The sequence below is a fragment of the Morchella importuna genome, assembly GCF_003444635.1.
Source record: "Morchella importuna strain M04M26 chromosome Unknown Morimp01GS012, whole genome shotgun sequence".
Classification (NCBI taxonomy): Eukaryota; Fungi; Ascomycota; class Pezizomycetes; order Pezizales; family Morchellaceae; genus Morchella; species Morchella importuna.
In genome coordinates, this window is record NW_025763409.1 from 996,620 (window position 1) to 1,123,138 (window position 126,519).

Genomic DNA, 126,519 nt, shown 5'->3' on the forward strand with positions numbered 1-126,519 from the left:
ACTGGTCAGCCCAAAGCTGTCTCTCTTGAAATCAAGAGTGCTGTGCAAACTTTCCGCGCCTCAAAGTCCCTCATCCCATGGAAATCGGATTCAAGGCTCCTCCAATTCGCCGCAACTACCTTTGATATGTGCTACTACGACTGTTTCATGGCGTGGAGTTATGGGTTTACACTTTGTTCTGCAGCGAAGAAACATCTCCTTGGTGACCTCGAAGGGACTATCATGACCATGAAAGCAACCCTTTTGGATCTGACACCCACTGTTGCAGCTACTCTTGTTGCAGAAAATCTTACGACTGTGGAGATGCTGTATTGTATTGGAGAGGCAATGCCGCAGAAGGTGGTCAATGATTGGGACGGAAGATGCGTTAACTCTTACGGACCTACTGGTATGTTTTAATTGAATAACCTTGGTTAAGAGCGCATAAACCTAATTAACTGGCAATTGTAGAGGCAGCAATGTGTTGTACAATCACGGCCACAGACAGGTACACAAAATCTTCCAACATCGGCAAACCATTCCCTACAGCAAGTTTCTTCGTTCTCTCCCGCAGTGGAGAGTATGTAGTCCCTATCTTCGGTAGCGGCGAGCTCTGTATTGGAGGGCCACAAGTAGCACGTGAATATCACAACAACATACAGCTTACCAAACGCCAGTTTATTCAATTAGAGGGGGGTACGGTATACAGGACTGGTGATCTTGTTCGCATGCTGGGAGACGGGACTTTTGAGTTTCTTGGGCGCGCAGACGACCAGGTGAAGATTCGCGGGTTGCGGGTTGAACTAGATGAAATCAGTTCTGTTTTAAGGAGCGGGCACAGGGATATTAAGGATGCAACAACAATCGTGGTTAAGCACAGCGAAGGAACAAAGGAGCAGCTTGTGTCCTTCCTAGCGGTTGAGGGTAGAAAACAACATGGAACAAAGCCTAAAGTATTGAAGGCTGGCCCACTACCCGAAGAAATCCAAAGCTCGGCGTTGAAGGCGGCGAGGACAAAATTGCCAAGATACATGATCCCGGCAGTGGTCTTGATCATTGACCATGTTCCACGTTCAGCAGCAGGAAAGGTTGATAAGAAAGCATTAGGAGCGTTTTTTAGGGAACAAGATATCCAGTCATTTGGGGCTGCGGGTGTAGAGGAGGATGAGAGCGTGTGGAGTGAGGGAGAAAAGAAGATCAGAAGTGTGTTTTCTCAGATATCAAGGGTTCCGGTTCAGCAAATTTCTCGGAACTCAACTATTTATGAAATCGGGCTTGATAGTATCAGTGCCGCTCAGGTCGCGATGCAGTTGAAGCGCATTGATTTGGAAATCTCAGTTCTGGATATTCTTGAGGTATGTGTTCATGAAAAGCAGGAGGAGAAATATTACTGACAACACTTAGCGACCATCTATAAAGCAATTATCAAAACTACTCACTACAGATAGCAAACATATCGAAGCCAAGAGTCAGATTTCCGGTGACTACCTGGTGAATTTCAACGATCAATTCATGGACCAAATTCTCAAGGACACGGGTATCGCAAAAGACAGAATCGCCGGGGTATTCCCGTGTACGCCGGCGCAAGAGGGAATGCTATCACAGTTTCTGCGTTCTAAAGGCGGCCTATATTTCAATCACTCTGTCTTCAAACTACCCCAGAATGTCGACTTGAGTCGCCTGCGCAAGTCTTGGAATGCTGTCTCTGACTCGCACGACATGCTCCGTGCTGGTTTCGTTGAGGTTGAACACAATACACATGCTTTTGCTACCATCATCTATGCTCAGGGTTCTGTTGACCTGCCGTGGACTATAGTGGATAGCAGAGGGAATAAGGATATTGTGCTTTCTGCACAAAAGGAGCTTGGGGCTTCTCGTGCGCTCGAGAATCTCCACCTCCCGCCATGGAGTGTCACTGTGATTAGAGAAAGTGCCATGGAATCACTACTGCTGTTTTCTGCACACCATGCTTTATACGACGCAGAAACCTTAAGCCTTTTCCTCAACGATGTTTTCTCTGAGTATTCTGGTAAACGTGTCGCTTCCCGCCCCAAATTTTCTGCCGTTCTTAGCAATATTGTGAAGCATTCACTGGATGCCGAGGTTATCGAAGAGGATAAAACCTTCTGGCTACAACAACTTAAAGGGACGAGCATTTCACGTTTCCCAAACTTATGTCCTGTCAGGTTCAAGAGTACTTCCAGTCATGTTTGTTCGACAGAGACGAGTTGGAGTTTGTCAATGATCGAGAGCAGGTGTCGGAAATTGGGGATCTCGGTGAATTCTGCAGGGCAAGCCGCCTGGGCAAGGGTGCTCTCGGCATATATGGGGGATACTGCTGTCACAATGGGAATCGGTAAGAGCCTTTTCCCCGGGCCCTTCAAAAATATCGATTCTGACTTTAAGTAGTACTTTCGGGAAGATCTGGCATTGTTGGTGCCGAGAATGTGGCTTTCCCGTGTATCACAACTGTGCCTTCCCTATGTCTATTAACCGGTACAAATCTTGAACTTGCATTGGCTTTACAACATAGCAATGCACAGGCACTGAAGCATCAGCACACACCTCTTCGAAACATCCAAGGGTGGTTTGAGCATCGCCAAGAATCCTTCTTCGACTCTATCTTTGTGTACCAGAAGACGGAGTCTAGCAGCAAGAGTTCGTGGGAAATTGTAGAGGAGGATGCTTTCGTTGACGTGTGTTTTATCACCCCGTCCCCATGATAATATTGACTAATATGAAATTTAGTACACGATCTCCTTAGAAATCGAACCCACAAATGACGACTCCCTTCTTATCCGGGCAACATGCAGAGACAACGTCATGCCCAAAGAACAAACACAGTTGCTCATTCAGCAAGTCAATGCTGCACTGGTAGACATCTTACAGAACCCTAATAGCTCAAGCATAGAGTTCTTGAGTTTTCCGCCGGCATTGCTCTCATGTACCCCGCCCTTAATTGACGGAATTCCCACAGATATCACCCTGTTGCACAAATTCGTTGAAAAGTACAGGAAACTAACGCCAGACAAAATTGCCTTCGAGTTTGCCACATCAATTCAGGAAGGGTGCGCGATCAAAGAAACATGGACCTACACCCAACTCGACGAAGAGGGCAACCGAATCGCAAACTACCTCTTAAACCTTGGAGTCAAAACTGGACAAATTGTTGCCATCTGCTTTGAGAAGTGCCCTGAAGCATCATTTGCTATTCTTGGAATCCTGAAAGCCGGTTGTGCATTCATGGCACTTGACTATAATGCACCCATTGACAGAAAGGCTTTCATTGTCGAGGACTCGGGCGCGAAATGTGTGTTGACTATGGACAAATATGCTAAGGAATTCAAAAGCAAAGTTAAAGTGAAAGTTGTGTCTCTAGAGAGTGATACGGAAGTCAAAATATCCTCATCCGAAACTCCTTTTATTGCAGATCTCAAACCGGAAGACCTTTGCTACTGCCTATACACATCCGGCACTACTGGAACACCGAAGGGATGCGAGCTCACACACGAAAATGCTGTGCAGGCAATGCTTGCTTTCCAACGCATATTCAACGGTCATTGGGATTCTGAATCACGCTTCCTCCAGTTCGCATCATTTCACTTTGATGTCAGCGTTATGGAACAATATTTCAGTTGGAGCGTGGGCATGTGTGTTACTTCAGCGCCCAGAGACGTTATTTTCCAGGATCTTGCTCTCACAATAAACGAGCTTCAGATCACGCATTTAGATCTCACACCTAGTCTTGCGGCGTTGCTTCGTCCAGAAGATTGTCCTTCATTGTGTAGAGGCGTTTTTATTACGGGAGGTGAACAATTAAAACAGGAAATTTTGAATACTTGGGGAGAGACAGGAGTAATTTATAACGGGTGAGGAGGACCTTATAGCACTCCGAAGAAATACATACTAACAAAATACAAGATACGGGCCTACGGAAGTCACTATAGGATGTACAATGTACGCTAGGGTCCCAGCGAATGGGAAACCCTCCAATATCGGCACTGCATTTGATAACGTTGGTTCTTTTGTTTTCACGCCCAATACAAGTCGACCTGTTCTTAGAGGAGCAATTGGTGAGCTATGTGTTTCTGGAAAGCTGGTTGGACGTGGATATCTCAACAGGGCAGCTCTCACTGAAGAGAAATTCCCACACTTAAAGGAATTCAATACAAGGTATGAATACCCGCCTTTAATAAGAAGGTTTCCCGCTCATGTTAATAGGATATACCGGACTGGTGATTTGGTGCGCATTCTCTATGATGGTACTTTTGATTTCGCGGGACGAGCGGACGACCAGGTCAAGCTCCGTGGACAGCGCCTCGAGATTGGAGAGATCAATGAGACCCTCAAACAGGCAGACTCACGGGTCAAAGCAGTTGCCACACTGGTTCTAAAGCACCCGAAACAGCAGAAAGATCAACTCGTCTCATTTATTGTCTTGGGAACAGCCAAAGCCTCCAGTACATTAGATCCAGTAGTCCTGGATGATCCCGAACATCACCAGGTCATCCCAATTTTGGCCGATGGATGCAGGAGAAAACTACCCGTATATATGGTTCCTACACACTTCTTGCCTATATCGAAGATGCCATTGTCAGTGAACAACAAGGTCGATAACAAAAAGCTCAAAGAAATTTATAAAGACACGTCCCTCGCACTTCTTCAACAAATATCAAGGAGAGAGGAAGTTAATGAAGAAAATTGGACTGATGGCGAGGCTCGCATTCGAAAGATATTGGCCGAAATGACTGGACTTCAAACCTTGGAGATCAAGCATTCTTCGACTGTGTTTGAGCTTGGGTTAGATTCAGTTTCTGTGGTTGGATTAGCGCGCAAATTGAAGAAAGATGGATTTTTTGCATCAACCGTTTCTCTTGTCATGAAATGTAAGTCTCCATATGATTTTGTGGTTGTTACGAGTCTGACAATTTGGAACAGATCCGGGTGTGGAGCAACTGGCAGCAGAGTTGAGCAAGGGCGAAAACAATAGCTCACAAGAACTTGCAAGAACAGGATCGATCAACCAAAAACTAACAGCATTTGCCAACAAAGGTTCCTTTGAGGTGTGCGAACGCCTCGACCTTGAGCCGGATCAGATTGAGGCTATCGTTCCCTGCACAGCTCTTCAGGAAGGAATGATTCTTCGTTTCATCGATTCAGAGAAACCTCTTTACTACAATTCCTTCTCATTCTCACTTGCAAAGTCTACAGATACCAACTTACTTCATTCAGCCTGGGATGCGGTGGTAAAATCAACTGGTATCCTACGAACCTGCTTCTGCGAGACCTCGGATGGTTATGCTCAAGTCGTACTTAGGGATTCAGAAGTTGAGTGGCGAGAAATTAATGTCAAGGGTGAGGGCTTTCAGAGCGTGATAACCGACGAGATGATGGAACACGTTAGTATGAACAGGGAACTACACCAGACACCATTATACCTACTCCTTCTTCGAACACCTTCGAGAATAATCCTGGTAGTCAACATTTTCCATGCCCTTTACGACGGAAACAGTTTGCCTTTTATATTCCAGGACGTCCAGAGAGCCTATCGAAACCAACTAAAACCAAGGACTCATCATTTCCACGAGCTCGTCGGGCATATTCTATCTATAGACATGGACGGCGCAAGAACATTCTGGGGGTCTACTCTTGCGGAAGCCAAACCGTCTAATTTCCCTCAACTCATTCAATCAGCCGCAGATATTGACCACCTAGTGCAGCTCAAGCCAAAGATCGTAATGGAGGATGTTGAGAAGTGCTGCAAGAAATTGAATTGTACCCCGCAATCGATATTCCAGGCTGCTTGGGCAAACACCCTTTCACCATATCTGGGACACCAGTTTGCTTTTGGAGTCGTTGTATCTGGGCGATCACTACCAATAGACGGCGTTGAAGACACTATCGGACCAATGTTCAACACAATCCCATGTTCCTTAGATGTGAAAAATGCCTCTTCTTGGGAGAAACTAATTCAGCAAGCTCATAAATTCAATTCGGAGTCTATCACCTACCACCACACTCCTCTTCGTCTCATCAATAAGTTGATGCATGCTACTTCAGAAAAGCCACTTTTCGACACTTTGTTCGTGTACCAAAAAGACCCAGGCAGTGATGATACTACCGAGGCTCCTATTTGGAATATAATGGAAAGCTCGGCGGTAGCAGATGTAAGCCACCTTAATTTATATAAGAGGAATATGTTAACATGTTTTAGTACCCGCTTGCTTTGGAGATTGAAGAGAGTTACCTTCATGGGTTGAATTTCTCGATTGTTGCGAAAAGCTCGGTCCTCACAACTGACAAATCTCTTGGGCTACTGAGTATCCTTGAAAGAAATATCAAAGAGATCCTACAAAGTCCCCTTAGCAAACCTTCTCTGGAGAAAACGCTCGAATCCGATCTCATTATGCCAAAAGAATCCAATGATATATATACAAATGGACAAGCTGGCTTCCAATGGGGACCCAATGCAAAGATCCTTCGCTCGACGATTGCCAAACTTGCAGATATCGGTGAATCGGAAGTTGATGAAGATTCCTCTATTTTTGAATTGGGCCTCGACAGTATCGAGGCTATCAAACTCTCTTCGAGGCTACGTTCCAGCAGCATCAAGCTTTCAGTCAGTACAATTATGAGAAACCCGACTATCCGAAAAATGCACGAAGTCCTCTCACAATCGACAAAGAATAACAAAACCATTCCAAAGTCGGATCGACTTACTGAGTTTGAGCAAAGTATCCGCGAGAATCTCAAAGGGCGGACGCATACCTTGGATTTGGATCAGATCGAAGCCATTTATCCCGCTACACCGCTCCAGGAAGGCATGATCGCGGAAACACTTGCATCTGACTATAAACTTTACTTCAACCACGACGTCTTAGAGCTCGACAGTACGGTTGATATAAGGCAATTGAGGAATGCATGGGAATTAGCTTTCCAAAATAGCGAGATACTAAGGACGAGCTTCTTCAAAGTCTCTGATATATCTGTTGATTTACCATATAGCTATAGCTTTGGCCAAGCCGTTCACAAACGACCTCAGCTCAGGTGGAAGGAGGTCCTCATATCATCAAACACAAGAAAAGCCATCAAGGCCGCTATGCAACAAGCCGCGCAAAATGTCAACATGCTTCAGGAGCCCCCGCTACAGATCACTATCGTAAAGTCTCCAATGTCAAATTATTTAATTCTTTCTATGTCTCACGCATTATACGATGGATGGTCTCTGGGTCTTTTGCATGAAGACGTACAAAATGCATACCTCGATTCACCTTCATCAAGACCGTCCTGCCGTCCCCTTTTGGAAGATATCTTCAGCGTGGATCCGAAAGATTCAAACAAATTCTGGAAACAAATGCTCGCAGGTTCCTCGCCCTCAATGTTTCAAACATCTACTGAGAATTCCCCCGCTATTACCCACCGCTTTGAAAAGCCATCTGCTTTGCCATTTTGGAGGATTCAGTCTTTCTGTAAACAGATGGGAGTAACGGTTCAATCGCTTGGACAAATGTGTTGGGCACTTCTCTTGGCTCATCACCTAGGAGAACCTGATGTTCTTTTTGGTACCGTTCTTTCTGGAAGGGATATTGAGTCTGCAGACGAAATGCTTTTCCCGGCAATGAACACGGTTCCTGTGCGTGCCATTGCCCATGGAGACTATAAAGACATGCTTCGCTACATACAAGACAATTCTGCGAGAGTTCTCAAATACCAGCATACGCCTCTACGCCAAATCCAAAAGCTGGTGGATAGCCAGGGACAACGACTTTTTGATACTCTCTTTATTTACCAACGTGGCCGCGAACAAAGAGGGAGTAGCCAAAAGCCATTGTGGAGTTCAGTCGATGGAACTGCAAGCGTTGAGGTAAACTTTGTTTAATCTTTTAAAATCATCCGGAAGCTAATGGATCTAGTACAACATATGCATCGAAATGGAGCACTGTGGGGATAATCTTCTCTGGAGGAACGCCTGTAAATCTACCGTGCTGTCAGAAGCCGACTCGGAATCACTTCTCCAGACACTTGATTCACTTCTGGTGCATATCGTCAACAATACCGACCATCCAGCCATAGTACACCACAAAGAAGGGATCGAATTTGGAAATATCCCTATATGTGCTCGCCGCTCGGACAGCACTACGAGTCTCAACGGCCTACGCATCGACCTTGACGAGACAGCTAACAAAATCCGACAGGCTCAGAGCAATACAGGAGATGCGGCAGCTATTGTAGCGAGTGATAACGGAAGGCAACTGCTAGTCGTTTTCATTACTAAGGGACAATCTATTCACAATGTAGCATCATTCGCCCGTCACGAATTCCCCCACTGGTCAATGCCATCTTTCATAATTCCCATGAGCACATTACCTCATAAGGATGGTAAAATCGATCGATCGCAGCTAGAATCCCATTTCCTTTCAATGAAACCCGAGAAACGCGATGAGTTTGCCGTACAGGAAAAGAAAGGCGAATGGACATCATTGGAACTTACCTTCCGCCGTATTCTGTCAGCTGTTTCTCAACTACCAGAGTCTGAAATCGAGCGTACACAGACAATTTTTCACCTAGGCTTAGACTCAATCAGTGCCATTAGCTTCTCCTCGAAGCTTCGAGAGCAGCTAATCTTCCTCAGTGTCGCCGAGATCTTGCGTGCAGCCACGATTGAACGCATGGCAGCCGTTGCGAAAACAATGAATGATGAAGCTCCCAAGACTCCCGTGGACACGGAGAAGGCCTTGGAGCAGGCTCTAGGAGATATCAACATCAAGTCACTTCTCGGCGGAATCCCTGAAGCTAGCATAGAAAGTGTGGCGCCTGCAACCGCTGGTCAGGTTTACATGCTCTCTGCATGGAAGAACTCGAACTACACAATATTTATGCCGACATTCACCTTCAGATGCCGGAAGATTGAGCATTCTCGCATTCTCTCGGCCTGGGAGTCTCTTGTACGCCAAGAGCCCATCCTCCGTACTACTTTCCTAGCAACCGATAGCGAAGATACACCTCTTGTTCAAGTGACCTTCAGAAATCCGGCGACCCAAACTGAGTGGTATCAATCCTCGACAACAAACAACGACAGCCTCATCAATTTCTTCAAATCGCAGGAGCAGAGCAAGTCTGTCGATTTGGAGCAACCTCCTGTCCGTCTCACCACTCTCATCACGCCAGTTGACACAATAATCTTCCTGACCATTCACCATGCGTTGTACGATGGAGTCAGTCTTCCACTCCTACTTTCGAAATTCCAAGGCTTCCTCGATGACAGCGCAGAACGTCTCCCAACCCCAGAACCCGAGGCCCCACGCTTCCTAGATTTTGTGTCATTTGCACATTCGCAAGATGTCCAGCAACAGTCCCGCTTCTGGAGTAAATACCTGGATGGCGCCGTCTCCACCCCCGTTCCGCTCAAATACCCGGACTTGCAGACCACCGAGAGGACAGAGTTGTTCCGAACCAGCGTCATCGATAAGAGCAATCTCCTCGAGAGCCGCTGTCGCGCTGAGGGCGTCTCGCTCCAATCCATCTTCCTAGCAGCCTATGCCAAGGTTTACGCCTACCATCTCGATCTCAAAGATGGCCCCGTCAAGAAAAAGGAGGATGTCATATTCGGTATCTACCTCTCCAACAGGCACCTTCCCATCCCAGACCTTGCCATCATGGCGGCTCCTACCCTGAATCTTGTCCCTCTCCGCATTCGTTCGCCGAGAACAACTACGCTTGTTCAACTCGCTCGACAGGTTCAGGCGGACCTAACCGAGATCGGAAGCGCCGGTAATGGAACCGTGGGGCTATGGCAAGTGGAAAAGTGGACGGGGGTGCAGGTTGATTGCTTCTTTAACTATCTGAAGATGCCGGGCGGAGATGAGGCGGCAGGTGGTGATGGTGAGATGGGCTTTGAGGACTTGAGGGTTGACGTGAAGTCGGATCTTGGTGCTGCAAGAGCAGAATTGCCAGAGAAGGTATGGATGGATAGCGCAAAGGTAAACCCCGAATCATCTTCTTCCCCCCCTCTTGTAGCGAATGGTCTTACTGATCCGTACCATTGTTAGACACATTTGGATATCGAGGTTGCGGTCTATGGCGACAAGGTTGATATCGGGGTGTTTTCTACTGCGCAGACCCTCAACAAGGAGGATGCGAATAATACTATTGAATGGATGCGTGATATTGTGATGGGTATTTTGTAGATTTAAATTTGATATCGTGGGAATTGGAGGGCGGAGGCGGGAGGACGGCTGTTGTAAAGTTTTTGTTTTGTCTCGTTTTTGTTTTTGTTTTTTGTTTTTGTTTTTGGTGCTTTTGTTTTTTTTTGAGTTGAAAGTTTTGTTTTTGTGTTCTTGTCTTTGCCTTTGCCTTTGGTTTGCTTTATTATAGATTTTTTATTTGGCTGCCTGTTTTATCTGTTGGTGGTTCCCTGTAATAGTAGGTTAGAATAAAGGGAAGGTGCTTTTTGGGAAATCAGGTAGTTCGGCGGCCTGCAACGCGATTCGAGACCAGATGATGACCGCCGAACCCAGAATCCGGAGGCCAGGTAGCTCGGATCATGTAGGAGAGCCAAACAACGAGTGACTACTAACACGATTAAACAACAACTATGACTTTTGAAGGGAGGCCATAAAAGGTTTTAAATACACTTCAGAGACCGTAGTATGTACGCCCTTTCTCATTTTGTAGTTCAAGTACTTCTCGTCAATGGGTTTGGTGTTAAGTGCAGCTGTGGGTGTACTAGGATTCCACTGAAAGATGAATAGGTTAAAAAGATGAAGCATTGTTATATATTTCCTATGTCAAACAAACGTGAGAGGAGGCGGAAGAGAGCGGGTAGTTCAGGGGCTATTGCCATAACTGTAAGGTTGCATGCAATTAATGAATTAAACAAAAAAAAAAAAAAAGGATTCCATTGAAGAACCCTAACCCTGATGTGAGTGATAACTTGTGATGCACTAGCATTCTGGAGTGGGAGCAACATTCATTTCGCACTTGAATGTAAGTAGTGGGCATTTATTACTAAATTTATTATTGTTGCTTGAAGAATACTAAAGCGAGATATTCTAGGATTCTACTGCAAAAAAAAGTGCGAAAAAAAGTACAAAGAACGAAACCTCCTCCTAACCAGCTTGGCTCCCCTTAGCTGTGGGGCGGTCAAGCATCTCTAATCTCTAAGTAATCTTTCTATCTAACTTACCCATTCTTTACCTCAACCGTAACATACCCCCTCCCTTCCTTCCCCTCGAACTGCACCGAGCCCTCCACCTTACCATCCTTCTCGCACCTGCTCCTCAGGTCGTCGATCCCGCGCTGTAGATCGCCGCACAGGAGCTGCATGTTCTTCTTGTTTCCTCTGGCCGTCACGACGAGATTACCCTTGCGCGCCAGTACCGTTTCCGTGACGCCACCGCCCTCGACGCAGAAGTTGTTGAACTGGCCAGGGCAGAGCGCACCGGTGGTGAGGCAGAAGCCGCGGCCGTCGGCGAAAAGGTTGATGGCGCCGAGGGACCTAAGGTCCGCGATGGAGGGGGAAGAGCCGGTGGTGCGGCACTGGATAGTGGGAGCACGGGGGGTGAGGAGGTGGGGGTGCGCGGCTTGTGCGGTGGGGTGTGCGCGGGTTAGGGTGAGAAGGGTGATCGCGAAGGTAATAACGAAAAACTGCATGGTGATATATATATGCTTTGCTGTTGGTATGTTGTTTATTACCGGCTGTTGTTAATTGTGAGTTGTTTAATTTGCTGACGCTGGTGTTGTGTGGTAGTTTGGTTATGGTTTTTATAAAGGAGGAACTAGAGAGGTTGTCTCATGGGTGATCTTATAGATCTCGAAAATTGGCGTTAGTGGAATGGAGTCAATTGAATTGACAGTTTCAGCACTTTGTTGAATTACATGTATGTAGCTGCATTCTAACTATAGAAATGATATACCCTACTACATGTATCAAACGAACCGTAGCTATGTTTCGGGTCCCACTTGAATACATAGTACTTTGAAACCGCAGCTAGCCCCGAAAAAAACACAAAACTTTATAATCCATTGCTTAAAAGTATTTCCTAACAACAAAGAAGTGTGAAAGTGTTTCAAGATGACAGTTCGCAATATAGTACTCGGTACAGAGTTGGTCTTGAATGATACTTACTTTACGTCAAAATAGTACTCATAGAGCCGGTATTATCAATGAACCGTATCTACTCTTTCAAAGACTGCACTAAATCGATAAATCTGAAACAAAGAATGCGTAGTAAGTACTAATGAAAAGTCACTTTACTTCATGATGAATTCAACTGGGACTCGTTTGGGCCCTTAACTCGATTGCTACGGTTGACGATATACTACTGCAATACTACTACAAAAGGCAAAAAGAAAAATTACGAATACAAGCAGAAATAGCCCCCCTGGCCATGAGTTGGCCCTCTATGGGCCCACCACTCGCTCTCTTCTCTAGCCTAGCCAATATGCAATCCCCAACTATCTACCACCCAGTGATCTCAACCGCGACATCCCCCTGCCCCTCATTCCCGCCAAACACCACCTTCCCCGCCACCTTCCCGTCCCTGCTACATCTACCCACCAGCTCCTCGATCCCGCTGCGCAGGTCGTCGCACCGGATCTGCATGTTTTCCAGATGGCCCAGGGCCTGCACGAGCATGGCGCCGCTGCGGGCCAGCTGCACGCTTGCGACGGTGCCTCTTTTCTGGTCGCACCAGGCACTGGACTGGCCGCGGCAGAGGCGGGCGGCGGTGAGGCAGTGTTCCGGTGTGGTGGTGTCGGGGAAGGTCTTGAGGGCGCTGAGGGCGGGGAGCTGGGAGGTGGGGGGGGAGGAGGTGTGGGTGGTGCAGGTGTAGGTGTTAGCAGCGCGGGGGGTGAGGGTGCCGGTGGGGTGGGCGTGGGCGTGGGTTAGGGCGAGGAGAGAGAGGGCGTGGGTGAGGACGGGGAAATGCATTGTGGTGTGTATATGTTGTTGTTGGTGGTGGTGTTTGGTAGGGCTTGTTGTGGTTTATAGCTGTGGAACTGTTTTGCTGACGGTGTGGTAATAGTTTGGGATTGTGGTTTCGTTTAGGGGAGTAGATAGTAGTACTGTAAAGGCTGGCTGGGAAATGGTTTGTATTTATGCTTTGAAGATGGGAAGCGGGATCTTGTAAGTCATTGAATTACAGCGGGTTTCATAATTATAATGCTAGCTAGGCTTAGCACTTCAAACGTTTTCAACTCATAGAACGACTCTCGAACTCGAAAGGTAGCCTACCTTTTCGGGCAATTATTTGGCCCAGACATCCTATATAAGCAGGCTATTATTTTTAAGGTTTATGAAGAATCACACTTTGTGTGCTAGCTGCTTGAAAGCAATTTGAGCCTAGTGGTGTTATGGAACCTACTGTAACGCGCTAGTAGAACAATCTTTTGAATATACTTTCGGTTTTATATCGTCTAGAGAGTTTTGTGTTAAATTTGCAAATTCTCTATATTATAGAAGCATATCCCATCACTCGGACTCTCTCAGACATACAGTCTAGTCAATCTTTATGTAAGCAAATCGCAAATCAATACATATTAATATTTGCCTTGATGACATTATTTTAACAGTAAGATACAGTTCTGATAGGTCTCAATATAGTATCTCAAGGCATTACCTTTATTTGCAAGATACATGTAGATATGGTGCCCCCAGTCTTGAAGGTAGCCATGAGAAAAACGCCAAGACCATATTACTCCTCATGATTATTCCTAGACTTCTATCTTGACAGATTTTTAATATCTGTTGTGGTTGTAAAGTTATAAAAGCCTTGGCGTTTCCCTCTAGATATCATACCAGTAGCTTAGGCAGTATGTACTATTAAACCATAGCAACTACCACATCCGGCGATAACCTACAACTAAAATTTCCTTTTTTTAAGTAATTGACATATCCTTACTTGGATCCGGGATAGTAATATCTCGGTATCTTCCGCTCCGCTGCGATTCGTAAACCATAACCCAATTACAACTACCACCGCCCTCAACTCCGATTCGAAGACCATCCGTAAGTCTTCTATGTACCTACAGCGAGTGGCATGGTAGAGATATGGGAGGAGTCCTATTGGGTTAAGCAGTTATGTTTTTCCACAATAATTCTTATCGATCGGGAAAGCTAGATACAAGATGTACTCTATATTCGTTTTCATAACTCACATGCGGCCCTAACTGTAATCAATCCAGAATTAAACCCCGCCTACCCCTCCCTCACGATAACCCGCAGCTCGGACAGCTCGATCGACCCCGCACCAGCCAGATTGGACGATCAACAACTCCGGCCCCCGGGCAAGGTCAATGATTTATCATGCTAGTCAAATCCAGATTGGACGGTCAAACAGACCACACAGCCAGAGGCCAATGCTTGATCGTCCTGGTGATCATGAAGTTTCTTCTTCGAACGTAGGTAGGCAGGCAACGTACGCAGGCTGCAAAGTGCAGATTTCCATCTTAGCTGCCTTAGCTTGACCGACGCCACATCTTTCGGCAGTTTGGTACTCCAGAAATAGCGCTACGAGAGCATTGGAGGCAAAACTGTGGCCAGTTAGAAACACATTCACATGCCCCCGGCACTTTTGGGGGGAAACTTGCCCCTCGAGTAACTACATTGAGTAGACACTTGCTACGTAGGCATAGACAAAGCAAAGCCATGATGATGGCGTATGTTTCCCCCCCCCCCCCCCCCCTTGCACTCTCTCTAGCTAGAGCAGAGTACAGGTGCAATTGCACGCACGTTTCAAGATGTCACGCTAGCACTGTCCAGAGAAATGCTCGGTTTTTCACACTTGTCGTCACTACACGTGCACTTCTTAGTGTAAGTTTGTGGATATACGACTCATCCTAGATAATGACATCAAAACCAGAATCATTTACGATATTGTATGAAACAAGCTATTAAACACGGTAGTCAGGATTTAGGGTCTCGGTACTAGGTTTTGATCCAAAGTTTCCCACGAGCTAATTGACGTACCGAGAAGGAGATTCCCGTGAGTAATATAGTGAATACGCTACGCCCCTCCCCCGGCCGCAGGGTACGGAAGATACCTGCCAATGACCAGTCACCCTAAAACTGTCACTACGGTGGATCAACTCGAATCATAAACACTCCAGCCTCAACCACTGAAATGTTCACCCCTGTCCGAGACTTATATCTCATTCACTCAATATCAAACAGTTTCAGTTCACCATAAATCACTCGCCCAGTACTTAGCCACTTCCCTGGTATCCCTAACCCATCTCCAGATCAATACCCGGCTCATCCAAGAAACAAAAAAAAAAAAGCTTCTATATCGCATTGCCACCTGACACCGGCACAACTACAACTACGCCTACATACACCCATTGCTAAATACCACCACTAATACAACCCCCTCTGGGTAATCATCCACACCGTGCTCAAACTACTCACACAGATCGGCCCCGCCAGCCCCGCGCCCCACGAGGCAGTCCCAAAGATCAACCACTCGCTCAAAAAGTGCCATCCGGCAATGATGTAACTCCAGATGGCGAGGTCGTAGACGACTGGGTTTGTGATATTATACGCCGCGTACAGGCGCAGCACCGAGGCCATGAAGGTCCATGTACCGAATGTGCGGGACGACAGCCAGTTGACTTTTTTTATTTCGTCAGTAAACGGAGAAGATTGTAGGGGGGAGGAGCCCGCGGGGGGGGGGGGGGGGGTTAGTTAGTTACCTTGATCAGGGCGTCCAGAGTAGACGCGTTTGGTGAAGTGCAGGGTCATGTATGTCTGCACCGAGTTACCGACCGCGATGACGGACACCTGTTCGTTCAATTCAGCACAAGTCTCTTCTGCTGGTGATTTCGGCGGGGGTGGACAAAACGTACGAGGAACATCCATTTAGGGAGCCAACCCTCGTCCTGGGGAAGATAGCTGAGGACTTGTGAAATCAGTTCAGACATTGTGATGTTTGTGGTGTTTGTTTCGATGTTTGTTTGGCGGATGTATGGATTGTGGTATGGGCAGGCAAAGTATGTATCTTGACAAAAGCTACGTGGACTTACTGTAGTTGGTGCGGTTTATGGTGTGGTTGACCAAAGAGCCTCTAGCACTCCCTGTCCAGTGAACTGCGACCTCCCCTGAACCATAATGATCGTCGGGTTAGGGCTGTTTTTTTTTAAATCATCACCTTTCAGGCAACTACATTCGACGCATACATACCCCAGCAGGCATTAATAATGGGCTTAGATGAAACCGCCAAAAAAGAGTTCCTGAATCCCGTCATTTGAAAAGAAATAGGTGTTAAATTTGCGACCCCGATGGGACTCGAACCCACAGTCTTTGCCAGGCGACCAGAAACCGGAAAGCAATGCGTTAGCCATTACGCTACGGAGCCATGATGAAACATACACAAAAAACCTCTATCAATGAAATTACTTAGCGTTGCTGCCTACAGGCTAGTGTACTCTTTGCCCCAGCCAACGAGAACCCTGTGCAGCACAGCAGCAGAAACAAAGCCAACTGGAATCTCGTATGTAAGCAGCCTTGCCTGTAATTACCAGAACGTAGGGTCATAATTTCTAAGGGGTTCGGACTTTAACCGAAACGCTTTTCATGATTACATTGACGCCGCAAATTCAGTACGTTATAAGGGAATCTTGCTGTGTTTATCTTATCAGATTCTCGGTATTTATGGTTGACCCCCGGTACATGTAGGCATGCGATTTACATACATTTGTATACAAAGACTAGGGGCCCGTGACGAACTCGGGAGTTTCAAACTGAGTTACTAACAGACAGTTTTAAGCTGGTTAAAAACTGGCTTGAGGAAAGCTGGGTGTTATGGTTATGAACTAATCACTGGTGTAAACCGAATTTTTGTATGTGTTAAGGTGATTCGAGGTGTAAAATCAGATTAGAAAATGAAATTTAGGGTAGATTAGGGTAATCTTGGGGTAAATTTAGAGTAGAAATCAAGGTTAGTTCATGACATCTGACAGTTAAAAACTGCTGTTTATGACAGGCTGAGTTCGTGACGCTGTTTTTGACTCGAGCTCTGAGTTCGTTACGGGGCACTAACAAAGACATTAATTAGTAGGATGATAACAGCCAGAAAACAAGGCTCCAACTCATGAGATATCTGCAGTCATGGTCTCTGAGACCTTGGGTAGGACAGACGAAGCTTTATAGCCGTTCAAATCGAAATTTCAACGGACGAAACAGCTTAGAAGGGGAGTCTCTGCAATATCACTCCTCCCCCCCCCCCCCCGGGGCCCCTTGATACCATACATGTAGCTGAGCTCTGAAACTACTGATAATGTGTAGAAAACAAAGCCTTAGTGTTATTAAATGGTCGTAAAACATAAATTCAAATAGTGGTAAGGTTGTAGTAAGAAAGGTCTAAAACAATGTATCCCCCTGGTCATGCAAACGATAGTAAAAAAACGCCACCAACAAAGTAAAAGAAGGTCAATACCCTCATCAAAACAACAATTACTCCAAACGCTTTGAAAATGTGAAAGAAAAAAAATTACAAAAACGCTGTACTGCTCATGTAGATGCAGGAGGCGCCTCTGGTTTTCGCCCTCGTACAACGACCCTGTTCCGATCGTTAGTTACCACGTACTCATATACTCGGGAGATCAAGACTTACAGCCAAAAATATATCCTCAGTTTCCTATTCATCCCATCTCTTTTTGCGCCTTCTATCAACTCCCGTACCTTCTCAACTTCCATTCCCAAAACCCTTGTGAAGAGCGCCAAAGAATATCCCTCTAGGCCTTCCATAAAATTGATCATATTATACCTCCCAACCTCCTTTCCCCTGCTATCTCTTTCCCACGGACCTAAGGGTATCCGGAAGCGCGTTTCCTGAACATCCACGAATCCTGCTTCCTCCATCTGTGACTTGAATGACTCGTCGGAGAACGCACGTCCAGCATTCAGTGACGCCAATTTCAGAAGGGAGAGCACTCGGAAGATTGGGAGGTCTGAGGGAGGTGGGGTGGCAGTGTCGGTAAAGGGGTTGGCCGGTGTCTCCTGTAGTTCAAGCCAACCACCCGGGCGGATATGGCTGCAGTCTATGTTAGTATCTAAAATCAAATAGCTAGTAACGGTAGTGCGTACTCATATGCTTGCTGAAAAAATCTCGGCCAATTCGTTATTCCTCCGAGTAGCTGTCTAGTATGGATGAAGTCAAAATTGTTGGTAGGGTATAACCAATCCGACTCTGCGTCTTCAACATCGAAGCTGCAATTTGGGGGCGGTGAGACTTGGATTGGTGACAGGTCGTTCCCGATAACTCTAGCATTTGGGTACTTGCTAAAAATCGCACCGCATATATTAGCACCCCTACCATACTACCCAACCCCTCTAAGACATAAGAAGTTAACTCACAATGCCATCTCAATTGCCCAAATACCTGTTCCCGTACCCACATCTAAGATCCTCCTCGGTTCCTTCAACGGTGAAAGATGGAGCTCATTGTCTAGTAGTAAGTACATCATCTGGTGAACCACATCCATTCGGTCTTGTTCCTGCTGGTCATTGGGTACCAAATAGTGGCCATCACGGTAGGCATGATATCGACGGTTGTGCTCGAAGCGGTAATTGCTTGCTGAGGACGCGCCTGAGCGCGCAGCTGAGGTGCGAGAAGAGGACGTGGAGGGAGTGAAGAAGGAGTCTCTAGTACTGAGGATTGACGACTGCGGGATAATTAGCAACGAACCTTTGGTTCTAAAAGAATGATTAGGTAACGTACACCGCCGTCGTAGTCCGCTTTGTTGGAGTATTCCTCTCTACCTTCGCGATAAGTCTGTGGTGAAGCTACCATTTCTGCTATTTTGCGATGTGTATATATGTGAGTATCGTTAATGCTTTATAGGTGTTGTTCAAATCTTCTCCTAGGTCGGTCGAGTGAAGGGGATAATATATAGCACGAGCTCTAGTAGAGTTTGAATAGAGGTAGCACGGCAGCGGTATCTTTGATTAATTTTACTGGGTTGTAGGCTGTCTGATATGTAGGGATAAAAATATGTACCGCCCAGAGAAATTCCGACAGAGTGGGTGAGGTAAAGTAGATTTGCGCTGGCTTCCTTTCCGAGGGAGTGGAACCTTGGCTCCCCTTTATCCCCAACAAACCCACACGCTCGAACCCCCTTCACCCCCCCCCCCCTACATTCTTCACTCACAATAGAGCATGCGTATTTGTGACAGCTTCGTGCTTTTGGTTTTTCCCGAATTGCCTGGGTGTATGGTGGATCGTGGGAAGAGGGGCGCATTATGCGAAACAGAAGTATGATAAAAAATATTTTCCACTTGGCCGATTTACCGCTAGAAATTCTCATATATGATCGTGTCGAGAGACGTTGTTACGATTGCCAGCAGACAAGGAACCAGGTACAGTAAGTGTACATATGTACACATCTGTTCCGATGATTTGGTTCCAGTGAACCGCCAATGTGGAAGAAGCCCGTGCGTAGAACATGGGTGTCCGAGGGGGGAGATGGTGAATGCGTCCTGCACACAAGTATGTATATGCGTTTAATGGAAGGCAAAAGAGAAGAAACGCGGGCAGCGGGCCGTCAAATGATGAAATAAATCATTTTTCCTTTGATTTGCCACAGTTTGAACCAGAGGTGCCGCGCATACTTCTTTCCAAGAATTCAGAGCTATATCCGCCGATAAGTGGAACATCACTGCATCACATTACATATTGTCACACCACTCCACCTTAGAGGGTATACTCTGGGTACCTACATCTTATGTACCCCATGGCCCAAAAAACCACCCCGAAACTCCCTGCAGGTCTCAAAAACTCCGCACCCGTAATAATCCTCCTTTTTTTTTCATGCATGAAAATAATAATAAGACCTATTATTGCAGGATCGAGTGATCGGTGTAACCTAAAGCAGTGGGAAGGTCGTTGCGGTTGTTGGAAGTGTCGAGTGACTTTCTATGTATTGGCGTCGTCAGGGGTTGGTTGGTAGGGCAAGTTTAAACTGTTTATGGGGAGGTTGGCGTCGGTTATCGGTTACACAGGGCCAAGGCCCAAGGGTTGTACCCACACGTACTCTACTAAGCCAGGAAGTTCGAAACAATAGTAAGACTCTGGATATCTACATGACATCAATAGAAGGAACCACCAGCCCTACTACCTAGTGAGTCCGATTACCTATGGCCATCTCCTCGGGACACCCGTTTTCTTTCTTTTCTCTTCCGCACTAGCCTCTCCTTGCATCATGACTGGAACCGCACTTTATGAAAGGATGAGCGTGATCGGGTTATGATCGTGGGTGAAGCGGACTTGCTTCTGCATCACAAGCTCCGCTCTTTGTTTCTTGACTGGAACTCGGATCAAAGTGGCAGCCAGTAGTGAATGTCCACGACGTGCGGCCGAGCGGGGAAATGAAAGGTCGAATTCACGAGTATCAAGACTAACAAGCCAGCACTTGATAACAGGGAGGGGGTGGTAACTGTCTTTTTCCCGAATACTTCTTAACTAGAAAGTTTTTTCCCAGAGAAGTGAAGTCGGTCATGAAAAAAAGAGCTCTTTGTACTAACCCTAACCCTAAGGACACACTCGTCACATGGTCGACATGCAACGAATGGAACGAGCATGATGGTGACCAATTGGGAGACTGGATGTGCAAGGTTTATTTTTTGGGTGTATCGATAATAATCTAAAGCTACACCGTTTCTCCCAGAAATTGGATATTTTTAAATTGAGAACGACACTCAGAGCCAGCTGCTAAAAGAAGACTTTGTTGCTTTTATTAACACAGTTATACGCTGGAAATGTCCTTGAGATGTGAGTAGTTTTGAATTAATAAATATTGTTTCGGCTGAAATCGGATGACGTTTACCTGCTTCAGCCCAAGTCGAGTAATTTCAATCCGTACACTTAGTACTTACGTTCATGATCATGCGCCTATGCGTGTATTTTGAGCCAAAACTAAACCCCATTAATTTTGGGAGGCAGTGAATTGTATTCTCCGTAAGATGTAATGTTTCAAGTTCAAGCATCCCATGACAAAGATAAGACCAGTTCCCGCTCTCCTTTGAAACTGCTTGTCTCGTCGAAAAACTACTACAATCAAAGTGTCTAGAAATCAGGGTGGATATTGAATTTGTAATTTTAAAGCATTTAGCAGATCGATGACTGAGCTCGAGTGTTATTCCACTGATAGGAGGATGGACTTTCCGGTGTCCTATCCACCTCTGATCTAATTATTTGCACATCCTAGTTTTTTTTTTTTTTTTTTTAATTCATTAATTGCATTTGCACATTGTAGTAAATATACGTATTTTGATTCTAGGCATGCGTACATGGTACCTTCACCGTGAACACTATGTTTTATATTCTATGCGTTTCTTTGAATTCACGTGCTCCATGCGCTCTCAAAGCTTCGATTTCAAAGAAGATTACATCATATAGATGCTGTGCCCTAGTGCTATGTCCTAATTAAATCTGTCTTCAAGTGGCGGCGGCCTGTCGACGTCTGAAATTGAAACAGTTAACCTTTACAAGGCTATGATCATATATATATGAGCTCAATCAGCGCCCGGGCCTACAGAATACCATCCTTTTATTATGGGTTGTCAAAATTATCCGGACGTTCGCGTCGCAACTAAACAGATTAGCTAGAATGACCGATTTTTGAAACCACTTCAATTGACTTCATATTGAAGTTTAAGATAATAGAGGTATAAGAAATCACAGAAATCAAATCTCTTGTACTCTTTCCTTGTGGTTGTGGAAAAAGGCGACATTGAAATTGAAAATTTGGTTGCAACAATGTTCGGATAATTTTGTCAACCCGCAATACTATCTTTTCTCAGTATCATTTTACCGTATCCGCGAATATAAAGGCCGATTGATGGCTTATCTAATTAAGGCTACTTCGTTAAGTAGTACACACTAGAGTTAAAAACGGACTCTTAAGCTATAGGCTCTTTCTTAGCGAGTATGAAAGGTATTACACCCCCCCTCATCCCCTCCTTCATCTCCTTTTTAATTAGATGTCCTCTTTTCCCAAATAGATCTCTAAATCATGAATCGACATATGGTCTCCTCCTTCACCGGACGGGATTCTTAAACCAGAATCCACTGCATTGATTAGCGGCCCGCAACCTTATGTAATCTTTACAGCAAGTTTCATAATACTAGGCCCAGAAAGTGTTCTCAACACATAGTACAATTCTCGAAAGATAGCCTATATAGGCTATCTGGGCAGTTGAAATTACCTGTTCGGGAGAATATCGGGCTCGGGCTTCCTAAGTAGGCTATTATTTAAAAGTGGTTTGAGCCTAGTATTATGGAACTTGCTGTAATACATCGATTCATGTATAAAAGGGGTATATACAGCTTACCCTCAAAAGAACCAGAAAATGCAAGTAACGGAAACAGGGATTATTTGTATGAGAGAACGACACCACTCCATACAAATTATCCTTGCCTGAGCAACTGCATTTTCTGGTTCTTACGCTGATAAGCGTGTATACCGGTAGCATGCATGCAATCTAGCTTGCTAGACATTACAGGCTCAAATTACTTTCACACACATATAGTGTGATCCTTCAAACCTTAAAATAATGGCCTATTTAGGAAGCCCGAGCCCGATATCCTCCCGAAGAGGCACTTTCAACTGCCCAGATAGCCTATATAGGCTATCTTTCGAGAATTGTACAATGAGTTGAGAACACTTTCTGGGCCTAGTATTATGAAACTTGCTGTAATAGGATGTGCGACGTCGTCGCGACACAGTACTAGTATTTCGCTGACGTTTTTGAACTGGGCCATTATTGCATACACCCAAAATCATGAGCTTGGCGTATTTTTGTATGGCATGCAATATCAGTCGCGTCCACAAACGTCAGAGAAATACGAGTACGCGTACGTACGTACTGGTACAGCTACACTAGTATTACCCCTCTCATGATATTATATGGTTACCCGCTTCACTCCCTCCACTTCACCTCACCCAGCTCAATTGCAACTTACTCTATCTCTCTTCACTTCACCCCACACTTAGGTCATCACCAAGTTTACAAGCAGCCTAGATTGATAATACCATTCTTTACATATTATCATTTTCAGTGGTTGGGATTAACCGTCTCGCTGACTGGCTGAAAAAGATGGGATAAGCCACCCCCGGGCCGCGGGGCTGACAGGTACCGGTAGGATATCGTAGGTTTGCAAGGTTGAGGAAGGCATGGCTCTAAACTATGAAAACCCAAAGGATGCTAATGAAGAGTACAGTAGATACTAAACATGGCTAGGTAGCTCATGAATGCGAAATTAAGTCCTATCCCATCAACCGTAGCAACCGAGTTAAGGACCCGATTGGGTCCCACTTGAAATAAAGTGACCTTGCTTAAATTCACAGCAACACCAGCTTCGTGAGTACTATATTAGGAGCTCTTATTGGGATCGCTTGATAAGCTTTCCCGCTTCTTTGTTATTAGTGAACAGGGCTAGATTATATCGTTTTTGTGTTTTTATCGAGGTTAGAGTTGCAAAGTACCCAATTGGAACCTCAGGCTTCTACGGTTCATGGGATAACGGCACACCTCTTTTTTTTTTTGCCGGCATATCCTTGTTTTGCTGATTGCCCGAATAATGAGGTACATCCGCTCGGGCATCGCTAACAGTGACTCCCAACAACTGCGGGAACAACAGTATCCTTCGACCACCCGACATTGAATAGAGAATCTTTCCCTGCTCAAACTACCACTCTACTCCTCCAGAAGCCCCTTCGACTTTACAGCAGCGCAATGGAGCCTTTATTTACCGTATGAGCGGGTGTATAGCAATCCTTTTTCTTGCTTCTTCTTCTACCTTTATATATCTCCTGGTATATATATAGTCATACAGACTATTAATGAAGTAACAAACAAACAATAGTTATACAGACTTTGATGTGAATAATCACAGATTATCACTCGGTATGTCTATTCAATACCGTTTCCACTTTAAAATCTCTAGGTTGATAGGACGAGAGTGAGGCATTGAATATAGCTGCTTTTCAACCTAGTGTTAGGCTGGAGACCAGCCATCGAACGCTATTTTATTCTCTCACCCAAAGTTTGCTGTTTCAGGTCAAGGGGACTAGAGAGTGCTATACAGAAGCTCAAGGTCTTTGGTAATAACAGATATCTAGAATGATTAAGGAGTAGAGTTTAAAAATTTAATCCGAGCCTACCAATATCTGGATTACACAGGTACTATATGCAGCTTCTGTAGCCCGCGTTCTCCACATTACTAAGACAAACATTTTAATACAAGATCCCTCGATCTTTGCCTCGAGGTGTCTTAAGATATGAGGGACATATACCGCAGTAATTCCTCTCAGCGGACACTCACATTGACGTTGGAATTACTTGTTCTAGTCATTTGTCTTGCAAACGCCGTCCTAACCTTCCCTCATCCGCGCTGTAAAAGGCAACTTTGACGTCTGTGTAACCGTCCGCTGAGACGAATTACTACGGTACCAGATTTAGACGATATCACACGAGAGGACTTCATAAAGATCCGTGTTAATCCAACACACCCACGCTCATTTGCCTTAGCTCGTGACCTACATTTGCTGGCAATTCATGAACTATTTTGTTGGCGTTGGAAACTGGCTTTTCCAATCATTGAAGATTACATCCAAATCAAAATCAGCTAACTGCCGAGGATTACAAGTAGTAAACCGGATAAAAACGTGTATACATGATCAAAACTAGCCGGCTTACCCTTTAAGCCGCTAAAATGACAAGCAACTAGGGGCTACAGGATTTCTTTTACGGGTACCACAATTTCATTGGTATGATTGATCCAGGGATTTTAGTTTACCTGTCGTCTAAGAATAACTATGCTGCACTTAGTGCTAAGAGGTCGTCATACATTCCTCAATAGGAGCCAGTAGTAAATTACCTTTATGTTTCCAACCGGTTTGCTGGAACCGTTGGCTCGATAGGGGGTCGGTGCAATCTTGACCGTTGACAGATCAATTCTAACTTTCTCGGTTGGTTTAGCCATTCTTGACAACCGTCCATGCGATAAATTATTGACTAGCTGGACTCAGTGATTCCAAGGGTCCAAATTGATTCCGATCTTGGCCAAAGCCGAACCAACTGGGCGCTAAAAGCCTAAAAATAAATTTCCCACTCACGAAGTAAGCTGGAGTATCCAACGGTCTATCTTCCTTGAAGCCTAATTTGATCGGCTTCTAACTCAAATCGCGAGTGCAGAGTTCACATCAAGCTCACCTAAGCTAGCTTAACAAACTGGGTATAATGAGCCGTGAGACGGGATGAGTAGAAAGAAAAGGATTTTAAATATCTCTAACTCGGCGAGAGTCCTAGACTATTAAACTACTGTAATATGCTAGTTGAGATTTAATCCACACCATATATCACTCGGTATCCCTAGGCTTGGCGCTAGGTGGAGGTAGTTAGTGGTTTCTAACTTGGCCAAATCTACAGATCTCCAGATGAAACTGACTTACACTGGCCTGTCCTGAACACTTATTACTGGAAGAAAAAGAATATCAGTAAAAAAAAAAAGAAAAAGGTATGTAATAAGCTGGGGTCTACCTACTTGCCTGGCTGTTTGCACAAGCTCGGCGCATCTGGCCATAAGATCTAGCACTCTACTTTCTGAAGCCGTATAATATCTTCGGAGGTTTGTGGACCACTTTTATCCTTCTGGTAGGAGGTGTTTCAATATTGCGCACTTGTGATTATAAATCGATGATTATACATATGGATGATGTTTAATTCTACTGAGAAAATGGTTTTAGTAATTGGCCATGCCATACGTATACGCATGTACGTACTAGACACTCCTTGAAGACTCGAATTAGTGGGCGGATGTGTCTCACCTTAGGCATACAATTTCATTTTCATTACAACTGCTTTATCGTTTAAGTATTGCCTACTATCTGAGTCACTGTTTCGCACTTATAACATCTTTGAGGTATTAACTATTATGTAGAGTACGCACACACCTAGCGGAATTCAAATTCTAAACACACTTACTGACGTGCTAGCTTGGTGGCTGGCGCCCATGATCAGACCCGCATGGAAAAAGTCTCACTCGCGATTTAGGTACTTATACGTACCTATCTCCTCTGCCAAAGGAAGGGAAAGGCGTTATCTCAAGTCTAGTTATCAATCCCGAGGGAAGCATTACGGATAAAATACCGTGTTCTCCGGCGCTTGCGTGGGGGTAATAATAAGCGTGAACGTGGGGGTAACACACGTACGATCTCAATAAATCTGGGGATGGCACTAGGGAATAAACGCACGTAGCGAAGGAACCTAACCTATGGAACCCTATGGAACATCGGATGAACCAGTGTTCGTGGGGTAACCATTGTTTTTTATTGGCAAGGAGATCCCGGGGGCGCCAGGTTTGGGTGGTTCCTATGCACCCCGCTGGGCTGCCTGCCACATGCAGAATTTAATTCTGCATAGGGATGGTGTCAGTACTAGATAGAATGCTCTAATTATTGATAGCGGATTATGAATTCAATCTAGTTTCTCAAACTAACAATCCTGGGTCTCTGAGATAGGTTGATATGGCGTGCCTTTATCCTCTTCCGCAACATGTGAAGCAATTAAGGAAAGCCTCAGATGGATATTATCCGGGGCTGAAGGATGGGTACTCGCGGCTAACCAAAAAAAGACTTGCTTCGGTGGTGAGGAACCCCGTACTTTGCACATATGCCCCCGGTACATGTCACCAGATTCGCAGGCTGATCTTCACGCCCTTATCCTCGCCAGCCCCTGCATCATATCACACAATCAATGTGCTGTCGACTAAGGTGATGTCGGGCGATCGATCTTACCGAATCAAGCGTTAAACCAAGCATGGACGGGCTCTGACACCTTGGCGGTTAACTGGTGTCTGGTCAACGGTAAGTTTGGAAAAGAAGTCGTTCTACATCTTCCAACCAAACTTATCAGTGGGTTAAGTTAGAATCGTTTAGAGGTTCTTGAAGAACATAGTAGTACAGTCGTGCACGCTTTAAGTTGCTTACTTGTGGGTGATGCAGGTACGTGCTCGAGCGTTTAATCAAGATGGTTGTTAGAGCTCGATATATCGTGGCTGTCTGACATCCCCACGATGTTCCCGCAATTCACTTTGTAGTGCTCCCCACAGTTTCATCGTGGGTTCTTTCAAGGCAACATTCTAGAGTTTTCTTCGCAGGATTACTTTGAGTGCTCCGTAGTACGTACACGGCAAGCACGAGACATTCACCACCCATATGCATAGTTAAACCTTATATAATTATATAAGATCAAAATAAGGCTACTTATACAATTTCGATCTTAGGGTTGATCGACCAATCTAATTAAACGGTATATTCAGATGTCAATGACTGGTTGGCTGGTTGAATACATGTAGGTAGAGTACATGTACCTACTCTACATGTACATATGTACATACACTGTCTCGTCCCTGACCGATCCATATAACTTGGCATAGCCATACGAACCCGCAACTTCACAAATAAGTGTAGAGTAGGTAGGCAACTTTGCATTGGATAATTTTCTTTCAAGCAGCCCTGCCTATAGCATCAATAATAATACATGTATTTGGTTGCTGAGACGTGGTTACTAGAGTATTTATCTGTGCCATGCGATATGCCATCATCGCCGAAAAAGAAAGACAAAAAAAAAAATCCTAGCAAGCAAAGCGAAAAGAAAAGAAAAGAGAGACTGAAAAAAAAAGAGAAAGAAAAAAACGCCGAGTTGTCAATCCACGATCGATTAATCTGGAAAGACTAGCCAGATGAAGGTCGTCACTCGGAGATGAGCTCGTCAGCCCACATCGGCCACACAAAACAAACCACATATCCCACCTCCCCAATGACGACACAGGACCGGGGGGACGAAACACCATGCAAGGACTCATTTCAATTGGAAGTAAAACGAGATGTCTTTTGGATTGACAACGGATTTGATCACACACATAAATATCATCCCTACTACAAAATAAGAAGAAAAAAAAGGAACACCAGCCAGCCCATGAAGTAAGAAAGAAAGAGAAGAAAAAAGTGATTGAGCGTGGGTCAAGAGAAAAGAAAAGAATACGAAACGAACGCTAGCATACACACAGTGACTGATGCACTGCTCCATCAAAGTACAAAGTTTTTTGGTATCATTTTACTCCCAACAAACCAAAGAAATAGGTATATGAAACCAGGTGCGAAACGATAGACCGTAAAAAGGAACCTCATCAAAAATAAAAACCCACATGCGCGGAAGGGATTACGCCGGAAAAAAAACTAACCAAAATACCACGTAAATGAGTTCGGAATATGTCAAGTAATAAGACGATGAGTAGTAAAGATGCAAGCCCCCCTCCCACACACCCAACGAAAGTAAAATAAAAGAAAATAGAATAAACGAAAGGGACAATGTTAAGTATATATACCGATATATGATAATAATATAAACGCTGAAATGGGGATAGGAGTGTGCGAGTGGAAATAAGTTAAGAATAAAGCAGATTGTTCCTCCCAAACCAGACAAAAGAAAAGAGCACAAATTCCACCCAAATAATCCATCCAAACAAAGGAAAAATGATGATTTGAAATAATTGAAGACATAAAAAGAAACATATGAAATTCACTTCTGTGGGACTTCTCCAATCAAAATCCCGATACACTGCTGTAGCAATCGCGACGCCTCGTCCAATAGTTCCCAGCCCGAATTATGGAACATCTCTTGCAAAGTCATAACTAGTCCCAAAGTAGCATTCTTGTCACGAATTTCTGTCAACCCTTCTGGCGAAGGTACAGTTGCTACCCTGTTCAGATATGCCCTCATATCTGCATATTTCTCTTGGCTGGTTGTCGGAAGTCGAATGGGCCCCTTGAGGACGCCTTCTAGCGCAAATCCATAGGACCAAACGACTAAACAAGCGTAGTAAAGAACCCAAGGTCGGTTGAGAAGGTGGTCATCTCGAGCGTTGTATATCGGCACCCCTGTAGTTGCGGCCATTCTCTTTATCGATCCCGGCGTCCCTGGATGCTCATTGTCGAATGACATGTCTAATCGCTCTTCTGGCAGCATTACCTGACTCAAGAATCGAAGGGCGTAAAATGTGGCATCTCTTGCCCTCGCACTAGGGGCCCAGGTTTCCATCCGCTTACGAGCCATGCCAGCATCGTTTGGTGTTATAGTTCGACCCAACAAACGTTTCGCACCACCGTAGATCTGAAGGTCCACTATATCGATGTGCATTGACATGTGGGCTAAGTGGTGCAAAACAGTTCGACTTTCGAAGATATTTTCATGCTCTATATCCTCAGTTGAGGGAATAAAATAATCCATACCCTCAAAAGTTGTCCGAATGCCAGCCAAAGCAGCATCAAAATCCTTTCTCCAGTGATCAAAAGACCTGGTTAGTGCTTGGCGCCATTTAACTTGTCCGCCTAACTGCGTTGCAACGCCGAGGGACGTCACTTGAAGATCTCGTTGATGCATGTGCCAGCTTACGCTGAGCAAACCAGCCATGAGGATTGTTCGCCCGAAAGAGTTTGTTCGTACATTCTGCCCGTTCAGAGTCTTCTTCAGTCCATCGAGGAAGGTTGTTTGCTTGACTCCTGCTTGGTTCAGAGACTGCTCGATTTTGCACACTTCGCTGAAACTTGTTGCAGCCCATAGGGTCTCGTCACAAGGTAACTGTAATCGCATTTCATGTGCAACCATGACTGCAGAGTGGCCGAACATTGTCGCGTGGGTCGAGTCTAGAACGAAGGCTGCAAAGGCCGCTCGCCTTGTTGCCTCGCTAACAATCCACCGGTTCCAGTTTTCGTCTTGGGTATTTGTTCCGGAAATTTGACCAGAAAATATTACACTGCCGCTTTCACTGTTGGACTTCACATCACGACCGCTTTGTGGGGAATCGTAGGCACACCTTCCAGTCAACGAAGATCCTCGTCTCATCAGAGTGAGTGTAGTAGCATGGTGAATATGCGCACGCTCATGAAGCTGCCTACTCGAAAACATCTTTTCAAAGGTCTCCAAAAGAAGTAAAGCCTGAAATACCCAAAGTTTTGCTGGAGGCCGAAAATCCTGATCGGCAAATATTGACCATCGGACACCATCCGCCAGTTTTGCCGCTAGCGTACATGCTGCTTCTGCTATTGTAGGATCCCTTTTGTACTCCATCATGGAAGCTCCAATGGCGATTATTGTGATAAGTAGATAGTTCTGCGTCTTGTCGGCAGAGAACGTTGGCCGGTGAAGGATAGGTAGCTGGGGGTGAAAATGAGTCCAGTAATCCGAGATATACGACTGCATCATGCATAAGCTCAAGAGGTTTTCATCCAGGTCATCAGCACTAATCCATTGCTCAACTATGTCTACCAGCTCTAGCCTTCTGTGCTCTGACAGAAGAGATTCCTGAGGCGGGCTTGGAGGCGCGATAAGACTGGTGACGGACATTGGATGTTGTGGCAAAGGAGAAGGATAAAAACCTCCGCCGCTGAAGTCGTGGTTCGCCATATAGTAACCTTGGGGAGACATGGCATTCAGATTCTCTACATAGCTACCGGGTATTGAAGCTTGCCTCTGCGAGTTAATTCCCATTGAAGGATCATCGAAGAACCAAGACGCGAAGTCGTTAGCCATCCAGTTTGGGGATCGAGTATACCCATCTCCGCCAAACATCGGGATGGTATACTGTATCATATCAAAGTCCGGCGCGGAGGTTGTAGCAGCTCCAGTAGGCCCTTGTTGGTCTCCAGGTGACGAGCTAGTAGGTGGTGAGGTTATGTATCCAGTATGCCCATTATTCGGCGCATTACTCTGACTTAGGTTTGGGTAAGCTGGTTGAGGGAGAGAGAATGTTGCGAATGCAGTCGAAGGAACAAACGTCCCTGGACTCGAAGCTGCGCCTGAGGCCATTGGCATAGATACGCCGGCAGTAGCTGGGTGCCCAGAATAAGGGTTTCCCGAAGATGAAGATGTTGCGGAAAAAGGCGACTGTAAGGATAGACCATTCATGTTGGGTGTTCCAGCCATGGTTTGAATAGTCGGTCTATTGGCCTGAGAAACCTGTTGATTCTGATGATTCATACCAGCATACATTTGGTTACCGTTCATTTGCGAGGCTTCAGAAATCGATTGTGACCTTGAATCCATGCTAAACCTTCTTCCCGCATCAATACTTCCATTTGACATGCGCTGACCTGGGTGCGAGTGATCGGCCGAGATCTTGCGAATTTTGGACCGATTTTCAGCTGCAGGTGTCGAAACACTTGAAGAGCCAGGCAATGTTGCCGACGACGTTTCAGGGGAAGCGGTCATATCCATAGGCCCTCTAGAATGTATCCCATTCGGTGTCATGATCGGTGAATCTTCGGCCTTCATCGAAATGCTGGGGGTGGTTGGAGACTCGGGTGAGGATGACCCTTGGGTCATGGAAGTCATCGAATTTTTCCGATCCTGAAGAATATTCCTTGCAGCTGCACCAACGGGGTTGTTCAGGAAGCTGTCCTTCCTCTGGAGTTGAGAGCCCCGGTTTGTATGCCGATCACGATGCCGTGTACAGAGGTCCTGCCGAACGAATGACCGCTTGCAATCGGGGAAATCGCAAAAGTATATCTGCTTGGGTTGATCTAAAGCCCACCAACCGTCAGCACCCATTCTACTACCCATCCTAAAACCTGATTCACTTTAATTAACACCTAGAGGACTGTCCCAGTAGAAGTCCAAAAAGTCCGGAAAAGAAATAAATCAAAAAATCATATGCAGCCCCGCACCATTCCCCATCTCTTCGATATCTTATACGGGTATCCAAACGGCTGCTCACCCAAAGGATAGTTTAAAGAAAGTTATAAGGGGTCCCTACGGTTAAGTTGATGCCGATAGAGATGCTCTGCTCTCGAATACGCCCTTCCACACCCTGGCTGCGGACAAGTAAAAGTTTTCTCCATCCCCTTTCTGCTCCTCCTCCTTTTCCGTGTTTGAGGTTCTGTGCTGCTACTCAGTGGTCCCCCAGGACCGGAAGTTCCACTTCCTTCTCCCATACCCTCTCTATCTCGTTCTCTCCCTCGAGGCTTCTCATCAAGCTCATGGGGCTGTTGATATTGCCCTATAGTTTGATGGTGTTCTCCTGCAGCCATCGACATGTTATGTATGCCTTCTTCCGAATGTCCTGACCGGTAATCGTGCTGATCTACTAGTGGATGATAACTTCCTGCTCTATGTTGGTGTTGTTGTACGTCTTCGATACGGGTAATTCCAGGTGATAATGTAGCTAATTGCAAACCATCGTGTGAGCGATGCGATTCAATTCCCATAGCCGTGAGCTCAACAGCTCATGCGAAAATAGAAGGAAAAAAAATATAACAAAAACAAGCTCCGATGGTGAAATATTCTACCCAAAATATAATCTCGAACCGGCTGGATATTTTATTATTACCGTAAATTCAGGGGCGTTCGTCGTAGGAGGTGGGGAAAGGTCTGAATCGCAAAGCGGAATGCGGGGGTGTTGGGTCGGAAATAGACCCTTTAACGACGCACAAGATGGGAATGCGACTGTAACAGTAATAATTCAGAGTTAGCAAGTTTCTATATCACTAGCTAGGCACGATGGACGAGCGGGAGCGCCCCACAAGCACACACGGCCACAATGGAAGCGAGGATCGGACCACCGATGAATCGCACACATCAAGCGGACCAGTTGGGGTCGCTTGGGTTGATGCGGGGAGGGCGAGCGTATGAAGAGCGAGGATATTACCTTTTTTGTTTCGAGGAATGATCGATCGTGAAAGGTGGAGATGACACAGAACTGTTGGAGTATCGTGTCTCCTATAGTTTAACGCGGGGCGAAGGGGGCAGGTGGAGCAGACCCAATTGCACAAGTCTCGCAACTAGGATTCCTTTTTTTTTTTCTTTCCCTTTTACTTCTGGGGGTAGTTGTTGGGTTTCTTAGGCCGACAGATGCAGCAACGCCAATGCTCCTGCTTGCCTAGGTTTTGTGGAACCGAAGCAGAGCGCAAGTTGCAGATGAAGATCCGTGTTGGTTTATGTGAGTATGTAATGTACGTATGTAGTAGTGACACTACCTATGCTGGCGATAGAGCTCTTTGGATGAGGTGGTCGGAGGTGATGGATGGATGTAATCAGTGGCAGCAGCCGTAGCGGCGCGCGGCGAGAATGAGGATGGAGAAAAAGTGCACGAGGGCTAGGCACACGGGGCAGGGTAGGTATGTATGTAGGAGAAACCGGTAAAATCGATGCCTCAGCTCACAGTAGCAGCAAGGTTGTGTAGAAGGGACCTTCCAACAGGAGCAATAAGAAGCAGCCAGCCAGAAAGAGCAACACTACTAAGAAGGAGCAGCAGAAAGAAACAAGTAGTTAAAGAGGGAAAGCCCTGGTAAAGAACAGCAAGACGGGTACCCAATCCGGATAGTGAGAAACCTTGGAAATAAGGTGGTGATGAAGGTGAAAGTGATGATGATGAGGGAGGGGGGGTATGAATGGGGTGAGATGGTGAAGGAGGAGAGGGGGGTAAGTGAGGGACTATGATTGAAGAGGGGGGTGAGGGGTGTATGAATTATGAGGATGGGAAAGACCGCAGGGTGAACCGAGGGAGATAGACAGATGTCACTTTAGAGGGCCCCAGCTCATTCACTCACACAGCTCACAGCTCACAGCTATTTAGGACAAACTAATAATCAGATAGACCGAAAACTTACAGGGTGCATATAGTAAGTCGTACCTAGCAGAAGATTGTAGGGTACAAACTGTTACAGGCTGTCATTCAACTCATGCTTTGAATCTGTGCTTAGGTACGTTTAGATTAGGTGAAAGAAGAAAAAATTATAATTGTAATATTTCAGTTACACTAGTAGTAGCAGACCTCGCCCATCATAACCAAGTAGAGATACCCTGCGAACAAAAATTGTGCAAAGGCGGCCTAAGAGCCGTACTCTTTTTTCGCCGATGTTCTATTTACTCAGTGAAAATCCTGCATGTGGCACTGTTCTGTCCCAGATGACGAACTTGGGAAGGAGTGGAAGAACGAAAAAGAAAAAGAAATCAACAGGGGATGAATTTTTTTTTTTTCTAGAGGGAGAGATCTGATAGCTTCATCAACGGCTTGGTACCCGTGCAGACAAAGTTAAAGTCTCGACAATAGCAGTCATATATCAATGCGCTGTACTTTACTCACATTAGTATTCCTTACATGTATGCCCATCTTCTAGAGTAGAGTACTAACTCATGGTCCTGCTAGATCTTGATACAAGTTCTCATCGGCATCCACCTTCTAATTCAATCCTTGGTCTACAATGGTAGGAACTCATCCATCGCACAAACCAGTCACACATGAACTACTAGAATAAAAGGTTTACCTACAGTACTTATGTACCAGCCACCAAGGCCAACCCCAATGACTTCTCTCATCTGAGATGCAGCCTTTTCTAGCAGTGGCTGCATCCGCCCCCTTCATTTCTATTTTAAATCATCAAAAAATTAAGAAAAAGAACCTCCAGATGCCTTGACTGGATGTCACTTAAATCGAGATGGTAAGCGGTTTGGGATTAACTAGTATTGCATATATACCAGATCTGAAGGCTGGCTGGGTATGTAATTAGTGCCGCCTTACCCTTGTAGCAATCAATTAGAAATGCGGTCACTACTATTGCTTGACTCGTTCTACCCACTCATGATCATCAGCAGTGACATATCTGCTAGCTAAGCAATATCAAAATTAAAGGACATGTCGTCCGGCAGCCGCTGTATCATCAACAGCCATGCATCAGTTCAAAAAAAGATGGACAACGAGACATGTTGATAGATTCATGTAGGTACTCAATGAATTAGTGAAGGGAAAAAGAAAGCACATAGTGGCACGCACCTTGTACCACAGTCACAATGCCTGGGAAAAAAAAAGGCTCTGCGAACGTGGTTTTCATCTCGTAAAGGCGGGGTAGGAAGGAAGCGCTCTATCCGCGCTCTTGTGTTATTTGGTGCCAGTGGTCCCATCCATGCCATTTTAACACTTGATATTGTCGATTTAAATTTCTTTTACAGCTCCTATTCTTCTCCCTTTCTTGGCTGCTAGGACTCCACCGATGTGTACCTGCTCCGTCAGTTTATGTGCCTTTTCGTCTCATTGTGAAAGGGAAGGAAGGAAGGAACAGGAGAAATCTTCCTGTCGACTCCCTCCCCTTTCTCCTCCCGAGTTCCCGGGCTTATTACCACGTTTTTCACCCTCCTCCACCACAAAAAGGAAAGTAGCTTCTGGAGGAGCTCCAAGATGCCTATGAGAAAACGTCATTGTATACAGGTATGAATAGGTAACTTTTTCCCCTTCATTGCCGGTCCACTGCACGTGTTTCTGTACTCTTCTTCATTGGCGTAATGGAATTCCTTTCCTCATATTAAGATGAAGGATCGAGCTTCGAGACAGTTTTTTCTTCATCCCTAGACCCGGCTTCACCTCGGGGGTTCTTTTCCAAGAATGAAGTTGAGTATATCGCAGTAGATATAGGATCTAGGAGGGTTAGTACCTACATGAATACGTAGATCTAGAGAGGATAGGGTGCATAACTAATCCAACTGGAGTAGCACTGTCTGCCAATACGGTTTTTGTAAACCAAACCTTGAATCGAAACTCAGATACCCCCCCCAGGCCCTCAGTCAACTAATTCACTGCCAAATGTCCCGAGTGGATTATCCACTTCATCTATTCAACCTCCGTCGCCGCCGCTCACGAGACCTTACCTAAATGAATGACATCTGCACTGCCTTGCATGCGTGCAAAAAAAGCAAAATTGCGGGGAAAGAAATGCACGGAATTTCCCACCCAATCAATTCGTTTGTAAGGAGAAAGAAGACCCTCTCAAGCTTAAGCATATGCTCCCAAGCCAGCCAGCGGTCACCTCCGATGTAAGACAGACAGGCTCACGGGCTTGACGAACTATACGGAGCGGAGAGAGAAGCCGAATAGAGGCCGGAAGTACTGTATACGCCGGCACGGTATACCGAGAGATTCAACGGCTTGACTGTGCAGACTCAACACCTTTTTTTACGTTCATGGTAAATTACTACCATGTAAGCATCTTCAACGACCGACCACGATACTGTAAAGATGCATTATTCTTTTTTTTTTTTTTTTTTTTTTTTGCTTTCTCAGGTCTCCCCAATGAAATTTTTTTACACTGACCTTTGGATACCCCAGTGAAGGGAATCGCGCCATCGGTGTGGTTTCTTTTTCCTTCCCTTCTCCCGCTTTTGTTTTTCTTCCCACTCCGAATCGGCGAGACGGACCCAACAGCACGGGAAAGGAAAGGGGAAGCAAGAAAAGAACTATGAACCTCCGAAAGGTACAGGAATTTACGGTACTCGGGTCAGTGGGGGGAAGAGCTGTTCTACCAGCAGCCTATCAGTAACTGAGTCCACAGAATTCCACCGGTCTGAGTCCTGATCAAAATTTTCTAGAACAACGGCCATGGAGTGTTTCCAACTTCCTGGCGGCTGGCTTGGTTGAACTAATCTAGTTATATCTGGCATTATTTCCCTTAGCCGCTTCTTTCGTTTTTTCTCATCTGATTGTATCTAATATCTACGAATGAATCAGTCAGGAAATGGCTGCTTCACAGTCTGACATCTACTTAATCCTAACACTGAAATAGTACCACTAGACATGGACCTACCTACTAATTCGATCTTGTAATATACTCTCCCTGTGAGGTAATGGAAATCATAGTTAGACTAGACGCCTACCCTTTCGGCCAGACCCTGATCCGAGTAAGGAAAATAGATTCAACACGACCAGAGACACAAGGGGTGGGTACTGCATAGAGTAGCAGAAGTGGCGCTCAACAAGCGAGCATCCATCTTGTCTTGTCTTACCTGAGATCTAGGCCTACCTATGGTCAATGATTGAATTTCTGGGGTATGTGTTATGTATGTAGAGTATTATGTTGTGTCCAGCCCTAATGGGGGACTACCCAGAGTCAGGATATACCTTCTTGTCTCCCCATGTGTAGTCCGCCAGTTACATAACCCAGAAACAAACTCGCCAGCTGATGAGGAACTTGAGATGCACATGCTGTTTGGGGCTGAGATATAATAAAATAAGGTAGGAAGAGAGATCATATAAAAGACGGAACGGGTCCCGCACCCGTCACGTCACGTCGTATCAACACATGTGCTCCTCATAGGCCCTCTCTCATTTCATCGATCTTTGTATGATTTGGATTTGGTCATATATAATTGAACGTACCTATGTAGTTAACGTACATACATACATGTATGTAATTGGAAAATAGATACCTACTCTAGTTGAGGTTAGGTAAGTTAGGGGTTTCTTGATTAGGGGAATGTAGGGTGGTTCGCGTAGTAGCTTAGAGCAATCTTCATGTCAAAAAACTGACCCTGCAAAACCACGAAACCGAGCCCTTGGGTCTCCCCTTCCCGCAGCGATCCAACCCAACCTGCCCGCTCTCAGGCAGGTACAGACGGAGTAGCACGAGCCAATCTGTGACCGGCTAAGCGTAGAGTAGGTACTCAACTTTAGAGAACCTAGATACAGTCGCTCGCCTACTGACGGCGGATCCTGTCTGATGGTTCTGTTTGCAGTAATTTGCCCTTGGCGTCCAAAACCCAACTCTTTTATTGGCCTCAAATCCCTGACCGCCATCAGACAGGATCCACCTTCACCCCGTGAGTGAGTGTAGAGTGCAACCTCTCGGAGCCGCTCCTACCTGTCTACCCCCCGGATCTTCCGGCTAATAGGGATAGTGGCTGGGATATCCCTTGTAGGCAGTATCATCAACTATTGTATGACCGACCAGTAAGATGTTTGCACAATCAATTTGTTCGTTTATTTAAGATGTTGTAAAAGGGTTGGGGCTAGGTTCCTTGGAACAATAATGCGGCAGTTTATTGGTAAACTACCCGATGGCACCCTTCATACCGCGTGCATGTCGAAATGGAACTCAGGTCTTCTACCATGATTCTAGAGGTGGTAGGTAGCACGGAATTCAAGGGAGTGCAAGTCAGGGGAAGAGAGAAATGAACAATGAGATATGGCCGGACTGATTGGATGATTCCACTGTGGGGATGCATCTTGTGGAATAGAAAGGTAAGCTTGGGAATATAGGTACGTTTATGAATGCACAGATGTACCTACTAAGCCTCGTAATTGAGAACGTGGTAGTGGCAATACTGTCCAGGCTGTTAGTTCCCGTCGTAACCTCAACATCTAAAGAACACCACTTCCTTCGACCACCGGGATCAATTGGTCGTTCTCCATATCCTGCTTAAGCTCATTCCATAAAGAGATTAAATGTTCGTCTATCTCGTCTATCATACTAGTATTCTGTGTCTTTATCCCGCCGAGGGGTATGGCTCTTCCGGCTGCTGTCAAAACACCCACCCAACAGTGTTCAGCTCTCCTAGCTAGACGCCTCTTTTGACCCGGCTGCGAAACCCGCAGCCAAAACTATCCCGAAGATGTTGATTCGGCCTACTGTTATTCAACACCAGCGGCATCCCACTGCACCTCTATCTTCCCCGGCCCTCAATTTCGTGCCCCGTCAGAACAACAAGAACCATCCCGGCTTTAATTTGATCTTCTCACCGCTCATTGATGGCACAAACTTGTAGGAGAGAAGACTCAACAAGGTCAACCGCGGACTCATTTTCCGGGTTATGGTTTATAACAGCAAACAGGCCTTTTCTGATGTCTTACAAGACAAGGCAAGGCTTTGACAATGATCATGCTCCGTCCCTAACTTGATGCTGGAGATACAGGGGGTACGCATGAGGATTGCTCTTCTCGTACAAGTACTCTGCTCGACATGCAAATTTGAGTGGTCCTCGAGTTGATATTTACTCTATATACGAGTCTACTCGCCGGATCATGTGGAGAGGCGTGGGGGGAAACCTTACGTGGGGGATGGGATAATAGAGCAGAGTAGGCTCTGGTAGGGGTGATTGCTCCTCGGGCCTGCCCCGGATTCCAGCATCCGATATCGGTTAGGGATCAATTACCGTATCGAATGGAATAGGAATAGTAGATATGCTGCCCAGACGCCTCAAACGATCTGATAACCTCATCGCCACCGATACCTCCCTTACCACTGTCAACTGGGCCGCATCGAGATCTTTCAAACCATCTCAGTCACAAATCGGCCGGAACGCACAAGGCAAGTGATAAAGAAGAAAGCAAAAATAAATAATAATACAATTAATAACTGTTCTTTTTATACACCGTACATAGGCTCCTTCTTCCGGATACATACAACTATCCTGCACTAGGTTTCAAAAAGACGATCTTACCTCCATGACTGAGACTGCTGCTCCCCCTATTCAGGACGGCGATGCCGATTTACGAGCTCTTATCCGCTTGTCAATGTCGAACAAGTTATTCGAGTATACATCGCACATATTGTCCCCAATATCAACATCATCTTCCTCGGAGAAAGGTGATTTTGACATCTCAAGTACAAATTCAGATGCCCCTACTAGACCTCCCCCACGCGACCATGGAGTCTCCTTTTTCAGAGAAATAGTCAGATGTGTTTTACTCTCCCGATCTTTCATAAAGTCGTATAACCTAGTCCTGTTTGGCCGTCTCTTGGCCATAACCGCTGTTTATCAAGTGAACAGGTTTTTAAGGAGGAGAAGGTGTCTATCATCGTCAGCCAGGGGTTGACAAGTGTTTCTTTATCGGACCCCTCGTCCTCAGGCACGAGTACTCCGTTGAACGATGAAAGAGAACCTCTTATCCCGAGATCTCGTGGTAGTGGTGGTGCTAAGGGCATAAAGCCGTTATCGATTCTTCATCGTATTCGTGGGGTACTAGTGTACCAACCATCTCACATTAAATTATTTGGTCTATCTTATCAGTGCCCGCCGATCTTGACATGCATTGTAACCACCTGCTACTATGCTTTAAACGTGTTTTATGCATTCCATAGAATTCCATTTCATCCGTTGAAGATGTTTGTTTTCGCAGATCGGCTTGGCCTTGTCTTTGTTTCAAACCTGCCACTGCTGTACCTGATGGCCGCTAAGAACTGCCCAGTTAAGTTACTCACGGGGTGGAGTTACAAACAACTTAATGTGCTCCATAGAGCTGTCGGGAGGGTTTGTATCACGACTGCTATTGGTCATTTTGCAACTTTCATATGGGTTTGGGATAAAACAGTATGGTTCCATGAAACTTACACCATGTCCTATATACTAATTATAATACCTTCAAAAAAAGTATAACCTCCTCTCCTTCCGTCAATTCGTGTCAACCCCAGTCATTTTTCTCGGTTTACTAGCCTGGGTTTCCTACCTCCTCATCAACGTCACCTCCAAAGAGGAGTTCTACGAGGTGTTCCTGTTCGTCCATGTCCTCCTTCAGACATTCGCACTAATATTTCTCTATTTCCATCACAAGGGCTCCCGTCCCTATGTCTTGGTCTGCATATTCATCTTCGTAACCGACAGAATTGTCCTCCGCCTTACAATCCGCTCCACGCGGGCGGCTGGAACAGTTACGATTCTCCCAGATAAGAAGACCGTCCGCGTCACCCTTCGTCCGAACCCCAGCAGCCCGTTGAAATGACACGCTGGAGATCACGTATTTCTCTCTATTCCCTCTGTGGCGTAGCTGCACCCCCACCCATTCTCCATAGCGTCGACGCCGGGCAATTCTCTGTAGTTCTTGATCCGTGCCCGCGATGGCTTCTCAAAGAAATTACTTGAGGCAGCTGGTAGTGGGTCTAGTGAGTTCACCGCAATCGTGGACGGACCTTACGGGTCCTGCTTCGTGTATGAGTGTCTATGGGACTCCGATGTGGCGTTACTGGTTGCTGGCGGCAGTGGTATTGTTGTCATCTATCCTCTTGTGCACGAGCTTGCCATCACTATCACTAGCACCGGGGATGAAGAACACGGGACAGGCCTGACGAGAGGAAATGATGCTCCGAAGAGAATCGTTATGGTTTGGGTCGTGAGGGAAGAATGTCAGCTGTCCTGGCTACATGGTGGCGAATTAGTGGATCTACGGAAGTTGGGCGTGGAAATTGTGACACATGTAACCCAAGGCAACGTTCTTGTCGGTAAGCGGCCTAAAATGGGGGACGTGGTGGAGGATGTGGGGAGTGATTTGAGGAGCAGTGGTCGAGGATGTGATTCGAGGAGCGATGGTGGTCGTGGGTGTGGTTCCATGGGTGTGGTTGTTTGTGGTCCCTCGGACATGGTTCGTGATACACGAAACTCGTGCGCGGGGATGATGAGACGGGGGCTGGACGTTAGGATCGTCACTGAGAAGTTTGGATGGTACAGTCTTTTACCGTCTCTTGACGAATACTGCCACTTGACGAACAGGGATTCCAAGTATGGAAAGAAACTGTCAAGCAACAGCCAAGCTACGAGATCTCCGGTCCTTTTAATTTCTATTGGCCCAAAGTCCCCTGTTCGTCAACTGGCAGTATTCGTCAAGAGAAGGTAAAAGACTGTAGGCAAAAGTCGATCGAGTGATTGTTTATGATTGTTGAGCTTTTCTCCTATTGGTTGCGGTGGTACAGGTATATCTCCTGTTGATGGTCATGGATCATAGAATAGACATCTCTCTATTGTTTTCTTTTTATACTTGCTTTTTTCCTTTCTCTGGGTCCAAGTTTTGCTTTTTAAGGAGACTCCATTCTGCTGTGGGCTTACTTGTTTGTTCATCGTTACATAAACGCACCGTACACGTGAGCTTCCTGTTCTTCCGCTACACGCCCCCTCTACATATGTTTATTATATGGTAGGTTATGGTATACAAACCTTGCCTACCATAAAATTGAGTGTTACCTACAAGTTACTTAGTAGAGTGGATACACACACCACACACGCACACACATACATACATTACATACTCACATATGCATACCATGGCCCTAAGAGCAAATAAGAAAAATTCTTTTCTCGGGATTATCTCCTTAATCAAGCTTAACTTGAAGTAATTAGAAAAGAAGAAATCTTGCATGCTACTCGAATGTCACCGAAAGATCAGACCATATATACACGGATCTCACCGACGAGTGATATATCATGAAGATCGTGTGTAGTTGTCGCAGGTCATACATATAATTTCTCCCTCTTAACATATTCGCTCTCTCCGTAACTCAGATTCGGACGTATCATGCCATGTCTTGAGAGTCTAGCGGTTAGAGATTTTCCTGTGAGTAGTCTACAGAGTAGGTGCACGAATAGCTAGGGACATCGCACCACCTTGCGTAAATCGCGTGGTCGGGTTTGAGTTCACTTCGGAGTCCCTCACGTACGTAGATGCTATAGAAATATCCGAATTTTCAAATACCCCTCCGAGGTACGAAGTAGGTAAGTCGCGTGCGCATTCCACAATACCTTCTTTCTACCTCCCATCGCCATGTCCTCTCCGCGGAAATGATATAAACCCAAAAAGAGAGGGGTTCATATCATATCAAGTATGAAGCCAACGTAGATGGGCCGGAACGCACTCACGCGCACGGCAACCATCCCGGCTCTTGAGCTTTCTGGTATCCGAGCGCCTTTTTTTTTTTTTTTTTTTTTTTCAAGCGTGCCGCAGCTTGCCTTGTTGTTAAAATCTAGAGTAAAGGTGAATGAACATCATTACGCAAATGTTATTCGTGGGTAATTTTTCGACCGCACATTGACCAATTTGGGCGTGCCGTTGCGAAGAGTATTTTAGCAATTAACTGGGGGCTGAGTGAACACTCTGCGGATGGACGAATTAGAAGAGCAAAAAACCAGCAGGCCAAGCGAAATATTCCTTTGAACTGGGTTCACCTTTCCGTGTTGCTTGAAATAGAGTGAACAAATGCCGTGCCAAATAGATGTCAGGGTGTAAGCCAGCGAGGGGCTTGAGCTTTTTGGTGGCACCTGCGTTTTGAAGGTCACTTAGAGTAGACCTGGTGCCTCACATGGCCGTTTAGTTATTTTCCTCAACACACCTCTATCCGTTGAAGATGTTGTAATTACTTTTGCGCTATGAGTGGGGTTTAACTAGCAATTCATCGAGGAACCAAAGATTCGGCACCTGTGTGTCGGTACTCGGGTCGTTCATTAGTCTTAGAGACATATGGCGGATTAGCCCGCGCTGCCGGCTGAATACTAACCCGGGAAAAGCCGCCCCAAGATCCAGCCCTAACAATCGACCGATAGAGTTACAGTATGCACTTGTTCTTATGTCTTGGTGGAGATGATATGCTTTCACTGCAATGGCATTGGACAGTATTCTAATCAGGTCCCTTGCATTGAGGACGTGATCTTGTATATGTTGTCTAGACCCCTCTTTCGCATACTACTACGTAGTTAGCCTCTTCTAGTCTTTGCAACTGGCTGTAGTGAGAACTTATTTGACTGTTCAGCCGATATAATTTGGACTACGTACCAAGAATTTTGAATTGACTGCCAGCTGTCTGTAGACCACCTTATCTCACACCAAACTCTCGACGCCCATGTAAGCCCTTTTAGCCCCAACCACATTGCGAATGACTATTATCGAGGTGCTGGATATCACATACTTCGGATACTACTGGTTAGGTTTATAAAATTACCGAGCACATCGAGTGGGCAGAAATAATTGTCAATGTGCTCGGCAAGGATTAATTTCTCGCTACCAAACTTCGGAACCTTTTCGTGGGGTTTCAGCCTCATCCTAGTGCTCTACGGCCGCTTTGTAGTCTGACCATTCCACGGCACATAGATACCAGGGAATGGCTTTCCTGTTTTGGTGCTGATAAGAATACTTGAATCAATATGCTGTTTGATAGGCCTGAAATTTTGTGCACAGGGAATGATTGAGGCAATAGCAATCAACCTGAATCAATATGCGGTTTCTGGCTTTATCTCACTTAGCCATGTTGCTCTTAATCTTGTTTGAACCAATAGGAGTTTATTGGCCGCCGTGTGACCCGTTTTTGATGATAAGATTGCTTGCTTTTTGAAGGTCCTGCTCACCCTGTAGGCAGCTACTCTGTGTTTTGCGAGGGGTGACTACATGTGCAACGGAGTCGATTGAGCGAGTTTTACTTGCTCGCATTGCAGTAATATTGGTTTATCTATCTAGATTCCAGCGCGGTACGATCCCCTACACACAATTAGATCCCATATGGAGCCGAGCAGAAATTAACGAGATTACCATCATCTCAAAACCAAACTCCCAAACACGATATGCGCTTTGAAAGCGGGTTGTCTTGTCATGGTAGACTATATCTACTACGCCTTATCCCAGCTGCAGGCAGAGACACATTTTGCCCAAATCGCTTGCTCTAGTGATTTTGGCCTATCATCTTGTCTCTGTTAGTTTTGAGGAAACCAGCTTGATTGACAGTCTATCACAGGGGCAGATCGAAGCGAGCAGGAGTCTCAAGGGTGTTATAGCCGTACTATTTCACCTGGATTAAATGGCTAGTAAAGCCCCGGGCGTTACTTGAGAAGACATGCGTATGCGGGATCACTTGGAAGATCACAACCCCAATTGTGAAACAGTGAGATGCTTTCAACGAGGTCAAGGGTGTCGAGTTGATATATTATGGGGTCCGTGGACCAAGAAATCTAACATTGCATATCTATTCGTGGGTGGCCAGCTAGCACTGCAGAAGGTAGAAATTGTAGAGATCAATATTGTGTATCAGGACCGGAGTCCTCGGGTTTTCTGGCCACTTCTAAGTTACTAGCGCCCGAATTTCAGGATTATGAACCATACATACTGATATCACTTATTCTAAAATTTCCCCGCACCAGAATTTCTATTTGCAGACAGAATGAATATTTCAATATTAGAAAACCACCACTTGCCATCGTTTCCAATTTGGAGTTTCTCATCATGCTAGCCAGACCGGGGAAATTAAGATACTAACTAATTTCAGGTCCTTAAAACGCGGTGAACATCTCGCTCGGCCGCCCAATTGGTAACATGTGGACCTCGCAAGCTGTGAGTACCACGGTCGATCGGAATATCCTGCAGGATTAATCCTATGAAGCAGGCCTAATTATAGCAAATTTGTTCTGTCTTTCTGAAGTCCGTCCTGCATAAATAAATGGCTAAAGAGATTATTTGAAAAAAGCACATTGTTCTCAGGCTTGTTATTACCGGTTCTTGATTGGGACTTGGCTTTATTTCTGTACACAGGCTGATGTCTTTTTATCTTTCTCCCTGTGTGGAGGGTGCGAGATGATACGACCGGGCGCGACATCCTTTGGAACGACACTCTGTAGCTATTCAATAGGTAGTTTGGTCTAGTCAATTTGGTAATGTAAGCGAGCGCTCGAGCATGAAGGTATTGGGGTCAGTAGACTACCCCAAGAGACTCTGAGGTATGTAGTACTCCCTTGGAACAGCATTCGCCTAGGTTTTCTAGTAGCGGTGAAAACTATGGCGATGACCTTGAACCTTGGTATTACTGGTCAGTCTTCATGTATAAGGGGTAACATTGAAGTCTTACTTGGCAGAATTAATCTCTCTTCTTGTGCGATAACGCAACCGTCCAATTCTAATGGTTCCGAGTATCTAGCTTCACAGAGAGTGGTGCCTTCCAAAGAGTCTTGGGATTCATCCAGAGCTGATTCAGTCTAGCCGGGTGCCAATTGATAAGGGATAAGATGGTATGGCATAGGAGTCGAGTGTCGACGAAGATAAGAGGGAAATGGAAGGTTTGCTTGCTCTTGTGTCTTTGCAAGTAGGCGCGTCATGCCTGGTTAATAAACGTCACTCGTTCATCTGCATGTTTACCGTTTTTTTTTTTGGGTAACCCGGGACTGGGGTCGGTCATCGGTACGGATCAAAGTTTTTACGTGTGCACGTATGTAGCACGTAGTACCGTCTATAACCTCCATACGTAGAGTACATAAACATGTCAATATTGTAGGCTCAGTCCTGATCACGAAACAAACGGCTGACAACCTATAACATCCCACGGCCAATAATTAAATTATGGCCTACAAATACCTCTTTCTAATAACAAGTCTCTAATTTATCTATTACTGTCAGCTCCAGGTGATGAGCCAAGAACTGCCGTCAACCCCTCATGCCAATAATGTCTGGGCGTCCCGATTGCGACCCAATCGACCCAGCACCCAGTGTAGCAATATATTCCCGAAGCTTAATCCCACCACTAGATATTCCACAAAGATAAGCAACGGCCATGGCCGCCAGATGTGGAATACCCCACATGAAGCTGGAAAATTCGGGGCCATACTATCTGTAAGTGTACCAATGACCAGATTCTGGGGTCTTTTTCTGTGTTGTGGTGCCACAATTGCAGACCTACCGATCGACGGTCTATCAAGAATTAAGATAGTTCCCTAACTTGGATGTGGTGGTGTTAACTATCTAGCATAACCGCGCTTCTACACTTGAAAAAGTAAATTTCGAGATCCTGTGCTCAGGTTAATGTAGCCAGCTAGCAGGTTTCATCGTTGAACACTATCAGCTCCTCAATCTCCTCTGCACATATCTCCGACGCCAAAAAGCATTCACCTTGGTCCAGCAGCTTATCTCTCGAGTGTCCGACCTGATGAGGGAAAAAACTGCCATTTTTAGCTTGGGTGGTAACGAGTATCCTCACCGATAGTCACTCGTACCCCCCACGATGCTTAATTCAACACTGGCCAAGCAATTGCGCAATAGTACTCATAAAAAATTCACACTAAAGATGTCCGGTGATCAACAGATAATCTCCACTCTTTAAGGGGGCGATCATAGTTCCGGAGAAGCACAGAGCACATTGAGTGTTGAGCCAGGATCACGTTCCCAGCAAATATTAAGGCACGGTTGCCTACTCTATTGCGCAGTATCCGCAACTAGTTTCGGTTTATTCTAGGCATGCGCAAACTGCGCGCAACTTCTGGGCATGAAACTACATGTAGCTATCTGAAAGCCACAAACTTGGCAACCGCTCAAAGGAAAAAGACATGGCAATAATTTGACGGGCGATCATGTATTTCAAAGTTATCAGTTATGTCCGATGTCAATTCCCTAGCTTGAACTGTTGGTCCTTTCACGCTTTGATATCTAATCTATTAGCAGTCATAATAGGCGGGGTTAATGAATTCAGACCTCGACCACACAACCTAGTTCATTAAGTTGGAATATTGGCCCACATTGCAGATATTGTCGTTTTGTTCTGCCATATGACCTTCCGGAGTCCGGACAGGGCGTTTTTGCTGGGTATGCCTTTTCCTGGTGAGATATAGAAAGACAGTTTAATTCTGATACGGGATCCCACGGTCCACGGGCTGTCTAGATATAATATCTCGGGCCTTGGATTTTGGCTTTTGGCTTTTGGCCTATTGAAAGCATGTCTTGTTATCCAGTGAACCTAACATTCTCGAGATATTTTTCCTGAGCCCCGAGTCTAGACTCAGTTGTAGACTTTTGAATAAAATATGAGGACTTGGGCGAAGACAGACCGGGTCAATATAGCCTCCTATCCTTTCTGGGGGTAAGACAAGACTGATCTAACCGTTTCTGACAGGCTGGTCGCTCCCTGCTGGCACCTCTACATACTCGTGCTACACTTGGCACGCAATATCTTGTATTCTCAATCATTGACCTCATAATTGAACCAGCGAACCTCGCTATCGACGGCCCCATTTACATCCTGATTACGCTCGTTTTAGAGGGGAACTGGTAAGTGGATTTCCAAGATAGGATTGCCTTCGCACCACACTTTTGTGAATGTGGATATATCGCTTTCTTCCGGTTATTATGTGTTTAGATAGTGATATTACTCTCTCTTGAACACAATTGATCTTAATATTATTGCACCATCTCCCTCAGTATATATCATCTCCTGCTTTATGATGTGGGAGGTGTTTCAATAGTTATGGTTGCCACTAGGTGTACGGTATTGGTCCTTGACGCCTTATTTATATCGTTAAATGCCGAGAGGTTCCCAAAATCCAATTAGGGCGTTTTAATGCTAGAGGCCACGATATATAAGACCCTTCGTTGATATCCGAATCCTCTATAATAATCTTCGTGGTAGAGAAATATTTGGCTTATATTTTAAAAAGATGGAAGGTCCAGTACTAATTTGACCTTGTGATTTGTTGACTACCCTGGAAATAGGATACCCTAACCGCACTTGACCTGGATCCAGCGAAAGCTTGCTATAATGGTACTTTCTATAAGGTAATTTCTCTAAAACGGTAGCACTTCTCGGTCCTTTTTGCCTGGCTTTCAGCACCAGCACCTCCTATATAAGGGTAATCTCTCTATAACGGTACCAAATTCCGGTCCCGAGCGTACCGTTATAGCAAGCTTTCGCTGTATACAATTTCGGTACCGGTCCATACTACGCTGTTCATTAATAAAGCTCCCTGTGCCCCTCCTACACTCCTGTATCTGCACTGTATCCAGGTGCTAGCGGTAGTGCGTATTGATCCAGGTCCTTTTTCACGTAATGTTATTGTTTTTAAGGTGCGTTTTGGCATTGAAACACTGCAGCTTCTTAATTCCGGTTCTTATGTCCTTGGTCCGGTACTGACTGTATCTCTACTTTTCCATGGGAGTTGGGTGATATCCAGCTTACAATCCAACCATAGCGTTGATGTCTTATGTGTTCTACGTATTTCCTCTGCTGTAAAATTAAGTAGAATGGAGTCCCAAGGTGGCCAAAAGCCTAAGCTATCCGGACTATCCAAGAGCCGGTCTTTCTAGCTTTTGATATTCCACTAATCTCTGTTATTACTTGTCCCTTTCCCTGACAATTGGCTATGGATTAGCCGGTACTCTTGCGCTCTGTTGATCGATTCCTTGTCTATTCCCTTGTGAGAAGGTGTCACTCTGACAGGGGTGTGGCATCCAGTGAAATGTTGTTGCGGTAAGGCGTGGTTTGTTGTAAGGGACGGTGCCTGGTTCACTGTTTAACTAAACCGCGCACCCGCTCCTTAAACTGACCGACTCTCATTGGTGTCTTTTATCGACACGTATTGCGCAGTTTCCAAGACTTATAAATATTTTGTGTAATGCCTTGTTCTTGGATACCTAGGCGCCGTGTGGAGTTTTGAAGATACCCTATCATTGGATAGGTCCTAATAGGGGCCCGCCTTGCGAAACCCTGCCTCCCAAGTGTCTTGTTTTTAGGGACACCAAATTCGCAAATCCCGAAACTCAGATACCCGGATCTAAGCTCCCTTCCTATTGAACACTAGCCAATCCAACAGTGGACAGCCCGTGGTACCTGGCAGGATCTATCCTTCAGTAAAGGCGATAGTTGGCGTGCAGGTAGTCATCAGACCATGGTCTGAGAACCTCTACTCCCCTGAGAGATTAGTAAAGAACCTAGGCTCGTCCTCCGTACAATCCAAGTACCGAAATGCTTCCAAAAAATACCCATCTTTGGGAATGGGTATAGCCTCTACGTAGCTATCGCCAAAAAACCACATCTTTGTTACGGTGAATTTGTAGCTCGCTAACTTGCTTGGTGACCCCCTATAATCTTTTGTTAAAGTTATCCTCACCCGCACTATACCTCGACATCGACTTGCTAGTTGCCATTATTTTGGATCAAGTTAGTTGTCATTCCGCCTGGAAACAATCATTTAAGTTTTTAGAAGGCTTGATGACTGTATGGTCTAGTCTCTTCCTCGTGGTACATATACCGTGGTAGGACCTGCAGCTTTAATTTGTTCCTTTCTTAAGCTCCTTTCTCTTCCCAAAATTGTGATATAAACCATTAGTAGCGTGAAACAGTTATTATGGGCATATTGCATGCAGTTACTCGGTCTGAAGTCATGAAAACACGGGCCCTAAGGCTGTTCGATGTTGGGTCGTTCTGTTGGTATGACAGCTCTGAGTATGAGATCAGCTGAACCAATATTATAAGTCCCCTGGCCCTAGAAAAAACTGTTAGTACTTTCTTAGCTATTGATGATATAATAATGTATAGAATAGACGTAGAGTTGACCTAGTGGTGACATGGGAAGGTGTGTAGGAAAAGGAAGTGGGCGTGGGGTAAAGAGAAGGGTTGAAAGTGGTGATATAGTGTAACAATATAAGCTCCCTCCGGTGAAATTAAAAGGTAGACGGGAAGTGTGGAGTAAGAAGGGCAGGAGTTGGGTTAATGAGATATGTAGGAGAAATAAACTGGGGAGGAGGAAGTTTAATCTCGGGATCTGGATAGGCATAGGATCAACGAGATCTATATCTATTAACCTTTGGTCCTAAAAAGATCGTCAGCATTTCCTAGTTATCAGTAATATAATAGTGTAGAACAAACACAGAGCCAGTTCAAAAACGATATGGGGCAAACTAGAATAGGGAATCAGGCAGAAAATATGTATAGTGAACGCAACGAGGGCCAACCGAAAGGTGATCCCCCGGCAGAAATGAAAACCCAGACGGGGTATGGGATTAAACAAGAATCGGGGTATGAGTTGTGCCCGTGGCAGGTGCATATAGTAAAAGAACAAGGGGATGGTCAACAATACCAACATTCCTGGTTCTAAAAAAAACCGGCAGCACTTTCTTAGCTTCCAGCCATGAAATAATGTGTAGGATAGAAATGTTTGCGTAGAGCTAAGCCATGCAGAGGGCAAGAATTAACGGGGGCTGACAATGAAGTAGGAAGTAGAGTGGGGATCGTTGTGGATGAAAAGAAGAAGGTATGATGAAAGTGGCGGTATAGAGAGTTGATCGGGGGTAGGGGAGAAAGAATATATGGGAGAGTGGAGTAGGAGTAGGTATCATGAGTGATATGAATTTGGTTCTACAAAAGCGGCCAGCGCTTTCTTAGCTACCGATGGTGTGATAGTGGATAAAATATCACAAACGCCGATCTGGGCAGGAGATAATAAAATAGATAGCCAGTAGCATGGGACACGGGGGTGTTATAGGCAGTGAAGTGATAATGGAGCGGGGTAGAAGGTGCATACATGTATTTGCGAGATGAATTGAGTATATGAGAATGTGCCATGTAGGTGCAGTAGCAAGAAACAGAACCAAACAAGGAGCAGCAGGCAATGAACTAACTAATAGCGGCCGAAACCCCCACTACACTCCAAAGCAGGAGCAGCGGCGAGCAGTAGGGAACATGCTCGGTACCATCAAGCTCCTCTTTTCCCTGCAAAAAAAAAAAAAAAAAACAGTCAGCATGTTCTTAGCTACGCAAGATATAATAGTATGTAGAACGACAGATATGTAGAACGACATATATGCATACGCAGAGATACACGGAGGCAGGAGCAGGTAGATGAGCTGATCACAGTGTATGAGTAGTAGGAATCGGAGTACATGCGATAGATAACCGCTGGGAAGAGACCATGAAGAGAGAAAGTAGCGGGGTGGTATTGGAGCGGTGTGTGCTGCGGGTGTGCCGCGGAAGAGAGGGCACCGCGAGCAGCAGCAGCAGATAAGAAGTACACCGGGGGTTACGCGCGGGGTCAGACAAGAGGGGCAAGTGCTGGTGGAGCGGAGATTGATCGGGGTGATGAGAAGTATGAGAAGCGGGCAATGGAATGGGAAGGAGAGGGACAGTATTGATGAGTGGATAATAATGTGCTGTGGGATGGTAACAGTTTGATGGATGGTGAGCAGCGCGAGAAACATGAAGGGGGAGATGTGAGGTGCGGGCACAGCGTTGACGAGCGTGTATAGAGAAGGTACTATAGATGCCAGCAGTCTGGGGGCTTGATTGGTTGTAGACGAAAATGACTTACGAGGAGAGAAGTTGAGATCTGTCTGTGAATTGGTCGGGATGAAACATAAGGCATGGTTGAGAGGTGAGATGGTTAGAAGAGGTTTAGAATAGTCGTCGATGAGAAGTGTGGCAGGCGAGTCGGGGGATGAGAGGAAACATAAGGTGGGGCGGATGGGGGAGATGGGTAGAGTTGCAGAATCATGATATATCACTCGACTGATAGCGACCACAACACGTTAGCCAACCAGCTGAATTCAGGAAACCGACCAACATAACAACAACAACCACAACCACTCCCGTATACAGAAAACGCAATCGGACCTCTACATCACGCCACTTTCAGGCCACAAAGGTAATTCGCAAACGAGGAGTTTTATTTTTAATTCCCCTATAGAAGCTCAAGTATTCAACCTTCAAATGTCAATCACAAAAAACTCCATGCATGTGCTCATAATGCCTTTCCCATGCCGCAAGATATCATCACAGCAATAACTAACTAAAAATTTCCCCACTAGCAAAATGCATGCACCCTAAAAACAAACCGCGCTTAAGTCTTGACATCCGGCTCCACTCTTCCGACGTGCTCCTGGAAGCCAAGGAAGTCTACAGAAAGCTTGATGTTCTCTTTGAGATAGTCCTGCGCGTCGAGGTTGTACTTGCTCTCGTCCTATAGTTTTTGGTCTGTTAGCATTTTGTCCGAAGCAAATAGATGGGTTGGGAAATCCGTTCATACCGAGGTGTGTCTCTCCAAGTAAAGTCTGATGGTGGCGCCGGAACTACCGGTTCCTGATAGACGGACGACGATTCTGGAGCCGTCGTCGAAGCGGGCGAACAGCCCCTGGTTCTTAGACACGCTGCCGTCAACGGGGTCGATGTAACTGAAGTTTCCGGCGTCGGTGACCTTCTTGCCGGCGACATCGCTGCCAATGAAGGAGCTGTCGGCGACGTGGGCGGCGAAGCCGTCAACGAGCTTCTGGGCGCCGGCAGAGTCAACGTTCTCGTAGTCGTAACGGGTAAAGAAAGTGCCTGTAGAGATTAGCTTTCTACCTTACTAATACAAGACATCAAGGTAAAACTTACGGCCATATTCTTTCCAGAACTCGTTCTGGATGTTTGTGATAGACGGCTGCTCACCGGCGGGCAACTCCTTGGCGATACCCGCAATGATGTTCAACCAGGCAACAACAGCCCACATACCGTCCTTCTCCCTGATGTGGTTTGAACCGGTTCCGAAACTCTCCTCACCACAGATGCTGAGCTTGTTGCTGTCAAACAGACTACAGAAGAACTTCCATCCGGTCGGCACCTCGTAGCACTCAAGGCCCTTCTTCTTGGCAACAAGGTCAACAGCCGCAGATGTTGGCATTGACCTGGCAAGCCCATAGACACCCTGCTTCTTGAAGTACGGGATCTTGTCAGCGTGGTGCGCAATAATGGCGAGCGAGTCTCCGGGGGAGACGAATGCGTTCGCTCCGTAGATCATGTTCCTGTCACCGTCACCGTCGGAGGCGGCACCGAAGGGGATTTTGTCCTTGTCGACTGCGGCGACAAGAGAGTGGGCATAGGTGAGGTTGGGGTCGGGGTGCCCGCCGCCAAAGTCGGGGAGTGAGACACAGTTCTGGGTAGAGGATTCGGGAAGACCGAGTTCCTTCTGGAAGATGGCAATACCGTAGGGACCGGTGACACCGTGAAGACCATCGAAGAGGACCTTAAAGCTGGGGTTCTCGGCGAAGAAGGACTTGATGAGCGGGAAGTCGAAGATCTCCTTCATGTAGAGGACGTAGTCTTCGACGCTGTCGATAATTTCAACCTCAAGAGAGCCGTAGGTCTTGGTTCCGATTGTTGACAAGTCAAGCTAGTGGAGTGTTAGCAGGAGCTTTGAGATAGCTGATATATGGGTGTTCTTACGTCTGGAATATCACAAATCTTGTACTCCTGGATCGTCTTGGTGTAATCGTAGATCTGGTCGGTAACCTTCTCGGGAGCCGGGGCACCGTTCGCAAGGTTGTACTTGATTCCGAAGTCCTCGGTGGGACCTAATACCATGAAATTAGGATTGTTCCAAGGCCTCTCAAAGTCATAAAAACTTACCACCGGGGTTGTGACTGGCGGTCAACAAGATACCACCAGTAGCCTTCCTCTTCCTGATGATGTGACTGGCAGCAGGAGTACTCAGAATGCCGTTCTGGCCAATGAGCATCTTCTTGACTCCATAGGCAGCACCAATCTTTGCAATCTTCTGGACAACTTCGGGGTTGTAGTAACGGCCGTCACCACCAATGACGAGGAATGAGCCCTCAACTCCTTCTGGGATGGAGAGAAGGAGGGCGGTAATGAAGTTCTCCGCATAGTGTTCCTGCTGGAAGACAGTCACTTTCTTACGGAGACCAGAGCTGTTTGCGACGGTTAGCTTTGGCTCAGCAATTGGATGGAATTCGATAAAGATGGGATTGAGATTTAATTGGCAAACTTACGTTCCGGGCTTCTGTCCCTCTGCAATTGACGTAATTTAGCTGCAATTCTTGTTCTTTGAAGGATGTGCGAAATAATATCACCTACCATAGACCTTGGTCTTAACTGTGGAGATGGAAACGCTCATGTTTGAAGATAACTCTAGAAATTGATTTGATGAAGAGAGGTATCGATCAATCAATTAGAAGGATGGGAAAGAGAGAAGCTCTCGATGGGATAGATGTCGAATATAAAGAGCTGCTGCAACTGAGGGAAAAACAGGTGGGCCGGGAAGAGGGGTAAATCACATTTAAATGGCTCTGGGCCAGATCAAACTTGAAGTGGAGGCCCAAGTGTGGAGTTGGAGGGGTTCGTTGCTATGACGCTTCGCCGTCTTGGCAATGCGGATGTTTCCACCATGCACCCTATTCATCCGATTTGTTTCTTCCGAGGGGCGGGACCTCCCCAACCGCAGCTGGGAGATCGAGCACGATACACGAGTGGTGCGGATATAAAATGAGGCAGCGGAAGAAGAAAAATCCTAATTTTTTTTTCCACGAAGATATCCCGGTACATTCAATGTTTAGCCATCATCGGGTACTACGCTGCACAGCGCATCACTCGGTCCGTTGCCGCGAGGTGAGAAAAGAGCTTTCCTTACAGAATTAAAACGATGGATGCGCCCCAAGAACAAAAAGCTCTGGTGGATTCTCTGTTCGCTCAACTAACACTAGCGAGATAGTTACATTTGGACTTATAGCTCAAGCCTCGACGCTAGAAGCCGCACCCCTGTCCACTTCACGAGCTATACACGTGGTCTGGGTCGAAGCACAGCTCGCCCGCAGAATAGAGGAAAGCCGAGTTTCTAGGTCGACGATAGTCGCAAGTTAGCTCTCAAGCTTTCTCTTTTGATGGAGATTGGGGGGTCTCTTCTTTCCAATTGTAGCTCCAGAAGAGTCCATCGAGCACAGACAGAGCTTTGGATATATTCGCCGAATAGGGAGCTGGGGTTCCCCAACGTTCTTGGTGATGGTGGCATTTGGTGCTAGCGCTCATGGCCGATACTCTATTACCCCTTGAATTAGGTCGACAGCGCTAAGGGGACTAATTCTCAACTAATTCTTGGCAAAAGCTTTGCTTCAATGGGAATCTGGAAATATGATCATTTCCAGCACTAGTCAACACTAAAGATCGGGGGCTGGACAGTGGACTGCGCAACCCGTTTTGACGATTGGGAATGGAATTGAAACAAAGGGAGGGATGGGTGCCCACTCCCCGGTATATATACCCCATACCCACCATCAACACCGGCCAGAAATACGCGCTAGTGTGACGAAAAAGTTTAAAGAGACTTCGGGCCTGAGTGATGAAACCACAGGTACTAGGACTGCCGCGACTGACGCAATCGCGTTTATGCTGATAAAGTGACTGGGCCAGAGAATCTTGGGCTAATTACTTCATTCTTACTGTGGTTTTCTCAAAAAAAAATTTGGGAATTTCTTGGGAAAGTTGATTACAGACGATCCGGAGGGGTAATAAATGCATGTAGATAGGAGATAGTTATCGCATTCTATTGAACGAGGTTGGGGGATTCATTTCACTGTTCTAGTATACATCAGAATCATATCATGACTGACTCGCCCACCGAAGATATACTTCACAGAACCTTATTTCTGAGGCGCACTAGGCAAATATAAATATCCGTGACACATGAGCTAGCAGGATCTCTTTGTGCGATCAAGAAATGTTTAAATATGGCTTCCTCGTGTTTCACAATATCTTGACAGCTCCGGTATGATCTCCAAGAAGAAGCCTAAACCGCGGATCATCCCACCCGGCTCTTTCAGCCTCCACCACTTCACTCCGGTGCCACAACCAGATATTCCGGCCCTCGATCTCCGTCGGGGGAAACTGGGAGTTATATACCGGAGCGTTGACTCATCCTCAGGCTAACATGCCCTCAAACGGGCCCATCTAACCTCTTGGCAAGATAAGCTCTCAACAGATCCGTCAACATCGTCCTACTTCCATTCCGCATATTCCCGAGAAAGAAAAATAAAAGCCCCATTCTTTACGACACAACCCGAAAAGATACGAGTGATTACTGATGACCAGGCTACCCTCGACACAATCAGGCTGATATCGCCACAGGCAGCTCCATCCGGGTACAGAAATATCATAGATAGCAAGTACAGCAACAACAGCAACAAGTATGTAGCTTTGTGGACTGACCGTATGATGAAACGGCGAAAATTTCTTCCTGGTTATGATAGCTATGGATGGGAAACGGGCCATATTGTCGTTCATTTCGTTCCCTAGCCATAGGCCGCGCGTGGGCTGGGGTGCTCCCTGCTGGGTGAGGTCTTTTCGCGAAAGAAAAAAAAGTTTTTTCATTCTTTCAGTACTGAGAGTTGGGGGGTTTGTGTTGGGTTTGGAAACCTCAGGCGGGCATCATATGTTTTATCCCCTTTTTCAAAAATAAAAAAATCTATCAATACATCCCAGCTGCAGACCCGTATCCTGGGTTAGGTAGAGTACCCAGCTAGACAGGTACAAGGAAGAAGGTACCTAGGCAGCGGTAGGTACGCATACCCGAGGGACGCTACTCGGGCGTAAGGCTTGTTGCATGTTTAATTCGGGCGATCATGCCACAACTGCGAAGTGCTAGCTATCTAGGCTACCTACTACGCACGGGAGTAAGCGAAACGGCCGGGTCTGTCGGAGGTTAGGAGAATTTAACTGAGTCGAGCTGTACAGCTAGCTGGGCAGATCAGATCAGGCCAAGGTAGCACAGACAGCTCCGAACGCCGGTGTTTGTGTACTTACTGGAAACCTTAATGTGACCCTGGAACTCGAAGATGACGGATTGGGGATTTGGAACTTGATCAGGTATTTTGGGTTTTTTTTTTTTTTCGTATTGAGAGATATTCTTGCATGCTGCTGGTACTATCTCTCTGGTCGGTGACATATCTGTTCCGGTGATTCTTTTCATGCTAGGTCCACGACCAGGTGCTCTCCCGCCATGATGCCATCCTTCACGCATGTCGCATGAGAAAACATTCCAACTTCCCGCCTCCTCCTCCACCAATATTATTCTAACTAGCCCTCTAGCAGTAGTATTGGTTCGAGGTTAGCCATGTGGCCATGGTTTATGGGAGTGCCGGGGAATTTAATCTATGGTGAGTTGAGTGTGCTCTCTCGTCTGTATGGCTGCAATCTATCTGGGCTGATCATGGAGGGCCCCAGCTCAGCCCTGGAACTGCGCGTGATGGAATAATCCCTCACTGCACTTTGAGAGAGTATTACTGGTTCTTTGCTTGCTATGTTCCGGAGTATGTTCGAGTGACTAGCTGCTGGAGAACAGATCAGTTGTGATGGGTAGAGCTGGGTGTTTGGGCCTAGCTAGCTGTGCCAGGTGCCTTGACTCTTGAGTGGTGGGAGGTCGTCTGAAGTGTAAGTTGGGAGATCTGAGATTGAGAGTGTTTGTCGTCCCGGCTGTTCTTTCGGTAACAGATGTACGTCGTGATTTCAACTTTGTGTTGCATGTCATCTCAATTGCAAACCTGCTCCCAGATACATAGATCCACATGTACAGTGACTAGAGAGACTTCATCTATCTCACTCCCCAAAGCCAACACCCACTCCTCGCTAAATCTCGGCAAAGTAGTCTCTTCTCTCCTCCTCCAGCTCTAGTCACCGGACAAGTAGCTCGGATCCACCGTTCCGTTAATTCTGATATCATATATCCCGATTAACCTCGACCTCGACCTCGACCTCGACCTCGACCTCTGAAAACCTACCCTAGGCCGCACACCCGGAGTCGATCATTTACTAGCCAGCTAGCCAACGTAAATCCAACGATCAACTCTGTTGGCCTCCCTGGGTAATTTGAATTACTATACCACCTCGGTGCTCCGATATAAGGACGTAGAATACGTATACTACTCCCGATACTACGCCGCGCTCAAGGCAATTGATAGCTGCCGCATAAGTAGAGAGACTGCCGATTAGGGATAATTGATCCCATTCCATGAGTGTGTAGGTACATGGTCATGAGTTCAGATGTATACGAGAAGTTTTCAGTATGTAGTTGTTCAACGTCGGCGACTCTAGCTTGTAGCAGCGAGGTTTGATCATGAGTGCTGATAAGTTGAGAGTACTACATGTAGTTAGCTAGCTAGCTAGTACATACTCAATTGAAGATCTCTCGGGAGTGCCCATAGCAATGCCAAAATCCCCCTCTCTCTCTCTACCATCTAGACTCCCTCTTCACCACTCCCCAAACCCAGACACGGAGAAGAGGCATCTCTCCCAAGCCCAGTACGATATATGATGACTATTCACACCTCGGCGCGGCCCCCAGCCACAAAAGAGGCAACAACGGGCGCATCCTTCCTTATCAGAGACAATCCCCAACTGACGTGCAGCAAGCAACCATCAACCAGGATAAGCATACCCAACCCAACAGCTCCCGGCCAGGCCGCCAGATATAGCTCCCCCACCCAAGAGCTCCGTCTTCGGGCCTCCGAGTTTTTTTGCTGCTGTCTCCTGACGGGTATTTCTCGTACGTCCGTACCGTACCGTCGCACCCGTGGACGACTGCACTGGTGCGTGGGCTGGGAGGAATCGAGTGAGGTCACTCCACATACTTGCATGGTCAGCGCGCGAGATTGCGGTCCCGGATTAATTTCGTATATGCGGACGGATTAATTTTTTTTTGGACGGCGCACGGCGGGCCTGTTGTATAAAGGTTGCTTTATTCGCACCGGGAGCAGAGAGTATTTATTCTTCAGCAATTGTGTGTTTCTACAGTATTACAGTAATTACAGCAGCAGCAAATATATATACAGCAGATTAGATCATAGAACTAGATCTATCATAGAGCTTTTACCCATATCCGGTTCTTCAGCCTTTTTACACTGCCTCACGTACGCTCGACTTTAAGTCTTTACAAGTTACATATATACGCACCGAAATATCACTCATAGGCCGAGAACATTGAGGATACCATTACCACCTACAAGCCTACCTTTCTACCTTTCTACACTCAAAAAACCATGTCTTCAATACCCACGCCCTCCCACCTGTCCACGCTCCCCCCCGAGCTCCTCACCAGCGTCCTCTCGCACCTCTTCACAAAAGACCTCGTGCACGCCTCCAGCGTCAACCACGCCATCCACGACTGCGCCGACTACCTCCTGCGCCAGCGCATCCGGCACATCCCCGAGCTCGACGGGCACGCCATGGTAATCGAATGCTCGCCGCCCAGCAACCGCGTAAGCCCTCCTCCTTCTCTCCCCTCCCCCAAAACCCGACATAGTAAACTAACATCTCACTTTCTCCAGTTCACGGCGCCCTACCACCCCTGCAAACACACCAGCACGCACCCCAGCACCGCAACCCTCACCGCCAACACGCCCACGCCCTCGCTGCCGCTCCCCGCAGAGACAAGCCCCAGCAGCGTCTTCTCGCACTTTACGCCGCACCCGCAGACGCGCACCGACGTTGTGCTCGAGGCCGGCGAGTTCTTCACGCAGCTGTGCGCGAGCAGCTTTCTCGCCAAGAGCGTTGGCGTCGTTGCGAGCGTGCGGCCCGTGTTTAGCGAGACGTTCTTTAGAGTGAGGAGGTCGTGGCTGCTGGAGGGAGTCAAGTGTGCGGAGGGCAGGATGGTGTGGTTGGATGAGAGGGGGAATCTGGGGTTGCGGTTGAAGGTGGAGGGGGAAGCGGCGGGAGAGGAGGAGGAGGCGCAGTTTGGCGTGGTGGTGGAGGAGGTGGTGGTGCGGAGTGGGTATTTGGTGGAGGTTGTCGAGGGGGTGTTGTAGTGGCCGGCTGTGACGGGTGAGAGGTTGTGATTGGGGGAGTAATAGAACTAGAGGTTGTTAGTTTTTCTTTTGTGATATTTTCTTTTGTAGACTATTTCTTGTTAGCTTGTGTTTTCTCTCTTTTGGGTTGCGGTTTCTTTTCCTTTGTCTGGAGCAGGGTTTTGGGGTTATATTTGGGGATCAAACGAATAGTATATACAGCCGGTACGAAGAATACCTAGAGTAATGATATATTTTACACGAAACCCTCCGTCCTTCTAGTAGTTAGCACTCCTCCTCTAATTCCTTCCCATACCATCCCTCTTCCTCTACTCCCCCCTACTTCTTCAACGCCCTCTGCACCGCACCCGCCACATCCCCCTGCACCACTGGTCTACCCTCAAGCTGGGCCATGACCGCCTTCATAACCTCCCCTATCTTTCCCACGCCGCCCTCCAGCACCTTCTTGACGACGCCCTCAATCTCGTCCAGGCCGACCCTCTCCACCTGCGCGGCATAGCCCTTCAAGACCTCAATCTGGCCGGCCTCCTTGGATGCCAGGTCGTCGCGGCCGGCGCTCTGGAACTCGGACAGGCTGCTGAGCGACTTGTCGAGCGTCTTGGTGATGATGGAGAGGAGGTGGATGTCGGTTGTGGGTGGCGTGGGCATTTTGGAGGCGTTGGAGATCTCGGCGATGAGTGACTGGGGGGGGGGGTGGTTAGTGTGTGTGTGGGAAGGGGGGGGGGGAGGGCAGTTGGGAGGGGGAGAGGTACGCGGCAGACGTTGAGCCTAGAGGGGGGGGGGTATGTTAGCGGGTGCGGAAGAGGGGGCGGGGGAAGTGGCGGCGGGGGAAGTGGCGGGGGACGCACTTGTTTGTGTCCTTTGCGCGCATGGCGTCCTTCATGTCGGATCTGTATGTGCGGGAGGTATCGTATCATATCAGTCCGTCTATTCCAATTCCAATTCAAATCTCGTCTTGTACTCCAGCTGTCTCATGTATATGCCCTTCTCCGCCGCCCTCAATTGCAATTGCAATCGCAATCGTAGATATCCGTAGACAGATCAGAGCACAAACCTAATCTTCGCCAACAACGGCGGCGACGACGTCGCCGTCGAGTAGAGCCTTGCCGCCGGGGCTCTGCGGAACAATAGCGATCGTGCAAGCATCTCTCTGTGTCTGTGTCGGAGAGTTGAGAGTTCCAAGATCTGGTGTGCTTCGAGATTAATCGGGTGGTTGCGGGTGTGAGAAAAAAATCACCCCACTGCAGCAGCAGCGGAGGAGGAGGGTTAGGGTTTCTATGCGGTTTGGCAGGGGTTCGGCTGGCGACGTCAGCCGCGTCCCGATGCGGTGGCTGCCGGTGTGTGTCAGAGAGAGAGAGGACTGCGACTGCGACTCTGCTGCAACTCTACAACTGCTGCTCTTCTTCTGATCGCGATATCAAACAAACATCACTTCGCCTCACCTCCACCGCTAGCACAGACAATCACACACAGACACAGATAGATAGCTAGACTGCACAATGGCCTCCTCAGCACACATGAACCCCTACGACAACTACGAGTCCACCCGCATCTCCGCCGACATCATCGACCCCGACGACCGTACCTCCCCCTCCCCTCCTCTCTCTCCCCATTCAAACCATCCTACTAACCCCCTCCAGTGGACATCAACGACCTCGACGACCCCCTCGACAACCCCACCACCCCGCTCAACCCCTCCGCCCTCACCTCCGCCATCCCCGGCGAGGACCGCCGCGCGCCCACAAACACCCTCGACGAGTCCGTGTGGGACACGCTCTCGCGCGACATCCTCGCCGTGTGGGCCAAGATGAAGGCCGTGCTCTACCCCAAGTTCACGTTCAGGCGCTGGCCCGACGCCAACGACGTCCTCGAGTCCGGCGGCAGCAGTGGCAGCGGGAGGGTGCTGGGCGAGTGGGATCTGTGGGGCCCGCTGGTGTTTTGCCTGGCGCTCAGCACGCTGCTGAGTGTGGCGGCGGGCGCGGAGCAGAAGACGCAGGTGTTCGCGGGCGTGTTTGCGATGGTGTGGGTGGGTGAGGCGGTGGTGACGGCGCAGATTAAGTTGCTGGGGGGGAATATGTGAGTTTGTCCTTTTCTTCTACTAGCGGTTGGCGTACAGACAACAGACAGCAGAATACTAATATGGGGAGGGGGGGGGTAGTTCGTTCTTCTCCTCCGTCTCGATAATCGGGTACACGCTCTTCCCCGTCGTCATCTGCGCGCTGCTGTCGGCGCTACACGTGCCGTCGGTGGTGCGCGTGCCCGTGTATGCCGCGTGCTTCCTGTGGTCGCTCGCGGCGGGCGTGAGCATTCTCGGCGGCAGCGGCGTCGTGAGGAATCGTGTGGGGCTGGCGGTGTTTCCGTTGGGCGTGTTTTACGGCGGGTTGGTGTGCTTGTGCTTGGTTAGCTAGTGGGGAGTTATGGAGTTTGGAGGGGGGGGTGGGTAGAGGGGGGTGTGGGATGGGGTGAGGGGAGGGGGTGTTTTTCTTTTTGTGCTTGTTTCTTTGCTGTTTTTGTGGGTTTTACTTTTACTGGTGGAGGAGGAGGAGGTCAAGGGGCTTGCTTGCTTTGTGGGCGCTGGTACTATTGGGAATATATATATATATGCTAAGGCGCTACTTCTCCGCCCGCCCCTCTGTTCTGATGGCTTTGCCCGCGCTGTAGATTTGAGCAATTTCTATTGAATTCGGAAATTGAGAATTGAGAATGGGCTGGTAACTAATGACTTGACACCATTGTAAATACCCAGCTTTAAGGTTGCAATAGCCGTAACTCTGGAGAATTGAATTGTGTACATGTAGTTTCATATTATCTGGCTATCCTTGGATTGGTTTGGTGTTGTGGTGGAGAAGTTGGGATTGGGTTGGTTGGGGTTGGGGCCGAGGTGGAGTGGACTAGCGTGGTGCGAGTACGAGTGACAAGTTGTGATTCGACTCACTCACTTACTCGCTTTAGCTCTTTCTACTCTTCTCGACTGTTGATCACGCTTTCTATCACCAACCCACCACCTTAATCCACTCAGCTTCTATCTCCAACGTACGCCTCCCATTCCATCACCATAATCCCTCACTGCCCTCATGTTTATACACTCCACGACCAGCCGGCTATCCGTTTCTATTTACTACACGTTTCGTCGCCGCTCCTGTTCGCTGCTACATACCCCAAGCACATGCACCGCCTTCGCCCCCCCCCCCCCCTCCCACCCCAGTACACACTTCTGCTCACCCCACCCCACACTATCTACTCCCGCTCCATCCAGCGAAGCTACTACCCGCCCTCATCGGGTCTTGTGTTCCAATATAGAGAATGTATCAAGAACTTGGTACGCTTGTGGGTCGCCCTGGAAGGTTAAATTGAAGATGACTGGGGCCCCGGGGGGAGGGGGGGGGGCGTAGGTAGGTTGCGATGTCCTGGGAGGGGAGGGGGTGTTCATTTTACGCTGGTTCTATGTACCACGAGGTGACTAGTATGGAATGGATTGAGAATGGACTGAAGCCGATACTTCCCGGTTGCGTATAGCAATACCTACCTAATAGTTAATGGGGTGTTTTTATATAAAGGGCCGGGTTTGACTTTTAGATTTGCAATAATCCATGCTGCCTTAGCGAGTGAAAATGGGTTGTCGAGTGATATTTCATGATCCCCGGCTTTCTACTTCGCTCTAGTAAATGAACGCGGGTGTTCGACGTGAGGTTGGGGTTAGAATAGTTGGGGTTACTTCTTGGTGGTGCATCATATATTCAAGGGGCGCGGACTGTCCCAAACTTCAGCGTGCCACGGTATGTAGTTCTTTAGGGCACGGCTTCGACCTACGGATACATAGTTTTCTAGCTGTGCAAACTACACAAGCTCACAACCTGTAAACCACCTATACTATGGCATGCCAGGCATGCTAAAATCAGTTACCCTTAATTATGAGAAAGTATGGGACATTCTTGCTTTGTTGAAAGTGTAAGCTTGCCTAATTCTTGGCGAGAATATGTTAGTACCGAGTGACAGACTATGACCCTTAGCGCATTCATTACCCAACTTCCTACATACATAGTACTTCTTGATAATAAACACGCGCGGTTCCAACTACATATCATCTTGACATGCAACGTATCAAACAAGAAGTAGACACCTTCGCTATAGTATGTATGGTGCTCACGGTATATGGTATAACAAAGCACGTAATATAAACAAATAAAGCACATTAAATAGTTAAAGGAGTTCTAATTAAAGACCTCTGTATCTTCAATAGACTTTCTTGCCTTCATCGATTACTTGTAGTCCATGAAAGCACCATAAACCCATATGCTCCATACCATTGTGTAGGCATCGTCGAATAGCGTATCCTGATAGCGGGGCGGCCAGAATAATCTCATCTTGGCATGTTCTTATTGCTTAAGTAATAAAGGTCTCTGATCCCCACCTCTTTAAAACTCTATATTGCTACTTCTGAGCTATTCGCCTGGTCTAGATTACCCCTCAGAAGCACGCTTCATCTCTCCTAAGTCCAATGGTCTCCTGGCCCCACTTTTCTTTTCTTTTTTTGGACCTGGGAACCATGGCGCTAGATCTACCTCCAGTCTCCCCGCCTCCATTTCTGGGGCGGGGTCGACGGGACGAAGTACGGTTGGGATTACCTATAGTGGGTTAGGGTTTCTTCCCCCCCTTCCCTCCCTTTTGTGCATTTCGTCATGCAAGCACCCCACCGAATACCCTTGTGACGCAGTGGTTAGCGTGTCGTTCTTATACCAAGTATTCCAACTTGTATGCAATGCGAAAGCCGTCAGTTCGACCCTGACCTGGGGTATCAATTTTTTATTGACGTAGCCTCCTCCGGTGGGCTGTGAGCGGGCGACCAGTCGGTCAATCATGTCTAGCAAGGAAATTGTGGTCGAGTGATATGTCATGACCCATGACTCTGTCTGTCAGCGCATCCCCTAATTTCATACTTTATTCTACTAATAGATAGGTATAGTTTAGGTACAAGTATATGAACATCTTGATAGTTGTGCTTCCTCCCTGCTTGCCATGCGAGTCTTTAATAGGTAAATATTGGCTTTTATGGTCGTGGGTTAAGGCGAGAACTTATGAAGTAACACTTGTTTTATGGTAAAACCATGGTACCGGCATATCCATGGCCACTCGCTCATAGCGACTTTCTCTCATGTTTCTATAGAGACCAAGTTCCAGGTAGTATATCCAATGAATCCGACCTCCTTTTATGGTTTGTAGTGGGTACTGGTGTAGCATAGAACGGATACCCTTCATAACCAATGGACTAGATGAAAACCCTCAAAATTGCATCAGGACAGATAGCTGTAATTTCGGCTACTTACTAGTATTCTGTCTGTAGATCTGTGACCGTGGAACAAAGGTAACGTAAGGGATGTGTAGTGTTTCTGATCCAAGGGGCTGATATTCGTGTGGAAAAGCCTGCAGTGTTGGTGGATATAAAGACCATAGGGCACTCAACATCTCTTGGAGTTAAAATAGACTCAGCCAATACCCATTAAAGAACGAACAAACTATCAGTCAATAATTAATTCTTACTGGAGAACCGGAAAAAAAAAAGTAATCCGAGTGATACTTCGTGAGTCGATATTATCCAATAAGATAGCGATAATTTGCGAAAGGACTCCGATACTGCATCTGTACAACGGGAATGGCCTGTACTAGGCGTAACTAACAAAAACGTTACCAAGCACGATCGTAAACGGGACGGTGAGTGGAAACATCATAGGGGTTACCTCAAGTTTAAGTATTACTGGAAAGTTGGAACACGGGCAGTTGCTACGAAGCCTATTTGCCAGTTAGTGGACTAAAAAGTCTTTAAATCATACAAAAGAGATTAAAGACACGCCCGTTGTAAATGTCTCCTGGGACAAGCCGTTGTTGTCGCGATCTGGTCGTTCACACGGCTCACTGCGCTGCTGTTAACACATGTACATAGACGTGTTTGCTGAGCTACATGTAGTTCTTTTGAATCGGCCGTTTCCTCAGTTTTCTACTCGAATGTCTTAAATAAAACGACGTTGCAAGTTTTTATGCGAATACTTACGGAACGCCACACCTGAGTAAGGATGGGTCCTAGGACAGATCGACAGCTGTACACTTCGGATTCGAGTCCAAGGCAGTATTCTTGTATGAGGGTATTATATAGCGTCATACTAATAATGCATGGAGCAGAGTAAAACGTGGTTTTCTCCGAGAGATCTCGAGCGGGCTGTGTGCCCGATTGCTGACTGTCGCGGTGGAAAGGCCATATATGTATTAGAGAAAATTTTATCGTGGGTGGGAGGCAAAAGCCAGATATGGTAAAAGAGTCACTAGCACGCGATTTGTGTTTGGGGTCGGGTGTAACGTCCCGACTAAACGAGTGATACGCCGTGACTGCAACGGCTTAGTACCGCCCCTGCAGTCTCAACTCTACCCTGAAAATGTTTCAGTATTTTGGGCCAGCGAATTTAAAGTTTATTAGTCGTGCGCCGTTTTAGTCGGGTGCTTAAGACTGTTGTTTCCTCCTTCCCTACGATTCACGAACGCTTATATAATCCGTCTATAGGTCACTTTGGAGTTCTGAATCGTTGTCACCTCCTTGTCATGATCCCTGCTTGTCCAAGCTGATAATAATACTCTTTTTACAAGGTTTTACAATGACACTGTGGTGGAGTGGTTAACACGTTCGCCTGCTATTCTTAGGGAAGTGTAAGCGGATGCCTTCGGGCGCGCGAGTTCGAATCTCGTCGGTGTCGTCATATCTTTTTCCTTTCCAGTTACTTACTGGACCCTACAGGGTAATTGCAGGGTCCTCATTCCCGCGTCTTTTAATGTCTCTCATGTCCTCTTTTAGAATCCGTTGAATTTATCTAGCCCACCACTATCCAATCACATGACCAAATACCATCCAGCATCACCAGTAACTCTCCCGTTCGCGGCGCGATTTGATACACCCTCCTCTGCTCCAATCTACCGTGCTGTCCCCCTCTTCCCCCTGTTATTGCGGACCGCACACAGAACCCAACATGGCAGGTTCAATCCCAACTCGTGGGGTCTCGTGGTTCCTTCACAGTGACCGACGGATGGGACCGGTCAAGGATTCATAAATACAGGGAACCAATAGAAGTCTGAAAGCCCTCCCCCATCCCTCCTCCCATCGTGAATTGCCCACTCCATACCACCACGGATGCTAGCTATCTTTTCCGCCGTGTTTCACACTCCCTTTTTCGGGTCCCAGAGAATTTCTTTTACTTTTTTTTTTCTCTTTCAAACTGGAGAGTAGTGTATCCACCCCCTTGATCGCCGAGTGATGTTTAGTGATCGGTTGGAGGATGGTGGTGGTGGTGGGTTGGTCATCTGTGCGAACTGGGCGGTTCAATGGCGGAATATGACATAGCTGGGGGAGTTACCTAAGGGGACGTCGCATGACCGAGTGCTCGCTAAGACGCGAGCGAGCACACAGACTGTCTGTGGTGCGATATGTATGATGGGATGGTGCTGGGCACAACGCACAGACAGTGCGTATGTGGGTACTCTACATTTTTTTTTGTTGCTTGATCGCAATCTTAGCCGCCGCCAGAATTAATTTCTTTTTTATCATTTTTCACAAAATGTACCCTTTTCGATCCTCCCTTATCGATGTGCGGTGGTGGCTGCGGGCCGGCCGCGGACAAGAAAAAATGTCTTAATTGGCGGAGGAAAAAACCTGGTTTGGGGAATTCTTCGTTGTGGAGGTCTGGGTGTGGGGGAAGAGGATTTGGATTGGAAAGGTTGGGGGTGGGGAGAATACACGCGCTGTCACATGTCGTCTCATATGGACTTTTTATAATTTTGGGACGATCAAGAATCACAATAGTGGGTTTGTGGGATTCTAGTGGATAAGGAGAGGAGATGGTAGATGTAGGTTTTTATTAATTTGGGAGGAGCTACGGGGAGGGCGGCGGCATGGGGCCAGTGGGGGGAGATGGGCAAGATACGGAGAGATGTTTTGATAGTCGTAAGGCTACCAGGTGATCATCACTGGGTGCTGATTTCTGATTGATCGTTGATCAATTGTGCATAATGCTGATCAAACGTGCGCAACCTCACGGTGAGTGAGGTGAGTGATTGAGTGATTGAGCACCATAACCATAATTATGCTCAACCCGTGGCGCCAAACTCACAGAAAGAGCCTTACCACCTAGGTACATGTACTGGCACCATGATGCTGTAGCGGGTGAATACTACCATCCAGGGCCCGGATTTGGCAGCCGAGTGATACTCTGTGACTGCACATGTAGTTCCCCCTAAGCCGTTATTTTCACCCGTTAGCAAAAACCGTGACTATCAGTGCCAATGGATTGAAGTGTTGATATCATTTCAAGCCTGCAAACCCCACGAACCCCCTTCCAATACCAATACCCACCGCCAACCGGACCCCCCGAAAGCCAAAAATAACAAAGAATCACATAAAAACAGCCAGCCAGCCAAAAGGGTTTGAAGGAATATAAGAACCAGCAAATTACCAACGGCGGTCCAAAAACCAAGGCGCGCGGACCCTTTCAAGAAACGGAGAACGGAGAACGGAGAACTCAAGTGAGAAAAAAAATATTGAGATAAGAGCAAAGAGGATATTTCATACGACGAACCAGATACCAAAAATGAAAAAGAATAAAGAAAAAAAGGGCCAATAAACTACAATTGAAGAATTTCCAGGATTAAAAATAAGAAAAAAAAATCGGAAAAGCGTTTAAGAAGGAGCGGTGCATAGGAAAAACACTGAGATAAAAAAAAGGTCAATAGAAAATAATCCGCTCGCTTCAACAACTCGGTCCAACAAAACAAAAGGAGCTTCCCAAATCGGCAAAAAAGCCCCAAAGGTATAATATCCTCATCTGATCTCGCATCTCCTCCACCACCGCAACTAGCCATAAAATCCAGCCAAAAAAACAGGGGGAAATAAATGATGATAGAAAAAATAACATTACAAAGGAAAAAAATAAGTAATGAGTAGTTAAATATGTTGCGTTACGCCCGGCCAAAAAAAGAATTGTCTATACGGTCTCCCAAAAATTTCTCCCGAAAATTCGATATTTCCTTATTTTTTAAAGGTGACTTTTCGCTAGACAGCGACACTTTTTCTGGTGTCAATTGATGACCTAGCAGTCGTGAATCTTTCGCCGAATTCACTGTCCCTGGTCCCCACTCGCCCATTCATCGTAGGACGGGGTAATGGATCCATTGTGTTGTATTCGTTTCTATTCGGCTCTGGGGGAGCGCCCAATTTTCGCCATTGCCCATTGATCCTTGCGTACCGGCAGTACTAAGCTGAGAGGTCGGTACAGTAGTGGGAGATACCGGACTCTCTAATTCCGTACCTGCACTTGCTCTAGGACCTGTTCCAGCACCAAAAGCGGCCCCATGAATACTTGGCCATGGAAACGGTTCGTCTCCAGAAGCCCCGGATTCACTTGGCCCTGGGGAAGCGGTTATGACCTGAAGATCTTCATATGATGAATTAAATTGCGTATTGATCCTGTGAGGTTCGGGATGAGCATGGTCTCCAATGCTGCCTTCTGAATGATCCCTTCCATGGCCAGATTCGGATGGTCGATATAGATGGGTAAATGTTTCACTAGAATGATTGTCTGGCTCTGAAGATGTCTAAGTTGATTTTCACTATGGTAAGCCATCACGACGAATAAAGATTACGGGGAAGTGAGTCTTACCCTTCCATTGAGCAAAAGCCCAGCCACCCCGCTGTTGTATCCGCTTTCACCTGCTTGACCGCCGTGTCTCCCATTGAGAGATACTTCAACAATTCCATTGGCATCAGGCTCCCCAATGACATACCCGTGCCCATTCCCAGTACCAGCACCCTCAATTACAGCATTATCTTCGTCGCGATGTCCATCACCAAGACGGGGTACGTAACCATCATTATGCTTTGGGAAAAGTGCGATGATATCCTTTGCAGACATGCGGCCTTGGGGCCGTTCACATAAGCAGGCATCAACAATATTCTTAAAGTACTCTGGCACATCTGGTGGTGCTGTGTCCATACTCAGAGGTCTTTGCATCGCTTCGGGCTCATCATGTATGTGTGCAATTCCCCACAACACCATTCCAAGCTGAAATATATCAGATTTAACGCCAATATACATTCCAATTCTCTGCAGACCGTCAATCATCGCTGTCACCTCTGGGGCTCCCATCCTACGGGGCAACCTCGGCGGTTGATGTCGATAATCTTCGCATCGTCGTTTTCGTCTATCACGATGTTGGATAGGGTAAAGTCGCCTTGGACATACCCCGCTTCATGGACCTCGGAAAGCCCCGAAACAATTTGTTTTGCCCATTTCTCCCGTAGCCTCCATGGGAGATGTTTTTCGTGGTAAATAATGTCAATGAGAGCCCCCTTTGGCGCAAAGCTGATAAGGAGCCCTTTGACCTTTTGCCGCCTCTCATCCACAATGCAACCTCCAAACCGGATGACATTTTGAGAGCCTTTCAATGCGTAAAGAGCGTTGATTTCGTACAGGAATTCGTCGACGGTATCAGGGCCAGGGATTTCTTTCTTAATATAAACTTTGTCTTTAATCTTGACCTTATAAACGAACCCGGAAAGATGGGATTCGAATTCCAGATCCGACTCCTTATACTTCGGGCATCTTAGATGCGCAATGGCGACTACTGGGGGGTACGGGATGATTTCCTGTATATCTTCGGTAACGTGGACATGGAGTCGCCCGCCGCTAGTTTTCAATTTGAGATTTGTGATGGTCTCATAGAACTGTATGGATGGCAATGATTCCTTGATAGCTTCGTATATCTTCGCACTTTTGTCGCGCTGATATCGCATATCCGCCAACTCTCGCTCCAACGTCCCCTCCGGAGCATCACGGTAGTCGCACGAAACCGTCAGCCTGCGGCGCAGGTTCGGCGTCTCGGCATAAGTGACGAAGAATTTTTCTCGGTCAGATTGATCGCGGAAATGCATGCTGAGATTCAGGATCCACCGCCAGTCTATTTCCTTATCGATCTCTTCTTGCCGAATCAACTCGCTACTGGTTTTCTCCTCTTCATGGGGTGGCTCGCTATCGCCCGCAGCAGTAAGAAGCCCATTATGGATTGCTGATACTGGAGATGTTGCGGTTGTTGCTGGGGCTGGTGTGGTGTACGTTGGCTCGCTTTCCGCTTCCTCCTCTATGACCGTATCAGATGGCTGTGACGACGATGATGACGTTGTCTCGTTACCATCAGAATTTTCCTCCGTTGAGGTCTTGGGTCGGGAGGGTACATGCTGGTGATTTTCGGGCGGGTGCCTCTGGCCGCTGGGCGTAGTCCTCCTGGGCTCGTTCGGTGGTACTTGAAATTCTCTGCGTTCCACCTGCTGCTGCGAGCGCCTCCCCGGTAATAAATTACTACCCCCACCCCGCCTACCAAGGACGTGTTGATGGCCATCTTTGAATGCTAAAACCCATTTTTTGAATCGCGTGAAGGGGTCGGCCTTTGGAGCGCCGGCCGGTACGTTAGGATGAGCAGATGCCATACCCATGCAGAGGGTCATCTAACCGTAATTGGGGGAAATTTTGTCTGGACCAAACATCCAACCCCAATTGCCCACCTTAAGATTCTCTTTCTCTCTCTCTCTCTCTCAGTTGCTTATTACGTCCCCTAGATGTTATTTCTTGGTAGCCTTTGTGTTGCTGTTTAGTTATGGAGTTCGTGCGAGGAGGATTGGGGGATGGTTTGCGGGCGTTCAGGTGTGATTGGGATATGATGTGGAACTGTTGGGTGGATATGTGGATGAAGGGCTCAGATGAGTGTTTCCTGTATCGTCTTCGGATGAAAAAGCGATGGCGTAGGCGCGGCGCCACCAACCGGGATGTTCGTACCGGGCGCGAGGAGCAAGCGCCAGGGTGTCTAGTCTGGTCAGACTCACTGATGACGAGATGTGGGAGGAGTGAAGGCTGAAGGAGAAACGAGGGGACGAGGGTCAGAAGAATTAAGCTGCAGCTTACGAACTGACTGTAGTAGCGCCGTTAGAAGTTTGGAGCGGAAAAATAGCCCTTTCGTTTTTGGAACACCGCTGCGCACAGGGTGTGTTTAATAAGTACCCGTTAATAAAAGGTTCCCCCGCCCTCAGTTCGTGTTTTTCCGGAGAGACGAGCGGAGTGCCTGTAATCGAGAAGATTTAGTATGAGCATGTATGTATGTAGGCCTGAATGTAAAGGGACGTAAGTGTTATGCGTGCTCAACCAAGGCAGGACGGTAGCATCATCGACAGAGGCTCAGACGAGCCAATGCGGGCTTAGAGGGCTGTGAATGGACGAGGCTGTTCTTGGAAACAATATAAAAAAACTCCCGTATTTGGGTTTTTTCAGAAAAAATAAAAAAATGAACGACGGGATACGGTACTGGTTCAGACAATGAGCGAGAGAGGGAGAAGGACGGGGTGAAGGTCAACGAGATTCTCGTTACCGGACGCCGTGTTTCTTTCTTTGCTTTTCCTTTCTTTCCTCGACGGTTTTAACTCAAGCACGCTTTTTTCCAGCGTATGCAAGCTTTCCTCATCGCCTGGCTGAAGGCCCAATTATAGAGGGTTTTCACTGCAGAGTGAGCTGGCACGCTCAAAATCCTTACAAGCCGTGAACGAACTGAGCTCTCGTCCAGTAAGTCGAATAGGTAGGCAGGTAGATAGAGGTAAGGTAGAGAGAGATAGATGTAGAGCGTGGGTAAGGTAAAGTAAGGTAGCAAAAGTTAGATAGGGTATCTTCCGTTTATCGATTTCAATTATTATGTTTTTTTCTCCGGTTGTTTGAGAAGAATTGTGTGCCTTTAAGAATTGCTTTCTTTTCTTCTTCTTCTGGTACCAAGAAATGCTCCTACATAAGATCCGCCATCGTTCAGCCTGTATCCCCCCTCCTACAAAGGGAACAATTTTTTCTCCTTTCCCCTTTAATATATTATTTAGTTTTTTTTTTTTCTTTCATTTCCCGCTATGTAAATGCCTCTGCCACCTTTATTTGGTAGCGACAGAGGGTTGCAGTGCTGTCAAACCATGATATGTGTTTATGAATGTTGACAAGCCCGTTCGGGATGGGGGTAGGTACAGTATGTCTGACTGAACGAACTGAAGACAGAAGGAACCACCGGTGCGGTGGGGTGCGGCGGTGGTGTGGTTGCGTGTGGGTGCCAATTGTGGTGGTTGTGGAGGTGGTGATGTCGGTGCCAGTAGTAGTCAGAGTTACGAAACTCTCACTCACCTGGAATAGAGTGAGTGTGTTCAAAAGTGAGCAGTGTGTAGCACATACTTACTGGACTGGTACGAGTAGGTTGGGCTTCCAGAAAAGCCGAGCTTTTTTTCTCATGCAGCCGACGGGTTGAGAATAACCCATTCCCTTACTGCATGAACACATGCGTTCGGATGCAGTGCTGGCACCAATAAAAACCGTTCTGGGCTCCCCCAGCATCACCCCGCAGGCACCACAGACGCGCCCGCCGGCGTAGTTACCGGTCTGTAGGAAGAGAGGTATGATAGATAACCTTGTTGACAACCCCTCCTCCATCAGTTCGAGCTGAAGGGTAGCAATGAGTTTCTGATGGTCAATCTTTGCCCCTCTAGGTAGGTATCTCTATGGACCGTCTTTTCCACCTCATCCTCTTCTTTGGTCTGTCCATGTTTCCACAATCCCTGAAGGGGTGGGATTGATTCTGGTCCCATCGTGTGTCACCCTATTTCATCATCTATCAAACGCCAAACGAGGGGGATCGGCCGGCCAACCACCAACGGATAAGATTGTTTTAACATACGGGGACGGGATGGAAGGTGGGAAGGTAAGAAAGTGCTGTAGTGGGAAAAAATTGTGATAGATGTTGACGTGTTCCTGGCTGGCCGTCGATGTAGAGTAGATAAAAAAAAAAGATTGTGGGAAATCCCATATGTGTACGGGTAACACTACAGTCCTGTATGTACCAGTTACAAGGATAAACAAAAAGGAAGATGTTCCTGATGTGTGTGATGTGATGTGATGTGATGTTAGATTTACCTTGTTAGGGATAGCCTACTTTTGATAGGCGAGTTAGAAAAACGCACTTGGGTCTAGCGGCAGTAAAGTCTGAGGGGCAGCTAGACATTGAGGCTCAACTAATTCTTAGCAGAGCGGGGATCAGGTGCGCTCGCGTGTTTTACTTCCCCGAGCTAGTTAACCCTTATGTGCTAACTCTGTGGGAAAAAGGAAAAAAAAAAGAGTTGACCTGTCTTGTCTTGTGTCCCCTCGCACAGCAGTAGTCTGTTCGCTGCTACTACTACTGCTCGTATGTATGGGTAGTAGGTACTAAGGGCAATTAAGGTAAATAATCATCATAATAGACGGGAAAAATAAAATAAAAACTAGATGCTTCTGCTGGCATCGAGGCACAGCCAAAAAGCAACGTCAACAGGATGTCAATCAACAACACAGCGGACAACGAAACAATCGAGATTTAAACAGACATAAAACGGCCCACCATAAGGCGGAGTCCAGGGGAAGAAGGAGAGAGAGAAAAAAAAGCATCAATGTCTCGGTTGTCAGTGCCGCCGCCCCGAAAGCCATTTCTCCTCTGCTCCAGCTCTATCATCTTCTACGGTAGGTATATGAGGATGCTCTACTCTAGCTAGATAGCTTCCATCATGCTCTTCCGCAATTGCCAAGAAATGTACTAAGGGTAGTCGATATAAAATCCCGGAACTAGAGAAGAGGTGCAGCATCACACTAAGGCAGGTGGGTGTAGCTGTAGCTAGAGCAGTAGCAAGCGCTCGGAGAGAATGCAGCTGCAAGCAAGAGTACCCTACAGAGTAAGACCAACAAGCAGGTCTCGGAACAAATCCACAACGTGGGGAGGTGAGAGGAGACGAGAGGAGGAACATCAGCATCATCACCACCATCATCCCCCAAACACCTTACTCTAGCTAGTAGCTACATACCTAGAGCTCGACATCCACACATACACCCCCACCCCACCTCCCCGGTATCTATTTTGCTAGTTCACCACACCTTTTTGATCTTACGACGAGTCTCGTTTTCTACTTACCAGGTACGCACATGCCATAATCGCCGTCCTGCCCAATTGACGGTGTTTCCTGTTACCCATTACCATATATAAAGCACACACTTGCCAACGAACATGTGCCATCCAAACACTTGACACATCCATCGTAGGATGTAGGCCGGTAGGCCATCACTTAGGTACATACACACATCTATCTAGAGTAGGCCATGATACTGATCAAATCTACAACATGTGCCAGTCGTAACAATCAGCCCACCAAGCCAGCCAGTGACCGTTCCAACCCAACCTATCGGTCTCTCGGTACATAGTAAGAAAGTACTACCGTCGTAAAAAGTACTAAACCTTTGAGACACGAGGGTTGAACAATCTGTCCATAAAAGTATAGTGGGTACATGTAGTAGTATATGTAGTACCTACTCTGCCTAGAGTACATGTACTTATTAATATATGGTCCTGGACAGGGTCCACAGGGTAGTACTACATGTAGCTTGCACCTATAGCGGCGCCGTACTTAAGCCTGTCCACGCGACATGTATCTTACCACTACAATACAGTGCATCGGTACTTTGCAGATCCAAGCGAAGAGATCGTGGGGTGATCGTGGGGCGTATGGTAGGCTGGGAGGTAGAGTATATATGGAGGTACTTTACCTTCCTGGACGTCATAAACTTTAGGGAATCAGATCAGAACGGTTACATAGGGTACATTATGTGTGCATACACACTTCTTGTGTGATGTATGTACATGTAGGTAGCCTCAGTCACTCAGAGACTAAGCGTCCTCTCTCCCAGTTACAGTTACATATTCCGTCTCGACTTGCACAGTAGGTACACATATGTGGGACAGGTTTGATATTCCGGGAGTACCCTACAATAAACGAGATCGTATATCTAGGTACAAGCCAAACGAGTAGACTGTACATACATTGAAGTAACACACCAGGCCATCCCTGCCTGCCACTCAAACTCAACTGCAACCACTGTACAGTCGCTCACCTACTGACGGCGGATCCTGTCTGATGGTTCTGTTTGTAGTAATTTGCCCTTGGCGTCCAAAACCTAACTCTTTTATTGGCCTCAAATCCCTGACCGCCATCAGACAGGATCCGCCTTCACCCCATGAGTGAGTGTACTCTAGACTCATCATAGATAAAACGTCCCTGATGATCCACCACCCCAAGCCCTTCCCTTCCCTCGATCCCCACAACGATATTATAGTTTAATTTTTATTTTATGGAGACGCCCGCTTACCTACCTACCTACTTACCTCCTGCCTATCTGCTGGGACTCAAAAATACACGGGATGGATCGCCCAACCAACGAACGTGGTCTTTATCAGCTGGCCTCCCCTCCCCTCCCTCCTCCGTCGTCATCAGCACCACAACTATCACGATGAATGATGTGCTGTCCGTCTCAGATAAGTATGCTGCATCCGAATTCGATGGCACAACACCAGACGAAAGTCGAACAGCAGTGAAGGGCATACAACAGCTTAGTCGGTTTTGATACTGCATCCCGTTGTGGGAGTGGATGACGATGCTGATGACGATGTCTCTCGTGGTGTGCCGGGAAGATATACTACTTCCCTATATACATACATCTTACATGATTTATGTACTGCCTTAGACATACAGTCGCTCACCTACTAACGGCGGATCCTGTCTGATGGTTCTGTTTGCAGTAATTTGCCCTTGGCGTCCAAAACCTAACTCTTTTATTGGCCTCAAATCCCTGACCGCCATTAGACAGGATCCACCTTCACCCCGTGAGTGAGTGTACAATGCAGAACGAGAGGAGGAAACTCAGTGTAAGGCATGGGAGAGAGAGAGAGAGAGAAATAAAGGAAGATAAGACATAATATGTGACAAGGACTTAAGGTTAGCGCTACTTAGATGCAAGGCCTGCTCGAAGAGAGATGCTAGATGATGATGATGAGTGCGAAGAGCAGAGATGTTCAATGGCCCCTAGAAGGGACAGGGCAGGACAGATAACTACTGACAAAAAATACCCCCCAACCAGCAACCGAAACAAAAAGGAAAACGTCTAGAATGGTCTCCCCAAATACATCAAGTATAGAACAAAGAAAAGAAATAAAAGGTGCAAAAAAACCCATGGGTGAGAAGAAATTTATACATCTAACCCGATAAAACCCAAAAACCTCATTAGTACAAAAAAAAAGAATCTCACGGGCCTATCATATAAATATTCGTTGATGTTTCGGGTAGCTAACCAAAAAATTCAATCATCGTCTTCATCTCTATCCTTCTTGGATTTCCCCTCCTCTTCCTTCAGCTGTTCTGCCCACAGCCCTGCAGCTCTGCTCTTATCAAGATCACTGAACACCAGATCGTAGACATCCTGATACCAGCTGGCCGGGCGCCCTTCGAGGCCTTCTTTGATATTCTATTATAAAAAGACCCAGTCAGCAAGGCGTCCAGTAGTAAAAATAAGCTCTTGATCCGCCGCCGTTTCAGCCTCATGGCAGGAACAACACTCGGCTGCGCGTGAAATAACGCGGGGTTCGAAAGTGCTAGGCAACCCTCCCCGGAAAAACTAAAAACAAAAAACGGAAAAAAACAAAGACAACCTAGGAAGGCTACATACCTCCGGGAGCTCGAGCCAGTCGCTCATGTTGTCAGCCGGGAAGATGATCCTCTTTGCCCCGGATCTACGCGCAGCAACAGCCTTCTCGCGAAGTCCGCCTATCCTCAAGACCTTACCCGTGACTGTAAGTTCGCCAGTCATCGCAATTGTAGGATCAATTTTGTGATCGAGAGCCAATGACAACAACGACGTCGCCATCGTGATACCGGCCGATGGTCCTAGTTAACCGCACCAATGGGAAATTAGTTCTCGGGTAATTGACCAACAAGCGAAAATACATGTTATGTGCGGAAGCATCACGTGCAGGAACAAGGGTAGGCGGTGTAGAAAGGATGCGGGCACGATCAGAAAAGTGAGGGTGAACTGGACATGAGTGGACTGCTGCTTACCATCTTTCTGCACAGCACCTTCAGGACAATGCAAATGGATTTTAGCCTTCTCAAAGAAACGGTTTGAGGGGAAGCCCTTTGCCATCAAGCTCTTGGCAAACGAATAGGCAATTGAGGTCGACTCCTTCATCACATTCTTTAAATTACCAGTGCGCTCCATTCCAGGGCGTGAATTGGGTGTCAAGGCCTGCTCCAGTATCGACTCGACGTAGAGCGCAGCCCCACCCATCTGCGTCCACGCAAGACCCATAACCACTCCCGGAGGTGTAATGTCATACAGCCTGTCCGAGGTAAACACTGGGGGACCAACGTAGTCCTTCAGATTCTCTCTGGTTATGCTGACGTGGACGGACTCCGGAACCTGGAGAGCCACTCGTGGTGTCTCGGTTGTCTCGGACTCGTCGATAGTGATCGGCTTCTCATCCTTACCGACGGCTTCCTCCCGTTTCTCGGATTCCTTGAGTGCTGCTTTTCCTTCCTCAGTTATTGCCTTTTCCTCGGGCAAGGCTGACTCGCCCAGATCTTGAACGATCTTCAGGGCGGATTTCCTAAAAACCTTTTCGATCTGATTTTTTCAGCGAAGATAAAGTAAGCATTAAGATCTCACTGGCTGGGCGATCTGCCATTTCTATTTGGTTGCCTACCTGTTTCTTGAGGTTGCGGACCCCACTCTCTCGGCAATATGATTTGATCAATTCTTCAATGGCATCCTTCTGCAACACCACGTCGACATCTTTCAATCCACTCATCGACTTTGCTTGTGGCGCTAGGTACTTATCCGCGATAGCCATCTTCTCATCAGCGACGTATCCAGAGAGTTCGATCATTTCCATACGATCCAACAATGGGCGAGGAATTGTGTCTGTCATGTTCGCTGTGCAGACAAACAGCACCTTGGAGAGATCGACGGGCACATCCAAGTAATGGTCCAAGAACGAAGAATTCTGTTCCGGGTCAAGGAGCTCCAGCAAAGCAGATGCAGGATCGCCTTGGTGGCCTCGCCCGATCTTGTCGACTGCGTTCATACACTCAGTAAAGGATATTCACCAATCGATAGCGAGGTGGGGGTGGGTGATTGGCCTACTCTCGTCGATGAGAACCAAAGGGTTCTCCGTCTGGCATTTTTTCAAAGCTTGGATGATACGTCCCGGTAAAGCACCGACATATGTCCTCCTGTGCCCCTTAATCTCCGCGACATCTGTCAAACCACCAACACTGAATCTATAAAACTGCCGATTCAGGGCTCTAGCAATTGACTTCCCAATCGAAGTCTTACCAACACCTGTAGGTTAAATGATCAGCTTCCGTGCCACCCTGGATTGGAACCGATTCGTGGAGCTCAATTCCTTGAAACGGAAAGCAAAACGCCGTTCGTCCCAAGGAGTGTCAGGGTTAAACAAAAAATACTTTGCTAACATACCTGGAGGTCCAACAAAGCAAATGATCTTCCCCTCCACGCTGCCTCTTAGTTTCCCCACAGCAATGAATTCCAAGATTCTATCTTTCACATCCTTGAGTCCGTGGTGATCGTCGTCTAAGACCCTCATGGCATGTCTGATGTCATAATTCTCCGTTGAACGCTGTCCCCAGGGTATCTGTGTGAGCCAATCCAAGTAGTTCCGGGTAACATTGAACTCCGAAGCTGCAGATTCAAGATGTGACAGTTTATTTAGTTCCTGTACCAAGATCAGTAATTAAGCCTTACACATGGATAAGAGATCCCGGGATTGAGGAAAAGAAAAGAGACAAACCTCATCGAAAACTTTCTTGACGGCTTCCGGCATAGCCAACTTGTCGGCCTTCTCCTTAAACCTCTCTACCAGTTTATCTTTCCCATCACTCTCAATTCCAAGCTCCCTCTTGATTCCCTTCATCTGCTCCATAAGCCAATACTCCCTTTGCCTCTTCTGGATCTTGGCCTCGACATCCTTTGAGATCTTGCTCTGAAGCTGAGCATTCATGAGCTCCTTCTTCAGTACTACCAGTGCTTTCTGCAACCTCTCCTCAACTGGAAGTGTCTCTAAAACCTCTTGGAGCTCCTTGAACTCACCTGCGGACACGGCAGCTGCAAAGTCGGCAAGCTTGGCTGGCTCATCAATGACGTTACCGGCGGATTGCGACATTGAGAAAGTTGAGATCTGATCGCGGAAGAGGGGGTTCAGGTTGGCGATTTCCTTGAACACGTTGACGATCTCTGATGTGACTGCACGAATGACGGGTGACTTTTTGTCGTAGCTTTGCTCGACAAGGTTCTCGACATCCACAATACTTACTTTGTACTTTTTCAGGAAAGCAGTGGCATAGGGGTTATGGGTGGCGTTGGGCGAAGGTGCTGGTTTCTTCTCTACTGCCTCCTCCTCGAAGCTGGCAACAACATCGCCCTTGTTTTCCGGCTCTGGGATCTCCTCGATCTCCTCAATTGCTGCTTCAGAGACGTCACCTTTACCATCGGCAGTTTCGCCGGTTTCGCGCGGAAGCAAGTTGGAGATCCTAATACGACGATGGGGGTAAAGCACGGTTGTCAGACTCCCCTCCTCGCCGTGGACTGGGAAAGCGCTCGTGATTTGTGCAAAAACACCGACATCGTGGACCTCATCCAAGCTGTCAATTACATCCCGATCGGCATTCTCATCCTTAAACAGGAACGCTCCGATATACGGCTGTCCTCGCTTCATCATTTCCTGAATAGCTGTCGCAACCGTTGGATTTCGGATCGTGACAGCTTTGTAGAATCCTGGGAATAATGGACGTCCGGCAATTGGCAGAGCCATCACTTGGGGGTAGATATCCGGCACAGTAGGTTTCTGCAATGCGCGGTCAGAAGTACCTCTCTTCCTGCCACCGCCCATTCCTCCGTTTGAACCTCCCTCGCCACCAGCACCCCCGGCGGCCCCTCTGCCACCTTTTAGGACCTCTCCCGGACTTGGAGCGCCTTCTCCGGATCGCTCCTTCCCAGAGTCCACCTTCACGCCGCCCTTCTCTTTCTCCCCCTCTTCTTTCCGCTTCACTTCTTGCTCGACCTCTTCCTCGACAGCATCTTGCTTCGGCTTCTCTTGTTGCTTCTCCTTCACCTCTTCTTCTTCATCCTTTGGTGGCGGCCTTTCCTTGCCCAACAGCGCAGAGTTAGAGAACCCCCGTATCACAGCGGCTTCACCGTAGCTCTGCCATAGTTTCCTGGTGGATGGGGAGGCGGCGAGAGAAAGTCCTGATGAGGTGTTCAGTCTCCGAGCTTCAAATAACGCGAATGATGCATTCCGTTTTGTAGCCGATGAGGCGACCGTGTAGTATCTTCCAGTGGGGATTGTATTGTTGATTCTTAATAGCCTGCCCTGGAGTGCGGCCCGCCACGCTATGCTTCGTCTGTAAGCCATGCAAAATAGTAAATGCTACTGTAGATAGAAAATGAAATCGATTAGAAACCTCCCACCGAGGAATAGCAATAGATAAGACTCACAGTGCAATCAATTAAACAGAACAGGAAAGAAAAGATACGCCTCCTATAGCAACTGTCGAATGTAGTACAGAGAGGGCAAGTTAGGTGTTGATGTGATGGAGAAAAGGGAAGGAAAGAAGAAAAATTGATCGACTTGTTGAGCCACCCAGTTGCGAGGACGCTGACTTCATTCCTGCATCTCGATATTCCACCCCATACCATGTGCGGCGGGTTCCTTGGCGGGTACCTGAGGCGTACAACCCAGCACGGGGTTTTGTCACCCCGCCATTTGTCAGTCATAGAACCCCGCCGAACTCTTGCATCCTCGCCTCTCTTTTTCGCCTTTTCGCTTCCGGGAACGCTTGGGGTTGCCTCTACCGAGGATGCTCCGAACCTCGCTTATCTAACCCCGATAACCCAACACCCAGAACACCGCATACATGCGCATACGACATACTGCACGTGCAGCTATTCGCTCACTGGATCTCACTCTGTGGGGTTTAAACGAATGCTTTACCACCAGTCTGCACACACTGGGGGTATTTAAGAGTGATATGATGATACTCCCTCCAACTGGAACCTGGGCCGGGGACCCATAAGCAATGAGCTTCCAAACAAAAGCTCCCCGATAAACTGATCAACCAACCAATAATCTGGGATTGGGATTGGGATTGGGATTGTGGTAAACGGGACTATGGTTCCAGACATCATGAAACAAAGATCTGGACGTCTCAAAAGTCTTAAAACTCAAAGTGACTGTCCAATCTGGATCCACGTCCAGATTTTCATACCCTGCTGTCTATACTGGTGGAGTATTCTTGGGAAAGCGTGCCCCACTTAGACCTACATATAGGTACTTACCGACCTCAAAAGATATATGATCTTCAACCCAATGAATCATTACTCAGGATCCCATGGACCCAGAATATCACATCACACCAATGATAAAGAACCAATAGCTGAGGCGACTTAAGTTACCACCCCGAAAAGCCGAGTGATATTTCAAGACGCAATAGTTTTGCTATTTTAGAAGCCATCCAGGGCCGGGATCAAACTTTACCCTTCGCGAAGATACTGCTCTCTACCCGAGAACTTCCCCCTTCCCAACCCGTGGGTTACAAATCGGGTACTCGGTATCCCGACCTGTCCAGTAGGCCAGTATCAATACAAACTTTCTCGGCATTCCGACCAAGTTAGACAATCTAACTAAATGTATGTTATGTATAATTGCAATTCACAGCGCGAAATCATTTTTGCGGATATCTCGACTACAAATTATACCATCAAGGGCGGGTTCATGAAACAAACTCCATCTTAGGGAGAAGCCACGGCTACAACGGTGCAACAAAACCTAAACTAGTTCTACGGCATTCAATTACACAGCCTGGGCGTTAGCTAGCCTCGAGTCGGTAGAGAAGCTTCTTGGTGAAGCTGGGAGCTTTTATAACTCATCAAAAGGCTTAATAAAGTCTCGAGCAGGCCGTCATCTGATAGCCTTTTAGGGCTGTTTGTGGGTCAAGCCAACCAGACCAAACGATGCCATGAATAGAATTTTATAGCATGTTCTAAACCATATAACCCGATATCTAGGCCCCCTCACTCAGAAACTGCCTCTCAAGCTTTTTCTAGTATGCCAGAAAAAGACAGGATACAGACATTACCACAGAATTATCGATTGATACAGTTTATTTGCATCAATTGTAGAGCACAGCCGGCCACCTCTGTGCAAATATGATTCTGGTGACTGAACTCAGCCACCTCTTACTCCAATGGGCTGTACCTATGGGATGTTTCATCGGAAGTTTGACGATATACGGTAGCTTCACTGGCGGACTAAGCTATTCTAAAAGTAGGCTGATATCAGTATAACTCTAAGGGCTACTGAGACAAGTTATAAGATATCGACACTGTTCAGTCTAACTATATGGCAACTCTATAACGCGGGGAGGGTTCGACTAGGGGCTAGATAGTATTTATACCTGCGTTGGGGGACTTTAGACATTTTATTTCATGTGCTGATATCTCTGTCTATCGAGCGGAGGGTTCAAGACGATTGATAGGCTTTAAAGCGGAGAGTATCAACCCCGCTGTCAGCGCTAAAACAAGACTACTTGAGATTCTCACCTGACGAGATCTCAAGGTTGTTGATTTCATCCACGCCTGGTAATATCGTGAGGGCCTATTTTGCGATGAATTCGACTGGGACCATTGGATGGATAATCAAAGTCGCTCCTTCATTGAGAGATGAGGTCCTATAGTTAAGCTAATACTGCTCAAAAATATTTATGGACGTCTACGAAACCACTCAACCGACCAAGTCGGTGGTTTTTGAGTGTCTTTCATTTCCTAAAACAGCTAGATAATTGACAGAGGACACTTTAGCTCTTCCACAGGCCGTCGAAAAGATGGTTATATAAAGAGAAGTGAGATGTATCTATAAAGCCAAGCTTGATCCAGGCAGTCGAAAGAATGGTTGCACGTGCGCGACCTAACGCCTTCTGTCATGGGCAATTAATACCATAATAATCATTTCCATCTTGGATCAAGCAGTCATTAAAGCTACATAACTAGCGCTGCATCTTGTCCCACCAATGGCTCTCTCCACCTGCTATATTGACCACATGAGGCGGCGGTGACTGGCCTCCCTGTAACCTTGACAGCCCGAGAATTTGGTGCCCATATATGCGCCAAGCCGTGCGAACAACCCGCATTGTGGATGAGGGCACCGCTTCATGTTGTCAAGGACGGCGGTAGCCTATCCCATATTTCTGGTGCTGTAAGTGCCTCCCTGCCCGCGATCTCAAAGGATCGTTGGCACTTGAGCTGCAAGATCTCATCCACGCCAATGTAGGGGAGTGATTAGCTATGATTCATATCTGTTCGAATCTAGCCAATATTGCCGTTTACACTTTTTGTGCCTTTAGGTAACCAGCGACGGACAAGTGCAGATGAGCAAAAAAAGATGGGAAGAGGAAAGAGCAGGTTTTGTAATCGCCGACCCTATATCCAATTTTTGATTATCATCAGGCATACATATGCAAGGCACCAAGAGGTAGCTGAATTGGGGCTTTGTGAACAAAATAAGGTTATCGTTTTTTTTTCTGTGCCTCGAAGTTTCACGTTGTCGAAATACGCCAGTGGGCCTGCATCATGCAGGTACGTTACTGCAAAGCTGCTTCCAGACCAAGTACGCGCTAGCTGTGGTCGGGTAACGTGATCCTCCCTTGCATGTTGTTCGGTCATGAGATATCACTCGTGCCTGACGGACTACTAGGATTTTGACTTCGTGGTGTATATGTTTGTGTTACTGTTAGGTTATGCTGTGAGTGTTGTGATAAGTACATGTAGCTTTCCTATCTATTATCAGCGGCTGCTTCTTTTATAAAAGGACGATGTCCTCTCCCTTCTTATTTATATGGGCCTCTGTGTTTCAGAGGATCTCTACGTCTACATCCTGGTCCTATATTCACCTCGTTATAAACCCCGATAACGGTCGTTTCTCAGGTCCGTGCACTCACTTTATGTACCTTGAGGGCACAAAGGCACTCCACCTCTCGCTCCGAGGTTATCCTCCCGGCCCGCGGGTAGCACATAGAGTGCTGAGTGAGGTGATGTGAGATACGACCTCCCTCACTTCCTTATTTTTTATTTTTTCTGGTGGCAGCTGAATTAAGCTTTCACCACACTCGCAACAAAAAAGCCCCACAGAGCACCTACCACATTGCAACATTAACATCCTGGTGCAAAAAAAAAAAAAAAGAGAGGTAAGCGACGTTAGATTAATCCTGGGCGAGTATCCTTTTTATCTGGTACGACCGTCTCTCATCGGCCGATCAATCCAGTCAGTCGCGGTGGATGGAGATGCCCGCATGAGACAAACGGCCGCATAGCTGGGTGGGGTGAGCTATATAACTGACTTGGAGGGAGGAGAGAGGGGAGGGTGTTGGATATATCTATCCTGTTGCCGTGGGAGGGCTTTACGAAGAGAGTTCTGGGAAGGATATCCCAGTGTTGGGGCTTACCGGTACTCTACGAGTACCACAAAATAAGATAGGATCGCTCGACTGGAGTAACTCCTCTACTTCCTCATGAGCATGAGCAGCTGAGAGAGGAGTCGGTCAGCGGGTAAATCGGTTTTTAATCTACCTAGACCTGCCCGTATCCTGAATTTCCAGGAACTCAGTGAAAGGAAAGAAAGCAAAGTGATGAGGAGTAGAATGAGGAAGAGGACTCATGTAGTTGTATTCATGCCTAGACCACTGAGCTAAGGCTCGTTAGTGACCCGCGTTTATCGATAAGACTCTTGTTTGTGCTCCTTCAACGGTCGGGGGCCTTACCCGTTTCGATGGTCGCGTGGGCGTGAGTCTCAGCCTGCCGACGTCAGACAGGTCAATCTGGCGAAGTGCAGAAGCAATGAAGAGACACCTGCCAAGACGGGCTCTCTCTCCTTCTCGTAACACAGGCAGAGACAGACAGCTTTTATCGACGAAACCAACAGAAAGCCAACAGCTACATAGATTACGACTGAGCAGGGTACAATTGAGCACTAAGGCGGATTCAGTCACGAGCTCTGCCGCCAGTCTGATACAATTTCTAATTACGAGACAGGGGAAAGAAAGGTTGGAGCAGGTGAGGAGAGAGAGATCGAGAGAAAAAGATAGAAAGGAAATAAAACATCTGTTACATACACACACATTTCTGCCGCCAATACCACTGCTACTAACTACATTCTTGTTCTGGTCTTTGTACAACAATATCGTACGGACGTAGAAATCTCCGCATTCCGTTATCATCATTCTCATCACCACAACTCACTCACACCAGACAGACCAGATTACCTAGGACGTAGACCTGTCACCGCAGAGATCCCACGGTTACTTACCACAGGAGCAGCGTCCCATCGGTACCTACATAAATACAGATACATCCTCATCATATCCGTCGGCTGCATCCCCCCATCAAAAGAACGAACGCAGCAGCTAGGTACAGCGCTTAACCAGCATCGTTTCTGGTTGGTCTGCTGCCCTGCCGTTTTTTCTGGTAGCGATCCCACTTCCGTGCGCTCATGGTCACAGAGGTGCCTGCTGTGGTGCCTGTTTCTTTTGGGCTGTTGCTGTGGTGTCGCTGAAATTATTCCATACCTGTGTCCACTCTGTTTGGGCCATTTCTCTCGTCGACAAAGTTCCCTTTCCACCCCCCCCCCTTCTTTCGTTTCACTACTCCTCTCTGTTTACCAGTCTGTCTGTTTGCTGTTGTTGTTGATGCCCTGATTGCCATCTGTCTATTCATAGACGTCAATCCATCCATCTCCATACCCAGCCCACCACACACAACAACGCCGCCCCCCCCCCCCCCCAATAACCATCACCCCTCCATCCCCATACCACCCCAATCCCATCTTGCCTGCCTGCTTGCTGCTGCCCCATTCTGCCCATCCATACATAGCCGTTCTGCAGTGCTCCCTCCCACCAACCACTCGCTTGGATCACGCACCCCCGCCAGCAGGAGCCACAGTTACCACCTACCCATAAGCTGCGGGCATATCCATACATCAATCGTAGAGCAGGTCAGGTCAGGCAGTGGCACTACCGTAGTGCGAAACGACCCCTTCCTGTGACAGGGGGTGGAAATCGCTGTACCTCTTTTGCTTGTGTTTGTCGCCTTTTTTTTTTCAGCTACGTGCGAGGAGAGAGAGAGGGGAGATTGGGATATCTTTTTCTTTCTTTAATCTTCACTTCTCTGCTCTACTTTGCTCTGTTCTGGATCTTCTCCGCTGCACTTCTGCTGTTGTGCGTGTGTGTGTTTTATTTTTACAACTGCATAACAAGTATTTTCCGGATCTCTGTTTCAACTGTTTTGGTTGTGGAGAAAGAAGGAAAGAGGCGAGTGGAAGAAGAAGAGGGAGAACGAGAACGAGAACGAGAAAGAAGAAATCGAAGTTGACTTGTTGTCTGTGCCGAAACATACGTACGTTGCGATAATTATATCTCACCATACAAGTTTAGTGCAATTCAATACCTTACCTTACCATACCTTCCATTACCATCCATACCATACCTACATACACATACCTACATTGACGCTTTCCTGCTCTGCTCGCACGCACGCTTGCTCGCTCGCACACACCACTCTCATAACAACGCTTGGGAGAGAGAGAGAGACCCCCCCAATCCGTCACGAGCATATTTAGAAGATCATGCAGCAGTCTCCGACAATTAGCTGCCCTCTCAAGGTAGATAGACTTCTGCAGCCTCTCCCCTCTCCCCGACCTGGCCCCTCAAGGACCTCACTTCTCACATCATATACCTCTCCCCCTAATCTAGCCTCTCCGTTCTCCTACTGCTGATGTTGCTACTTACATATACCCCCCTACCCCCTCCCTACCTCTCCTACCCCCTCTTCTACTACCACAGCCAGCTCATACGTCATCGTTACAGACAACGACGGAAGTCGACTGGATAACCCCGTTGAAATCCTACATTCGCACAACCTACGGCGATCCCGAGAAGTACAGTGAGGAATGCGCAACGCTCAACCGGCTACGGCAGGACATGCGCGGCGCCGGCCGCGACTCCGCCGCCGGCCGTGATCTGCTCTACCGCTACTACGGCCAGCTCGAGCTGCTGGACCTGAGGTTTCCCGTCGAGGAAAGAGGCGTCAGGGTGGGTTTTACCTGGTGAGTGGGAAATGAGAATGAAATTAATTTTTTTAAACAAAAATAAATAAACTGGGATCAAGACTGGGGGGGGTTGCTGACTGGTGATTGTGCGCGGGCGTGGGTAATAGGTACGATGCATTTACACATAAACAGACTTCACAGTACTCGCTCGCGTTCGAGAAGGCATCGATCATATTCAATATCTCGGCGGTGCACTCGTGTCATGCGGCAAACCAGAATAGGTCCGAGGAGCTTGGGATAAAGACGGCCTTCCACTCGTTCCAGGCGTCGGCGGGGATGTTTACGTATATCAACGAGAACTTTCTGCATGCGCCCAGTACGGATCTAAGTAGGGAGACGGTCAAGACATTGATTAGTATCATGCTGGCGCAAGCGCAGGAGGTGTTTTTGGAAAAACAAATTGCGGACGGGAAGAAGCCGGGGATGCTGGCGAAGCTCGCGGCACAGGCCGGGCTTCTGTATTCTCAGGCAGTGGAGGGCGTCCAGGAAAACTCGGCGAAGGGCGTGTTTGAGAGGGTGTGGTTGATTGTTGTTCAGGTATGTGCTGATGTTTGGTTTCTTTTGGGGTGGGTGGCGGGATGGAATTGACGGTGTAGGATGAATAGGCAAAACAGTGCTACATGGAGTCGCTCTCACAGCATCTACAAGCCCTCGCGGATACGGATAACGGTAACTACGGACTTGCAATTGCACGTCTACACCTCGCGGAGGACCTGGCAAAGGATGCGCTACGGTTTTCTCAGTCGTTCCCAAACTCGCCGTCGGCGACATCTAACCTGTCCGCCGAGACCGGCCCCGCACTGGTGCAAATGACGAAGAGACATCTTTCGCAGTTGCAAGAGAAGCTCATGGAGCTTGTCAAGGATAACGACTACATCTACCACCAGACGGTCCCGGCAGAGACCTCAATTCCCGTAATCCCCAAGATGCCCGCAGCCAAGGCCATTCCCGTCCAGGAGCTCTACGCCGGCGCAGACATCAACCGCATCATCGGCCCCGATATTTTCCAGAAGATCGTACCTATGAGCGTCACCGAGAGTGCCTCGCTCTACGACGAGGAAAAAGCTAAGCTCGTCCGTGCTGAGACCGAAAAGTGTGACCTGGCAAACGCGGAGATGGTCGCAGCTCTCGATTACCTGAAGCTGCCTGGATCCCTCAAACTGCTCAAGGGCGGGTATGAGAATGTAATTGAGGTTGACGATGACTTCCGCACATGGTGCGACGACATCGCGAATAAACCCGAGAGCCTCGAGACCCGGTTTGCAGGGCTTAAACGTGACAAGAAACGCATTGTTGAAGTGCTAGATAAGTCATGTAAGAGCTTGGACCAGGAGGAGAGTGTCTGTGAGAGGATGAGGGCGAAGTATTTTGATGACTGGACGCAGCAGCCTTCAAGCCGATTAACACAAACGTTAAGAGGCGATATCAGGAGCTATAGGGAGGCCATTGAGGCGGCCGTCGGGAGCGATAATCAGTTGTTTACACAGTACCGCACAGTCAGGGAGGATATCGAGGAGATGAGAATTGCTGGAGAGAGGGCTGAAGAGGGCACGGTAGACGATCTATGGATCGCAAAGGCTAGGGGCCAGCAGAGTAATGGTTATGATAATAGGGGTGGGGAGACCCTGCTGGATGTGGATGATGGTGAAAGCGGAACGTCGGTCATGGAACAGATCGAGAGGGTGGAGGAACTTCTTAAGAGGATGAATATGATCAAGAGGGAGCGGGCACAGGTCTTGAAGGACCTGAAGGATAAGGTGAGAGTTATGTTGGTGGTGGCGGTGATTAAGAGCTAACGGCGTATGTGGGGCAGATTCATAACGATGATATATCAAACGTTCTGATCCTTAATAAGAAAGCTATACAGAATATAGAACCCCAGCTATTTGCGACAGAGCTGGAAAAGTTTAGGCCGCATCAGAACCGCCTGCTGCAGGCTGCTCATAAGCAGTCGGCCTTAATGAAGGATCTTACTGCCGCCTATGGTGACCTTCTACAGGACAAGCGTATCAGGGCCGAGCAGTCGAAATACGAGGCCTTATCACGCCAGAGAAATGCTGTACTCTCAAAATTCAAAAAGACCTACCAGGCCTTCCTTGACGTCTGGGCTGGCCTCGATAAAGCCCGACAGTTCTATACAGAAATGATGGAGACCGCCGAGAGCCTCGACAAGAATGTCGAGACCTTTGTCTCTAATCGACGTGTCGAGGGTGCTCAACTTCTCAGCCAAATTGAGCAGCAAAAGGGCTCAGATATTGATCAGCGCAAGCTTCAAGGCATGATGGAGCGGATGACCGTCGGTAGCCAATCCGAGCCTCCTGGGTCGGCAAAGCTCCCGTCGAAGCGTCCCGCCCCATTATCAAATAACGTCTCTCCACATACCCCTCACCCTACCTCTGCCGGCGCGCTAGGAAGTCCACCTGGCACTCCCCGCTATGCACCACACCAGTACAGCGGATACCCGACACCTACGCCGCCACCTCCCCCGCCGCCCCCGCCAACCGGATACACAGGGTACCAGTACCCCCCTCCACCCAACGGTTATCCACGCCGCGAGTCATACGGCCAGCTTCCGGGGCTGCCCAGGCGCGATAGCTACCAGCAGGCACAACCAATGGCACGTCGGGACTCACAGCTGCCCACGTCTCCACCGCCATCTGGCGCACAGCCACAGCAGTACCATCCTGGACACTTCTCGAGTCCTCCCACTATGTATACCGGCGGAGGTGCGGGCCAGAACTACCCGTATAACCCGCAGACATATGTGCCGCCACCCCCACCACCTGGACCACCGCCGGGACAGGCCCAGAGACAGAGCTTCACGGCCCTGCCGCAAACAGTGTATCAGCCGCAGCAGCAGCCAGGCACGCCCGGCCAGCAGCAGCAGGGACAGGTGTATCAGCAGTATCAACAGCCGCAGCAGCAACAGGGACAGCAGGGAGATCCGTGGGCGGGCTTGGCAGGGTGGAAGTAGTGTGGCGATAAGGGAGCTTGTGTGTTTTTTTTATTAAAGTAGTAGTAGTGGCTTTTTTATAAGTTCTTTTTTTTAAATTCTTTTACTTTACCTGTGATGATATGGATTTTTCTCTTGCTATGGCAGGAAGAGGGACTTGTGGTTGTGCATTGTAGCGTGTGCGTGTGTGCGTGTGCTTGGGGTTGAATGGAAGTGTTTGAGTATGTGCGTGTGTTGTGTGTGAGAGCGTGTGGAAAATATATTGTAAGCCCGGGCGTGGTGCGGCATTAAAAGTTCATGGTTGAGACGCTATGTATGTTCATGAGTGAGTGAGAATATGTGAGGAGGAGAGTAGAGTAGTGGGTGTGGTATTTTAATGAGATTTGGGACGTTGCTATTTTACTTGGGTTCTTCTAGAGCTGTGAGGGCTCTCGGGCTATATGAAACGGGAGTAATAGTTCATGATCCACGCTTAAGTCCTAACAATGTATATTACGGAAGCTTAACGTGAACAGGGCGGACGAAACTATAAAAGACCAATAGCAATTGCTTTTTTATCTCTCCGGACTGAACGTAGAAGCGTTGGTTGTTCGCCCAGGCGTGTGGTAGTGTCGTATCTGACTATATATAGTAATTTCCCGCGGGGTTGGTGGGGAGAAGAGGTATGGCGATGTGCGTCATGAGAGATCACTCGGTATACTAAGTTAGGTTCGCAACCATACCCTTAGTTTTTTTTTTCTTTTTTTTTAAATTCATTAATACCATACCATTAGTAAATATCCCGACCATTTAATCAACGCGCAAATACGACCAAATTGTAGCGGGGTGGGTTATAATAAGGATGTAGTGCTCCAGCTCTTTCTTTTCTTTTGTTCGATTGGCCACTGAAAGGTAGGATATTCCGCTGTTGGACCCTCCAAATCGAGACCAATTGCAAATTTGATATTTGTGAATTCGAAGACGTATAGGGAACTTTTTGTCTCCCTCTCTCCCCCACACCCCACCAACCCTTGCTTCCATTAATTTACCATGCGGGAGCCTGTTCCGTTTCGGTGTTAACCTAGGCCCATTCCCGGCCCTCTTACTGGCAGCTGTCAGTAGTGGATGAATACAAGTGACTTTCCCCGCCTTAGGTACGGGATGTTCATTCATGCTTCCTGATTGATGCCCCTAGAGCGTGTAAAGGGGCGTAGGTTCGGTTTTCGGCTTCGCAGAGTAGCCTCCTCATATGGAGTCGATTCACTGAGCCTTCTCTGTGGCCAATCGATAGAGATGGCGGGGAAATGTGCCAGTCGACAAAGTAGAAAAAATAGTGTTTTTCCTTTGCCCTTACAGTAGATAGATAGCGACCTAGAGAAAACTGGATATCACGACATTGAGTGAACTGGCTACTGGGGTCAATGATTATCCTGTCTCGGCGCTTGAGATTTAGGTTGGCTAGCCCGATATCAGCGGGAAGCTCGAGTTTTTCTTTAACGCTTTGAGGTATTGTTGAAATCTTTAGAAACTGTGGAGGGGGGATGAGAAGAGTTTTGGGGTGTCAAATGATAAGGTATTGCAGTGATGATAGTTTATCTTACAGGATCTGACCACATCGTACCTGTAATTTCCTTGGAGATTTAATACGTGGTATTATGGTGCGCACTTTGTCCTATTGTTTAGTATCTATTATCTTAGTTATTCCCTTACTTATAAAGTAGTATTTTCCCTTCTCTTACCGTTACCTATAGCCATTTGCTTCAAGGTCTTGGAATCACACGGTTCGTCAATTCATATGATGCCCTGTTACAATGAACTCGAGATATATATATAAGGATACGGCCGGGATGGAAATTCTGTGCCCCTGTAAGGCGAGCATCACACTATAGGAATTAACAGGAGTGACAGATATAGCAGCACTTCAGAACCACCGATTACTACCCTTGGGCCTCATAACAAGAGCATCAATATACACGGTATCACACTAACCAGTGTCGACTATATTCCAACCTTTGTTCTCGAATAGGGAGAGATTTGGGGTAATTCCTAACTTTCCTATATATGAGCCTGGCGTCATTGATAAATGGAAAGTTAGGCAAGTGATGCCTTCCCCCGGCCGTAATACCGAACGCAGGCAGTCATATATATATAGACATGAAATCAATGAAGGTTATATAATAGGCCTTTTATAAGTTATTAGCGAAACTAAAGATGGAGTGGGTATCTCCAAACTACCCAGTCTATAAACGAGTTGCTAAGCTTAGAGAAGTTTCATCAATTGCAACACATACCAACAATTAGTAGATTTTGTATTAAGTTACTAAATTTGGGCCGATGTCGAAACAAACCAAGTCATAGTTGTGAAATTCCGAGGAAAATCAGCTTCGGATATGGTACAATGGATATTTCATGTACCCGGATGGTCTGATGCGGACCATTATTCTGGACTACCTAGCACCCCGGTGCGAGTGACAGCCCATGAAGCCACTCCGATATTGTCCGACCCAGAAATTGGCAATTTAGCACAGACAAGTCGAACATCCTCTCACCAGTTACACATAAACTTCAACTCGGCTCGAATTCGGCTCATATTCGGATACATTCGCTTTCGGTATTGAACCCGATCTTGGCGATACTTCCCGGGTCCAGTACCCGGTCAACGCCTTATTGCGAGATATTTTTCTTCTTTTTACAGTTGTCTTCCTGCCGGGAAGAGCTCCTCCTCTTAGAAAAGGTCGGTGGTGATCTCTACAGGCTGCCGGCCGATTAATACGAATTGTTTTCGTGAACAATAATAATGATGCCATCTGGTGGTGTGAGCACATGTATTTATCGGTGGTCCCTCCTCCACCACCCCCGCGGTCACCCCACCAAACTTTTAAAGACGGCACCATCCTGCAAACACTACAACGATCACGAAAACTCCAGCACATTCCTCATATCACATATCAACATGGTGTGTTGGTGCCCTACTTATGCTGTTCTAATATCACGATCAAAAACCTAGAATTCTAATATGCAAAAAAAACAAAAATAGGCACGCAAATTCTTCGTAGGCGGAAACTTCAAGTCCAACGGCACAGTCGCCTCCATCAAGTCCATTATCGAGCACCTCAACAATGCCAAACTCAACCCCAACGTTGGTCCGTTCTCCCCCTCCCTTCGAACTCAATCCCACATCATATCAATACAATACTAACCTCCCCGGGTGCACCATACAGAGGTCGCAATCGCTCCGCCCGCCATCTACCTCCTCCTCGCCAATGAGATCACCCGCAAGGACATCGCCATCGCCGCCCAGAACATCTTCGACAAGGGCAACGGCGCCTACACCGGCGAGATCAGCGCCGAGCAGCTCAAGGACGCCGGCATACACTGGGTGCTCATCGGCCACTCTGAGCGCCGCGCGCTCCTCGGCGAGAGCGACAAGTTCATCGCCTCAAAGACCAAGGCTGCGCTTGCGCAGGGCCTGAGCGTCATTCTGTGCATTGGCGAGAGCTTGGAGGTTTGTTTCTTCTTCTTCTGCTGCTTCTTGTTCGGGTCGGAGCGGGCGTTTGCTGACATGGCGGGGCGCGGCGAGGAATAGCAACGTGAGGCCGGCGTCACCATCGATGTCGTGACCTCGCAGCTTGCGGCCGTCGCAGAGGAGGTAAGCGATTGGAGCAAGATTGTGGTCGCCTACGAGCCCGTGTGGGCCATTGGCACCGGGAAGGTTGCGACCACTGCGCAGGCCCAGGAGGTGCACGCGGCCATCCGGGCTTGGCTCAAGGAGAATGTGTCGGAGAAGGCGGCGGAGGAGACGAGGATCTTGTATGGTGGTAGTGTTACCGACAAGAACTCGAAGGAGCTGGCACAGCAGCCGGATGTTGACGGGTTCTTGGTTGGTGGTGCTAGCTTGAAGCCGGCCTGTGAGTGTTCCCTGGAAGAGAGTTGGGTGGGGTTTGGTAGCTAACGGGGTGTGTGTGCAGTTGTGGATATCATCAACTCTGCGGCGTAGAGGGCTGGGGCGCCCTGTTAAATTGTGTATACCATCGGAAATAGATAAGAAAATAAAAGTGTTTTGACAACTGGTGAATGTCCCGAGGGACATGTAGTCACAGTTTGATGCGTAAGGGGGGAGCAGTTGAACCGATGAGTATTCACTTTACTGTAATAACTGAATTGTAGAATACGTATTGGTCTACCTATTAACAAACGAAACCCCATGCTTGCTACAAACAACGTCTACTAAAGAGAATAAAAGGAAAGGAAAGAATCAACAGAATCCCCGCATGACATCCCAACAAAAGAAACGCTCCCAAAGTACCATATCTCAACCTCCAATGCTGATTCCGTCGGGGGTCTTTAACACCCACCTCCACCTCCACCGCACCCACCACCTCCTCCACCACCACTACCACCTCCTCCGCCGCATCCGCCGCCGCCGCCACCCCCACTATCATGACCACCGTTATGCTCGCTACTAAAACCACTAGCGGCACCACCGTAACCCCCGCTGTAGCCCCCGCTGGCCTTGGGCTTCCGGGGACCGAGAGACCTCGTGTGTTTTGAGGGCTTGGGCTTGCTGCCGAAACACATTGTGGTTGTGTTTATGGGTGGGTGGGTAGGTAGGTAGGTATAAAGGTATGAATTATTGATTGTAGACGGATGTCAGGATATCAGCTCGTATCGTAGTAGGTGGTGTTGGTATAAGAGGATTATTTATGACTTGAGTTTTCTTAAGTGTCTTGAGATAATGGGATGACTCGTATTTCTTGAGTGAATGATGATTTGATCGGATAACAGAAAAAGAGCGATCCAGGCCGGTATTTATCTCTGCTCTCCCTCTCTCTCACGCAGGATAGATAGCAAAGCAAGTTACGTACCCCCAGACCAGGTATGATGGACGCTCTGCATTGCAATAGGTGGTCGTTCACGTGTGTGTTTCTCGTATTTTCATCATACCACTCACCACTCACCATCCCAATCGCCGGTAGTAAGGTTAGTAGGGTAGGTAAAGTAAAGTAACCATACTAATGCCAATATGCCCTGCCTTCCTGCCTGTTCAACTAGAGTAAACCTACTTTCTGTGCACAACCAAGGCTGATTCCCCGGCCATGCATCCTCTGTACGACGATCCCAGTTCCCACCCGCGGAAAATAAATTTAGAGTTTCTCCCTCTCTGTGTCTTTGTCGTCTAGCTGTCTGCCTCGTGTGTAACGTAACCATCGAGTTATGTGCATGTCGTTGTCTGTCTGCCTTGGCAGTTTGGTTACACACGAGGATGGGTGGTTGCCTGTGTCACCAGCCAGATCGATAGCTGTGGTGGACAGGGTAAATATCACCTAGGGTACTCTAGGTAGGGTAGGGGTTATATACATACATAGTTGGGTCGTGAGGCAGATTGACAGGGTATGACGTTGGGATTGGCCAGTGGAAGGGGTATGGAAGGGCGGTGGAAGGTCCGAGGGGAGATCATATAGGCGGGGGTTGTGGCTGGGAATGTTCTCATGACGGGGTTTGGGTTTATGTTTTTCAATTGCAAGAGTCACCAGCGCAGCATCATCGTCGATAAGTAATCAACAGTTTACTGTCTTTAGCTCAGGAATAGTGTACTCGCGCGTCTTCGCCAAGAATTTTCACCTAGCTCAGTGAAGAAAGGGATTTCGGTGTTTCAATTGGTCAAATGCCTTGATCTCTCAGTCACGTTAAAATCCTTGGTCTAGAGAGATGGCTGGTGGTTACGTAACGTGACTGACTGATTGGCTGTTTGATCCTCTCTTTTGCTGCTGCGGTTGAAAATCAAGCTCGAACATCATGATCATCAGGTTGACACTGTGTCGGTCATACCCTACATTAAGGGGAGCAAACTACATGTATGTACTCTACTGATCTCAGGTACTACTTAGTACTCCAGGATGATGCCTTAGTATCGCCCATGGCCTGAATTCCACCGGACTATCTTATCGGCGCTCCCCGCCTCCATAGGTCTAGTAGGCAGAATTGAAAATGAGCTGTTTACACCAAGTCGATTCGATCTTGGTTGCAAGTCATAACCCCCCACCACCACCCCTTCCCTCACCAGCGGGACAGGGTCCACTCTTCTGATCGCAACCTTTACCTAACTCTACCTTTCCCTCAAACTCCAGTCAGCCCTGGTGCTTTAAGCAGCTTAATCTTGGCAAGTTTCTGAATCGAATAGTAGGTATAGTACCACGTGAAGCCGGCCAGCTAGTCGCCGTGACCACTCACTCGCCGCTTCCCTTGGCAATTCTTGCAGAAAGAACTAGGTCGAGGAATTATGACATACTCCTCCTAATCTTAGAAGGCCTAGCTTCATTTGTTCCAAGAAAAACGGCGACTGGCCGGCCTCGCGCGGTAGTGTTCCACGGCGCTCTCCAGGCCAGGCATGCGGGCGCGGTAATGGTGCGACTGCGACTGTACTTTACGTCTATTACAGATCCCCATGCATCTATCGAGACCTACTATCCCACCAGCACCGCCGGGGGCTGATAGGGAGATCACGAGCTTTAGAATGTTTGACCACCACGTGAAAAACACCACCGAGTGACACACCATGACGCATCAGTACCTGGCGTGCCGTACTGGGTACTTACTAATGTCTTGGCAGCCTCTAAGCCAACCAGATCAATAGAAATGAGCCAACCAACCAGAACACAGATACACCACCGAGTATCTCCCGCTGCAAAACCTACTACATACTAACGCACTTGACCATCTAAGCACCCTACTAGACAAGGTTCACCCCCCGCAGCATCACTAGCTCAATAATTCTAGCGGCCAACTAAGAAATAATAAAAAAAAAAGACCGCAAGGCATCAATTAGCCACTGTCTTCGTGGCTTAGTTGGTTAAAGCGTCGGTCTCATATGGCACTATGACTGGTTCTTAGAATCAGACATCCGAAGGTCGAGGGTTCGACTCCCTCCGAGGACATTCAAAATCTCTGTTTACTACGTGCGCTTTCTGGTTCTGCAATATGCAGAGCTTGAGGTACGATATCTTTTTTGACATTTGGCCTCTCGGGCCAATTGGAATGTGCCCTTTGGAGGGCGAGATATAGTCTAACGGTGATGTGGGGCGACCATGAACGACTGTCGCAACTCGCGGTATTGCACATTGGTCGAGATCGGAGATTATATAGCACAGATCCCGATTATTTATAAGAAAACCAATGGCTCGTGATAGTTTACAAATGCATCAAAGATCCCCCAAAAGCAACACCTACCCAAAGAATATAGCAAGACAAAGAAAGCCATGATACAAGAATAATCTAAAAGAAAAAGAAGTAGGAAAAAAAAAACCCCGAGTGGCCCAGAAAACTCTATACAAAACAAACAAAAATAATCCCCAGCCAAAAAAGAAAAATAGCACCCCGAATGTTAGCAATCTTGTGGGGAAAAAGCAAGACTGGGGGCAATTTGGGGCTAGTCGCCCTACGAAATTGGAAAATTAACGCAAGCCAATGCTACATGCTAATATCTCATCTAAAAACTCCCAGCCGATAAAAATGGATATATCCATTTACCGCCTCGGAGCCCCCCTGTATTCTTCATGATCATAAGGCTGTTGTGGGTATTGAGGGCCTCGTCTCGAAGATGACCCAGGTACGTAGTGATGCTGCCCTTGGTCCTTCAAGAGATGTGTAACTGAGCCCGTTTCGCTGCGACCATCATGTATGCTCCAATCCACCGCGGATTCTCCTCCATCTGGACTCATCATGCTGACTCTGTCGCCAAGATATGGGCTCTCGGAGCGTTTCTGCGCACGAAAACTCGGAGGCGCAGGATTGGGAACCTGTTGGTAGTCCGACCCTATCATGGATAATGACAAGGGACTAGGATTTGGTCTTCCGGTGGGGGTACCAGGTCTGGAACTTGCCGGTGACTGGAATCCAGGTGGTGGGGTAAATGTTCCAGCGTCGCTGTATGCATCAAAATTAGGCCCATATGCATTGCTTCCACCGTGCTCAGATGCGAATTCTGCGCGATGCTTAAAATTCTGAAAGTCCATGTCTGCCTCATCGACCATCTCAAATTGGTGAGCAAGTGGGTCTTGTTGCCTTCTCCCTGCCTGTCCTGGCTGCATGAGACTCAACCCGACGTCTCCATAGGTTGATTTATGCTGCTCCGAGTTGATTCTGCCGTAGTAAACCTGGCTCAAAACGTGCTTCGCCTTGGCGTCTACCATTGGTGTAATCAAGGGGCGCCAAAGTGCGGGATGGCCATATCGCTTGTCTAGTTTGTCTTTGCGTGTGAATTTGCCTGCACTGATCATACTCTCCCGGTCTGTACCCTTCGTATGATAACGAATTTGAACATCAAAGACTCTGCGGCAATAAAACTTGAATCCAATCAAAAATGCAATCAAAGGAAGTACGCAAAACGCTGCTTGGGAGGTATATCGTACCTACATACCATTAGTTGCGGATAAGCAAACGCGGAAGGGATCGCAAACTTACCCAGACCACCAGAGCAACCACGATATTGAAAAAGCCAGTTGCAAACAAGAACCTGTTGAAGAGTAATCTCCAAAACGACCCGTCACTCTCAATCTTGGTAACGAATATATACATGAGACAGTATTTCTTGAGAAAGCTATCAACCAAAAAGTATATGAATGCAATCGGGAGGACGATAGGCTGGATTGTTGAGAATACCAAGCCAATCGTGGCATAGAAAAGGAAGTAGTTGTAATATGTTGCATACTCGAATGTAGGCGGAGCAGTCCACTCAATCATCTGCCGTGGGGTTGGGGATGCAAATCGCCTGTAAAGACTTTTCGAGACTAATGAGACTAGCTGTGCGATATCCAAAATAGCGCCAAGATTTCTTTGTAGAAGGTAGGTAATCCAGAATGTCGAGACATCGAACATGGCGATAGCAATTTTCGTTGCTATCCCAATACTCTTGACGGCGTCCCAGGTAAGCCCCGCAGTATCCGAAATTGTAACCAAAGTTTGAATGGTGGTCCAGAGAGTCTGCCCCCATCAAATTAGTTATTTCATATTTCAAAATGAACAATAAGACTCACTCCGAACAAGGTGAAGAGGATCAAATTGTTGACCACAAAGAAGAAGTACAGCTTGCTGGTGACATGGCGCTCACGAGAAGCCTTCGTGACATCTCCCTGCCATGCTGAGATACGTCTCATAACAATGGGAAGAAGTAGATAGATAATTGATGTAATAGTCGGTGCAAGGAAACCCTGACTATTTAGGACAATTCCGTTTCAGTAAGCATAAAACTCCAATGGAGATCAGGAAAGCGGTTACATACACTATAGCAAATGCTTTATAATGTTGGTTCAAATATACCGAAAACTCAAACCAAATCTATTATGTATTAGGATCGTTGAACGTCCGCTCACATCGAAAAGGATTTCTTACAGCTGCAATGTTGTGAAGATTTGACAGAAACACCGCAATAAGAGCATTGGGTATTACGAAGAGGATTGAAAGCATCACGAAAAGGAAATTTCCAATCATCTTGTTCCCACGCCTTGCACTCTTTGAGCGACTATTATATATCAGTTACTATTTGTTATATTACGGGCTCAAGGCAAGCACGTACGTCAAGTTATCCCAAATGATATCATTAGGCCTCGGGGCTAATTTGATAGTAGTACCCTTAGGGTGCTTCCCTCGACTGGCCTTGGCAGCTATATGAGCTCTTGAGATGGTTGGAAATGACACAAACCCATATTGCAGAGCATCCCGTTTGTCGATTGTATCTCGAATGGCATAAATGTGCTTCTCCAAATCTTTGATCCTCTGACCAAGATATTCGATAGCATCCACATCCGAATCCTGTGGGACCGATTTATCGTTTTTATGCGGTTTACAAACAGGTCTTCTTGCAGGGAGGTTATCGGGATTCTTCAAGTATTTTGCAAGAAACCCTTCAAGCTTTCTGACAGCTTTCCCATGTTCGTCGATAAGCCCGGAAGATCCTTGACGTTTCTCCCTATAGCACATCTCTCGTCACCATGGTGAGGAACACTGAGCGTTCCAATTATTTTGCCAAGACCATCATCGGAACGATATGAGCTTGGGATATCCGTGATCTAATACTATATTGTCAGCTTGGTTTCACTAATAACTAGCTAAATGTGGAGCATACCATCAATGTTCTCGAATGAAGTGACGCCTGGTACTCGGGAGTCTCGAAGAAATTCTTGCGCATAGTTGTGATGGCGGCATAATTTGTGTATAGAAAGTACATAATGATAAAATTGAAGACCCAAGCGACGATGACATGGGCCCACATGCAATTACCCCAAGTGTAGTTAGGGCTCATAAGAACAAACCACTTTCTCGAGCTCGAAGTCCCATTTACATCTGTCCACGAATTCTTTAGGTTACAGCTGACGTTGACTGGAATCATGACCGCACAACCAAGAATGGCCAAGACAAAAAATATGTTTCGGCACATTCGTAAGAACCTTAGAAAGACGATGGCATCAAGCCCGAGCTTCGGTAGGAGATCCGCCTCATGGCATTTCAATAGTGGCGTAAGCCACGCAAGGTATCCTTTCTCTATCCGCGGCGGCGCGTGCTTCTCATCGGCATTCCGTAGTTTTGGAGCGTAAACGACAGAGTTATAGGGTCTGACTAAACACCATGCTAATAGTATTGCTGCTGAAATCCCCAAGGACGATCCCAATGACGCAAAGAAAGCGTCTGTACTGAATTCCTGCCGGAAGGGAGACTGAACCATGTTAAGGAACAACGAAAGCTTCTGGTCCATTTCACGCCGGAATAGGTGATTAACACCATCGACTAGACAGGTACCCATATTGTGCACAGTAGTCACGAATGACCGAAAAAACGAACGACGAGTCTCAAAAAATTGAGACGGAGGCTAAGTGAGGCGTAGACAAGGAAACGAATGTTGAGGGTCCTAGATATTTGTGGGGGAGTGTAAGTGCAAGTTTGGAGAGGATGGGCAGATATTTAACGCAAGTTGTGACGGAGATGGTGGCTGCCGAAAGTAATACAGTCCTGCAGTGTGGTTATTATCTATGTCCTGTCAAAAAAATTCGGAGCTGGGTACGTCGTGTCGTGTGACGCCCACTTCAAGGTTTCCCTTTTCTCAACAAGGAATGTTTTTTCCTAGCCCGCGCAAAGCTACAGTGGCTCCCAAGATCACAAGAGTTCGGAAAAAAGAAAAGAGGGAAGGTAGTGGGGGGAGAACAGTAGGTAGGCCGGCTAATTCGGGAAGCTGATGGGAGCTATTGGGAGTTAAGGAGAGAATGGTTCCCTTTCAATTGTGAGTGACAAACAATAGAAAGGGGATAAGACGAGAGTCTTTCTCCAACCATTGGCAGAGATTAGATAGAGAGGTCTGTCACTCACACTCTCTGTCCAAGAACCTGGAGAAACAAGCCCAAGAGAAGGATTACGGCATCCTTTTGGTCCTTTCAAGATTTCCACCCGGAAACCCCTACCTCTCCCTACCCCCTGTCCTGCACGGATCCACTATTTTGGGAAACACCAGCTGTGTCGGCCATCGGGAGGATCCCTGGGCATCCACACCAGAAAGAGATCTTCCAGGCCTGTGGCAGCTCATCAAACGTTCTCCAGAGCTCTTCTCGAAGGGATTGGTCTCATTATGTCATATTTAAATATTCAGAGCTCTCTTTTCTTCCATCCGCTGAGGCAACGGATCTCGCAAACAGGCTCAGGGACAAAGTGCAGAGGAGTTGAGATGCAAGGACGTTGAAACTGCCCTTTGTCACATCGGTAGCCTTACTTCAAGGAAGTTTTCCTTATGCGGTTAGGTGCTGTTGGGGACCTCCAGTCTTCCAGAAAGCAACGGTCAGGGTCCACCGGCACCGTTTACGGTGGACATTGATGTACGCGACATCGATGTACGCCGTGAGTATGTATGTACATTACCGTACCAGATCTACCGTTCCTAGATATACTGTGGAAACGTTACATAAAAAGGCCGCTCAGAAAGCCACCGGGTCTTTTTTCTGCTTCCTCGGTGATTCAGGATGGTTTATGTTGTATCCTCGGACAATATTATGGTTATTTTCAGCTAGCAACTGATTACGCACCACGGGAGGCTTGCCATGACTTTTATGCTCTGTTATCTGAGCTCCCACCTAGGCCTAGGTCTTGCTTGATATGAGCAACATTTCGTTTCCCAAATCCGAAAATCCCGGAGAAGAACAAGGTTAAACATATCCGAGAGCTTTAATCTAATCAACCGCTCAGCTCAGCTCGGTGCACTCTCCTCCAGATCTCCCCCTCCACAGCAGGAGGCTTGTTCTCAAATAGACACGACGTCCGCAACACTTTGGTCGAAAAATCTCCGCCTGGTTGGGCAGGTGTGGTGTCGTAAACATGCAGGAAAGACCCATGGGCAAATATCTTTTCTCCCAGGTTTTGCAGAGACCCTACCTAGTATTCTGAACCCTGGACAAAACTTTTCGCCAAAAGGACATCGTCTTTAAACTCCTCCGCCATATGTGGCAGTTTCAACCATGCTTCGGGATTACATGTATTTAAACACGACAATCCCAGGTTGGCCAACATAAGAAATTTGACGTCTTACTCTACATAGCAGCTTAAATTGATGACTATCGATGTTGACCTCCTTTGTCGACTGGATTACTCAACAATCTGTTCCCGGTGACAGCACAGCTTATTTGTAGTTTTGTCTGCCCATTTCGCCGCCCATGTACAATTTTACCAAATGACGGAGGGGAGCTGATCATTTCTCCATCCTGTGCTCCAGAAATAGACTTTGAAATAGGTGCTCGTATCAAATTTTGCCTATTTACGTGGTTGTGTAGCGCTACTGGCACGCGACTTCTGTTGCTGTTGCTTGCCCCACCATGGTCACATTTGCACCAATTCTCACTCACCTCCTCTTATATACAGCGTCCCATGATTTTAATATAGACATTTGGAACCTCAGTTATATACCATACGGACATATACCTCTGAAGTATTCTAGTATGACCAAATTTCTTTCTTAACACATACGTATTGATATGCCGAAAGGCCTAGGGGTCTACTACAATGATGCAACTTTCGAAACGCCTGATGTAAAATAACACATGACGTGGAATAACATAATTCTATGATCTAAATTGACACTACCACGATCCAAAGAGAGAGAGAGAAAGAGTTTAACATTCATAAAACGAACCGTCTCCTATCGTTCAAACGACTCCCGGATTAGTTTTCATTAGGAAATAGCGCAATGTTCTGTGTTTTAGAGGGCACTACGAATTCTTATACTTATTCGGTATGATCTATCGTGATTACCGGTTTTCACAGTTCTAATACTTCTTTGGTGGGTCCCTACATGTAGTTACAAGTATCCCAAGGCCCAAGGGTCAAACTAATAAAAAGGAATTTCTACCATTTAAATTTGGTCAAAGGAATAATATCTCGCATTATGTGTTATCATTCGTTTTAAACCCTCCCACACATGTATATCATGTGAGCATGATCTGAGACAAAAACACAAATTTACGCTGTATGTACTCGGAATACCAGAAATACATGTATTTACTGCCAAATGAGCATCGCGATGCTTATTCGGCACTCGTTCATCTATCACGAAGATGTAAGATCTAATCAAGAATGCTGCAAAGGAAGGAGAAATAAACAGGCAACTCCATTTTTTCCTTTTTGAAAGTACGGGAACGCAAAAGACAACCTCGGCGCACCCAAAGAAGAATTGAAAGCAGAAAAAACCCGCAGACCCCCCCAGCCCTTATTGATTTGAATTTTTTGTGCCGCCCAACCCAGAAATAGTATGAAGAACCGATTGACAATATGAATGGGTAGATCGAGTCATACCATTCCATCAGAAGAAGCAACGTAGTTGAAAGGAAAAATTGAAAAAGAGATGCGAATACAAAAGGTAATAACCCCTCGGTAACGAAAGAAAAAAAGATCCACAAGAAAGAAAGGTAATAATGCATAACTACCCCTAACTGCCCCCTAGCTGGAAAAACGAATACCAAACCAAACCAAAGATGACCAAGAAACTAAAAAGAAATAGTTGACGATATAACAAAGAAGTGAAAAAAACAGAAGAGACCCATCACAGCTCGGCCTACATCACTGAAGGTAGAGAGAGATTACCCCATGATACATCATCATTTTCGCATCATGCTCGTCATTTCGTGAAAAAAAACAACTGCTAATCACTTCGTACAGAATACCTAGTGACCATACCCAGCACCCCAACCGGCGTTGTTGTGCCTCTGAGTAGACTGTCCGTAATGGGGGTACCCATACATGGAATACTGGTTTGTAGCAGTCTGGCCCTGCCCAACGCCATACTGGCTCTGCTGGGCTTGGTGCAAGTTATGGTTCAAATGTGTACCATACATGCTTCCTGGGGTCTGTGCTCCGTGCTGTGGCCCCATATTTGCGCCACTGGTAGCTGATCCCGGTCTTCCAGGCTGTCCTTGGATCGACGGGGTGGATGAGGGGCCAGTCGGGGGTTTGTTTTCACCAAACTTCATAGAATCATCGTTTTGGGCTTGCTGGGTAACTTGTTGACCAACGCCGCTGCCAAGTTGCTGCTGCTCAGGCAAACCACGACTGCCCAGAAAGTTTGGTATGGCGTTGCTATTACCATAGGCACCGGCTGATGAGTGCTGTGGAAGTGACTGCTGTTGCTGCTGTTGCTGCGATGCAGTTGCATTCATGCGACCGTAATCGCCAAGTCCAACACTTTCACGACCCTGGGTCGAAGGTGTACCAAACCCACCAAGACCCGCTGGGCTCGAGGAATGATCTGAGTATTGAGGAGACATATAGGCCTGAGGATATCCATACATTCCCTGGTGCTTTCCGAAAGGATTGGGGTGGTTGTAATAACTCTGCAACATCTCTAAGTCAGTGTTGTTGGATTATTTCTAATAAAGACATTCATACCTGATGCATAAATTGACTGTAGTAGGGGTGCTGCTGGTATCCGTACGACGGCATTCCTCCAGGATATTGAGCTAGACCTGGCTGGTGGGGCTGAGATGTCTGTTGAGCAGCAGTGATTGCTGGGCTTGGAGTTCCGTGCCCACTAGATTGATCCCCGGTCTGCGCGCCGTATCTTGAAGTGGGTTGCTGTACCTGACCGGACACAGGCGCTGAGGTGGGAACTTGACCAAGAGCTTCACCAGCACCACCAAGACCACTTGAAGCACGTTGTTGGTTTGCGCCAGCATCTTGCTGAGACTGACCTTGCTGCATGTAAGTTGAGTTATAAAGATTTCCAAATCCAGGAGGCTGGGTGCGATCGTAGTAGTTATTGTACTGGTGTTGGTCTGGGGTTGTTGAGACACCTACACCAATATGCGAAGGCTGTTGATGAGGTTGCAATTGGGAGTGAGCATAGCCAGTGTATGTTTGAGGTTGACTGTGAGGTGGTTGCACCTGTGATTGTTGGGGTTGGTTTTGAGGTTGGGGTGCTGGTTGCTGTTGTGCGGATGGTCCAAAAGTGTCGAATGGCTTGGTTTGGGGCTGTTGTTGGGTATTAGGGATTTCGTAGCGATTGTATTGGTTTGGCATGTGCTGGTTTAGGTGCTGGTGCTGTTGTGTCATGCTCTGGGGAGCAAGAGGCGGCTGCGAGGTAGGTTGCTGAGGGGCAACCTGGGGGTGCACAGGCAGTCCAGGGGCCTGCCGAGGGGTTGGAAGTGCATCCGTAACGGGTGGCTGAGAGACTGGAGCCTGGGCAGGGCCAGTCGGAGGAAGTGCAGAAATTGGCTGAGCAATTTGCAACGGCTGCGCAGGTTGCGACACAGTCTCGACTGGCTCGGCTTCATCACCATCTTCATCACCAAGACCCATACTTCCGAATTGAAGGGTTGGGTGCTCTACTGCGTTATGAGTTATAGGACTAGGCATAATGACAGGTTCCTGTTGTGTTAAGGTCCGGAACTTTGATCTTGGGGTGTTTTTCGGTATAGCCATGGCATACGCAGTTCTAGGTGTTGTTGCTACGGGCTGGGTAGGTGGGGGTGCAATGCTGGCACCGATTGCACTAGGAGTAGGTGCAGGTGATGCGATTGTGCTTGCCTGGGTACCTGTTGGAGCAGGTGGGGCAACATCCTCAATTTTTTCCAAATTGACTTCTGTAAGTGGCTGTTGAGGCTGGGGGGAGGAGACAGTCTCAATAACCCCGAGGGTTTCTGGAACTACTGGTGTTTCTGGAGCTGCCGGAGCTGCCGGAGCTACAGGAGCCGCGGGAGCAGTGGAAGCTGAAGCTGTGGAAGCTACGGGAGCTGTGGGAGCCGTTGGGCTTTCTGAAGCTGCTGGTGTAGCTGGAACTGCAGGGGCTACTGGAACTGCTGGCGTTACTAAGGTTACTGGAATTGGCGGAACTGCGGGGACCACCGAGGGAGCCTCGGGTTTTACTTCAGGCTCTGGCTCTGGCTCTGCGACGGGAGTGATAACTGTAACTTCGACCTGAGGCGCAGAAGGTTCGGCAAGCGGCTCAGTTGTGGGCTCTTCTTCGACATTAGATTCGGACACTTTTGGTTCTGGAGCTTTTGTTTCAGGCGCAGGAGTAGGCGCAGGTGGAAGAGAAACTGGTTTGGGAGTCCTTTTCGGTACCGGTGCAGGAGTAGGAGGAGCAGGCTCGAAAAGGCTGGCCCACGTGGCACCTTTAGTGGTTGTTGGAGGTGAAGTTACACTGGAATTGAGCTTCTTCTTTTCCCCTGCGCTCTCAGCTTCAGTTATCAAAACAGTCTCCCTAACGGCAGGTTCTTCGCTCAAGTCTTTTGGTTGCGCGACACCGTTTGGAGGGGGGGGTCCGGGGCGTGCACGGCTTGAGTGATTGCGGGTCTCCGGCCCTGTTACTCGGCCACGACCGCGGCCAGCTTCGGAGCTGCCCCTCGACACACGAGGACCACGACCAGAATCAGTGGCAGCTCCAGTTGATGCGCGGTCGTAAACCTTAGGCTTGGGGCCAGGACGAGCTTTATGGCCCTTCTGTACCTCCCACTGAGGGGCCTGACCTGAACAAGCATAAATGTATATTTTAGCTAAGCTGCTACACAAAGTTACACAACAGGAGCCGCAAAGCAGCAGGAAGATAGTGGACATGTAAAAGAAGAGCTTGAAGATAGGAGAACGGACCCTCAGCTAGCCTATCTGCTGCAGTTTGAAGATCACCATTGCATTCTTCTAGAAGGGAGATGAGATCTTCAGGGGCCCGGTCACCGAACATCTCTTCCAGTTGTAACAGTTCTTTGGGGTATTTAGTCTTCAATTGACCTTCATCTTCGTTGCTGTAAGGCGTATTGGTGTCGCCATTTAAGTTACGGGCTGAACGGGCTAATCCGCCCCGGGTTCCAGCAGAACCGCTACGGCCGCCCCGACTAGCACCCCTACCACCACCACGAGGGGTATAGGCGATGCGTGAATGAACTTCAGACATGTGTGAGACTGTAATAACCTTAGTCAGAATATAATACCCAATGATATGGTATGAAAAGATGAAGTTTGAAAGAGGCCCTTAACAGAGCCTCTACAGCAATAAAGAAAATATAGATAGATAGATGTGGGAAGCAACAGATTGATTGATGGGATGAGCACGGACAGTAAGAATAGAATGCCAAAAAGGCGAAACCCGGATAGAGGGTTCGAAAAATGAAATTAGCGAGAGCACCGACCGATGAAGACCGACGATGCTGACAAAATGTTTGGTGAATGAGGAATCAGATTGAGAAGATGGAGGTGTAATGGAGATGAAAAGGGGGGGAGGTAGAGGTGGTGGTGGAGGTGGTGGAGGTGGTGTTCTAAAGAGGATCTGGACGGATTGACGATAATGGGGGAGGACTACTCTTTCTGAGTGTTCTCTTGGGGCTGGAGAAGGGGTGACCGGGGCTGTTGCACTGTGCACACACGCAACCAACATCTGCCTGGCTTACGGTGCGCTGCTAATGGACTAATCTGTGGCTAGGGTTCACTCTCTCCGACGTTGTAATACTGAATGTAATGTACATTCTGGTTACGTAACTTACGGCCGTCTGACCCCGCCACTTTGGTTGGCATCCATTGAAACAGCTCTACGATATCATGTATGTGTCTAATCTACATACAGTATGTATGCTCTTTTTTTGTACAGCAAAGCAGTGTGGGCTTGAGGAGGGTGTGAGATCAAAAAGCTGAAGAGGGATGAATATTGGAAGAGAGGGATGGATGGAGGAAGGACAGGTGGCGGGTGACCTTGTCTGTCCTTCAGTAAAAAGCTATTTTGATTGAACATCCCCGATAGATAGCACCGATATCTCGATTGCTGTTTCCAAGATGTAAAAGTTTGAATTCTACAGTTTCAAAGGTCTAATTGATCATTGTAGTGGTATGTACATGTACTTTGCGTATGTACAGGATGTACTACATGTATGTAGTGGGGTGAAACCGGTATTGCGCAACTATCGATACAGATGAAACCAACTCAATGCCTCAGAAGGCTGTATAGGTGCATGCGACTCTACTCTCAATCTCTCTACTGTAAGGGACGACTAACCACAGACTTTGGCGGAGGCATGTTTGGTATCCACGGCCTAATGCCTAGTATCTCTGAAGAACAGAGCTCTCTCCACAGTACGGCATGCATCACTTATGCACCCATAAGATACACACATACATACATGTAACTACAAATGCGTTATGCTACATGCACCTACACTGTCGATGGCTACTCCAAGAACAGCCCCAGCGCCCCGTTTCCCACACAGCTGCTATTGGTGACCTCGCTTCCATACTCTAAGTTTGGAGAGATGGTGTTGGCAGAATGGTACATGGTATCAAGTCTTTAGCTTTAAACAACATGTCGAAAGAGCCTCGTGCACCGAACTGGGTTCAACCCCCGGACCAGCCCCGATCACAATAAGCATCGCCAAGATGGGGGTCGCTGGAAAGTTATGTATATTAGGCACCCCCGAGCTCCAGAGCTTACTGATAGGTGTTAATTGAGGCAGTTTCGTTCTCCTCCAAAATGGATCAAGATCAATTAATGGGCACGGACACAGTGGAATGTCCCCGGAATCTTGGAACCCTGGGTGTGATTTATGCGCATTGCGCAAACGCAGGTGCCAAGAGATCCTGGGGATAACCTTGATTTCCTCCTCTCGTCCCTAAACAGCTAGGCGAGGTGAGGGTTAGGGGTGGAAGTTATTTGATATCTCATCTGAAAACAATTAACTCGCTCTCTCAACATACAACACGTTGAAAGAAATTGTCTGCTGATGCGTACCCAAAGAAATCTGTCTCCAACTACAATATAAAATAATTTTCTGCACTACGGCCTCGTGCTTTATGGAACCGCGGAGATCCGCTAGAAACCCTAAGCCCCATACCCTATACCCTATACCAGTCCCGTGTTCTGGTTTCTTCAAATCAAGTCTCCTGCGTCACAGAGTTTCTAACCGGGAAGTAGAGAATCTGATGCACGAAATGTATGTTCTCCCATTAACAGCCTCATGGATCGATCAAGGATCGGTTACCACAACCATGCTTATTGCTCCTTGCGCTTTTAGAAAATTGGCCTACTTTGACCTGCCAACTGCCGTCTAATTTCTCGTGAAGCATAAACACCTAATTGCTACTAATTATTGAAACCTCTCCCACTAATTTCCCCTCTCAATCTCATAGAAGTCGGTAGAAACATTCAATGTATTATAACCCAATACAGCCAATCACCTCTTATCTTGGCCCCGTGTTAATTTTGCCGTTTTATAGAAGCTCCCACCACTGAATGAAAGTTCAGCTCTTTCTGGATGCAGCCATACTACTAATTGTGTCGCACATTATCCCATTCGTCGTACCCCCATTGATATTCATCCCCACAGTCTGGTTTGCAGCCGCTATTTTTTTTTTTTTTTTTTGCTTTGCGCCAAATGTAGGTAACCGCACCTGCCTTGCCTCGCACCTAAGATACTTGTACATTACATTACATACTACATAAAGTACGCCCCCATAAGTAAATTTCCCCGTCTTCCGGTACTACCTGTATCAAATAAGTACATGTATTCAAGGGGGAGGGGGGGGGGGGTCTGTCTCTCCATTTTACCTGCTTTCACAAAATGGAGGGGGCGGGTGTACAACAATTGAATATTATATGAGGTTACTTTGTTGGGGTATTTTTGCTGATCCATTAGAATGGAGGTATGTACCTGGCCTTGCCTCGTTCTCTCCCCTGGGAGGGTATGGATGCTGCTATGGAAGGCGGCGGCCGAAGTTGAACGAAAATGCATCAGCCAACTTTATGGTTCCCCCCGTCCTTCCCCCAAAATTGATTATTGCGCGTCTTATTCCGTCATTGCTTAGATAGTCTATTGCACGTTGTCCTGAATTTATTTAAGAGAGCCATTCCTCGCTCTCCTTTCCATCACACTTTTATACCTTCTTCCTCCTTCTTCCAATCCAAACGCCTAGCAATTTTTCCATCGTATTTCAGTTCTCATTGAGCTCCCATCTACTTATTTGTATTACTCAAACGTAAAATACTCAACCAACCTCACCTCTCACATACAAAAACAAAAATCCCTCCATACTCCAAAATGACTGATAAGAGCATCAAAAAGGGCGATGAAGGTAGGACCCCTCTGATATTTCCATAAATTTACTCGCAAAATAGAGGGATTGGCGCTCATAAAGCCCCCCCGAATCCAGTCACCTGGAATTGGGGCTCTGGTCATCCTTCTGGGACCGTTGCCGAGATCAAGAACCACGGCTCCCTCGAGATCATATCGAAGGGTAAACGAGTGCACAAGAACGCTGACCCTGACAACCCTGTAGTGCATGTAGAGCGTGAAGGCAACGACGTTGTCAAGCGTGCAAGCGAGCTCACCAAGGAGTCGTCTGCAGCTCCTGCCGAGAAGAAAGACAAAAAGACGGCCGCTAAAGAAGCGAAAGAAGCGAGAGAGACTAAAGAGACTAAAGAGACTAAAGAGGCGAAAGAAGCGAAAGAAGCGAAAGAAGCGGCAGCCGAAAAGAAGGAAGCCGAGGCTGGCGAGAAGCGAGACCGCTCAGGGGCCGACGTTGATGGTGATGGCAAATCACCGGCTGAAGAGCAACTGGAGGCCGAGAAAGAGACCGGTAAGGAAGCTAAGAAGCCCAAACTCGACGACGAAAACGCCAAGGAAAAGAACGGCAACGGAGATTCAAAGAAGCCCGAAGAAGCCGACTCAGGTGACGCCGAGAAGTCTCCTGCACCAAAGAAGCGTGGACCAGGTCGCCCCAAGAAATCCGAAATCGAAGCGAGGAAAAAAGAGGAGGCAGCAAAACTTGAAACCGGTGCAGGCGGTGCGGAGAAAATATCACAAAGGACACGTTCAAAGGCTTAGATTGTTCGTCCTGGTGACCGCAATCCGTTTCCTGGTAGGTAGGCTAACCATCGACCATTGTTATAGCAAGTAAGAGCCATAGCTGATGTCCTCATGTCCAGGAGTTTAAAACTGGAAAGAGAAAAAAATTGCCTGTAGTATCTGACCATACCAGACTGGAGCTGCAGTATCAAAAAGCAGCATCTTTGTTTTGTAAATGGTATAACCCGTGTATTTCTTAAATGAATCTCTAATGTTCGGATTCCCTCTTCCCCCTTTTTCCCTTTGGGTTTCAATGTACCAGGCGCTTAATAGCGAGGTTCAAGTTAAAGTTATCTTTTCTTTTTGAAGGAAGTAATAAAAAAGTTGCTCGACCTGATGTTCGCAAACATTGCGAATGCATTGTAGCACATCGGCAACGTAGCCCAGACTTGAAATATAAATGTGTTTCTGAGGAAATATTGCCATGCTATGATACTGTACAGTAAAAAACTGGATGTCAAATTTTCCATAATATAACATCTTTTCCAAGCCAAGGGAGAGGGGATTAAAGGATAAAACAAAACCCATAATACCTGATGAGTCCCCTATAATGACGATGTTCTTTCTTCCAATGCATACTATCACGTTTAAGGCAAACCCTGAGTGACCAGTATAAAAATCCCTCTAAACCAAACAATTATCATCCGTACTTCTAGCAGTACTCTACAGTTCCCACATTATGAATGAAGAATAAATATTAGAAGATAGACAAAAATCGACGTATAAAATGGTATTCGTTTTGTTTTATGCATGTATGCTGATAAAATTTATTCCGGTTTCTGCTCTTCATAAAATAGCAAATAGACCTCCTTTTGCATACCAAGGACGTCCCCAGTTTTCGTCTCTCTAATCTTGTCGTCGCTTATGCGCCACCACTTATTATTGCCGTGCTTCTTTCTGACTTTATTCGGAGCATGGGCCCTTTTTTCAAAAGCACTATCTGCTGTGGTTCCCGGGCCAGCCTCCGGGATAGAAGAAATATCGGGTGTCAACAGAGAAGGGGACGGTGTAGATTTTGAATCCGAGCTTGATAAACTGGACGATGCATCTGAGGGTAGAATATTGGACGATGCAGCATAAGGTGATAAGGATGGGGAGTCTACGCCCGGTTCCCTTGGGTCTACTAATCGAACGGTGGATCCTGGAGTCGAACCACCAATCGGTGACGCTTGTCCACTTGCTGCAGGGGTAGAAGGTGCAAGTGTGGGCGTAGGTGTGGAATAGGGCGGCGGGGACACAATCTGCCTCCTAAAGCATTCATAATGCCCACTCTCATGGCCGCCCTTGTGTGTCACCATGCAGAGAAGTTTATATTCATGCTTCTCCATGATACCGCCCATTTGCAAAGTTTCTGGGAATGAAACCCGAGCACTATTCTTTCTCGACGACGAGTAACCTTCGTATATAGAGCGGGAGAGATGGAGAGCGAGAATCCGGGGGTGGGACGACATGCGGGTCCTACGAGCGATACGGGATTTGGGGGCCGAGGAAGACGGTGGTATATCGATTCCCTCGGGAATTTTTTCAGGATCTTTTTCAAGAGCTTGTCGGAGAGTGTCGATTATCTCTTGAATCTTTCCTTGCTTTGTGACAGGTGTACTTGCAATTTTGCGGGTTAGGGTTGCTATGGCATGCTCAAGCCTGCATCTTGCGCATTGGAAATCGTCTATATACTCTGTGGAGAGAACACCCTTAATGCAGTCTGAGAGGGTTGTACTGCTCTGTAAAGAGAATATTAGAGTATTGCTCATGATAAAGAAATTCGATAAAAGTAGATTCCACGCACCTTTTGAGGAACCGGTAATGTCAAAACGACGAATGTGGAAACTGTAGGTTTTGGCTTGAAGTGACATTTCTGACACTCTATCTCCGACTCAACTTTCCCCTCAAGTGGCATTCCGCCTTCGTCTTCTGTCTCGTCTTCTAAATTTGAATCCGAATTTTCCACATTAATGATGACCCCATCCTCTTCCTCTTCTACTTTCTCCCCACCAGCCTCACCCACATTGAGGAGAATATTCCTCCCCCCCGCCTCTTCCTCCTCGTGAGCCTTTTCGTCCTCTAGATCTTTCTCCTTCACTACTCTTGCTGCTTTCACTGACTTTTTCTGCTTGTGATATTCCTCCGCTATTGTTTCGGCAACAACCTGCAAGAATTCGTGGGCGTCCTGTTGGCTGCGGGAAATCCTCTGCCGGAATACTCTCTCTAGAACAGTCAAGAAAGGTCGTGCAGATAACGTCTTTCTATATAATGGCCTCTCGTTAAGACCTGTAACTCATCAGTTCTCACCTCTGAAATCCGTTGATATCCAAACCAACCATCTAATATATCTTTCAAAGCTGCGGTCAGAAACGGTTTTTCATCACCCTCGATAAATTCTCCGTTGGCCTTTGCTGCCCTTGTCCGTCTGACCAAATATGCCCTGAGCTCTCCTAGTCCTGCGAGGGATTGTAGAATTGAATTTATCTATTCATGAGATTAATGGAATGTCCATAGGGCTGAGGACGTGGGTGCATTCATACAAAGCAGTCATTGGCTGTGTTGACAAGACCCACCACTCCCTTCTTCCGCTGTGAGGAGGAAGGGTTTGAATCGATGAACCATGTAGGGCCAAAAACATAGACGAGGGTTACAGCAGCGAGGGATGCACCAGCAGCATAGGCGATCGTGAGCTGCTTGTTATTTGGCGCCGGCATTCCGGATTCCTTTTTAGGCTTGTTTCTGAGCTATGGCGAGAAAGAGAGCCGAGAGCGAGGGACTTTCATCACCGCCAATTTATGTTGAGATATGTACAGTAGAAGAGTGACTGATGGTCTACTTAGTTTAAGTCTGACGATATTCCTTTCCTGCCCCGTATCTGAATTGAGGCTCCTTTTAGTTTTTTTTTGTGGTTGCGTTATGTTGACGACAAACAAAAGAACAGAATGGCGATGATGTCTGTTCAACTTTTTCTAACCGGGCGATAGCGTGGGCAAAGTCGTAGGGAAAGACACCTAAAAGAGGAGGGGCTACACCCCAGGATGTCTTGTCTTGGAGGGTGCGCAAGTCCTTTGTCAGCCGGAAGATAATAGAGTTTGGTCCGGTCATTTTTTTTTTCTTCCAATGCAGTGTTTTATTTCCAGTAACAAAATTATAGTGAGATGTAAAGCTGGTACCCAAATCTTTACCACCGTTGATTATGATGCACGCTTTATAATATATATATATATTTTGGCATGTGTGTTGCCCATGTATCACCTCCCCCCGCGCGTTAAAGCGGCTCTGGTCCAAGATTCTCGGAATCGCAAATCTAGTCAGGAACAACCACCAACAAACCGTTTACTACAGAGCCACTCAGGGTCCCAATGGCGTTATTCAGCACCCCAAAGTGTCCGTCATGTATCCGGCAACTCGCCGGCGGTGCCTTCCAGCAAATTCGAGGGATTAAGAAGATGGTGAAGGTCCCCACGGTCACGGTTAGGCTGCTAAAAGATGTGCCAAAATATGGACCAGCTGGTATGATGGTCGTCCAGTTACCTGATGTGTTCATTGTTGGGGATCTGAGATTCTGATGTATTCGGGATAATAGGGACATTGATTCCTGTTGCAAAGGGAAGAATGAGGAGTGAGTCTTCTTAATTTTGTTTGTGAAGCATTTTTATTAACCGGACGACCTTAGGCATATGGTATGTCTAACATGCCACTTCTGTGTGAGGCAGAATCTATGCACAATCATATCCCTATATATGGCAATCCCATATCGAAAACCCCGATAACATACTAATCCACTCCCCAGGTATCCTCAGAAAGTAGCAGACTATGTCCACTACACAGAGCTAAAGAAGATACCGCGCGGTGAAGCCCCCCAGCGAGACTTCTTCTTTCTCGCCGACACTGTTACAAGCGGTAAAAAGAAACAAAAGGCCACCGTTTCCCTCCTTTCGGTGCGTTTGATCCATCTCAGGATAATCACAGCGTTATTAATATTTACCATAGCCCACGCAAACCATCGCTATCCTCGAGGCTTTGCTCCCCCCCTCCCTCCAGTTCTCCAGCGCAACTATTTCTCCAACAGACCACTCCCTCCACGGATCGGTGTCTACAGTTGATATTGCCAACGCAATTAAAATGGTCTCTGCCGCAAACGGAGAGGAGGGATCGAGGGTCGTTATCACACCTGATCAGATTGAGTTGATAGGTGTTGAGGGTGACAAGATCAAAATGATTGGAGAATACCAGTTTGAAATCAAGATGAAGGGGACCAATGATTTCGTCAGAAGACGGGCTACAGTCCAGAGGCAGGAAATACATTAGAAGTTAGGAATGGGTTAGGTTTAGAGCTGCATATCAAAAAAAAGGCCGGATCTCGGAATAAAAAACCTTCGATATGCGTACGATCACCAGCAAACCTCAGCTGTCAAAAGGGAAAGAAAGCTATTTATCTATGCAACCGGGCATTTATGAAAGGGAGATGTAAAAAGAATTAGATTGTGGGATGCTTTTTTTTTTCTTCTCTATATATTTTACCATTCCCCTCCCACCCATCCTCCACGTGGGGGGCTGTATATGTTATTTAGCAGGATCGTTTACGTTTTTGCAGCGAACCGGAATAAGAAAAAAAGTATCGGTACTCCATCCATCGCGATTTGTGATTTTAACAGGAGTAAAGGGCTCGGCCGGGTACTACTGCCAGTACGGCAATCATCCCGTATGCGCCGCAAAATATAATCGTAGATATTTCCAGTTTTCAGTACGTCATGTAGAAAGAAAACTCCACAGAGGCGGTATCACTGAGACTTCCGCCGACATCCCTGTCTATCTGTCCTGCCGTGTGAATTAACCCCGCCATTAATAAAAGTGGTGTTCTCCGTTTGTTGAGAAATCAACGTCTACATAAACCACCCTTATCCCCCTCATCTTCCAACTGCAAAGCAACACTGCTCAAACAAACACAGAAAAAGACTCGTCCTCGTCAAATTTAGGTGAGCTCTTCACCAGACCCCCTCATTTGCTCTGTGTACTTGCCCAGGACTGTCGCCTTAAGGATACTCTCAAGCTGCCCCACTATTCATTCCTCTTCAAAGAATCAAAACCTCTATTTGAAATTTTGATCGTGAATTCATCAACTAATACTTCTTCTCTCCTTATTAGAATTATCATAATGGGTGCTCTCGAAGTTCTTAAGAGGAAGTCCGGTGTTATCGTTGGTGATGACGTCTTGAACGTAAGTCTAAATGCCCCGCCATACAACGTTTTCACTCCATGTTATTGAATAACTACATGTACATGTGCTTGCTTTACCCGGATTATTCTGACTATGATCTACAAAAATAGCTTTTCAAATATGCCAAGGAGCACAAGTTCGCCATTCCTGCCATCGTGAGTTTACTAATTCCTTTCTCTCACAACCGTTGGAGGGATTATCAACTTACAGATATCAAATAGAACGTCACTTCTTCCTCAACTGTGGTCGCTTCCCTCGAGGCAGCCCGCGATGCAAAGTCCCCAGTTATCATCCAAATGTCTCAGGGTGGTTCTGCCTACTTCGCTGGAAAGGTTCGTATCGTACTCGCTCCAGACATTGAACATTCAACTCATAACCTCTAACAGGGCGTCTCCAATACTAACCAATTCGCCTCTATCTCCGGCGCCATCGCCGCGGCCTACTACATCCGCTCCATTGCCCCAGCATACGGCATCCCAGTTATTCTCCACACCGATCACTGCGCCAAGAAGCTCCTTCCTTGGTTGGACGGAATGCTCGATGCTGACGAGAAGTACTTCGTTGAGCATGGAGAGCCTCTTTTCTCATCTCACATGATCGATCTGTCTGAGGAGGAGAAGGAAGAGAACATTGCTATTACGAAGAAGTACGCAGAGCGTGCTGCTCCTATGAAGCAGTGGCTTGAGATGGTTCGTGGTTATCTGTTGAATCTGAATGAGCTTTTAGCTAATTATTGTAGGAAATTGGCATCACTGGAGGTGAGGAGGATGGCGTTGACAACACCGATGTCGACAACAGCGCCCTATACACCCAACCCGAGGACATTTATGAGGTCTATAAGGCTCTATCTTCTGTTTCCCCGTACTTTTCCATCGCTGCCGCCTTCGGAAATGTTCATGGTGTGTACAAGCCCGGCAACGTCAAGCTCCACCCCGAGCTTCTCGGAAAGCACCAGGCCTACACCAAGCAGCAGATCAGCAGTGCCGAGGAGAAGCCATTATTCCTTGTTTTCCACGGAGGCTCTGGTTCCTCCAAGGAGGAGTTCAGACAGGGAATTGAGAACGGTGTTATTAAGGTCAACTTGGACACCGACTTGCAGTAAGTTATCGTTGTTCCGCTATGAGAGAGTGTATGGAGTCTTTTACTCACCAGTAAAAAGGTACGCCTACCTGACTGGTATCCGTGATTACGTCCTCAACAAGAAGGATTACCTGATGCAGCAAGTCGGAAACCCTGATGGTGATGACAAGCCCAACAAGAAATACTTCGAGTAAGCTTCCTTTTCATAAATCTCCCTCAATGAGTGTTGGGATCTAACACAAGATACTTTACTAGCCCCCGCGTCTGGGTCCGTGAGGGAGAGAAGACCATGACTGCCCGTGTCAAGGAGGCCTTGACTGACTTCAACACTGCCAACCAGTTGTAAAAGAACAATAGCTGGCTAGTGTGGGTTTTACATGGTAATCGATTTTGTTTCTTTACTTTTTGGGTCATATGAGTTGTGAACACAACAGGAAGGGTTCTCAGTGTCGCAACGCTTTTAGGACTTTACAAAGGACGAAATAAATTACGATAAAGAAGAAGTTCCTTGTGATCATGAACAATCACTCGTATTATGATATCATCGTGCTAGAATGAATTCGTCTCGTAGAAGAAGTCCATGTTGCGGTAGCACTAAACAAGCTCCTAACCCAAGACCCAAAGTAATGAGACCTGATCCACGATTATTTAGAATCACTATCTAACCCCTCCAAGAACCTTTTCACTCTTCCATAAAGGTCTTGAGTTACGCTCTCAGGTACATCCTCGTACCGATGGTTTGCTCCAGCCACTGTTCCACTGTTCTCCGTATCCACAGTTACCCCAGCTGCAGCTGCAGCACGGTACCACTTTTGAAGCAACGCTTCTTTATCGAGACTGCTTGACATGTACTCATCGTCTTCCGAGAATAGGTAGAGTAGCTTTGTTTCAGCTGTGACTCTTTCATACACGGACCTTACAACATCCTCACTGATATCTGAAGACCAATAATCATCATCACCTCGTGGGATACCATTGGGACCTAATGGAACAAGCAAACTGTACCTACAAAAAGATCAGCACAGCCATTATAAGAAAATCAAGTGAGGTCGATCAGGGTTAAGGTACCATCGACGAGCAGTGATAGGGTAAGCTGCAAATGGCCCACGATACTTGATTGGGATTATTTCCTCGCCCAAGCCTTCCGCAACCCATTTCGTAACAAAATCGAGGGCCTCATAATACGATTCATCTCCCATTAGGTAGCGCATTGCTTCCCTGTCGCTAACTGGGGCTTGGAAGATCGCACCATCGAGGTCTGGGGCGCCTGCGGCGGGTTTTGAAATGTACTCAATGGCGTCTTGGCTGCCTTTTTTTTTTTTTGTAGAAAGTTTGTTAGTTGGAAATGATTTTTGGGTAGTGTTTTTCTTTACCTGTGGAGTGGCCGAGCAGAACCACACGTCCATGGGGGCGAATTTGCTTGATGTAAGCTACGGCTTGGGAAAGTTCCTCGACATCCCGCTTTAGGCTCCCCATGCCCCAGCCGTAGTATGACGAAGTGGTCAAAACTTCAACCACACTCCAGTCCTCAAGCGCTTCTGCAAGCCCGGAAACATATGGGACTGTGGTGAAACCTTCACCGAGACCGCCCATGAACAGTAGGGTGTCACGGTCTGAGCTGTTTGTACAGGTTGGAGGGTTATGTTCAAATGCCACTAGGTGATATGCCTTTTTCCCCCGCACAGTGAGTTCATGATCGCTTTTGTGCAATCTGTATATATGGAATATGGAATCCTTACATAATTGTGTAAAACACCTTGCTGTGATAATGCTGTGAAGTTCAGAGATACTACAAAGGGAACGAGAAGATGCAAGAAGATCGCGGCAAACTTCAACGTACCCAGAACGGAAGCCATGGTGGAGGACTTTGGATGGGCTGAAGATGACGGGACACAGGATTAGATGGATACTTATGTGATTGAGGTAGGGGTACTTGAAGTGATATTGGTGCTTCAAACTTCTACATTTGGCTGAAGGCCCGACGGGATATATCTCACTGCTTAACCTTAGGGCCGGACGGCAATTACGACTATTGGGAAAGAGGTGTTTGTAGTCGGGTCTTAGAATTGTTAGGTATCCGTTACCTGCCTGTGATGTTCCACTAGTGTCGTCCCACCAATTACTTAAAGATCAGTGATTATTAATTATAAAGATCAGGTACGTATTCGATCGCAGTATACACTTGGCATATGCATGTCTCACCCATGCCGGCAGTGCCTGGTGCAGATCGATTCGTTCTACTGTACCAACACCAGGATTAGTTGGTTCTGTCTCAGTACTAGTACTTTACTCTACTCAGGGTACTGTAGTTAGTAGGTGATCTACATGCATGAGGTTTTTGTTTGATTTCGAATCTGCTTAGCAACTACACTACCAAACAACTGGGTAGTATCACTACTACATCGGAATAGAATTCTGCTGCGAGGCCGCGATATTGCTACCATATTCCCTTGTTACTCTGGTCAGAATGCAAGGGATCACCAGATATATAGGTACAAGACTACATGTGTAGTCCCACGGTGCTTTCTGTCTTTCTGCTGATATTCCAATTACGTGGCAGCTTGGTTTACGCCAAACTTCAATGGATTTCCGGCGAGAAACATCTCGATCCTTGACACCGCAACCCAGCCCAACCCAACCATCATGGGTTGTAAATGATGGCCCCATCACTACGCTATATTATGATATAGCCGTACATACTCCACTATAACAGTCTTTCTTCGATATGGTTGGGCCTCGAAGCCTCAGATATACGCATGGCTTGGGCAACTCCACACTCGGAAACCTATGTACTTCTACGATGTACCCCCACAAACATCCATAAGATTCTTGAAATAGGGCGCTCGGCACGTTTCATAGTTCTGGAAGATTCTCATTATTTCATTATAGTATTCGTCATTGGCGTATGACTCACTTTCCTATTAGTCATTCTATTACTCACACGTCCATGACTCATTGTATTTCTTTTGTACTACCTTTCATTAGTATAAATACGGGGCATTCCCCCTTAGCTAGAACAATCAACACGATCAATTACTTCACTTCTTCTACATACTTTCTCTAGGTTATGAGCCCGGAGACCACCCACGCTTATACACTCTTCACCATTTTTACCACAAAGTACATTTTCTCGTTTCACTTTCAATCATGTCTGAGAGGAGCATCAAAATTCCCGCACTCCCATGCAAGCTGGATGGTCAAGGCCATTACACTGTATGGAGGGACCTTGCTACCCGCATGTTGAAAGTTCACGATCTATGGAACTTGGTCAATGGTTCGAGCAAGCGTCCCGTGTTGACCACCACCACTACTGTACCTACCACGGCACCACAAGCATCAGGAAGCACCAATGGGGCTGAAGAAGACGAAGAAGAAACCTCCGACAACGCTGAAGAAATCAGCGACTGGGACAAAAAGGATAACCTTGCGGTTGTATTCTTTCAATCTAAAATCGAATTCGAAGTTATTCTCACACTGACACCGGCCGACACCGCTCATCACCTCTGGACTCAACTCGAAGACAGATTCGATCGAAAAACCATCGCTTCCCTCCACTCGCTCCTCGCTAATGTCGTCACCCTACAGTACACACCCGACAAGGGTATCAAGGAACATCTAACCCAGTTCAACACTCTTTGGTCATCTCTCCTCACTAGAACTAGTAACTCTACGGACAAAACCAAAGACCCACTCGGTTACCACCTTCACCAACTCGCATCTGTCTCAGAAGCGAAGGCATCCTTCCTACTCCTCTCACTCCGGCACGAATCCCTCGAATCAGTCGTTGACAAACCTGCAAACCAAGCCCAACGTTACCTTCGATGATGTTTACGAAAAGCTGTTGGATCTGGACTCACGGCGCAACAACGATGGACAGGCGGCTGGAGAAGCCTACACAATCAGGCGAGGAAACCCAGGACACGGAAACAACAACAGAGTCAGGAGGCCACGTAACAACGAAACAGGAAATCGAGACGTCACATGCACCTGGTGCACCAAGAATGGAGAATATGCAAAAGGCCACACGCACAAAAATTGCCGGAAACTCAAAGCTTTCAGAGACAAGGAGAAGTCCGCTGCATCTGGCAATCTCAACGTTGCGTCTGGTACTGCATTTCACACAAAACTTGACCTCTCTTGGATCCCCGATCTTTCTGGCCTTCCCGCACTCGAAGAAACCGACGTATTCACAATGCCGGTTGACTTCGACCTCACCAACTTCTCAGATTACACCTCGGATATTACCATGCAGGACTACTTTGGCTTTATTGCAGGACCTTCCACCACCGATAACAAGGCATGGATCTTCGACCCTGGCGCAACCAACCACATGACCGGAACGCTGGTTACCGACCCCACTCCCCATACTGGAACAGTTACTGTTGGAGGAGGTCGCAAACTCCAGATAACCGGAATCGGCAACGTCACCATCAACGGATCACATGGCCTGATCACTCTGCAGAACGTATTCTTGATCCCTGAACTAGGCAATACCAACCTGATGTCTTGGTCTTGCATCGCTAAAAAGGGATTCACAACAATTGGGACGGAAGACGGCTTTACCATCTACAAACCGAACAGCAAGGAAATCATCGGGATCGCTAACGCAAATAGTACTGGTCTCTATATTTTTGAAACCAAGGAACCCTGCGCACACCTCTCTGCCGCCACCAGCTTCTATGACTGGCACCAACGGCTCGGACATCTCCCCGCTTCCTCGCTCTCACGGCTTCGCACCATGGTCGCCGACCCCAAGTCTCTCCCCATATCTGGTCACATGGAAACATGCAACACATGTGAACTCGCTAAGTCAACCAAATCTCACCTCGCTCCTCTCACCGAACCACAATCCAAACAACCACTGGAACTAATACACTCAGATCTGAGCGGCAAGTTCTCGACTCCTTCTCTGGGCGGTTTCAGTTACTATATCACTTTCATCGACGATTACTCCAGGTACGCTCACCTCTACTTCCTTAAAAAGAAGTCAGATGCAGCAGCTGCCACAGAACGATACATCGCATACATGGAAAATCAATTGGACAAAACGGTTAAATGGTTTCGAAGTGACAACGGTGGCGAGTACATCTCCAACGACCTTGAACAATTCTTTGCCTCCAAAGGCATAAAGCATGAATTCACTGTACCTTACTCTCACGAGTCAAATGGAACAGCAGAACGCTTTAACAGGACTATAGCAACAATGGCACGATCCGCCTTGCTCGACCACAACCTCCCAAAAAATCTATGGGCAGAAGCGATCAACACCATGGTACACGTCAAAAACCGTCTCCCACACAAATCACTCCCGAATATGACACCATACGAAGCACTTACCGGCAAGAAACCCTTTATTGGGCACCTCCGTGTAACGGAGCCATTTCAACTGTCTGGTGTATGAGTACACACAGGGCCCGGTTACATGCTGAGAGTTATTGTTAGAAGCCAGTTGCACAGTGACATGCAAGTACCGGCAGTGTGGTTAGCTACCAACTGTCAGAGTAACTACATTCTGAGCGCTAGGAAGAGGATCTACTCATGGGAGCAATGACTGACGAGTCTGTGCCTCGCCAATGGTTAGAAGGCTAGCCAGAGTGAAGCTCTGAGTGCTCAGCGATCCTCCACATCCTCGGAGCATTGGAAGTCCGCCAGCAGTGGAAGAGACTATGCCTGGGAAGTCTACAATAAGCGGAAGCTCTACAGCAATGATTAAGCTTACACCTGAGCGGCAGCTCATTCATGCAGGCCCCTAGTTGTGCGGCAACAAAGGCTGCAGGTGTTACAAAGGCTTTGACTAAGGGTGGTTGCCTTCGGAATCGGAAGCACTCGCTGACGCTTAGAGAGAAGCGGGGTAGCGATGGTATTGCTTCCCTTCCACTAGGAGGCAGCACCGGAACTTAGTAAGGAGGTAGGAGCAGAGAATAGAATCCTTTGGAGTATAAGTACTCAGGATCATTCCCGCCCAACTGACCTGATCCTCATCTTCGAGTAGACCATTATCGGTAGCAGAGCCCTTAAAGATTATTGAGTTCTAGCGATAGTATCTTTGAATAAATCTGCACCTGATTTCTATCTTGCACGGCCGCGTCTATTCTATTGGATTCTAGCGATACATAGATAGGCTGCCCCCGTTACAGATAATCTTTAAAGGCTCTAATCACCTTCAGATTATTCTTTCCTCTCACAACATGTCCGCCCTCCCGGCTCCCCAAGCGCCTCTTCAGATTGAATGGCAACCGGCAGCTTTAGAATTCCAAGAGGGACAGACACAGTTGATCCACAAGCCCAGGACGGCGCTCCAGTCCTACATCCCCGGATGTGAGCCCACCTGGCAAGATACCGACGAAGTCACCCTACAGGACTTCTTTGCGGAATTGCAGCGCTACCTGAAGCACAGCCTGCAACAGGAAGTCATCAAGGCCGGCAATGCGCTAGCCTTGGTGCAAGAAAGACAAGAAGCTGAGGCAGTCCTGCTCCGGAATGCCTTCGGCTATATGCAAGAACAAGTCTCCTCAGTCCAGGCACAACTCCAGAGTTATGCTCAGAGAGATGACTTAGGAGCGGATGAGATGGAGGACATTGAATGGACAAACCCGGCGATGCCCCCTAACTTCCTGGAAGACATCCAGAGAGCCATTAATGAAGGAAGGCTCTCCATCGCCAGGATGCTTACACCAGCACCTGTCCCCAATCCCGCACCTCCGCAAAACTCCAGGGCCTCATCCAGAGCGGCCCTGAGAACCTTCCACCAAAGGGTGAACCCCTTTGCAGCGTTTCCAGTCAGGTCTATCAGGCAGAGGACACTTCCCCTGATGATGCCAGCGGCCATTGGAGGCTCACCTTTACCTCCTCAGAGAGCCCCATCAAGCCCGTTGGCAGGCGGCATAGCAAGGCCCCCCGACAACCTATAGGAGACGACGATTACTACTCCCAGACACCGGTCAGGAGTGGTCCCTCCGGGCTCCCTCCAGCCTGGGTTCGCCAGGGGTTATCCCCAGAATCCCACAGAGGCTCACCACCCCCGGAGTCACCTAGGAGGAACCTCCAGCCAGAAGGAAACCCTGGTGGAGAAAACCAGAACCCAGAACCAGCGGGTAATGGTGGAGGAGATGGAATTGTCCCCCCAGTTGGCGGCGCTCCCAACCCAGGAGGGGACTCAGACAGTTCAGACTCGGAGCCTGAGGATGGTGACAGGAGAGGATGGCGAAGGTACCTCAGGAAGAAGTTGGAGAGGCAACAGAAAGAACTCCTGGCCTCCATGGCACAGTTCATGAGACCTCCGGCCCCCTCACACCCCTCCGCTGCCTCTAGGGCCCGAGAACCCAAAGCACCCCCTCCGGCCAAGTTCAATGGCAAAGCAGACAACGTGGAGACCTTCATCCGGCAATGTGAGAACGTCTTCTCCATTGAGGGCCAGTCCTTTACCTCTGAAGAGGTCAGGATCCGATATGCTGGCAACCTGATGGAAGGAGATGCTCCGGTCAAGTGGTATGAAGCTTACCACAACTCTATCGACCAAGCTTCTGCCAACCGGGTAGCTGGGATGCCTGTGGTGTTGGATGAGAGATGGAAGCGCTGGGATTCCTTTGTGGATGCTCTCAGAGCAGCCTTTGGTGAAGCCATCTCTAGGGATGATGCGGTAGCCCAATGGAACACCCTTACCCACACAGCTAAGGGAGGAATAGACTCCTTCCTGAATAGCATTATTCAGCTGATGTGGAAGACTGGCTACGAGGGTCAGTTAGTGGATGATAAGATCCTTAGTTCCCTCCTTCCGGACCTAGGCATGAGTTGGGCTCTCTTTACCCCCAAGCCCAAGTCCTTGATGGAGCGGATAGCTGCTCTAAGAGAGCTAGGACACACCCATGAGAGGTACCAGACGGTAGCCGCTGAGAAGCACCCGCCAGGACCAAGAGAGATCCCCCTGCTGAGAAGGAACGGCATCCCAAGAGGAAGAGAGAAGCTGCAAGCTCCTCCAAA

At 47.3% G+C, this 126,519-nt stretch overlaps 31 protein-coding genes across 31 annotated transcripts in view; 12 read left to right on the forward strand and 19 right to left on the reverse strand.

The window, feature by feature from the left end:
• The window catches only part of LAJ45_04900 (uncharacterized protein), a gene marked incomplete at both ends in the record, with an annotated part of 17,751 nt that extends 7,585 nt beyond the window's left edge, over positions 1-10,166 (forward strand). The window contains 11 exons of the mRNA XM_046114476.1: positions 1-388; positions 451-1,334; positions 1,384-2,335; positions 2,389-2,675; positions 2,728-3,848; positions 3,901-4,152; positions 4,201-4,865; positions 4,918-6,146; positions 6,194-7,843; positions 7,893-9,959; positions 10,029-10,166. The exon at positions 1-388 is cut by the window's left edge and continues 5 nt beyond it. Coding sequence (XP_045972502.1) covers positions 1-388; positions 451-1,334; positions 1,384-2,335; positions 2,389-2,675; positions 2,728-3,848; positions 3,901-4,152; positions 4,201-4,865; positions 4,918-6,146; positions 6,194-7,843; positions 7,893-9,959; positions 10,029-10,166 — 9,633 coding nt within the window. The remainder of the gene's footprint in view (positions 389-450; positions 1,335-1,383; positions 2,336-2,388; positions 2,676-2,727; positions 3,849-3,900; positions 4,153-4,200; positions 4,866-4,917; positions 6,147-6,193; positions 7,844-7,892; positions 9,960-10,028) is intronic.
• A 994-nt stretch (positions 10,167-11,160) lies between these two features.
• LAJ45_04901 (uncharacterized protein) lies at positions 11,161-11,631 on the reverse strand (the record flags this gene model as incomplete). The annotated part of the gene is made up of 1 exon (XM_046114477.1): positions 11,161-11,631. One exon carries the CDS (start codon positions 11,629-11,631, stop codon positions 11,161-11,163), a length of 471 nt encoding a protein of 156 aa, XP_045972503.1.
• Positions 11,632-12,439: 808 nt separating this feature from the next.
• LAJ45_04902 (uncharacterized protein) lies at positions 12,440-12,910 on the reverse strand (the record flags this gene model as incomplete). The annotated part of the gene is made up of 1 exon (XM_046114478.1): positions 12,440-12,910. One exon carries the CDS (start codon positions 12,908-12,910, stop codon positions 12,440-12,442), a length of 471 nt encoding a protein of 156 aa, XP_045972504.1.
• Positions 12,911-14,817: 1,907 nt separating this feature from the next.
• Positions 14,818-16,220, reverse strand: LAJ45_04903 (uncharacterized protein; the record flags this gene model as incomplete). The annotated part of the gene is made up of 7 exons (XM_046114479.1): positions 14,818-14,868; positions 14,948-15,040; positions 15,386-15,588; positions 15,670-15,757; positions 15,823-15,875; positions 16,000-16,074; positions 16,157-16,220. 7 exons carry the CDS (start codon positions 16,218-16,220, stop codon positions 14,818-14,820), a joined length of 627 nt encoding a protein of 208 aa, XP_045972505.1.
• A 1,265-nt stretch (positions 16,221-17,485) lies between these two features.
• Positions 17,486-18,767, reverse strand: LAJ45_04904 (uncharacterized protein; the record flags this gene model as incomplete). Its single annotated transcript, XM_046114480.1, has 5 exons — positions 17,486-17,534; positions 17,589-18,008; positions 18,062-18,256; positions 18,332-18,639; positions 18,696-18,767. The coding sequence occupies 5 exons, from the start codon at positions 18,765-18,767 to the stop codon at positions 17,486-17,488; spliced, it is 1,044 nt and encodes a 347-aa protein (XP_045972506.1).
• Positions 18,768-25,335: 6,568 nt separating this feature from the next.
• Positions 25,336-26,111, reverse strand: LAJ45_04905 (uncharacterized protein; the record flags this gene model as incomplete). The annotated part of the gene is made up of 7 exons (XM_046114481.1): positions 25,336-25,360; positions 25,429-25,453; positions 25,521-25,551; positions 25,683-25,704; positions 25,804-25,833; positions 25,965-25,979; positions 26,044-26,111. 7 exons carry the CDS (start codon positions 26,109-26,111, stop codon positions 25,336-25,338), a joined length of 216 nt encoding a protein of 71 aa, XP_045972507.1.
• A 2,447-nt stretch (positions 26,112-28,558) lies between these two features.
• On the reverse strand, positions 28,559-32,070 carry LAJ45_04906 (uncharacterized protein; the record flags this gene model as incomplete). The annotated part of the gene is made up of 3 exons (XM_046114482.1): positions 28,559-29,792; positions 29,853-31,557; positions 31,791-32,070. 3 exons carry the CDS (start codon positions 32,068-32,070, stop codon positions 28,559-28,561), a joined length of 3,219 nt encoding a protein of 1,072 aa, XP_045972508.1.
• Positions 32,071-32,120: 50 nt separating this feature from the next.
• Positions 32,121-33,707, reverse strand: LAJ45_04907 (uncharacterized protein; the record flags this gene model as incomplete). Its single annotated transcript, XM_046114483.1, has 4 exons — positions 32,121-32,198; positions 32,364-32,479; positions 32,682-32,732; positions 33,692-33,707. The coding sequence occupies 4 exons, from the start codon at positions 33,705-33,707 to the stop codon at positions 32,121-32,123; spliced, it is 261 nt and encodes an 86-aa protein (XP_045972509.1).
• Positions 33,708-35,986: 2,279 nt separating this feature from the next.
• On the forward strand, positions 35,987-36,450 carry LAJ45_04908 (uncharacterized protein; the record flags this gene model as incomplete). Its single annotated transcript, XM_046114484.1, has 4 exons — positions 35,987-36,035; positions 36,132-36,151; positions 36,228-36,299; positions 36,355-36,450. The coding sequence occupies 4 exons, from the start codon at positions 35,987-35,989 to the stop codon at positions 36,448-36,450; spliced, it is 237 nt and encodes a 78-aa protein (XP_045972510.1).
• Positions 36,451-39,242: 2,792 nt separating this feature from the next.
• On the forward strand, positions 39,243-41,405 carry LAJ45_04909 (uncharacterized protein; the record flags this gene model as incomplete). Its single annotated transcript, XM_046114485.1, has 5 exons — positions 39,243-39,470; positions 39,569-40,108; positions 40,170-40,472; positions 40,614-41,213; positions 41,397-41,405. 5 exons carry the CDS (start codon positions 39,243-39,245, stop codon positions 41,403-41,405), a joined length of 1,680 nt encoding a protein of 559 aa, XP_045972511.1.
• A 1,156-nt stretch (positions 41,406-42,561) lies between these two features.
• On the reverse strand, positions 42,562-43,597 carry LAJ45_04910 (uncharacterized protein; the record flags this gene model as incomplete). The annotated part of the gene is made up of 6 exons (XM_046114486.1): positions 42,562-42,656; positions 42,728-42,849; positions 42,920-42,926; positions 43,109-43,241; positions 43,332-43,348; positions 43,498-43,597. The coding sequence occupies 6 exons, from the start codon at positions 43,595-43,597 to the stop codon at positions 42,562-42,564; spliced, it is 474 nt and encodes a 157-aa protein (XP_045972512.1).
• Positions 43,598-52,132: 8,535 nt separating this feature from the next.
• LAJ45_04911 (uncharacterized protein) lies at positions 52,133-54,184 on the reverse strand (the record flags this gene model as incomplete). Its single annotated transcript, XM_046114487.1, has 7 exons — positions 52,133-52,252; positions 52,319-52,611; positions 52,666-53,440; positions 53,494-53,621; positions 53,677-53,978; positions 54,060-54,078; positions 54,145-54,184. The coding sequence occupies 7 exons, from the start codon at positions 54,182-54,184 to the stop codon at positions 52,133-52,135; spliced, it is 1,677 nt and encodes a 558-aa protein (XP_045972513.1).
• A 2,497-nt stretch (positions 54,185-56,681) lies between these two features.
• On the forward strand, positions 56,682-57,313 carry LAJ45_04912 (uncharacterized protein; the record flags this gene model as incomplete). Its single annotated transcript, XM_046114488.1, has 4 exons — positions 56,682-56,732; positions 56,798-56,925; positions 57,148-57,215; positions 57,283-57,305. The coding sequence occupies 4 exons, from the start codon at positions 56,682-56,684 to the stop codon at positions 57,303-57,305; spliced, it is 270 nt and encodes an 89-aa protein (XP_045972514.1).
• Positions 57,314-59,093: 1,780 nt separating this feature from the next.
• On the forward strand, positions 59,094-59,858 carry LAJ45_04913 (uncharacterized protein; the record flags this gene model as incomplete). The annotated part of the gene is made up of 2 exons (XM_046114489.1): positions 59,094-59,312; positions 59,382-59,858. 2 exons carry the CDS (start codon positions 59,094-59,096, stop codon positions 59,856-59,858), a joined length of 696 nt encoding a protein of 231 aa, XP_045972515.1.
• A 318-nt stretch (positions 59,859-60,176) lies between these two features.
• LAJ45_04914 (uncharacterized protein) lies at positions 60,177-61,004 on the reverse strand (the record flags this gene model as incomplete). Its single annotated transcript, XM_046114490.1, has 4 exons — positions 60,177-60,539; positions 60,611-60,626; positions 60,707-60,748; positions 60,913-61,004. The coding sequence occupies 4 exons, from the start codon at positions 61,002-61,004 to the stop codon at positions 60,177-60,179; spliced, it is 513 nt and encodes a 170-aa protein (XP_045972516.1).
• Positions 61,005-61,357: 353 nt separating this feature from the next.
• LAJ45_04915 (uncharacterized protein) lies at positions 61,358-62,266 on the forward strand (the record flags this gene model as incomplete). Its single annotated transcript, XM_046114491.1, has 3 exons — positions 61,358-61,439; positions 61,499-61,934; positions 62,017-62,266. 3 exons carry the CDS (start codon positions 61,358-61,360, stop codon positions 62,264-62,266), a joined length of 768 nt encoding a protein of 255 aa, XP_045972517.1.
• Positions 62,267-65,110: 2,844 nt separating this feature from the next.
• Positions 65,111-66,012, reverse strand: LAJ45_04916 (uncharacterized protein; the record flags this gene model as incomplete). Its single annotated transcript, XM_046114492.1, has 8 exons — positions 65,111-65,124; positions 65,183-65,323; positions 65,397-65,432; positions 65,483-65,528; positions 65,594-65,645; positions 65,707-65,748; positions 65,815-65,822; positions 65,905-66,012. The coding sequence occupies 8 exons, from the start codon at positions 66,010-66,012 to the stop codon at positions 65,111-65,113; spliced, it is 447 nt and encodes a 148-aa protein (XP_045972518.1).
• A 3,023-nt stretch (positions 66,013-69,035) lies between these two features.
• On the reverse strand, positions 69,036-72,887 carry LAJ45_04917 (uncharacterized protein; the record flags this gene model as incomplete). Its single annotated transcript, XM_046114493.1, has 10 exons — positions 69,036-69,127; positions 69,200-69,485; positions 69,551-69,952; positions 70,042-71,331; positions 71,397-71,417; positions 71,706-71,747; positions 71,846-71,852; positions 71,942-72,002; positions 72,306-72,405; positions 72,885-72,887. 10 exons carry the CDS (start codon positions 72,885-72,887, stop codon positions 69,036-69,038), a joined length of 2,304 nt encoding a protein of 767 aa, XP_045972519.1.
• A 159-nt stretch (positions 72,888-73,046) lies between these two features.
• LAJ45_04918 (uncharacterized protein) lies at positions 73,047-73,740 on the forward strand (the record flags this gene model as incomplete). Its single annotated transcript, XM_046114494.1, has 5 exons — positions 73,047-73,100; positions 73,160-73,206; positions 73,349-73,356; positions 73,450-73,661; positions 73,732-73,740. 5 exons carry the CDS (start codon positions 73,047-73,049, stop codon positions 73,738-73,740), a joined length of 330 nt encoding a protein of 109 aa, XP_045972520.1.
• A 642-nt stretch (positions 73,741-74,382) lies between these two features.
• LAJ45_04919 (uncharacterized protein) lies at positions 74,383-75,206 on the forward strand (the record flags this gene model as incomplete). Its single annotated transcript, XM_046114495.1, has 4 exons — positions 74,383-74,456; positions 74,851-74,900; positions 74,972-75,052; positions 75,115-75,206. The coding sequence occupies 4 exons, from the start codon at positions 74,383-74,385 to the stop codon at positions 75,204-75,206; spliced, it is 297 nt and encodes a 98-aa protein (XP_045972521.1).
• A 1,907-nt stretch (positions 75,207-77,113) lies between these two features.
• LAJ45_04920 (uncharacterized protein) lies at positions 77,114-81,239 on the reverse strand (the record flags this gene model as incomplete). The annotated part of the gene is made up of 7 exons (XM_046114496.1): positions 77,114-77,278; positions 77,480-77,697; positions 77,869-78,433; positions 78,513-78,883; positions 78,953-79,150; positions 79,289-79,544; positions 79,620-81,239. The coding sequence occupies 7 exons, from the start codon at positions 81,237-81,239 to the stop codon at positions 77,114-77,116; spliced, it is 3,393 nt and encodes a 1,130-aa protein (XP_045972522.1).
• Positions 81,240-81,254: 15 nt separating this feature from the next.
• LAJ45_04921 (uncharacterized protein) lies at positions 81,255-81,523 on the reverse strand (the record flags this gene model as incomplete). The annotated part of the gene is made up of 2 exons (XM_046114497.1): positions 81,255-81,257; positions 81,323-81,523. The coding sequence occupies 2 exons, from the start codon at positions 81,521-81,523 to the stop codon at positions 81,255-81,257; spliced, it is 204 nt and encodes a 67-aa protein (XP_045972523.1).
• A 5,974-nt stretch (positions 81,524-87,497) lies between these two features.
• Positions 87,498-90,954, forward strand: LAJ45_04922 (uncharacterized protein; the record flags this gene model as incomplete). The annotated part of the gene is made up of 5 exons (XM_046114498.1): positions 87,498-87,533; positions 87,739-87,977; positions 88,088-88,517; positions 88,586-89,737; positions 89,794-90,954. 5 exons carry the CDS (start codon positions 87,498-87,500, stop codon positions 90,952-90,954), a joined length of 3,018 nt encoding a protein of 1,005 aa, XP_045972524.1.
• A 2,911-nt stretch (positions 90,955-93,865) lies between these two features.
• Positions 93,866-94,909, forward strand: LAJ45_04923 (uncharacterized protein; the record flags this gene model as incomplete). Its single annotated transcript, XM_046114499.1, has 5 exons — positions 93,866-93,868; positions 93,950-94,055; positions 94,134-94,417; positions 94,499-94,820; positions 94,881-94,909. The coding sequence occupies 5 exons, from the start codon at positions 93,866-93,868 to the stop codon at positions 94,907-94,909; spliced, it is 744 nt and encodes a 247-aa protein (XP_045972525.1).
• Positions 94,910-95,256: 347 nt separating this feature from the next.
• On the reverse strand, positions 95,257-95,490 carry LAJ45_04924 (uncharacterized protein; the record flags this gene model as incomplete). Its single annotated transcript, XM_046114500.1, has 1 exon — positions 95,257-95,490. One exon carries the CDS (start codon positions 95,488-95,490, stop codon positions 95,257-95,259), a length of 234 nt encoding a protein of 77 aa, XP_045972526.1.
• Positions 95,491-98,435: 2,945 nt separating this feature from the next.
• LAJ45_04925 (uncharacterized protein) lies at positions 98,436-101,707 on the reverse strand (the record flags this gene model as incomplete). Its single annotated transcript, XM_046114501.1, has 8 exons — positions 98,436-99,320; positions 99,373-99,891; positions 99,945-100,122; positions 100,190-100,245; positions 100,300-100,429; positions 100,484-100,862; positions 100,940-100,976; positions 101,033-101,707. The coding sequence occupies 8 exons, from the start codon at positions 101,705-101,707 to the stop codon at positions 98,436-98,438; spliced, it is 2,859 nt and encodes a 952-aa protein (XP_045972527.1).
• A 3,394-nt stretch (positions 101,708-105,101) lies between these two features.
• Positions 105,102-108,943, reverse strand: LAJ45_04926 (uncharacterized protein; the record flags this gene model as incomplete). The annotated part of the gene is made up of 5 exons (XM_046114502.1): positions 105,102-105,767; positions 105,823-107,900; positions 108,022-108,330; positions 108,485-108,575; positions 108,920-108,943. The coding sequence occupies 5 exons, from the start codon at positions 108,941-108,943 to the stop codon at positions 105,102-105,104; spliced, it is 3,168 nt and encodes a 1,055-aa protein (XP_045972528.1).
• Positions 108,944-111,449: 2,506 nt separating this feature from the next.
• Positions 111,450-112,235, forward strand: LAJ45_04927 (uncharacterized protein; the record flags this gene model as incomplete). The annotated part of the gene is made up of 2 exons (XM_046114503.1): positions 111,450-111,483; positions 111,688-112,235. The coding sequence occupies 2 exons, from the start codon at positions 111,450-111,452 to the stop codon at positions 112,233-112,235; spliced, it is 582 nt and encodes a 193-aa protein (XP_045972529.1).
• A 311-nt stretch (positions 112,236-112,546) lies between these two features.
• LAJ45_04928 (uncharacterized protein) lies at positions 112,547-114,952 on the reverse strand (the record flags this gene model as incomplete). The annotated part of the gene is made up of 6 exons (XM_046114504.1): positions 112,547-112,691; positions 112,790-112,880; positions 113,077-113,977; positions 114,043-114,524; positions 114,575-114,722; positions 114,779-114,952. 6 exons carry the CDS (start codon positions 114,950-114,952, stop codon positions 112,547-112,549), a joined length of 1,941 nt encoding a protein of 646 aa, XP_045972530.1.
• Positions 114,953-115,600: 648 nt separating this feature from the next.
• LAJ45_04929 (uncharacterized protein) lies at positions 115,601-118,885 on the forward strand (the record flags this gene model as incomplete). The annotated part of the gene is made up of 13 exons (XM_046114505.1): positions 115,601-115,751; positions 115,825-115,860; positions 115,915-115,921; positions 116,032-116,179; positions 116,232-116,473; positions 117,191-117,217; positions 117,387-117,459; positions 117,570-117,614; positions 117,681-117,791; positions 117,846-118,148; positions 118,199-118,557; positions 118,619-118,729; positions 118,795-118,885. The coding sequence occupies 13 exons, from the start codon at positions 115,601-115,603 to the stop codon at positions 118,883-118,885; spliced, it is 1,704 nt and encodes a 567-aa protein (XP_045972531.1).
• A 298-nt stretch (positions 118,886-119,183) lies between these two features.
• LAJ45_04930 (uncharacterized protein) lies at positions 119,184-120,395 on the reverse strand (the record flags this gene model as incomplete). The annotated part of the gene is made up of 4 exons (XM_046114506.1): positions 119,184-119,544; positions 119,608-119,848; positions 119,913-120,207; positions 120,279-120,395. The coding sequence occupies 4 exons, from the start codon at positions 120,393-120,395 to the stop codon at positions 119,184-119,186; spliced, it is 1,014 nt and encodes a 337-aa protein (XP_045972532.1).
• Between the last annotated feature and the right edge of the window lie 6,124 nt (positions 120,396-126,519).